This window comes from Solea senegalensis, linkage group LG8 (genome assembly GCF_019176455.1).
Source record: "Solea senegalensis isolate Sse05_10M linkage group LG8, IFAPA_SoseM_1, whole genome shotgun sequence".
NCBI classification, from domain to species: Eukaryota; Metazoa; Chordata; class Actinopteri; order Pleuronectiformes; family Soleidae; genus Solea; species Solea senegalensis.
The window spans coordinates 14,949,682-15,093,860 of record NC_058028.1 but is presented as its reverse complement, the minus strand read 5'-3'; the positions used below and the strand labels follow the sequence as shown (position 1 = coordinate 15,093,860).

General features: G+C 40.6%; 1 protein-coding gene across 4 annotated transcripts; it reads right to left on the bottom strand.

Moving 5' to 3' along the window:
- Nucleotides 1-46,607: 46,607 nt before the first annotated feature.
- On the bottom strand, nt 46,608-127,658 carry zgc:172282 (leucine-rich repeat and fibronectin type III domain-containing protein 1-like protein). 4 transcript variants are annotated; one of them, XM_044032735.1, is made up of 11 exons: nt 127,571-127,658; nt 105,968-106,184; nt 104,723-104,874; nt 102,187-102,440; nt 101,689-101,932; nt 101,440-101,597; nt 100,166-100,549; nt 64,542-65,188; nt 58,525-58,625; nt 56,102-57,062; nt 46,608-46,953 (listed from the first exon to the last, which is right to left on the bottom strand). In XM_044032735.1, the coding sequence occupies exons 2-9, from the start codon at nt 106,158-106,160 to the stop codon at nt 58,573-58,575; spliced, it is 2,085 nt and encodes a 694-aa protein (XP_043888670.1). In that variant the 5' UTR covers nt 106,161-106,184; nt 127,571-127,658; the 3' UTR covers nt 46,608-46,953; nt 56,102-57,062; nt 58,525-58,572. The 4 variants fall into 4 exon arrangements, with proteins under 4 accessions (XP_043888670.1, XP_043888667.1, XP_043888668.1 ...); XM_044032732.1 differs by lacking the exon at nt 127,571-127,658 and adding an exon at nt 122,932-122,986; XM_044032733.1 differs by lacking the exon at nt 127,571-127,658 and adding an exon at nt 122,932-122,986 and having other exon boundaries at nt 58,525-58,622.
- Between the last annotated feature and the right edge of the window lie 16,521 nt (nt 127,659-144,179).

Genomic DNA, 144,179 nt, shown 5'->3' with positions numbered 1-144,179 from the left:
TGGGAGATACAACTGCTGCTCTACAGCATATCAACATCCCCCCCAGCTTATAGAGCAAAACTTCCGTCTGACTATTAGTTAATTCAAGTCAAATCTTTACAGATTCCGGTTAAATTTAGGGAAGCGTACTGAAACCCAGGCTTAGACCATAGTATCTATCTGTTCTGAATGTTATGGGCTCATGAAATATGACATAAATGGTGTCTTGCATGTTTTCTGTCACAAACTACATGTCAAATTAAGACTGTAGCCTATGATACATTTTCATCATACATTGTTTTCTCTCTCTCACACACACACACACATGCTGCACGTCTTTTGGCTGTAGGAGTGAAAACGCAGGCAAGCTGTCAAAACGTCTGGTAAAAATCCATAAAAGTGGAGAAATCCCTTTCTCAAAACCCAAACACTGAGTTAAAGAAATACAGACCTGGTCATAAGAAAATAATCTATAATGTACCTACAGTATATATCAGGGTTTCCTTATATCCGTGCTGTTTTTGAAAATTGCCCAAACCAATTTCTTAAGTGCAATTTTGTGCAATAACAAATGGGTACCTGTCCTCTATTTTAAAGCACTTAATTTATTGGTATATGTCTTGAATTTATTTGTGTCGTATGTTTTTCAGAGGAACTGTTGTTTCCATTGTCTCGTAATCTAAGCTTTCTATTCTATTCTATCGTACTTTAAACATGTGTGAATTAGAGCTGCAACTAATGATTATTTTCATAAGTGATTAATCTGTCGATCATTTTATCGATTCATTGAGTAATTGTTTGGTCCATAAAATGTCAGAAAATGTTGAAAAAGGTCGATCAGTGTTTGTCACACTTCTCAATTGTCTTGTTTTTGTCCTCATACCAAATTGATTCAGTTTTAATGATTTCTTTGTCATGTGGAGCAAAGAAACCAGAAAATATTCACATTTAAGAAGCTGAAACAATCAGAAATCTTGTTTTTAATCATGAAAAAAGCTTCGAGCCGATTAATCGGTTATCAAAATAGTTGACGATTCATTAAGTAATCAATTAATAATCGAGTAATTGTTTCAGCTCTAGTGTAAAAATGTACACACTTTCGCTATTGCTGCGTACTAGTTAGCTCCTGGCCCAAGTTCCCAAATAATACTTTTCTAATCTTCCCGTTTCCACACCCCAATTTTTTCCACTGACATTTTCTATCTGTACATGAACTGAAATGGGGGAAAAAAACATATGCGCTCACGGCTCACACGAATCTGTACTGTTCACACACCAACTTAGATTTCTGATTTCGTAGACGTTTAGTGTTTTTAATAAGCGCTGCCCATCAAACAGATGGCCGGACATTAAGACATTTTCTGCCGTCATTGGACATCTGGATCATAAGTCATCGCTGAAACAAGCTACTGAACAAGCACTATTAGAGGAGGACTTCATTCCATATTTGGCTGCCATTTTCATCCATCTGGACGTACGCAGCAGTGGGAAAAAAACCCAAAAAACCCCTTTATGTAAATAGCTACAGCAGACACACAGTCACAGCACACACACACACACACGTACACATGCAGACATGTTTGCACTGCACGCATTTGTACATGTTCTCCCTTCCCTCTGGCCCATAAGCATTTCATCAATATACCAAGAGACAAAATCCACCTCATCAATCATTCATTCTCACATAGCAGCAGGTAAGCCACTGTTCCTGCCTCACTCGCACAACAACACTTGTTTCTTTATATCCATTATGTAAAATACACTATTACTTCCCCCCCAAAAGCTGAGCTGCCTCTACAGTATGTAAAGGGGTGATGTCTTCATGATGTTGAAGACATATACAAGCACTATTTAAATATTTAAATGACAATATACAGGGAAATCGGCAACTCCTTTTTTTTTCTTTCTTCTTCACATACATGCACACCAAACTAAGATGGTTGGTCTCACGGGAACATTTACACGCACACACAGAAACGTACATGAGGTAGAAGAGAGAGCAGCTTCATTTAAATCCACATCTCGTCTCCGAAATGCGTCCTCTGCATTTTTAAGGGCTTAGTATTTCGATGGCGTAATGCAACGACGACAAAAGCTCAGACATATTTAAGAAGATATCCTTTTTTTTAAAAAATACAGCTAGAGTTGTAAGAAGAAAGGAGAGGGGAAGCAAATAGAGGATTGGGAGGGATAAGAGCATTAAAGTGAGAGAGACGAAGGGCGGTCAGGTCAGGTTAGGGGAGCACAAGAGGAGGAATATGGAGAGAAGAGGAGTGGAGGAATCTGCGGAGATTAATTGAGAGGCAAAGAGAAGGGGAATAAATAAATAGAGAAACTAGAGTGTAAGTGTTGGCTGCATTTCGAAAGCAGCTGTTACCTAACACTGCAAATACACAAACACCTTTTTCCTCATATTTTCTTTCTTTACTGTTTGATAATACAGCAGAATAATCAGCAGGTATCTGCCTCCTCTCACTGGCCTCTGGATGAGAATAAAACAACACATGTCATACTGTTCCTCCTCCTCCATCCTTCCCACCGTCCCCACTATCCCCGTTTCTTTTCTCCGTACTCCCACCATCCTGCTATCATTACCCTACCTCTCCCTCCTCCATCGTTTCACTCGCTTTGTCTTCCATCGTTTGACTTGCTTCTCCACCTTCACATTTCCCTCCACTATCAAACTAAGCTTCTTTATCTTCACATTTCAAATTTGACCGAAGCATTTACACACAAAAACACACAGTGCCACAGAGCATACGAAGAAAATAATCTTCCCACGGATGATTCTTGGTTATATAAGAGTTTTTGCTGAATTCCTTGACATTTTTCATTTTGGCTGTAATTGCATGATGCACTTGATGGACGACCTGGAAATTGACGTGCACTACAGCAGTCCTTATTTCTCAACACTGCAATTTTTGTTTTTGGTCACTTCCGTTGTTTGGGGTAAATTGAAAGAAAAGAAAAAAACATTGTAATTGTGCTATAGAGAGAGATGATATTTATTTCCTGGAGACTTGGAGTCATGACATTATTGAAATTAAACTGACAAACAGACACAAGGTATATGAAATGTGATTGTTGTAAAAGGGTTTAGAAGTCACAGATCCTACATTTCAAAAAGGTCTGACAGGAAAACAACGTTCATCGAATAGTGTATTTTTATAATGTAATGTGTCATGTGTTATAATGGTTATATAATAGTCTGTGGGCTCCATGACTGCAGTAAGATTGACGACATGTCTCTGTTACATGCCGTACTACATGAAGTCAAAAATATCCTCTATGTTGTGACTTACAGTAGGAGATTGTGGAGTGGAACTAGAGTAGCGACATCCCACCAATATACTTGCTTGTCCAATTGTGAGTCGATCCTTTCACCGTGCTTGATTCCTGGTTGGAACCGTAGAGTGATCAGTACACATCCAAAAGTACATTTAGTATTACTTCTTCCCACCCCCAAGCAATAGACGACCTGGAAGAGAGCAGGTTATATATGGCTTCTCGGTTAGGGAGAATTAGCCATAGGTGGGGAAGCCAGGTGAGGTGTTTGCCACACGTAGAGGCAAGGCAGGATCTGAAATGACCGGAGAGTTAATAAACTTGTCGAAATTCTGAATTGTAATATTAAAAAACTCGGAGAGCTTGTGCCACAATTGCTCTCAGAATGAAGAAGCTACACATGTTAAAGTATAAGCATTTGATTAAAGCAGTTGTACAGAGATACACTTAGTTTTACACTTAGCTCATCCTCTGCCCTGAAACCTCTTCATGAGCCTACTGGCCGTGCATTGCAGGTATAAACGATAATAGAATTTATGACACCTGTGTCTTTTTTTTGTTGTGTTGTAACACTAACCTCCAGCCGCCTCTACACGCCAACATATCTGGCTTTATGGACACCGACTTGCTTCCATGTTCAAAACGATGAGACTGCACTTCCAGCAGAGTTCCTATACTCGTTTACTATCTGCTGCAAATCTCACAAGCTGCCACTTCATTAAAAGAGTGTCCCTGTAATCTCTGGCACAGTCTTGTCATTGTCCCAGTACTCTTTGTGATGTGTTGTCACTGCAGCTGCAAGCACTGCGACTAAAAGGAAATGGAGAGACCCTGCAGAAGTGGCAGTTTTTTAGTTGTTGTTTTTTACAATATTAAATCACTTTTTAAGTAAAATATTGAAACTGCCTATGGCTTCCTGCTGAGCAGCCTCTCTGCTGTATCCCCTTGAGTCTACCAAATATTTGTATTCAGATGAAAAACGAGGCCTGTGAATAGTCCTGATAGCCTTATTGCAATACTTGTTTTGAAAAGCCGCTGATAAATTAATTAGTTAATTCAATTAAGTTGTACCCGTGTGTGTACAGATATGTCTGCTGAATGCACCCCAATATTAAATGAACGTTTGCCCCCCCCTGTATGAAGTTTAGAGTCGGCTGCATACAAATGGAGACAAGGGTCTGCAGTGGGCACTTTTTCTTTTTTTTATTGTGGCTCGAATTTTGATTTTATAACAACCACTGGACTATGGGATTTTTACTGCTGAGAATCAATCAGTGAAGCACACGGAGCTGCATGGTCTCGACGCCCCTGAGATCACTAAATAGTCAGAGGCATTCACTTTAGCTCCGTACGAACGGGGACATTGTTCTGTCGTGTTTTATACTTTGCGCTTTCATGGCACCTAAAATCAAATTGTAGTGAAATGTGGACGATCGTTTGCCGATGCCTTTTTCAATGTAGTGTTTCTAAACTGCTCGCATACTGCCTTCCTGCTCACTGTGAACTGCTAGTGTTTATACTGTTACAATTTAAGGGGTAAAGGATTTGTAATAAATATGAGATTGCAGTGGAGGAACTGAAAAACAAAACGAATGGTGCTTTGCTTGCTATTAAGTCTCTTTAAGTTTAAACTATATTGTTTTATTGCTATTTATAGTTGTAGATAATTTCCTCCCACAGCTGATTTGATCTATTATTTTTTACCTCTTTAATAATAACAAAAATAACAATAATAATTATCATCATAATAGAGCTGGATTTATTCTTATCTCTCAGCGAATCTTTTAAATCCGAGTGTCTCCCCTCCACCAGTTATTTACTATTTCTGTCTCTGTTATCAAGCATTTTCTCTAGAGCTGCAGGGGTTTATTTATGGAGTCGTTTTCACACTTAATATTCCAAGGATTACAACGGCATTAAATGCTCTTACTTACAACACCAAAAGGATAATATCGTGTTTAGGCAACACTTTATTTGAATCCTCGTCATTTATGAGCGGTTTACAAACATTTATCTTTTTATTTGTAATGCAATGTGGATATGTCCGTAGGTACATTTAACCGCAGTTGTAGTTCTGTGCAAAAGTCTTAGTTTTTACACATTGTATAGCGTAGCCAGGCCCCTCAGGATATAGCCCTCAGTTTTAATGCGTTTACGTAATCTTGTCGTCTTTCATACAGCGAGTCGTCGGATTCAGTAGGTCTTATATTAAACACGCTGTTTTGAGACTTACTGCTTAAGTTTGGTATCAAAATAATAACACGTTTTTTCAAAACTCAGTAGTGTTAAATCAATTTGGCTTTGTGCCGTTTAAAAAATGTTTCCCAGCATTTGGTCATAAGATGTGCCTAATAAAATCTAATTGAAGCTTATGATTATGATGTGGATTTCCACTCCCTGTTATCGGACTCTTTCTCCCTTAATTCTAAGGGTAAAAATCACTATAATTCAAGGAAACTCCCACTTTGTTTGGTAACCGTTACTGTGTTGTCCTGTACTGCTCTTAAATTGGCATTTTCTAATGACCAAGACTTCCCTCCTGCGTTGGCACTGCGGGGAGAGGCTGCAGCAGTCGGACAGAGCCGTGTCTTGTCTACCCCACTACATATAGGGGTAAACTTGCTTCTGGCGATCCTTCATCACATTTTCAGACATATCATCTTCTCAGCAGCAGCACTCAGATCCGAGAAACTCATCAGGGAAAGGAAGAGAGTTCTCCACCTCCCTCAGAATTGGGCCCTACAGTTTGACCTGTCAAACTGCTGTTGCATACAGCTGGGGAAGAGGATACCCGGACACAATCGGAATAATTCATCGGCTGATGTGGCTTCCTCGAAAGGGAAATTGTGTTGAGTCAAAAAAAACAACACATTTTGTCTTGTGTTGTCTTGTCCAGGAAGCTGTGAAACCCCAGTGCTTGACGTGCTTGTTTTCGTTCTCACTGGCAATTTTCTGCACGTGAGGGAATGTGGCGAACAAAAAAAACGTTAAATGACAGAAACGCAAAGAAAGTGCTGTTAATTCTTGAAGACAAAACACTTGTAAACATGCAGCACAAACATTTGCCAAGTTGATGTTGACTCGGTGAAGAAGAGCCCACTCAGTAAATGAAAGGAGACATGCTGTCATGCCCCGTGTCTGACGGTGAATCACGCATTGGGCTAATCAAACAAATCAACCAATCAACCTCTCTCCATCTCATTCTCCCTAATCACTGGATTGAAGAAACAATTATGTTCATGTTGATTCCGATTCATTTTGGGTCCGTGTTTTGTTTGTAGTGTTCATTATCACTATTCTCATCATGCTTTAGGCGCTGTGATTGCGTGGTTGTATAGTGCGAGATGTGTGCGTCCTTGAGAAAGGGTTTTAGCATGTAGGAGCAAAGAGCTCAGGAATGGAAAGATGCGTTGATCTGTTTGTATCTGTTGGAAGTTTGAAGGACGCTGCTGTGACACAATTAGTGTCTGCTAATGCCGTGTTTCCACTACATGTTCCCAGCTCGCCTCGCCTCGCCCCGCCTCGACTCTACACAGCTTGGTATGGTTTTCCATTACAATATATAGTACCTTCTAAATGTGAGAAACGGCTGCATGAAATGGATGTCACTTAGTTTTACATGGACACACACAAACTAGTGACTTGTAAAGCAGTTGTTGGGACTAATCTGATTCAACGTTTACCTCATGTGAGCAGTTTTATTACCCACAGTCTTTCTTTGAAGGATAATATCCATATACCTGAGCTGAATGTGTTTACCCTCCGGTCAAGTGGTTATATGATAGTTTTTTTTTTTATATGGTGTTGAGGGGCGATTTGCAGCCCCACACAGTCTAGAGACCCTTAGACGCAACCATTATCAACATTTTATATTCATCAAATGTATTATTAAGTGAACTGCCTGGTATTCCTGCTGATAATTACTTCCCCTAAATTGCTGTTTTGCTTTTTTAAACTTTATTTCACTGGTGCATTTTGTGCCTGAGTGCCCAGGCCCCCTTCTCTCCTCTTAGTATATATATATATATATATATATATATATATATATATATATATGTACACACTGTATATATATATATATTCACACCTTGAAGCTGCCCAGTAAACTCAGAAGCCAATCAGTTTGCCACTGAGCAGTTCTACTGGAGCACCTGGGTTAAATGCTTTGTTCAAGGGCACTTAAGTGAGCTCCCGTTTTTTTTTTTTACTCTACCCACCCAGATTTATTCCCACTGTGCTATTTGCAACAAATCCCAGCTTCCTGCCCAGCAAGAAGTATTAGACTCCATAGAAAATGTTGTTACTGTACGAATATGCATGATTAGGTTTTGGAAGTGTAAAGTTCAGTCAATGTGTCAAGTAAACCCAAATTGAAATCTCCACAGTTGTAAATTGTTTAGTGAAGCTTCCAGTGGCAGTGACACAGGAAGTGACTGTTTCACAGACGGAAACAGCAGCCAGGTGTATACGAAATATTTCACCCAAGATCGTATCTCCATATCAACACCTAAAGGGAGCATGAGACACTGGCAGAGCTTCACTAATGATGGATGGAATGTTTGATCTCATCATCACAGCCCACCCATCAAACTCCATTTCACTCTGCCTGTGTGTCTGTCACATTTGCTCTCGTTGTCTAGCATCTCCCCACTCTGTCCACTCTTTTCCTCTGTCTCTCACAAACTCCTGTTTCCATCTCTCCTTCAGCTCTGCCTCTCCTTATGTCTTGTCATGTTATCCATGTTTTGTTTCACCGTGCGTTTATGTGGGCAGTAACTTAATGAAGCCAGTGCTGCAGGTACAAAGCAAGTGGCCCTGGACTGGTTTGCCATTATTGACTTTGCCGCTGGGGAGGAGTCTTACTTATCGGATGCATGCTCTGTGTTAGGAGAGAACATGTGCGGTAACACTCGGAGCTTATTGATCTAATATGCGTGTGTGTGTGTACTTGTATTTATATCTTTTTGAGGACATTTTGTATGAGCCCCACAACTTTAAAGACCTGGTTTTAGGGTAAGGGTTAGAACTCAGGTTTTGATATTTTAGCATTAAAAATAATATTTTTGTTGAAAGAGCTTCTACATACCGGTATATCACAGAAACTTGAAAATAATTTTGATCATCACTGCTGTTAATTTAAGGCAGCTGTGGCATAAACCTTACATTGGGACATTGGGTGGTGGTCTAATACATTTGTTAAACACTGTATATAAAAGCTTGATTTTATTTTCATTGTTGAATTTGTATATATTTGGTTTATTGAAAATAAAAGTTTTTAAATTCTATCACGTTTGACTGTTCATTCATGTAAGACTGCAAGAATGACTGCTAATGTATTTAAAATAATAAATTAGTATACTATGCAGCAAATGCTGTCATATTAATGTAACCAAAATAATGTATGAAGGTTGTAGAAAAGTAACGTTACGCGAACGTTCTGGGAATCAAAGGAACAAAAATATTTACAATATTTAAACAAAACTAATAATCTTTGCAAAGATATAAATAAAAGTGTTGTCTGTGTGTATATTATGTGTGTAAGTGTATAGTTGTGTAAGTATGATTTGTTTTGTTTTTCCATTTTGTTTGATACTGTTTTTGAAATGGAACAAAAAATTATATTACATTTAAAAATAATTGTCTATATTCCACGATAGTTTGCAATACCGTAAATATCAACCGAATGAAGACCTAAACAATAGTGCATCTATTACCACAAGGTGGCAGCAGTGGCAGGTATCTGGTGGGTAGGCTGTGTGTGTGTGTGTGTGTGTATGCAGAGGTGGGTTTCTCGAATGCATGTTGTTGCTGCTCCGCTAAGCTCAACATGGTGTGGACTCTGCAGTATTTACACTAGCTCTCATGCGCTGTGTTTTTTTCTAATGGAAAATTGATTTCTCACAAAGTTATTTTTGATGTGGCACAAATCAAGTCTATCATGTCGGTTTAGCTGGATCATTAACGCTTTTTTCCTCTTTCATAAAGCCTGCTGTGAAATTGGAAAAAAGCGCAGCCCCCTGCTGCATTTGAGTCAGTGTATGGAATACCAACTTGATGAAACTGACTTCACACTTATGAACTGTTCTCTTTCATGGAGTCTTTAAAACTGTTGTTTTGGGTTGTAATCATCAGGAGAAGATCAAGTATACACTTATTTTCAGCAAAAGTGGCCCTTAAATGATCACATATAGGCATTGACCCATAACTTGTGCTAGGCTTGCTATTAGCAGTAGCAACTATGCTTGCAGAACCTCCCTGCAGAGCATTGATCTACATCTCTATATAATCGGCAGAGAGCACAGCTATCAGGCATTTTTGGAGCCAGGATCCACTAACGCAGATAAGCTATAAAATGTCCCATTACCATTTAATCGTCTAAAATGGTTAATTTATGCACATAATTATGATACTGGCTAAAAAAAAAATATGCATGTACCTGCAAGCAACTGTACAGACAGGCACATCTGTCAATATGCTGCTGCCTGCATGTGTCCTCAAGTTCTGCTGTTCCTCCTGACAGACCTTGAGTCATGAGTCATTGGTTAGTGTGCTGGCCCATAATTGGATGATGGATGGGCTCGCTGGTCAGTTTTCTGCATTGTGATTGGATGATTTACCACCAGCTGCTTCTCAGACAACTGTGCTGTGCATTGATCCACATTATTCAGATACATGGTTTATTGACATCTGTGTGTCTGTGTGTCTGTGTGTGTGTGTGTGCGTGCGAGTCCATGTACTTTCCTAAGTGTAACTCGCAGTGACTTTTTTTTTTTCCGGTTTATCTGATGTCTAATGCTCATGATTTGAGAAATGAAGACAAAAAGTGAAACTGTTTTGTGTGCATGACTGGAAACAAACAATGTGCAATTTACGTACACATTAATTCAGTGCCTCAGCTTGTGGTTGAAAACACAACATTTAATTTCTCAAACGGTGCAGGCACAAAAATGTAACAAATAAATCAAACAGATCTTTTATTAATATCCCAGTTCAGTCTCAGAATGAAAGTAGTACAAACTGACAGTAATGAGGCTGGTTCAGCTTTGTCCTGCACACACTGTTTGTCAGTCAAATTAATGGTGAAATATCAAGAAAGTCTACACATTTGATATTTGCATTTATGTTATCTATTGCTAGCCTGGAGCAACATTTATCACTGCAGCTATCAAGACCTCCAGAGCCCATTTAAAGGTACAGTAGCTAGACATTATTTAGCAGTAATTCCATAAATACAGGGCTCTAAAATGCGGCCACTTTGGTAGCACTGGTGCAAACATTTCTAGTCCCCCATATATTGATCAATGCCTGATCATCATAAATCGATTCGGTCTTGTTTTCAAACACAATATACACAACGTATTGTTCCATTCATTCACCTCCCTGCTCCACAGCTCGCTCTCTCTCTCTCACTCACTCACTCACTCACTCACTCACTCACTCACTCACACACACACAAAAAAAGCATGCTTAACAATGTGAGCATGAATATCCACATAACGGTAATGTGTAAATGTGCTTTGGTGTCACACAGAACAGCACCACTGCTGAAAAATTGATAAGAGCTGAAAGCTCTGCTCTACCGGTCCAAAGGGGACAGAAAGAGAAGAAAGAATATTATAAGTAAATACAACAAACTTTTCTTCTGTCTCTATCCTTTATCTGCAGCTGGAAACCTTAATATTTGTGACTTCCGTCCCTGAAGTTGCAGATAAAGATGTCTTGAGGGCCACAGAGAAAATTAGACCAAAGTCCTGCAGGTCTATGGTTACAAATCACAAGTCACAGTCGTATATTCCCCCTAATCTTTAAATCCCTGTTGGCACTCTTTATAGCTTTCAGGCTTACGTACAATTCCTCCTCTATGGTCTTTGATCTTCACTCACCTGCTATTAAACTGCGAATGATGAGCTTTTGACAGTTCAGAGAAGTCTGCTGTGCATGTGCTGAAAGGTAAAAAAAACAACTTTTGCTGAAGATGGAGTTAAAACAGTGGAATTCTACAGGAGCTAAAAATAAATAGTGGTTGGTGGATAGGGGTCCATAGGGTTTATTTCCCATCCAGTTGCTTTTTGCCTGTTGGTAAGTGCATTAATCATATTTCCTTTGTCATATCTCTGCATTAGTCATATCCTTTGGTGCTGGCTGTCCCCGCATTACTGCAGTCTCCTGGCCTAGAGTTAAAAATGCTGCTAGGCTCATGTCCTGTTCGCATTCCCACATTACTCATAATCTCTTTAACACATTTTCATGCATTATTAAATACTCAGTGGTGGTCTTTTCCTTTTGCACAATGTGGCCCTGACCTGCCGGGGGATCGCAACTCAATCGCTGATGATGTTCTGTACTGTCAATACTGCGACTCTATTCCCCGAGCTTCACGTGACGGGTGTTCTTTCAATCACAGTGAAGCAAACTAAAAGAAACGATCTATATTATGTAATATCGCACAACAACGGACAGAGAACCCTCTCCCTTGCATGTGTCATTTTGAAATGTGTAAAACACAAGGCAGAGGTTGAAGAACTAACCAGACATAGGTTAGTAGAAGAGGCCAGAATAAGATGTGATTTAAGATGCTGCAGATGACGTCCCTTACATTAACATGGGTTGATGTCCAAACAATTATGGTTGTTCATTCTGTTATTAGCTGGTTTATATTTTCCGATCTTTAAGTGTATCCTTTTGTCAGGATGGAATTATTTGGGATGGAAATACCAAATTGGTCAGGAATTTTCTTTCCATTGTGCTCCTGTCCATAGTAGTTTGTGTTCTGCTCATGTAAATAAAACCTAATATTGAACGTCAATTTAAGCACAAACATTATTGCTCAGATCTTCCTCTATGAGCCAGTTGCGACACCGAAAACCGCATCAGCTCTGGAAGACTGGCTGAGAAGAAAATTGCTGTCTAGTAAGTAGAAGTAGTAGAAGAAGATGTTACCACCAAATCAGCGTGGGATTTTGTTCGAAAGGGAGACAGTGATAGGGAAGTAATGTTGGGTTGGATGGTTTCTCCATTTCAAGTAGTCCATTTTTATCAAAGATTGGCCAGTCTCAGATTTGCCGTCTGGAGAGCACCCATGTTGTTTCAGTGCTCTGTAAAACTGTGACAATGCTTGATATTCATGAAAGTGAATGCAATATGCACATTTTGTCACCCGGTAGGAGGCAAGCAGATATCCACTGTGGCTCTCGGCCGGTTGTTGAAGTATTGATGTGTTATAACTAGATAAGCTTTTTTCCTAACATGAAGGATACAACTTGAGATCCACACAAAATACATTTTCTACAGCATTGTAGTGTTGCTTCATGCAAGCTCCCTGTAAATGATTTTCAAACAGTTGAAGGCCTCTACCTGTGGTGCTTCGACACATGACAGGAGTACCAATGTGCTTATAATACTTAATAGCCTTTTAGCCTGAACCTCTGCCTGAGTGAGAGAAAAGGTTCACATATGTTTTTTTTGTTTTTTTTTTTCATGTGTGTTCTTTTCCCCCAAACCTTGAAATTAAAGCCAAGAGCATGTTCCAGCTACATTTATCAGGGATGATTACAGCCTGACAGCCCACGAAAGAAAACTGGTAAGCATCCTTGACAAAGCTCCAAGGATTAGCATTTTTTATGATGGTTTTTTTTTCCTTTTTTTGTGTAATCGTGGGGGATTTACACATGCAGATTAATCAGACAGAAATAATTTTCAGTTTTGCCACACTTATCTGTACATGGTGACACACATAGGTATCCGTAGCAGGCCGTCGCACGTGCAACATGCAATTTACTCCATTACCTCTAATTTTTTGCAATCAACACCGTCATTTTAACCTCATCAGCAACAGCTTCCTTGATTTCATAAACAACCATATGTATTTCTCCAGGTGCCGACACAGTGACTATTATAACCACGCTGATGTCCCGTCATTTTAGGTTTGTAAACAAAGACAAAGCATCTGTTTGGACGTCTGTGGGTGAGGAAAAGCATTCGTTTCCCAATGTTTTTTTGACCTACATCCATTTAAGAGTGACACATCTAATATGTTTCAGTTTTTGAAGCACTTTTCTAAAAGTGAGAAGCAACATGAGCACGAGCAGCATAGGATACACTATTATTTATTGTGTGCTGTCACAGACTACACAAGTGCAGTCGGAGTGCCTTTAAAAAGCAGACTGGCCCTATTGGGGAAAGCATAGTGTCTGGCTCCCTAAGGCCAATTGTATCATACTGGTTTAGCACTCAGTTTTGGATGCTGAAATGTCTGCTTTAATAGTTTAAAAGCAGCACAAAATTCAATTTTAGCAACAGAGCCAAGTGCTCCTAACTGTTGGAGACTCCCACTGGAGGTCTTCCTCTTAATGTCAAGTCTAAAAATAAGGCTCTTATTTACCAAAAAACATGATAGCTGTATTTGGAGATGACATCTACACACACCCAGATCAGACAGCCAAAGAATATTGTGCTCCACTAGTATGCAATAAAATGTTTGGGTAAAATGAACGACGTTGAGGAAGCTCATGTGATGAAGCTTTTTTGTTTGGTTCTGGAAATAAATGAGCGCTATGTTATTGCAGGTGTCAGGATGTTAAACTGACTGTGTTTCCCAGGATGAAAATACGCGGGTGAGAAAGGGTGTGATTAAGATCTCGGACTTCACTTGAATTTCTGTCTCAATATTAATAATTATGTTCGTCAATCCATAATGTTTCAGGTTTATTTTCAATATTATCTCCGCTGGTTTATTTAACCGTGTCTCGCACTCCTTGTGACAAGATCGCGCAGATGTTTATCAAAACCCCCCTGCCGACTGCTCAAGTAACCCCCCGTGGTACCAAGTATCCTTGGTTGCGTAAACTCTGTTTTAAAGTGAGTTTGTTTCATTAACAGTAGAACACTGATGATGTTCATAAGCACAGCAGCAGTTTACATCGCAGACTGATATAATAATGGTAGAATAATGAAATAATTACTCATTACAACACGCTCTTTGATGACTTGTTTCATTTTTACTTTGAATTATTTAGTCAAACTGCTTATGTATTCGTCAATCACTTTCTTATAATGCTAAATCCCTCTCACCTTCCTCAAGTTGTACCCAAATTTGATTTAATTTCAATCACTTTGTCGTTGTCACACATTCGACAGAGCGCTACACACATAAACATGAATAGGTCTGCAGTTGGGACTGTCTCATCGCTCACCTTCTGGTTTATTTTTTAGCAAAGGGAGTTTTTGTTGTCCAAAGAAAAATGGAACTCGCTTTCCTGATGATTCCAGCAATGGCAGTGTTTCGGTGAGCCCCACTGAGGATAGAAGTCGTGTCTCTTTTATTGTGTGAAGTGCCTTAAGGTTGACTATACACCAGAACAAACTAGTGCTAAAATAATAAAGGTGAGTGATGAGGAAATGGAAACAGAACGAATGGAAACAGTTATGGAAATAGGCCAAAGGCAAGGGGACGGGATGAGGAGAGGGAAAGTAAAAAAGCTTTATTATACTAAATGTTTGACAACTGGAAAACTGACAGCACCATTTGAACCATCGGGCAACGCTGAGTTTGTTGTTTGAGTGTAGTCTCATGACAGTAGCCCTTCACTTTGACTTCAGGCCCAGGCTTGCGAGTTAGGAGTTGACTGAAGTCTGTCCCATGTGTTGATGTTGTTTTGGCCTAACTGGCTGGGGGGGAAAATAATGAATACAAATCTTTCACTTGAAAAACCCCGTCTGTCCATGGAAAATTAAAGCCTAACACTAAAGTTCATTCAGCAGACTCTAACTTTATGGTTGTGACTCCAGAGCACTTAAGATGTATGCACTCATGTGAGAAATGAATGGGCTACCCTATAAAATTGTAAATTGTAAAATTGATAAAGCCCATCCAGTAGGTAATTTGAAGTTATTTAATTTAAGGCGTTGTGTTGTTTGGCTTTTTGTTTTGCCCTGTCTTCTGTGACTGTCTGTGTAAGACAAAATGTCTATGATTAAAATTATAATGAAAAAAAAAAGGCTGCTGCAGAACAACATGTAGTGATTTGCAGCAGTCCCACTAATGAAGAGGAATCTTGAGATTAATGTAAAATACCCACTTTCTGTTTATTCATCCATTTTCTACTGCTTTATCCTCCACATGAAGGCCGTGGGGGTTGTGCTGTGCCAATCTCAGCTGACATAGGGCAATAGGCGAGGTACACCTTGGACGGTTCGCCAGTCCATCACCGACTCACCTCACCTCTGGTGGGGTTCTGCCATCATGAGCAAGACATCCGACACAAGAACCTAGCCGAACTGTGAATCAGTTAAAAAAGACAATCCTAAAAATGTGGGTTCATCTCCAACCAGGGGAATGTCTAAAATCTCAATATTTAACGAGGAGTCTGGTGTATTTATATGTAGCGAGCAGCGAGCCACATCACAACCCCTGCCACTGTATTTCAGTCCAGGGACTGTGTCAGACGGAGTTTGTGCTCTGGTCATGGAGGAAGTTTCCTAGTTATACTGAAAACAACTGCTTTGTCACTAGTTTGTGCGTGTGCCGCCTGTAAAATGAAGTCACATCCGTTTCATGCAGCCGTGCAGTGATGACTCTGCCCACGTTGAGTAGGTACTATTTTGTAATGGAAAACCAACCTAAACCATGCCGTGGCGAGCTGGGAACATAGGTGGAAAAGGGGCCATAGGGACAAACATCCATCAACTCTCACACCACAGTCAATTTAGAGTGTCCAATTTACCTAATCTTCATATTGCATGTTTTTGGACAATGAGAAGAAACCGTCAAAAACCTTTGCATGTTCTACATAGGTAGAACATACAAACTCCATGCAGAAAGGCCCTTGTTCCGACCGGGTTTGGAACCTGGGTCTTGTTGCTGCAAAGGCAAGAGTGCTAACCACTACACCATTCTGTGTATGTTTATTTATTATGATTTTATAAACTCCTCTTACAAACTTGCTCCTCCATTTCATCATATCACATCTGTGTCTTATCAGATACAGATTACTCTGATACAGTCAAAATAGCAGTTAGCAGTTATATCCTTATGTATCAGGATATTGTTAAGGGGAAATCCAGAGGGGTACAATCTAGCATGGCTTCAGTGCTTGAGCAGGATTAATGACATTGAAAGAGACTGAAAGAGAAGATGGGGGCAACATTTCTGTCTTGTTGATTTTAAATTAAAACATTACTGTTTAAATTTGAAATTTGAAATACGTCCACGATCTTCGTGAGTGTCTTAGCCACTCCCCACAATAAAATGTAATTCCCCAGCACTAGATCATTGTGTATTTTTGGCAACACATAAAAGCTTCTTATCATATCAAAAAGCAGGTTTTTTTTATATGCAGTAATGTCATACAGTAAACCAGCAGTGAAAATTGTGCAGCGTGTGTCTGTGTCTGCATGTTTGATGGAGTGTGACTGATTCCTCGTCTCCTTTCAATTATCTAGATCTCAAACTGTTCCGATGCATTTTTTATAGCCCACATGACTTTACATTTTCCCTTCCACACTTGCCTTGGGGTGTGTGTTTTAGTCTACATATCTGCTCCGTTAATGTTTTTTTGGTTGCAATATTTGTGTCGGCTCTAGTTGATGTTTTTTTATTGCAAACCCCCAACAAACTGCACTGAACAGAGTGAGGAATGCACAGTAAGGGCAACATTACCTTTTTTGTGTTTATGTCAGGCCAATTCTGTGATCATTAGCTTTTGGATTGGAATAACGTGACTAGAAGTTGGTCTTGTATATGAGCAAACTGCGCTCGTACAACATGTGTATGTAATGCGCATGTCTTCATTAAAGCTGGCGTAATGGACCTTATTCACAGCAGGTGTTTCTCGACATTAAATAGTAGGACTGACACAGGGTTTAAAAGGAACATGAATTAGTCTGGCTAATTAGTCTGGCTCTCTCCAGTCTTTAGAGAGCCAGAGTTTTGCTTTTGTTCTGGTGTAATTGTAGGTCACACTTAATACTTGACACTTTAACCTGTGGAAGAAGTTTCCTTCTGAAAAATATGTTATTTTGAAACTGCCGACATATTTAAGTGATTGAGATAGATAGATAGATAGATAGATAGATAGATAGATGGATCTTCCTCCATCTCATAAGCTACTGTAAAATGTAGAAAATCTTTTATTTGCCAATAAGTGTCCTACTCTGAGGGCTAGTAAAAATGTGGCCAATGGATTCAGTGTAAAAGCCTGTGAGTGTCAGTTGTGTCTTCTTAGTTCGCTTGCTCGGAAAAGTCAATTTTGTGTCGGTAGGTGTGCCTGCGCAACTGAACCCTGTTGTGCACCCAAGAAGTGAACTCTGGTCCGCCTAAAAACAGAGGTCTCGGTTTGCTTCAAGCGAACCAAACGCAGGAATCAGACCACCATGCAGGGCATTGTGTGTAATGGCTGAGCCCATTGTTGCAGTGTATGTGTGTTTTTTATTAGTTAGTTTTATGCAAACATACAAGACAGATGGGATTTGATGCAGCTCATTGTTTTGCTCTTATGTGGCGGAAACAGTAGTTGTCCTGCAATAATCAATAGGTCAGTGAGTTTTCTTGTCTTCTCCTTCAGAAATTCTTGATGCAGCACCGCCTCCGGCGAGGAGGGGGATACTTGTTCAAAAGGTTCGGTTCTTTTCACTGAGGTGCAGTGTGAAAGCAAACTCGGACTCGGAATTTTGCAACCCTCAATTGAGCAGAGACCCCTATCGAGTCTGGCGGACTGTCAGGTCTGAGAACGACTTGACAAGAATAGAGGGGAGACAAGTAAAGATGTGACAGTGAATGAAGGAGGAAGATAGGGTCAGGGACAATGCCAGGCTTCTTGTTAACCACATGAATGGGTACAGATACAAGATAAAGTGAGAAAGAGGAGGAAGAGGTGGAACATGAAGGGAGGAAGCACTTTAGATAACTTCATTACTATGCACCGCAACAAAGGAAAGGATGGAAAACTGAGAGAGGGCCAAAAGAAATACTGCAGACACAGGTGCGCTTCAATCGCTAAAAGCCTTTCCACTGCCAGGGTACAGACATGCATGATTTAAGAGATATTTTCAGGAAAAAAAAGGGTAGAAGTTTAAAAGGAACTGGATTGTCATGAGGGACTGGGAAATTGTGCATTTACTATGCCCTCTGTACCCCATTACATTGGTAGTACACATCTATGGAAGAGGTCAAAAAAAGAAAAGGAAGAATGAAGAAAATGGGCCACTTTACAGTGTGAGTCTAAAAATATTTACTTTTAGAAATAGACGTTTCATTTATTTTTAGCCCTAAATCAAGATTCCGTTCAATTTCCTGTATCATCTCAAGGCACTTTACATGTTAAGACTGTGTTTTATAGCAATGCTATAGTGAGTGATACACACAAAATTACTTTTTTTCCATGATCAAAATTTAAATTAGAAAATGATTTTAGATCCTACACTGACTTGTACAATTTGAAAACAGTGTCTCCTTCACTCCCACTGTGAGAGTTGGGTTCTGAACATGCAGGTTTGACCCTATAAATAGTGAAGATTTATTTGCAGGAAACCAGAAAGAGGGTAACGTAGATCGTTCAAACAATAAGTGCTTTACTGCATGTTACACTGTCTGCTGTCAAGTGTGTTCACAGCCCACAGACTGCTCAAACTTCTCAAATGGGATCAAATTAAGTGAATAACTGAAAATGCGTTTGTCCTCAGTCCTCTGGTTTCAAGCAAAATTGTTTTTGTACTCACTATATCTTAAATGTGAAGATAATTGCTGTACAATAGTTTCTGAATTGGAAATGATTATGTTTTTGTGTTAAAAAAAAGGACATCAAGATAATGCAATTTAATCATTATGCAAACCTTCATGAAAATTGGGGAGATGGTCCTTTTTGGGCTGGTTAGTGCTCCACTCACAGATTTGTATGCATACACACACTCCTACACGCAGAGATAGAGTGTAGGATAGATGGAGGGGAGCACTTTTTAGAGCTGATTTGTGCTTCTCTAATGTAGCTCATATCTCTCTGGTCTCCTAATTGACTTCCTATCATCTGCGTATAATTTACATATTGTAACCCTAGGCTAAGAAGTGTAGGAGAGCCTGACCTGGGACTTAGTATGTGTGTGACTGAGTGTGTTCTCCTGTGTTAAGTAGAGATGAGTGCGGTGTGAATGCTATTAAATAGACCTATTTATTGTGTGCTTAACATCACCAGCAATAGAGAAAAAACATAAACAGGAGGAGTGCCAGGTTTTTAGAATCAGCTAGAAGCCTTAGTCATATTCACCATTAGGTGAATGGTCGTAGAGTGACTCAGCTAATAGTATTGGTTCAACCACACAGTGACATTAAACCTGGGGTTGCTGTAGCAGCCTCCGCATTAAAACCACTTGAAGCTCAGCTTCAACTCTTCTCTGTAGGACGGCACGGAATAGGTTTTTTTAAACCGCGGCAAAAGCGTCACTTCCAGGGAAGCTCGGCTTCCACGACAGTGGCTGGGGTGGGGGTGAGCGGGCCCAGACGCTGGGCTTCTGCATGATGATTGGAGGAACTGTCTAAAAGGGGGAACTATTGATTGACAGCGGAGCCTTTTCTGCCTCAGTCCTGTGTGGATTTGTGTGGACCGTGGACACAGCGACGAATAGCTGGTCGTTGTGTGTTATATGCTCAGCGATAAAGACCATTTTCATTTGTTTATACACCCTAAACAAAAACACTATTTTAGTATTTCAGTTTTTAGAATGTATGTATACATACCTGGTTCTGAAATGAGCTTCCCCAGTTTCAAAGACCAGCAACCTCCACTGGTTCTGACATAAAAAAAAAAATACTTAAATACTTAAAACCATCTGAATAACTTTACAAAAGCATTGGTGTTTATGTTATGTGTTACTTTTAAGCGATTATTATGTGAATACATGAATGAATGAATGAAGACGCCACAGAGAAAATTGTTGTTTCTACATGATGTAGCAATTTTAGCTGTTTTGGGCCGACACACAATATTATGGTATGTTTCATCTAAAGAAATTTAAACACAATGACATTGCAAGAGTTATGTGAGAGTAGACGTGAGTTTTACACGTATAGATTGTTGGTAGGAAAAGAAATGTGTCCACTTCATGTCCGGGCTCATTTACAAAACACCTTTTAAGCAGTGAGAGAGCAGAAAGTACGGGAACGAACAGGAAGCCAGTCACGACAGGACAGCAGAGCAGCAAGTCTGTTAAATATTATTTACCTATTTATTATAAAACATTTAGCGAAATATAAATAGAGACGTGTGGATGGAGAGCAGAGAATACAAGTGCTTGACTAATTGATTATTAATCGTTTATTACATTAATCGTCAACTATTTTGATAATCGATTAATCGGTTTGAAGCTTTTTTTCATGGTTAAAACAAGATTTCTGATTATTTCAGATTCTTAAAAGTGAATCATTTGGTTAATGGACAAAACAAGACATTTGTGAACATCATCATTTCCAGGTTTGACAAACACTGATCAACCTTTTTTTTTACGTTTTATGGACCAAACGATCACTCTATTTATCGTGAAAATGGTCGTTAATGTATGTTAATTGGTTCGCCCTGTTTCACAGTGGATGGGTCCCAATAAATGCTATAATGCTGTGTGATATGTAAAAGCATTCCAGGTTTTTTTAGGGAAGACACGCATCAAAAATCTAAATATATATATAACCCAGATTTGACAGGAATGACAAGTGCACACTGAAACGCTTGTAACTGTTTCCGTCGCAGTGGCTTCCAGAGATACGATGTTTTCTCAGCCTTTGTCTCCCATGTCAGGCACCCCACTTTCTCCGTCTGTCTCTGCCATCACTCATTGCTACGCTACACCGACACACATTTGGAAGCACATGGACATCACAGTGACAGCGGTTAGTGAGATGGGAAACCCTCCTTATGCTGCAGGGACTGTGCTCACCTCGATTTTGACAGCGACCACCCATCCAATTTCATCCAAGATGTCCCAGGACAGTGACGATTGAACTCAAAATAGTGGCACATGTCCATGTCTTACTGGTGTCTTGTCATATCCCAGCAACAGACAAGTGTTTTAGTGCCTGTGTAGTGTGCATGTGGCATGTGCTGTAGATGGATGAGATTAATGTGTGTGCAGGCGTAGCATGGGGTAATGTATTATTTCAAAGTCTTATCTGATAGAAGGTGTTTGTAGTGTGTAATGACAAGATTGCCGAGCAGGAGCTCAGCGGGAGGCTGAGAGCAGAAGAGGGAGGCTTAAGAGTGAGAGAGTGAGAGCTAGTGTCTGTGGTGATACGGGGGAGATGAGAGGGGAAGCTTACAGAAAACAGATAAAAAAAAACTAATAAAAAAAAAAAACAAGTGGAGAAAGCTTGAAGTGGGATGGAGAAGAGATGGAGAAGGGGGCAAGGGGTTTAGTAGAGAGAAGAGGGAACAGAGTGAGCGAGAGAGAGAGAGGAGACTGTTGTCACAGGTCAAACTTAAAGTGCTCTAATAAAAGAAGCACTAATTTAGAGATTGGTAAAAGAGACAGAAAGGACACAACAGATGTAGCTTGTTGGGTCACGTTCATTTAGTGAACACCTCACTCGCTGAACAGAGAGGTATACAACGTGCAAGACATCATGCACTCTAGTGTGTAAAATATTATGGCTCACACCCAAAAGTGCCCCAGGTACACCAGCATGTGTGTGTCCTGCAGTGTGTTAAATGGCTGCTGTCCGTTTACAAGTACAATTTACATTCACCAGCCACTTTATTAAGTACACTGCTCAACTGTTTGCTCTTTAATGCAAATACGTAATTAGCCAATGGCAGCAACTTAAAGCATTTAGACATGGTCAGTGATGACATGCTGACAGAGCAGAAAATGCGAAGAATAGAGAAGAATAGTGATATACAGTAAGTGACTTTGAAGCTGACATGGTTGTTGGTGCTGGACCAGCTGAGTATTTCAGAAACGGACCATGTGGGATTTTCATGCACATCCATCTCAAGGGTTTACAGAGAAGGTTTCAGTGAGGGACCGTTTTCTGGTTCAAAATGCCTTTGTTGATGCCAGAGGTCAGAAGAAAAAAAAGAAAGGCTGGGCTACTTCTAAGTGATAGAAGGGCAACAGTAACTCAGTCCAACCAAGGTTCACAGAATCTCTGAATGCACATGTCAAATCGACCACACCAGGTGGCACTCATGCTATTTTATTGTGTTCTTTGTACCTGGAAAACAGTGGCCTGCAAGTGATGTAGAATATACATATATATATATATATATATATATATATATATATGCACTGCGAATGAAATCAAATATTTAGCTGGTTATGAATATGTGTAGACTTTACTCTAAACTATACTACAGGGATTAAATGCTGGTGGGCATTTCATACGTGTATAAACGAAAGAATCCTAGAAATTTGTGTCCATCAGTCCAATGTTTCTCTGTCTCATGTTCCCTATAATGAATCTTGTACCTGCAATAATGTCATTCATGGCAATCCAGGCAGCAGCGGGTAGACATATTTCAGTCTGGACCAAAAGTGGTGGATCAACTGACTGACAGATCAGCACTGCGATCCATCAAACTGCTCTCCAGGCTCCAGATACAAAATGAAATATTTATAGTAATAATAATAGAAAAGAAGCGGCACACAGAGGAAACATCACCAGCAAACACCAAGGCAAAACAATGACAATTATGTGTGTGTGCAAGAGCAGTTGATCATACGTCCATCGAGTGACGTGTGAAGGTCACGAGAGCTAGTCTCACACACACACACACACACACACAGTATTTCAGTTTAGTCTTTAATAGAAAACCGAATTAGTTTATGCATCTTGTGTCCATTTATGGAAAGTAGAAAGACTCCAGTGTTTCTATGGTGTTGTCAGTGATTCATGTGTTTGTCTTATCCTGCAGAGCTTTACTGCAAGTGGTATAAGCTCTCCTACTTGCAAATATCGATTCATTTTATGAATTTAAAAAAGAAAAAGAAAAAAGTATTGACCTAGATGGCCTCAGTCGTGAATTTTGCATCTTTTTACTGATTCCTAGCAGCAAAAGAATCATCTCTAGCATCCTGAGACTTCACTCACAAGGGATTAACCCGGAATATGTCAGTTTTTCTTGTTGAATTTAGCCTAAAGTCGGGTTGCACGAAAACAGGCGCGCATAATTTACCGTGGCCATTTATTCTGTGCAACAGCAAGGATTTTTTAATCCTGCTGCCGTCAGCTGTCACCTCAGTTTTATTAATCTGCATTAAAATGTTACAGTAATCATATTACAGTGATTACATGTGGTTCTATGCCTTTTGTTTGTAATTCTGGGAGCCATTATCATTATTACGTGGATCTCATGAAGAACGATGTTCGTATTGCTCAATATTTCGTATGTAATATTATTTAAGAGATAATATAAATTGCCCATTTATGTAATCTGTGTTTCTGTCACAATCCTGTTTTCTATGGGGTTGTTTATTTTTGCGAGCAGCATTCTTATTCTCAAACGGAGATGTGGAAAATCTGAACAATGGCACGATTTGCCGCACTAGCTGAGCTGCATGCGATAAAGCCAGTGGCACATGTCTGCGTGATATGATTGGATATCAGTAACCGGTCCTTCGTTTCTGCTGGTTTTTAATGCAGCAACAAGTCTTCAATAACAGAGTATCCTAGCGCCTTCTGCTGGCCCTAAGCTGCTACAGCACACAGAACTACCCTTTCCCTGGCCTCAGAAGATCATGCTACATTGGAGAAGAAGATCGCAGTATCATGAATTGCGCAGAACACATTGCCTTACAGTCGCAGTAGGAAAACCCATGTTGCGTTACAACTTTCCCCCGTGCGATTGGTCACTGGACTGCACACAGATCCACATTAAACGTCCACCTAACTCAAACGTCCCACCGGGGAAACACAAAGGAGATTTTCAACTGCAGAGTCTTTATGAAATTGCACATACTGTTTATTTCAGTGGCGGAATGGTAAGTAAGTGAGGAGCTCATTTGCAAAAAGAACTAAGGTTTTATTTATAAGACACCTCTGTTTTGAGTCAAAGGCACCAATCTCAGTTTAAACAGAAAAAGATGTTTAGCTCAAATGAGCTCTGTAAATATTTATATTGGGCTACTTATGCATTCAGTTGGTCCTCAATCATCTGCCAGGCTTTTTCTCTGCTCTTATTAAAAGTGGCTGTATCGCTGTTTTTTTTTTTTTTACTTATTATGTGCTTTCACCTCTTCATAAGTTGCCATTATAAGCTGTTGCTCGCATGGGGACACACGTCTTCTCTATTTCTGCATCAGTAAATCTGTGATCGACCTCAGGGTCTAAGTTACACCTGGCTTGACCGAGCCGTGCCTTCTCATCCAGGTTTGATGTTTGTGCAACATCAAACTCCGTAGCATAGGTTAAGGCTCACTTTTCTCAGATATTCCACATTTCTTGATTCTTCTTTCGTGCAACAGGCCCCTGGTCTCAACTGCCTGGACTTGTCGGTGTTTTTTTTTATGTGTCTTGTTATTTGTAGAGACTTATTTCCCACTAGTTATTGATGGTTTCATTAAACACCAAAGACAGCATGAGGTAAAATACATTTATATTAAATGTGAATGACGATATGCAGTGCCAAAGAGTGAGGGGCAGTTGTCTCACACAAATGCAAGTACTCATTAAGAGAGTAGGGCGAAACTTTGATGTGTTAGTGCATTAATGACTTCTCATTTTTCAGGTCAACAAAGTCGAGGCGACACGTTTATAGTAAAGTGCAGTTTAAAAAAAAAAAAAAGAATCAACATGCCTTCTTAAAGACATTTAAACAAAACAAAACATTGGCTAATACCTTGAATTTTCAGGTCATTTTAAGTGAACAACAGAAAGTGATTAGGTTTCTCTCCCACACGGCTCTAGTCTGGGCTACGTCCCCCGATCTGCTCGTCCGAAACCCCCCACCAAAGAGTTGCCTCCACCCCCGGTTACACCACCGCCCTGTAACCCCAGCGTAGTGCGGTGACCGCGGCCCGGCCACCCTCTGCGCATCCACCGAGTAAATCGGAGAGATTACACACACAACCACACGCGACTTGTCAGCTCCTCCCACGACTTCTCCACTTGTGCCACTGACGTCGACGCGACATCACACGGGCTTTTCTGTTAATGCACCACTGTGTGCAAGGGAGTTGTGTATATGCCAAAAGCACACAGCTCTCACTTCAAAGAGAATCGGAGACCTAAAGCATGGAAGTCACTTTTACCTCGCACACTCGCATGAGGACACATTTCTAACGCGACCCTCGACATTAAACATCAAAAACACAGAATTTCAGAATAATTACACCAATGACCATATTTCCATTCTATTTTTTTTTTGCAGTCCCTCATTAACACAAGGAAACAAAGAAAAGAAAGTAGGCCGATGTTTATCTTGTCAGGGATTCCCTTTTTTTGCACATTACTAAGAGGTCAAATCATACTTTGACCTCTTTGGTCATGTGTGCGTGAGGCGAAGAGCGATGCTGGTCTTTAGTTCTCCAGTGCAGGTGACCATATGGTGTTTTGTGGAGCTTTGATTTCACCACAGTGTACTGTGCTGCCCTCGTGGTCCATTGTGTTAAGGTTATTACTGCAAAATGAACGACGACAATCCCCTGAAATAAACGGAACACGCTTTATAAGATGTTAACATCTTCCACTTCAGTAACCTCTACACTGAGCTGTAGCCCACCTTTTCTCCAGCACTGATAGATCCTTTGGAAGAAGGGGAGGGGCCGTGTGACTTAGTTATTGCCGCAATAATCGATGATGTAATTAGAAAAAATCCATTTGCCTTATTATAAAGTGATTTATAACGAGCATACAAATCATGTAAAATATCCAGGAATCGATTTGGTGCATTTGGTGGATGGTATGTGTCATATGGAATCTCACGGGATGGTTCTCAGAGCTAAATAACTGTAGGACCAAAAATATCCACAGTTTTGTTTCCCCAACGCTGTTCTGCAACCAAATGGAAATAGTTTTCAACTATTGCTCATTGACTCTCATTCATTTATCTATTTAGAATATAAAAAAAATCCTAAAACACTGCAGAATTTCCTTGTCGTAACATATAAGGCACAACATTGCCAAAAATATGAAAAAGGTTAGACAAACTGAACTAAAGCTGAATCACATATCACCTTCCCTCTGGAGACCTGAGCCATTGCTCTGCCAATGTGCCGTTCTTACTGAGGGACCAAACTGCCGTTACAGCAGATAGCAATTAAAGACAAGAAGGTCAGAACTGCCAAGGGAATTGTAAACCCATTCATACAGAGATGAATGTTCCACTCTCTGTGCTTGTACGCGCCCACACACACACACACACACACACACACACACACACATTTGCACAGCATTCAAAGTGAGGACATTCATGGTCATAAGGACATAAGGCATTTCCGAGCCTCTTACCCCAACCTTAACCATTAGAATCCCTTAATCATTAAAGACCCTTACCTTTACACTAACCCTAACTTAAACCCAATTCAAGCCCTTTGTGATGTGAGTCCTCACAAACCTACATGTGCAAGAACACACACACACACACACACACACACCTGTGCCCATAAAAGTGCGCATTCATGCACAGCAGCAGGTGTTGGTAAACATTTATTGTGAGTGGTAACAAGCTGCTTGTCAGTCAAACCCTCAGTACGTTCTTTTCAGTATTCCGTTCGTTGTCGTCCGACTTTGTACCTTTTTTTAATCAGCTGCTCAGATTTCCCATATCATCCATCTTTGCCAGATTTATTTAAGTGCACGACTCGCATGGAAGGCACGGCTGTAAACATAGCGGCGGAGGGTTTCGCTCACTTGGCTCAGCATGCTGATGCAGTGGCATGTATTTTATATCGCCGAGAATTGGCTCTGTTTAAGTGTTATAACTTCACTTTCACTGTTTTGTTGAGGATATTTTCTTCAAAATAAGTGATATTGTTTATTTGGCTTTGCTATTAATCCACATTGTCTGGATGTCTCTGGTTAAACGCATATGTGTATCTTAAATCTGTGGATTCTGCTTGTTTTGGAAACAGATTTATGGGCCAGTCTGCCAGGGTAGAATTAAACCAGCTTTCCCGACATGTGATTCTGACAGATCCGACGTGTGATTCTGTGTTATGCTAAAATAAGTAGTTGTCATATTATTTTAAGTGCCCCCCTTTTAACTCACAAAAACTCACATATTTGTTTTTCACAGTTTGAGTTATTACGCCCGTATTCAAATCGATGCATTCGGGAGGCGCGGTGTAATAGAGGCGATCAATGAAATGAAGTCATGTCATCAAAATTAAGTGAGTATGCTACAAGTAATCATAGAGCCACTGTAGCCTGGTAGCTATGCAACAGAAATGTCTAGTGAAAGATCACCAACTGTAGATCTGCAATAATATGCATAGATTTTCTGAAATGGCCTGTGATGAAAACCTGTTTTCACGTCAGTGTTTTTCTATCAAACCTGTACAGAGGCTTAGTAATGTGCACCCTTTGAACAGATGTGCGCCACAAAATGTAGTTCGTGTGACTCATCTGTGTGTTTTTATCCCGTCTGCGGTCCTCTGTGATTTTTGCATCAATTGGTCGGTCTAAAACATTCAGTTTAAGTAAATGCACATTTTTGTGTTTTTATCCGCTGCTGTTACGCAAACATCGGAAGTCAGTTGTATAAGTTAGATTATTACAGATAAGCAGCTTGATGATGTGAATAAAGAGAAGCATCTTCTTGCTGCTTCCCATCTGTTATTGTAGTAATATTTGCTTTTATCGAGGAACAGACCACACATATCATCTATTGTGTGCTCTTTCTACTGTTTTTCCAGTGTAATGAAAAGCAAAAGCTTAAGTGATGTTTCAGTCGTGCGATTTCTAAATAATGTCCTTGATGAGTTGAATCGATTTCCATAGCATTTAAACCAGCGGTGTCAAACATACAGAACCAGCCCATCCAAGGGTCCAATCCGGTTTATTGTGATTACAGTCTGCTCATAATGTGAAAAACTGTATTTGTCAGTTTCAGATACTGTGTGACTCACTGTTTTGTGCCTTTGTAGATCCAACTGGGATCTGTAAGTTGTAATGCACATGTGGAAATAGGTAAACTTGAAATTCCACTCATTTTTCTCCAGAAATGTCAGGTTGTTCATAATTGGTTTTGTAAAAAGATACTTAATTAAATTTAAAACAAAGGGAAACGTTGGGCGATTTTGTTGTTTATAGGTTGTTTTTGTGTTGGTTACTACATTGTTACTATTACACAGCAAAAGTTCAGTGACGTTTTTATTTGTCTATGCTAGAAAGCAAATACTGATACTGACGTAATGGCACACAATAAATTAATCAAATAGGTGTGTGGTGGTTACCTCCTGGAGGAAATGTCTGGGGACCCTGTGCTGAACCAGTTCAAGAACATATCCAACTTGTTGGCTCTGCTGAGCTTTTCCCCAGTCTGATTCCCCCCAGCCTTGAAACCTTTGATCCTTTTCTCACCAGATGTCATGTTATTGTGCTGTTGCTTGTTTTCCATCTTCCTCCCATCAGCATCTTTGCTCCCCCTCAGCCCCACTTTCAGCTCTCCTGTTCACACTCTTCAGCGGGTCTTTGTGTCCATCCCCGAAGGCTCTCGTCCTCTTGTTCAGAAGCTCCCTCAAGGAAAAGGTAGTTCAAGGAAAAATGTTTTTGTGGAAAAAAATTACACTGGGTGGGGGGGATGGTTATGTCCACACGGTAGTTTGTGAGGCAGCCTGTCATGGATTTCATGTCATCTTCATGGGGCTCACAGAACTTATTCAAAAAGGAAAACCTAATTGTCAAATATTGCAGGAATTAAGGGAATAAGAACACATTGCGTACATAACAAAACAAAACCTCTCATAATGTGAATGTACACTAATGGCAAATACTTTAAACTCTGGGCTACATTGTTTTTGGCAATGAATTAAGCACGAAACGGGATTAAACCCATTGCTGGGAAAGCTCTGGGTTATAGACAGCAAACTGCACTGATTTTCTTCATAAACAATCAATATTGTAATAAGTGAAGTCCCTGCTTCTAATTTGAACATTGTCAATACTATTTGGCTCTAACTTGCTTAATTTGTTCTTTGTTTGTTTTTTATCTACCTGGAGATGGCAGAGAAGGGAGACAGGGGAAGTGAACATTAGAATGATGGACAGTAAGCCAGAGTAGAAAAAGGGTCATTTTTTTCATAATGTGAACAAAGAACTGGGATGCAGTCCAGTCCAAGGACTATCAAAGCAAACACACTCCACTATGAAAGTGTCACATTTAAAAACACACACACACACACACGGAAACAAAGGGATTAAAGGATGATCCAGTAGTGAGGGAGTAGAAAGACAAAGGATGGTACAGCTGGAGCTGACCTTCAAATTTGTGGAATCAAGTGAGATGGTAGATGGAGGATAAGCAAGCAAGCAAGAGAAAAAGGTTAGAAGAAAAGTGGATAAAAGAGTCAGCAAAGGATGAGATGAAAGGGATAAATCTTCCACCGTCGGTTCTCAAGATTGTTACAAGTGAAAGTACAAATGTGTGAAAGGCTTGTACTGATCAGCTCAGAGGAGAAATAAAAACAAAAAAATAAACAGGATGAGACTATACTAAGAAGTGTTAAAAACACTTAAATGTGTGCATTACTATAAAATAGTTAAAGGTAGTTTGTCCTTAACTTAAAGATAATATAATAATAACAGAGTCTCAGAGATGGATATTTGAAATTTGAAACAGTATAAAACATATTTAAAATCACATTTGTCTTATGAGTATTTGTCTCGATGTCCAAAAACAGGCCAAAAATGTTGGCTTTTGGTGAAATTACGGTGATAACCACGGAATTAGGTGTGTGTGTGTGTGTGTGCCTTGCTGTGAAGCTGGATAAGGCAGCGTTGACGTCTGATTACTATCCTTTTTGGCGTCTGCCTTCACCTGTGCTCCTTATCTCCGCTCCTCCTCCTCCATTTCATTTCCTCTTTCATCTCCTCTACATTTCACGTTACAAGACGTGAAATGTGCTGCTCTTTGAGAAAAAGACAGCAGCTGCCTAATGAACCGACGCACCATTATTTACCCAGCATCCTGACCAGGTTTGTCGTGTTGTGCAAGTTCATGTTCCACAACACTAGTCATAAACCATCTCTTCATGTCTTCTGCTGTTTTGTGAAAAAGTGTTGCCATGCCTACTGGTAAAAACATTTGATAGGTGGATCTGGAACAAACCTTGAATGATATTATAATATAATATCTCTATTGTAAAGCTTCTGGGGTTTTTTAAGCTCTTTCAGTTTCAAGGTATACAACTTGTTTATACTCCAGTAATTATAATGTGTTGTGCAACGTCCTTTAAATTTCATCCACTTTTTAAATGAAATTCCAGCCTGAACTATATTTTCTCCTATTCAGCCTGTGACTTATTGGACCTGTATCTCTTTTTATTTTTTCCCCAACTTCCATTTTCTCTTTAACTTTGAGAGATTATTTCTTTTTTTTTCTACCTTTATTCTGACACGTTCTCTTTGGAGACTTTATAACAGCATGCTTTTTTGTTACCTCTTCAAGAGAAATGACAGTTTCTAATTTTCTGTTTTATATACATTTAACTGGGAGATACGACCGTTTCTTATAAGCTACGATATTCTCTGGGACGACAAAGACAGGCGTTCACTGTCACTGCAATAGAAAGTTCAATGCCAATCAAGCAGTCATCACACTTTCAACAAGCTCGCAGAAGTGATACAGGCCGTCTCATGGCACTATTTCTCTAACACATCTCCAGGTTGTCGGTGAAGCTGAGAGTACGTTGCTGTGGGGGAATCTAAAATAAAAATAAAAGCCTTCTCTCGGTGGTTTAACACATCTTAGTTTGACACTTTCTTGTAAACCTATTAACTGTGTGAGACAAACCAACCCATCCCTTCATCCCCTTTTGGCAGAGAATCACAGCACCAGTAAAGGGAGGAGGACAGTGGACAGGAGGCAGGTCGGATAGTCGCTCGTTTAAATGAGATTTTACATTTATTGTAGTGGGATGTTATCGCGTATATTGCTCGAGAAAACTGTTATTCCTCAGGCAATATTGTGTTAGATTCTTCTGGGCTGTATCACCATGCTGTTATTTTTAGAATAAGTCCTTTCTTATATTCAGGAATGTAAAACTTGGTAAGATTAATGATCGAATAGTGACATTACAATGTGCAAAAGGCCACTCACTCACTCACTCACTCACACACTCACTCACTCACTCACTGACTGACGACTCCAGTCCTTATATTTAAAGGAAGCTCCACTGAAAGCAGACACCAGAAAAAAACACCTGTCAAATTGCTGTAAATCTATCGGCCTGTCTGAGTTATGGCACCTGTCCTTATTTATGATTCATGCACTTTATTGTAGTCAGCCATGCAGATATTCTGGATATTCTGTCTCTTACTGGTTTCTGTAAAAAGTCAAATACAACAGAATACATTCCCTTCCACTGATCAAGTCATTACTGGACAAAAACATTTTCAGCCTGGCAATGAAAACGACTCAATTCTTGAGTTTTTGTCTTGAAGAGATGTGGCTACATCTGATTTATTGATGTGGATCAGAGACAGATTGTTGTAATGGACACAAGAGGAGAAAAAACAAAAACAAACTGTGAGTGACAAGAGAAGACAAAATTGTTCTGCCACCAGAGAAGAGCAGATGAGAAATGACAGTGGTAAGGCTGATGTCTTTGGCTACTGCAGCAAAATACACACAGTGGCCCTCATTTATCAGACTTGCATAGAAAAGAGTGCAGATTCAGGTGCAGGAATCGCCGTGTGACAAGTCACACATGTGAGACTTGTCACCCAAGGTAATTCATTTTGTTTGTCAGCCCGAAAAGTCTGATCAGAAGAAGTCGGACCGCAACAGTGTGGAGAGAAATGAATGCTGCGGTCAACAGCGAGAGAAGTCCAGCTGAGATTTTAATATTTAATTTATCCAACCGAGGTCGTCGGGTAGAGTCCAGCCTGTCACTGAGCCAGGTGGCACTGAGGGAACTCCTTCAGTGTCAGACACAAGTGATGGAGGAAACGGAGACGGTGGCTGAACCGTATAATGATTGATATTGAAATGTGCCAATGTCTGTGGAATTAGAATATTTAAAATTCACCTTTGGCACAGCTCCTTGAGATGCATACACGGTACCATATGGACATTTCTTTCCTTTTAATCCGATGAAAAGTCATGTGCCACCACAGACTCGCCTGGAACAGCTATGAAATGATTCTAATGGCAGAAGTTCTGGAAAAACAGGCAGAAATGTGTCTGTTAATGACTCTCTGTTTGCAATAAATGACACATTAAAAGAGATCAATGGGCCTAGTCGCCAAACATCATACTGACATTTTAGAAGCACTGGACGATGTCCGGTCTCCTCATATGGCTCTCTGATGGGGCTGCACCTTACAGGGCTCAACGGGCTGGTCTGGCTGGGCTTTGTTTCCCGTTCTTATATTATACAGAATCTCATGTGCCGAAATGATGTCACTCACATTTTCCGGTGTTTACAGCAGGCTTCTCCCCACTGCTCACAGACGTGGTCCTCTGCCCTTTAGCAGCGTGATGCAGTGCTCCCGCATGTGTAATTGCACACTGAATGAATGTAAACTGCTCGTAATTATGCCACTAGTAGTCTGGGCGAGAAATAAAAGAGAAATGAATCCTACACCTTAACATACACATCTTTAAGTGCCGAATATGCGACAGTACATCATTATTGTGTAATCTTTCACCCAAAATGTAATTTAAGATATTGTATGCAATATGTAATTGCATATGTAAATGTAACTGTGAGTGTGGGAACCTCTGTGTGAACTGCATTATTACGATCTAATTACAATTATCCATATAGCCATACACTGCACTCCAAGTATATACACAAATATATATGTACATTATGCCAAGTACATACCACAGTAGCTCAGAAAATATGAAGATAATAATCATTGTTTATCAGTGTTTTCATTTTTTAAAAACCCTACTGATTATGCATTTGTCATAGTGGCTTCTTCTGTACTTTTATTTTGATATTTTTTACATATATTTATTATTGTTATGGTCATATTATTTCATTTCAATAACTGTTTATTTTTGCAGAGAATACTTTTTTTTTGCATTGTATTAAGCCGTGACGTCCGTGAGTCACATTTGCAGGGAAGTCTGAAAACTCCGTTTTCTTTTTCAAATTAAAATATCAATATTTGGCACCAGCAAAATAATTAGTGTACCTTATTGATGTGTCTTATTGATTTTTTTTTTGTCCCACCACTGTCAGGGCTTCAGACTAACTTTTTACACTTCATACAGTGGTGCGCCTAACTTGCTTCGCCTTAAACGCCATAAGGTCACCTTTTAATCGCTCTCCATAACATTCATATAATGTGAATGATTTTTAAACAAGAATAAGGTGTAGAGAAATGCTTGTCTTTAATTGAAGCACGATTATATAGTAAAATAAAAATAGCGTTTAAAGTGCTTCACTGAGCTGAAATCGAATATTTCAAACTAAAACATTAAGCAAAATACAACTTTTCCAAATAAAGGTGCTTGTGCTTAAAGTGCTTCACTGAACTGAAATTCTACATTTCAAATCTCAAAGATGATTTCAGATTCCTCAGAGGACCTGAGTATTACTGCCTGCCGCTGAAATGCAGCTGGGAGAGGGCCCACGTTTTCTACACACAGGGGTTCCGAGTTCGGTATTTGCCGTGGTTACTAATAGTTGTCAGGAGGTGATGTGTATTTGAGCTACAGTGGCTACAATCACAACAATGTGTTTTCCCCGCCGCACGCTTGCAGGACATCACACTGGGGTTGATTCCACCTTTGCTTTTCAAGATTTACAATCCAAATTGTGACACCCCTAATCTTTACCCAAACGTCATCTAGTAGATTTCCACTCTGAGGACATGATATCTGCATTTACTATAAGAGCCAATCAGCTGCAGAGAAGAAATTGACTCCTGCGAGCAAATGGCATCAGAAAATCAAGGCTGTGGCAAATGGGCAGAAATCTGCAATGGTTAGTGACATTGCTGGTGGAAAATAATGAGGGGAATATGTTGCTTGTCAGAGGAATTGTTCATGCAGCTCAGTAAATTCAGTTGGCCTTGACACGCAGCTCTCAACATATCACTGTACAGTGTACACTCTTGCTAATTTTCACTCCCCACAGTCTCGAGCATATCAAAACCTGCACGCCAGTAAGTTTCAGGGCAAAAATGATGAAAGGGTTCACTGTTCCAGGGAAAGGATTCTCATTGTGGGTCGGCTCTTGTGGCCTTACTAAATATTACTAAACTCTCTCCTCAGTACAAGATTTAAACATTGAACCATGCCACATTCAGTGTGAATATAAAGGCAGGAGTTAATGAGGGACGGCTCATAATCACTGAAAGTTCTCACTCCTAATGTTCTCAGTAAGAGATTAAAAACACATTTGAGTAGAACGTGTTCCGTCACCGCTTTATCGTCTCGTGTCATAATTTTAACGGCGACTTGGACCGGAAGCTTCAATTAACGCTGCGTTTGTGTGTGTGTATCTGCGTCATTACCTCGTTTATGAAACCCTAACGTTTCAGAACAACAGTTCAGCCACTGCTGAGAAAATAGTGTTGTATTGTTTTCCTGGGCTCTGCGAAGCAGATCGGCACTTCCTTAATTTGATGTCGTCATCAGAAATCCTCACCACTCCTCTCACCACCGTAGCGCCTCCTGGTGCGGGGACTAGTCCGGGCACATCCGGTTGCATACATTCAATTGCAGAAGAAGAAGAACTACTCTTGTTGTAGCTGCTGAGATGCAGAGCATCCACCGTGCCAGAGGGGGAGCTGTGTATCTGAGAGCTGGCCTATCTATTACGTCACTTCCAGGTACCTGGCCAATCACAGGACAGTAGGAAAGCTCTCGTTGGCTGGCCAATCACAACATAGTCCACGTTCTGGGGGTGTGGTTATGGTCTGAAAGCGTGGCTGATGAGAGCGTCAATGAGGAGATATTTTGATCGGCTCGTTTGCAGCGATTAGGAGGTTTTTAACCATGAAAACAAGTTAATATATGTAAGTAGACCTCCATAACTAACATATATGTGTGATACAAGCATTCTATGTCGCCTTTAAAGAAAGTTGGAAAATATAATTTGGTATCCAACCCGTTTATGGCTATTGTTTCTTTTTTCTTCCTGGGTCATGCTCCACCTGTCCACATTTCATCCAAGTGTTATGAAAAGATTTCCACAGTAACCCTGCTTCTCGACAGCACAGATATAAATAACCTCCTTGTCGGATGTACGCAGAAGTCAATATACTGTATGTACAAGTGAAATGAATAGTGAGTAAAATGGACTTGAGCTGTCAAAAGTTGTTTTTTGAGTCTGAGTCTATAAACACTCAGTATCTTTACTAGTACTGGTGTAATCAGCTTTAATTGCTTCTTTTAGTATCAACTGGTAGCTATTTATGTTCAATTTTGATTCAGAAACTGTCAACATCCACGGTACTAAACAGCTTATCAACACTAGAGTTGTTGTGCAGACTGATTTTAATCATTTTTGTTCAGAGTAGCATTTCAGATTTTGCCCAAATCAACAGAGGCGTGTTTTTAAATGTGTAGATCAAATATTTCTTCTCTAATTTCTTACTGCCTCTCTATCACCAATTACCACTTCTATGATTCATTAAATTGTGTTAATTCTCTATAGCTTATCCTCTAAATGTTCACAGGGGTAGACTGGAGCCTATTCCAATCCATCACAAGGCCTAGAATGTAAAATAACAATGCATAAAACCCAGTTTTGCAAGTTATCTCAAAATTCCTCTTTCAAAAAAGAGAGGGGGAGAGAGAGAGAGAGAGATGCCTCTTCAAAGCTCTCAGAATTAAACCGCCTCTTCATGGTGTGAAATTAAGTTTCGAGACTGATCTGCGGATGCGATACATTTTTACATAAAGATGGAAACATCATCCTGAGTGGTGATGGCTGATAGGAGGCGTCTGCATGATGCGTAAACATCAAGGCAAATACGCACTGGCCCCGTGGGTCTAATATCCGCTGTTACTGACTGACCAGATTGTTCATCTTTGATAGTATTGTTTTGATGAAACTGCTCTCCAGCTAGACCCTGATGACTTGTGAAGTTTCCTTCTGCTTTCATCTTATCATAGGAGCTAACTGTTCAATGTTTTTTTCGTGTTTGTGTAACTACAGCTCATAACAGTTAGAGATGTTCTAACATTTTTTCCCTCCCGATACCGATTCCGATACTTGTGCTGTGGGTATCGGCCGATACAGAGTACCGATACCGATACCAGTGTGTTATAAAAAAAAAAATCTATCATACTACGCCTGCATGACTGTGATATGATTATCATTGGTGGTAAGGTTTGGCTCAGGTTAAACCCTCTGTAAAACATGAACGAATACAGCAAATGGACACCATTTATTTTTACCAGTGATATGTTATTTCGTTGTTCAGCTTTTCAACTCTGGTCCAAACACCGCAGCACTGGCAGAGCTTCATGTTTCCATGACGACTGACGCGCGTGACATAATTTTTACGTGACTCCAGATTGTTAAAATGAGTCTCTGAAGTAACGCTAAACTTTAAGAACAGAGGCGTACCTACGCAGGACACAGGTACGCTGGTTAGTTGTAGCGCTGCTCTTTTCGTTTAATAAACGGGCTGCTCCAGTTTGACTGTAGGCGCGCTAACAACGCTAGCGGAGCTAACTGGTAAATACTGCCAAACTGCCGACATGATGAGCTAACGTTAGCTCCTTGTCTACAGGTGACGGGTGATCAGTTCTTCTTCATATCTCTAAAACAGCACAGCGCAAATGTTTCAAGATCGGCAAAGAAGAACCGTGTCTAACGGAGCTCTAATAAATGATGTGGTATCGGAATCAGAACAACTCTAATAACAGTCTATGTATAAAATCAGTGACATTACAGTTAGATTTTTCATGTAATGTATATCAATGCGCTGTCCTCAAGCAAAAATCCAGATAACTCTCAAATGTGAAATACCTTCTCTTTGTTCTACCATTTTCTTACTCTTCTGAGAAACCTACAGAGACACTTGACAGTAAATCACTGTCAAACTCTGGCCTATGTCTTACCCTCTGTGCTACTCTCCATTAACGATAAAGGGAAGCTGGCCTCTTACTGTCAAAAACAACAATGGTCAAAAGCCAAACATTAGCATTGCTTCCTTTCTTTCTCTCTGCCCATCGGTTCACTCTTGACAGAACAAAAAAAAAAACACTTTCTACTCATTTTAAACCACTGCATGGACAATGATAGCTTCAAACTTCAAACCACACACCAGTCCATGTGATTTATTTTGGACAAAGCCTTGCGTAATAAACATCCCTAAGATGTGAGACAGGAAGGAATGACTGCATTATGTCAAGAGACACATTCACAACAGCAGGAGAATCTCCGGCACATGCAGACGAGGGGGTGGCACCTGGCGTGAGCATGCATGAAACGGGACGCTTGCCCGTTTACTTCCTGTGGAGTTTCTCATGCTGCTTTCTCACATGAGCTCACTTGGACATTATTTGGAGATTATACTGGGAGCCGGTTGGAGAATCTCTAGTGAATCTCTGCACAATCACACATACAGCGCCTCCAATCTCTGGACAATCTCTAGAGATTGCTTTTGGTTATGCCTTTTGCACTAAATCCATTTATCCATCCATCCTGTCCAGAGTTCCTCCAGTAGGCCAGTTTATGATTTTACAGAAAAAATGCACGGTGTTTGATTGCTGAGTGAATACTTTGATATTACTCATTTTAAACTTTTTTTTTGTTCTCCAAGACTGTGCACTGCCAGACACATTTTGTGAGATTTTGCTTCTTAGTGAATCTTTTCTTTCGGCTAGATCAGTGAACCCAAATACAAGATCTGGATTGGGGATAAAGTCTTGCGCACCTGGTAGGTGGTTTGGAGACAGAGGCTGGAATTAGGCTGGAGTCAGTTTCACTTAGTCTGCAGTAGTGCTGTACACCGGGTGAAAGAGTGGAGGCAAAGGAGGAGGTTGTTGCACTTTAAGCGTTGACTTTTACGTTGATCCCTAGGATATCTGTGTTACAGCTGTCATGCTTGAGGGACAGGGACCATGGTAGCTTCCAGTATCAGTCTCTTCCGCTCCTTCCTGTGTCTGGATCTGTGCGTGCACTCTGCCAGTGGTTTTCCCATCCAGTCTCGGACTATTGTCATCACCCCACCTCCTTCGTGGTGGAGTGATGACAATAGTCCCTTGGAGAATGTGTGTGGAGCAGTTTATAATTTGCGATGCTATCTGTAATTCTGTTATCACGTCGTTTGCTCTCACCAGGCCCCCCCTTCAAAAAAAGACAATGAGCCATCGACCCCCAATTAAAGGTTGGTTGCCACATGGCTCAGGCTTATGAGCCAATTTTCTGGGGGAAATCCCAATTTTCATAATCTAATTTACCTAAATTACTAACCGAGTGTCGCAGAGATGATATAGAGCCTATTCCAGCTGATTATTCCAAGAGACATGGTAATTAACAGCAGTTAATTAACATGCATTTCTTTGGCCTGTGGAAAAGAAGCTTGCGTTTCCAAAGAAAACCCACATAGAGCACAACATGCAAACTCCCAACTGAAGGGTCCCCAGCTAAGCCGAGTTCAAACGACAAAGCTAAAATGCATTTGGGTTGACACAAGCTACGAGATACAACACAATTGCACATATGTAATATGTTGAGGTGTAAATGATGGGATGCATGTTGCGCTGCTTGGACAGGTTTCCATGTATTCTTTCAGATCCAGATCACTGCAGCCTCCTGCTACTTGCTGCCAAATGTGGTCAGTAGCCCATGATTTGACAAGATTTAGTCCAATTAAGCAGTCCTGTGATGCAAGTTTAGAGTATATATTTTCTAAACGCAACCCATCATAATGTTTTTTCTTTTGTAGCTCCCTCACAGCAGTTCCCTCATCTGGAAAATTTTGGCTGAGATAGGACAGTAACTTTGGGTTTAATTAGTCGAACCAAACTTGATGAGACCTAGTGGTGTGCATCCGAGCTAGGATAAAACTGAGGGTGAGCAGAGTTCTTCAGTTATTTCTCACTGTGAGCTGTCCTCATTAAAGCCCATCTGATGCTTGTCTGCAGAAGATTAAATGGAAAACACATGAGGTATCCTTATTATAAACACTGAGTTTTGCTGATTACATACAACTACCCTTCATCACCATCTCTCCCCTTGTTTAGTGAATGGCCCGCCTCTGGAAGGTCCATTCAGCTGCCGTTCACAGGCGATAAAAGATACTACAAATGTTGCCTGTTTTTTGGTCGAAAACCTGAATAGCAGAGCAGTAGGCATCTCTGCTTTGCTTCGACTGTAGTTACTTTAGAGTTGAGCAGTCAAAAGGTTTTAAAAGAAACAGGTTATTCATTATTCATTTTCTGTTATGCAAGAAAAATGTACCATTTGTGACCACACCGCCAGAGTTAATGAAGTGAAATGTAGGCAGGTAGTCTAAAAATGTCCAATGAGTCATTTCTTCTCTGTACAACTAGACGACACCTGGACACTCAGTACAACCAGTACAAGAATAAACAAGAACTCGGGTGAAAGAATATATAAATGTAAAAAAAAAAGAAAGAAAGAAGAGGAAGTGGTGACAAAACTGAGTCGTGTGGGCTGGACCATCTAACTTCACACAGGACCTGACTTCTGTCTCCTTCTGAGGATTCGGTCGATGTAGTCGTCCAGCCCTCAAATGGAGACACGGCTACTCTCATACACATTGTCAGTGTATATTTACCATACATTATGTTTTTACAGTCCCTCGTTGTCACTTATCGATGACAGTCTGTCGATCTCTATGCCGGCATGTGAAAATTAACCAAATATGGTATCAGAGAGCAGGCATTTCTCTGTGGCATAACACACTGAGGTGCAGCTATGGAATCCCCACAGGGTGAAGGAAACACTTGCAAATGAGATTCAGGCTAGGGTCCTTTGGTTTAAATCTCTCATACTCTATTATTGTTGGCTAGAAGTCTCCCTGTGCTTTCTTCTCCAGTTTTCCTTGTTTCAGCCCAGGAAGGAAACTGTGGTAGTTAGTTAGTTAGTCAGTTAGTTGATTGTCCCCTTGGGGAAATTTGTTTTCACAGTTTCTGTACATTTGCATGTCTCAGAAAAATATATGGAACCTTATAAAAAAAAACAGATCAAACAAAAGGAAAAGCACATACATTACATATATGGCTGTGTTCTGTTTAAGGTGGATGTGGCTGAAGGTATTAGGCTTCTGCTGAGGCGGGCTTTATTGCATTTCATACTTTTGAGCTGGAAGTGATGGTTGAGTGGGTGTGTGGTGTCCTGTGATATTGCATGTGTGAGGTGTGCGATGGCCTTGCTGTTTTGTTCTTGTAGGTTTGGAGATTGTAGACCAATTATGTTTGTGGCAGTGTTGCTTATCTGAATGAGTTTGTTTCAGGGTTGTTGTTTTTTTTACAGAGAGCATGTTAAGGAAACAGATGGAGCAGTATGTGTATACAATGCTTATATATACATATCTGGGTTAGTGTTGTTCATGTATCGTCATTATCATTTGTATGTCAACAATAGTCACTTGCATGCTTCTACACGCATGGAACACTTCAGCAGGAAATGCCAAAGTAATAATGGGTAGTTCCTCACTTTGCTGGGGAAACAGCCTCAGTTCTTTACGGCATCAATTTAATATGATGTTGGAAGCATCTGCCCTGTGTGGATGGATCTGTTGGTTGAACATTCATGATGCAAATTAGGGTTTCATCTCAGGAAACAGGATTCCCGGAAAATCCAACGGGACCATTTCCCTAATTCGTGGGAGAAGAAAAATTATTATTTTTCAAAAAACTAAAAAAACAAATAGGTGAAATAAGTCTACAGTTTTCCCTCATAAAACTTCAGATGTGTGTGTTTGTGTGTTGTGCATAGCACTAAAATTTCAACATGCAGGCTCCACAGTTCTTGCATTTTAATGGGGCCTTTTTATTTCATTTAAATGAACTACTTGTGCTTTATTAGTTGAGAGCAATATGCCTCCTTTGCCCTGCCCTGATAAAGACATGTGAACTCAAGTGGTCGTTGTGCTCGCAAGCTTGCACAATGGGAACAGCCACATAATAGACTTAGCTTAAGAGAATGGTTTGGAAATCGTCAAATGATTTACTTTAATCTGTAAAATACTTTTACGAGGATTTGCTTCTCGGGAGACAAGTCACTGGCAGTAAACTCTGCATTTCATATTTAGTGGTGCAGCACATTGGAAGTTCACACAGTGCAGCGCGCTTGATGCGAACAGAGTGGGGCCTCTATCTTGCACCTCATCCAACCCGACACAGTTGTCACTTTCACGCCCAACGTCCGAACACGCATGGATGCACTTCAGCGGTCCTTCTCCTCCTAGTCCCCTTTCTCATCAGTTATACGCAGGTTGAATGTCGGTGCCATCCTTTATCCTGTGCGGTCTAATGAGTTGTTGATGGAACAGAGCCAGGAGACAGCGGAGCCAGATGGTTCACCAGCCAAGGACCACGTACGCATTAGTGTGGGCAGGGGGGGGGCGCTGCAAGAGCTGTGCCACTTTTACACACATTCTGTGCGTAAAAGGGCACAGACACAGTCTCTGTGTGCCGTGCGATTGAGATTCTGCCTTTAATAATGATGAAAATAATACACAAAAGGTCAAATTAGGAATTCATACATGCATAATGTCTCCTTAGTGCATTGAGTGTCGCCTGAAATGACCTGGGCTTAACTGAACTGAGTTGTCTTGCTGCATCCATGATCTGGACACTTGGGAGCTTACAGAACGAAGATGACACTGTTTCCCTGTGATATGCTATAGCTACGACAAGGTTTACTGCAGCTACTGTATAAATGGATAGGCATGGTGAGCATTCATTTTCAGATACAGTAAACTGAAGTATTCAAACAATAGGTTGGCGTTAAAGGTGCAACCAAATCAGTCCCTGCGCATGACTCCATGGATTTGTTCTGCTGTCTCCATAGGGATCAGATTCTTCAGAACAAGCTATTTTCCTTCAGCTACAGTGTTGGTGCACGTGTGCCTACAGCAGCCTCTGATTTTCCTCTTGCTGGTCTAGTACTTGACATGATGTGGTCTTCTGCTGCTGTAGTGGTCTCAATCTTAGTTGTGTTGTTCTCATTTGTTATTTGTAAAGAGCTGTTATCCAGGTCTGGCCATTCTGTTCTGATGTCTCTCATCAATCCGGCATATAATCCTAACCCTAGAGACTCTTGTGTGTGACAATCCCAGGAGAATTCCTCAAACCAGACTGATGGGAACCAAAGATAATGTCATGGTTAAAGTCACTGAGGTCACATAATTTCTTCAGTGTTCTTAGGTGATGTTTTGCAGAAGAAACCTTTAAAATCTTCTTCATCCTGATCGCAATGAATAAATTGAGGTTTGGACAACAACACAATCTTACCTGGAGGAGGATTGTTGCACAGTGATCTTCTACTCCTCTTCTCGTCACTTGTGGCATTACAAAATGTGCGTGACTTTGATGGGCTTTTTTTCCCTCCTAATTGTATTAAAATATGTCATTATTAAAATCAACTGCATGAATAAGTAAGCATTCCTAGTGACAGGCTTGTCACTGTTTGTGTTGTAAGTGATTGTTCCCATGACTTTTCAGTCAAGGCTACTTTTCCCCAAAAGAAAGTTTAAAAGAAAATGCTGTAAATCACTTTTATATACCGCGTGTGGTCAAAGATAAATTAAGTTTCACCGGTAGAACGGGCAAGGACATTGACCAAAGCTCTTGCACACGTTGTATTTCTTTTTTCTTTCTTTTTTTTAAAGACAATTTAGCTGACATCAGCATGTCCGTGTGTAGATTTTGTGGATGAACAGTACATGACAGGAATGTAATGCGTACACAAAGCCTCACCCCTGTTGAGAAGATACTTGTCTGATTAAATTTGGAGCACCTTGCTGCATAGGTTTACATATTAATCGGCACAAAAACAATTTTCCCCCCCGAAACTACTCAATGACGTGGGATAAAGTTCATATTAATACAAGTCAAAGTATGCAATACATATCTGGCTTGATTAATGAAGTCAGCAGCAAAACCTTTAATATGCTGTGTCATAATGAGTGTGATTGGGTGTTCCTTCGTTTGTCCGTACTGCTGCAAAGCAAACTTTTAAGTGCACACACACACACGCATGCTATGGTTGCTGTTCAATAATTAATCCCTAATGATAGTGACTCATCAGGATTTGTTTCGACTTTGTTTTCTACTCTGCTACATTGATTTCCTGTGGTAATGATATTCACTTCCCTGCTTTAGAGCTCCGCGAGTGAATCAAATTTTAATATTAGGATCTGTTTCAAAATGAGATCCCCGATGCCACATTACCTACAGCAGCTGATATCTGCCTGTATATTCCCCCACCTCCATTTTTTATTTTTTTTACCATTTATTTAATTTGTCGTCGGTGCTGCAGTATTGTATTAAAGACATAATAAAGAGTAGACGGCGCCATTCTTCAGATACATTTCTCTCTTATCATTGTCATTTGTTCAGGTCTAACCAGGGATGCGGTAGAGAGAGTGTTAACAGGTGGTGATGAGCATAAAGGAGAAAGCAGAGGCAGAAATTGTTAGTGGCTAATCTGGAGCTGACTGCCTGCCAAGAACGGTGGATCAGAGGACTGCAGTCAGTCTGGGGGAGCAGGACGGAGTTGCGTAGAATCAGTTAGGTATTAAAGTCGGGTTGGGCAGTAGAAGAGTGAGGCAGACGAGGGCATTGGTGGTTAATGGAAGAAAGAACGAGGGAGAAAAGGAGCCTATGGGAATAGATGAGGGGAGGACAGGTGATGGGAGGAGATAATGGGAGAGGACATAGAGGAGGAAGAAGACAGATTTAGGTTATGCTTGTTGGAAACATTTGCAATGGGAGAATAATCAAGGAGTATACCAAAGACTTTTCATTATGCAAACGGGCACCTTCTTTATAAAAAGTGCTACTCTTTCATGTGATTTTTACTATTTGAAGAAAAAAAGTAATTTACATTTTTTTTTAAATATAATTCCACAGATGCTTAATTTACCATATGAAATTGAGTAATGTTTGACGCTTGGAGAATCAGAGTTCAACAGCCAACTACTGAGGTACAAGAAATGTGTGCTCTTTAGCTGCTAACAGCTCAGCTAAGAAGTAATTGATGTTGCCTGCGTGCTTAACAGGTTGTGCACATTTGGTTTCTTGGAGCTCAGAACACCTGCCTGCTGCTGCAATTGATCTTTGAGAATCTGTAATCTCTGTAGATTAGAGGAGGGGGACTAAATCCACGTAGGCCCATCATTTTACACGTAAAGATGTCTGCGATTGGTGGAAAAGCATCGACAGTATTAGCTGTAAGTAGAAATTGACATGGCTGCTCCTGTAATTAACGTGGAATTGCCTGATGTGTAAGTCTGACATTAAATCTGATCCCACAGTAACACATTTTAGTTAAAGTTAATGTTGTTAGACAGGAGGCTTTGTGGATGAGAAACATAAAACAAGTTTTATTTCAAATGATTGTTTATTTATTCACCTTTACTCCAAATGGATAGTTCCATCTTCAAAATTATACATATATACTGTATATAGATAATTACACACTAACTCGTAGACAACTAGAAAGTAATGGGCAACTAATGGTTGAGGTAGAAACAGACAAAAGAAACCAGTCTAGGAAAAAGGCATCCATTTTTGATTCATTTTATTAGAAAATATTGGCACACCATAAAAATTACATGTACAAAACTATAAGATTTGAAATTGCTTTATGTACAAATACAAAAGATAAAGCCCAAACGAAAAAGAAAAAATGGGAGGGGACACAACCGGTGTGGACGGTGATTCTACTACGATGGGTCAAACGATTTGAGGCTTTTCCTCTACTAACACACACCTCGGCAGAAACAAACTGTGCCATGAGTATAATGATAATGATTTTACAGAGGAATGGTACGCGCACATATGGACGTCACATATCTGACGTGGCAGGCGTGGCCCATACATCGGACTCTGGGTAAAGGTGGTGAAAGAGATGCTTATTATTTGGGCAACTGAAATATTTGGAGGGTCAGTGTAAAGGTGATTTAGTTGCATCTCCTCAGAAACGGCGTTCAAGGGGACCCATCATACTCATTGCATCAGTAATATCTTTTTTTATTTGAATTCTGGGACTCGTGTGCTTTGTTTCACTGTCTCCATTTATCTCAAACTGCCTGTAACGCACCCCCTCATTTAAACCCTCTTACTTAAAAAGGCAACATTAGCTCGGGCCTCTTTAGCAGCACATTTTCCTCTGATTGACTGAGCACCAGGACGCCTGCCAAGGAGAATCACACCCAGTCCTTGTGAGCATTACTTCAACTGTGCACTAAATATAACAGACTTTTCCTTTTTATTCTGTAACATAATGACAGATTTAGTCTTTCAGTTACAATTGTGCACATGCCTCGCTTATAAGGTGCATGCCTGGGCAATATGCTACCTACTTACTGACACATGTTATGTCTGCTGTCAGAAAACACTTTGTTGTTTTTGTTATTTCTAGTTATTTGTTGGATGATTTGTTGGATTTGTGCATTGCATGCTCGCATTGCTACTCAAGTAGATTGTTTTGGGAGAATGAGCACTGCTTGAAGCATATGATTTTATAAATAAATCCGATGTCAGTTAGGCTGCATATGCTGCCGCAAAATTCAAAGTGACCCAATTCTGATTATACACTGTATTTTTATACTCCTCCTCCCATGTGGCAGATATGAGCCATGAAGGTGTAAGCGGGAAGCACACGTTTCAGAATCTCAAGATCTCATTCGTATGTGTAAAGAAATCAGATATGAATCAGATACCTGCATTTTGCAGATATTCCCATCAATGCGACTTGTATGTCTTTTGACCAGTGCTATGGAGGATGAGAGCTCAAACCAGTGGGACTCATACAGACAGAGGTTTCCAGCCTTTTAAGCCTTGGGGGATTTTGAAAATTCAAAATAACACTACATTCACTTTCTATTTCAGTAGCCATGTCCACCCCACACGTTGTCTTCCTCAAATGTTAACCAGTGTAAATGCAGATTTCCAAAAATTGAATATAGGCAACATAGTCCGAGCCCTGAGCTTTTCTCTCATACTGAACATGTACGTTTGAAATGTTGGCCAGATTTAATATTGATGTTATAACGTGTCAGGTGATATTAAACAGTAAAATAAGGCAAAAAATATAATAGGTTCCCTTTTACTTGACCGGTAAATGAGATATGGAATGTCATCAGATATTTCGTGAGTGGGGGAAACAGTGTGGCAAAAACAAGGGTGGGATGTCAGAAATGGAAGTGGTGCAGCCATTTAGAGACACACAGCATTTTTTCTTCACGATAAAACTATTCTGACTTTGAACGTAGAACTCCCTTTCTGTAAACGTATTCAGGGTTGACAGCAATGGGGATGATGCAGATTTTTCTCATAATAATGTCGATCATAACAGTGATGCTTTATCGTGTCCCTCCTGACCTGTGTATTTGTTTTTCTGGACTTTTAACACGTGGCTTTCCTCCCGATCACTGGTCTGAAAGACAGAAAGAGAGAGGCGGAGGCGTTAGTTTGCATTTCACACCCAGAAACAAAACATGACGTAGGTGACAATGGTGTGGTTTTTATTTGAAAGTAAGATCTGAAGATCAACACCTCTTAGCTATACAGTAGCTGTAGCATATTTACGGCCTCTGGCTAAAATGTGTGCTTCTATTCTCTGGTGTTGACACGTGTGTCATGTTGAGTGCACTGTATCTATTTTTGAACAGAGGTGACAGAGCCGATTGTTTCTATTGTTGTATTTCTGTAAACTGTAATTTGTGAGGAGCCCTGGGAGTTGTCATGGCAGAAAACAGTTCCATATGAAAACAGTCACATATTTGATAAAAGTTGTCTTGCATTTGTAAGACGGTGAGACCACACCCTGGAGACAATAGACGAAACGTCATCACTCTGTATATTCTGCTCTTTGATTATCGGTAAATGAATTAATCAACTAGGTTCAAACCTCATCAGTTGGGGACAGTCCCACCACTCTGAAGTGTAAACACTGTCTCATTTGAAGTGTGTAGGTCTGATGGTCTCAGGGCAGGAAGTAGACAAGTCAAGGTGGCTCATTTGTCATGTGAAAATACCCCATGGTGATTAAAAGGTCCTCAGAAGGAAATAGCCTTCCTGAGTAAATCACAATGGATATGTAAATGTAAAGTGTCTGTATTCTGGTGGGATATCTTGGATATAAGGGACAGAGCTTCCATTCATTGACGAGTTTGGTCTGCTTAACAGAAGCTCCCACACATCAACTGTGTGTCACACAACTTACTAGCTGTATTTTCTACTACTGGACATTTCAATAAACTGGTATGTTAACCCTTCATTTCTAATATTGCCTTGTTGAGACTTTTGTTCTAAATAGTTAAGAATCTGTTATAGAATATTTATTTAGTCTAGTTATATGGTGAGATTTAACACTCATACCCTCCACCTCTGAGTTGAATAGAAAAGATTGAGTATCATGTCCTGTAAACTGTTGTGTTACATTTCTGACCTCTGAACACTTCAACCCAGGTGTCTCGGCTATTCTTCCATGTTCAACAAGGGCTATACCCTTCACCTCTGAGTTGAATAGAAAAGATTGAGTATTATGTCCTGTAAACTGTTGAGTTACATTTCTGACCTCTGAACACTTCAACCTAGGCATTAGGGCTAATCTTCTATGTGGAAAAAGGTCACTGAGTGGTTTTTATAATATAAACCATCCCTGAACTAGACCGATGTCAGATTTCTTGACAATAGGATTGAATTCTTAAAGGGTTTACATTTTAAATGATTGGTTAACTTTAATTCCCAACAATATTTAAAGTAAAGTTAATTGTTGTTTAAATGGAGTCAGATTAAATAAATATTTACTATACTCTTGCTAACACCGGAAAGACAGAATACTTCTTGGGGAGAGATTGTTACTTGGTGGTAGATATTTCCTCCCCTACACATTTAGGAGGTCTATCTGTGCACCTGTATGTGTGTGGTGTTTTCCCTTACCCACATTTCATGTGCCATTTTTTAAAATACTAAATTACCTGCTGATGCACCTAAATAGGACACCTAAACACACCTTATTTAACAAGGCCAGTCCTGGACTGACAGTGAACCCTCCCGTTGAGCACCCGAGAACAATTTTCCTGAATCCAGAAACACAATGAAAACCACAGATGGTGGGCTGTATGAATTATATATGTCCCTGTTGAAACCTTGAAAAATAATAATGTTTTATGCTGTGTTAAGATAGATTGCTAGATGGTGAAAATGGCAGAGAAATCCGTTGGCTGGCCTGCCGACTCTTGCGCCGCTCACTTCATTATGAACCCTGATGTGAGCGTGATAAAATGATTAGCTGTCACAATGGTAAGACGTCCTCAGAGGAAACCTGGTGCTTTTTGAAAGTGTTCATTGAGTGGTTAGCAGAAACACTGCACAAATGGATGTTGTTGCTCAAGTAAATACATACGCACATAAACAACAACAAAGCAGTATTCTGAAGGAACGCATTTGATTTGACAAATAAGCAATAAGCCCAGGAAATATTTGGACAGGAACTACTCGGACTGTATAGCAAAGATTAAACACAGTAAGTGCTTTTGCCCATTTTTCCACAATGACTTCCAATATCTGGCAGTTATTTACTATTTAGCGTGTGTTAAGCTTGTGTATTAACAATTTAAAATGAAGCAAAACACGAGCACAAGTTGTACACAAACAACAGATTGTGCTTAAATTAGAATTTTGAGCCGTATGCAACACATTTACAATAACAACTTCTCAGCTTTTGGAAGTGGTTGGAATTTTTCCGATAGTAAGTACTGCAATGCAAATTGCACTTGAGCAAACGTGTCGTCTGTGATACACTCGGTGTTAAAGGGTTAAAAATACTAATACTAATTACTGTTAATAAACCTATTGTGTCTCCATAGCTACAAAAAACATCCTCCTTATGGCGTGTTTCCACCAGCTCGCCTCGGCACGGCTAAATTGCATTTGCACTAGCATAGTGCCTGGAACCAGGAGGTTCCAAGTGTGCTGAGGCGATACTTTGCGTGACACAAGAATCAAGCCAAACGATGCCGAACTATAGATCACTTAAAAAGACTTAACAATCCTAAAAACATGGGTCAATCTCCAACAGTTACCATGGAAATGACTAAAATCTCAATATTTATTATGCTTTTATTTTATTTAGAAAATTTCAAAGTGTGCTGAGAGTCTCGGGAGGAAATTTTGTTATGCTTGCATAATAACAATAAAGAATCTTGAATCTTGAATTTAACAGAGGAGTCTGGTGTATTTAGGGCATCGGCATCACAAACCCTGCAGCAGTGACTGTGTCAGACGGAGTCTGTGCTCCGGTCATGGAGGAATTACTGAACAAATATTTTTTTAATTAACTGTACATTACAAGCTTTGCAAATCACTTGTTTGTGTGTGTTGTGTGTAAAACGAAGTCACTGCCCGCGCTGACTAGGTACTATTTTTGGAGTGGAAAACCAACCTAAGCTGTGCCGTGCTGTGGCGAGTCGAGGCGAGCCTGGACCATAGTGGCAAAGGGCTATTAGTGGGGGTGCCCAAACAGCTTTTACCCCCCCCAAAAAAAGCCAGGATAAAACCATCTCAACTTGCTGCAACACAGTGCAGTATTAGCTGTGTAAGCAAATCTCCAAGCACACATTCTTTTACGTCACGCTGTAATGTGAGCTGTGGCACCGTCTGTCAAAGCTGCCGCTGCCTGCAGCAGGCTCTCCGTTTCACAGTGAGACAGGTTATCAGCTGAGGAAACTGGCCTCGTTTAGTACCCGATTCGTGACTGAACACTTAATTAGACATAGTTCCCACTAACTGCCCACCTATTCATCCACCTTTCAAATGGGCACATTGCTGAGTAGTGATGTTTGTTGTTGCAGCAAGCCAGTAAACGTCTCCACACTTAAACTGGATCTACGAGGGCTGAAGTGACTGAAAAAGAGACCTGAAGACATGCACACCGTACTGTCAGACTCGGGACTGCACATTCCATTAAATGTTTGCCCAACTGATTGTCTCCCTGCCAGTCTAATTAACTGCACTGTGTTCGGGAGTTGCACTGCTTGAAAGAAATGAAAGCACTGTCTGATGAATGTCTACACACTGACGTGCGCCAGAGTTTCGACTGACGTGTACATCATTCATACTTGAACTCTCACTGATGATTGTTTTTTAAAAGACGTCCAATCTTATCTTAACTTGACAAGCGTGAAGTGACACTAATGTGTTTTCAGTGCAAAAATCTACATCTGCGTTGTCAAGCTGTGTGCCGAAATTAAAGCATTGTTTAGCGATAGTGCTTGTGATTTAAGCTGATTTTGAAGTAACTAATGCAATGCTTGAAAGGCAAATCATTAATACAATTATGACTTACAGTAGTGCAAACACATGAGATCACCAGAAATGATCTTATTGTCATATTAAACAGTTCCTTCATAACAAATATGAACCATCCATCCATCTTCTACCGCTTTATCCTCCGGGGAGTGCTGTGTCAATCTCATCTGACAGATCGCCAGTCCATCGCAGGGCCACATGGAGACAAACAACTATTCACTGTCACATTCACACCTACGGTCAATTTAGAGTGTTCAATTGACCTAGTCCCCACATTTCATGTTTCGTGGCCCTTTTCCACTATGGTCCCGGCTCTCCACCGCATGGCACGACACAGTTTGGGTTGGTTTTTCACTACAAAAATGGAACCTACTCAACGTGGGCGGAGTCATCACTGCATGGCTGCGTGAAACTGCCGTGACTTTGTTTTACACGCGACACACAGTTGTTTTCAGTGTAACTAAATCAATAGTATCATCCATCCATCCATGATCTATCCCTTTATCCTCCACCGGAAGGTCGCGGGGGGTGCTGTGCCAATCTCAGCTGACATAGGGCAATAGGCGGGGTACACCCTGGACAGTTCTCATTAGAATCAGTTAATTAAAAATATTTGTTCAGTACTTCCTCCATGACCGGAGCACAGACTTTCACTGAACTGGACTGAAATACAGCGGCAGGGCTTGCGATCAACAGTGTTGTCGCTAAATACACCAGACTTCTCTGTTAATATTGATATTTTAGACCTTTCCCTGGTAGTTGTTGGAGATAAACCCACGTTTTTGGGATTGTGAAGTCTTTTTTAGTGATCTGCAGTTCGCAATTGTCCAGCTTGATTCTTGTCTCGGACGTCTCTTCCTGTGGCGGCACCCTGACCAGTCGGTGGCCGGCAGTCTGACAACGTCACACAAAGTGCCGCCTCAGCTCGCTTGGAACCTCGCCAGACCAGGTACTAATTCTATTCAGGGAGAACATGCAAACTCCATGCAGAAAGGCCCTTGTTCCAACTGGGTCAAGTGCTAACCAATACAATATGAACCATGTTTAAGATCCCACCTACAACCAACCAACCAACCAACCAATAGAGAGCAAATGATACTTTTAACACACAAATGACTGAATCCTTAAATTCAGCATCTCACCATCATCTCATTTTTGCTACAATACAAATATAGTGCGTCAGCGTTCTCTGTATAATGCTGTGAATACATCATTCACACACATCAAAAGCCTTAAACCTGCCTGAAATTTTAGTCCCAACAAAAGTCCCATGTCCTATCGGCGTCATGCTGCGATGTCCTGATTAGTTCGATGGGTGTTTCATTATCACTTGACAATAGAAGTTGGATGCAATTATGAGAATTTTCACTTGCTCTGTATCCAGAGAAGATAATGTTTAATTAAATATTTGAATCACTTGACTCGCATTGCTTCTCCTGGAAAGTAGTTACAAACTTGCATTTATTTATGCCTTGAATTGTTTACAGATACTGGGAAAGCACAGGTGCAGCCATTAGTTTATAAATGCCTCAAGGTATTTCGTACTTTGCTAAGTCATTTTGTAACTTGCTGAATGTAGTGTTGTCTCACTTGTTCTTTTGTATCCTCTTTTCTTTCACTTCATTCACGTGGGTCTGTATCCTGAATGTTGCATTGAATTTTACTTGGTTTAAAGTATAATAGCTGCTGCCTCATTTACATGACATGCTTTCGAGAACAAGTCCGCTGTCCATAAGGAGACATTTTGTGCTGGAGTAGGCATTTATCTGACATATGTGCTGTAATTGAAGAAGAAAGGCCACTAAATTTAGCAGCGGCTCATCATTTAAACATTATGTTCAGCCGACGCTGCACCAAAGATGGTATTTCTCGTCGTAGGTCATTTTTTATTTTTATTTAACCTTTATTTATACAGCTCGTCTCAGTGAGACACGAGGTCTCATTCTCAAGAGAGAGACCTGTTAAAAGGACTACACGGCGTCGCGGGGACCACCAGTTATGGCAACTGTGCGTTTAAACACACACTATTGTTTCAGTAATTATAGCAATTTATGTGCTGTTCACACAATATATATACTGTATATATGTATATAGTTTCTTTTTCTGTGAAAAGCACATCCTGGGGCAGGGACTAATATAAAATCTGTCATAATAAATAAAATCATAGTAACAAGACAAGGGTTTATTTCAGCTTCAAGGGGGTAAAAATGGGAGTTATGTTCATGTTTTAAAAATGTAAAATATAAACAAAGCTGAACTGGGAAGCGATAAATGTGTATGTGTATAGCCTAATGCCCCTGCAGTCCATTCATCTTCATCCTTATTCTTTATATATGTTGTGCTTGGATCTTACAATTTGTCTTAAACCGGCTTTCCCAAATATCTGTAGAGTTATAGCGCTCAAAAAATATCGAGCAGATATGTGAGCCAGAAACATGTTCGAAAGTGCACCATGTCTCCGAAAGTAAATACTTATATGCTGCATGTGAACTGTTTATATGACAGCTTCCACCTTTGGCCATGTTGCAGCTGCGTTTATGGTCCCCTCATAGCAACCGTTTGGTTCATGTGATTTACGGAGGCCGAAACACTGTGGAGAGAAGTGGACAGACACAGACTGAGGCGTTTGTTACAACCTCACTACTGGGAAAAGGTCTGTGTGTGTATGTGTGTGTGTGTGTGTGTGTGTGTGTGTGTGTGTTCTCAGTATGTAGCCTGATGGTAACGCTCGACTTTTACTTCAATATAACTTGCATGTCACTCCTGGTAGCTGATGAGGCACTGGTGTACCATGCATACATTACTGCATTTGTATAAAACCTTCTATTCAAGAAGATTTTATACAACCGTCACTTAAATGACGAGGTGAACAATACCTGTGTCGAGATGGGGAGTGGGGAGGAAGTGCAGAAGGGTTGCAAAACACAGAATATGAGATTATATGATGAACAGAATCAGATGCAAATGAGATAAGGAGTAAAATCAAGATTTATGGAACAATCTTTATTTTAAAAAAACATTTTTTTTAGGGTAAACCTCAGTGTGCCTCAGTGTTATAATTTCAATATGTGTGAGTTCAAATGAACATACACGTCGATGAGCGTATCTTGGCCAACTTGCCAACGACTACAAGACGAGCAGATTTATAAATAAGAGGAGGCATAGCGGCAAACGGCGAGGATTAAAAGGTGAGAGTGTTGGAGGGAGGATGAGAGGAGGGATGTGGAGCGGTGGAAGAAGAGGAAACGGACCGGGAAAGGCAAACAAAGAGGGAGTGGGATGTGTATCGAGTTGTGTCTTAGGATCGTCAGAAAGAAAGAACACGTTAGTATGAATAAAAGATGATACGACACACACGCATACAACGTGTGTTTATTTTTGTGCACATTTCTGATGTGATTCCTCTCGTTCTTTGAGTCGGTTGAAAAAAAAGAAAAGAAACAAAGACAGAATTTGAGCCTGATGATGTATGGACACATTCAGCATCAGATATTCTCATGGAAGCAGCCTGTGACCTCCTATTGATGCACTGTGTTGAATGACAATATGAATTAATTGAAAGATACATTTGTGTTTCATGCATGTCTCTCTCTATAAATGTGTGTGACAATCACGCTACAAAAGTCCTACTGGTTGTCCACCAAGGAAAAGCATTCACAGTCATATGATGAGTACACCCGTGTGTGTGTGTGTGTGTGTGTGTTCTTGTTTTGTTTCTTTCAATAACATCTAAGCCGCAAAATGTTTGCTTATAAAAGGGCTTTTGTCTTTTTTCCAGAATAACTTTCAAAATCTGGCAGTTATTTACAATTTACTGCATGTTAAAATGCTGTTTTAACAATTTAAGATGAAGAAGAAAAACACATCAACACAGTTGTACATGAACACCAGATTTTGCGTGTTAACAGCGCGAGTGAGATTACCACGGTAACCACACGTTGGCTTTGACGTGCAACTTCTCAGCTTTCAGAAGCCGTTGGAATTTTTCCGTCGCGTAATTGCGTCAAAGCGAAGTGTGCTTGTGCAAACAGTGTCACCTGCGATGCGCTCGGTGTTAAAGCGTTAAGGGCAATCACACATGGCTAACAGGGAAGCAGGGTGACGTCGTGTTGAAGTGACACTCTGATGTGGGCCTAAATGACACGGTTTCATTACAAAAATAAGGCTTAATTTTTTTCCATGCGTAAACTTTAGTGCTGCTTTGTGAGCACAACAGGATGAAACAGCAATTGACCTACACAATGTTTAATTGCCCAAACTGCAGAGAGGCCCACCATAATTTATCCCACCACAGTCTCATTTTGTATTTCTCATAAAAACCTAGTATTTAGTGTCTCAGTTGAGTGGTGGCTTTCAGGAACGACATGTGATTAAAAGGAAGGGAGTCAAAATGCATGTTATTGGTTTAACGGTTATACGCGTCCTTAAATCAGAGTAATGGAGGATAACTGTGTCTCACGGTTATTACAGAAGAGTCTTAAAGCTTACAGTAATATACCTTTTGAGAATTGCATGTATTACAACTAACTCCATTGGACGATGGCTCTTGATTACTTCCACGGCAGTGATCGCAGTGGAAATCTTGCCAGCCTTACAAAGAGGATGAGTGGAATTGTGCAGCATCAGACTTTGGTCTCTGTCCATGACTAAAGGGATATACAGTAGTACAGTATATCCGACCTCCTGTTGTACAGACAGAGTCCATCCCCGGGCTGTGGTGTTAGCTCATAACCATATCCTCTCCTGGTATATTAAATTCTCCCCTTGTATTCCATCTCTGCCCCTGGCAGACAGGAAAGAAACAAGAGATGGCTGATGGACAGAGAGGGGAAAAGGGAGAACAGCACCGAGATGAGTACGAAATAACGAGTGACTTGGACAGTGGAATAGAAACTGACAAACAGGAGGGGTGGATCCGTTTCCTGTCGCCTGTTGTGATGTTGTCAGTCGAGTGCAGTAACGAAACAGATCGTTTAGCCCGCGTGGCTCTCTAATTGTGTACCTGACAGCAATTAGATGGCTCTCGTAAAAGCGCTGCCCTGATTAGGTCACACACACACACACACACACCACTCCTGGCAGGAGGAGATGCTGCGGAGTGAAAGTGTGTTTTAAACAATGGGGCATGACTCAAAATCAGTAGCTGGTCAAGGTGACTGTCGGGGTGATACCGTATGTCACACTAATTAATGAGCCCGGGTCTTTAAGTGTTAGCGCTCATCTGGCTGCTTGTTTGGATGGGTTAATGGGCTAATCAGTAGATTACTCACCTGTGTAAATGATCCTGGAGAGATGGGCGAGAGGCTAGTAAAGGTCCTTCCTGGTCCCACTCAGTGGAAAACAATAGATTGCAGGCTTTTATGTCTAGTCCAGTTTGGTCTGCATTGGATAACTGGCACAGTCCCGGTCCATTACCAGTATACAGCAGCAGGTAATTCTTCACTTGGTCCAGGGTTTCTCAGTTCTGGCCTGGTCAAACCAATTAAATTGTCCATAAACTGTACCGCATATGCTCTCCAGATCATTCTGAGTGTGAGATGAAAGGGTCCAGGTAAGGTTAACAGCTCCAGCTCAGCATGAATTGCATGATCAAGCCTCTTAAGAGCCGGCAACAGCATGCTGATGTTTCACAGACGTTTATATCCAAGGCAAGACCCATTCATAAGTTTCGGTCTATGCAGTAAACCATGATGTATATCCGGGTTGTATGTGATTATCTATGCATCCTGTTTATTCCAAATGTTTACCATCTGCTCAGTGTCTGTCTGCACATGAAGAGGTTCCAGGTAGAAGTTAGAAGTCCATCCATATTTTCTGGCCTTTTTTTTTTTTTTTGGTTGAGATATATACCCAAATGCCTCTTTATGCCCACTGTATCCATTTCTGCGGCGATTTCTTGTGATGCAAAGTGGAAAGTGCGGCACCAACGCGTGTCGCTTCATTAAAAGTAATTAAGATGATCACACCCAACAGCTAAATCCTCCACGCTTGGTCATGACACAGTCAGTTGTCCAGTTGAGACACGAGAGCCAGGATAAGCGGTGAAAAGAAAGCCAGAGAGTCGAGGTCTATAACCCCGTGATGTTAATGGACACAAAGTAATGGGTAGAGTAAATGGGAGGTACAGAGAAAGAAGCTATAGGGCCTTTTTTTTTTTCTTCTTCACCAGCTTTTCCTTGGTGGTGATGTTAATCCTCCACATCTGCCACCCAGAACGACATCATCAGGGCTCTAGAAAGACAAAAGCAAGAACACACGTGTTTTAAAATAGCACAGTAAAATACTTTCTTTAATGCTGGAAGGAAAAGGGGCATCATCTTTGTTACTGTACTGAGAACAGGGTGGTTAGAAATGATAATTGGGGAGTGGATAGAACATCAGCTTTTGAGTAACAGGATAAAAAAAAAAAAACAAGGTTCTGGAAAAAAACATTTGACAGAAGAGCGTCTCACAGACACAATTTAGCACCATTTTCCAAATGTGCAGTTCATCTCATAATAATAACTTTTAGTCTGTCAGGAAGAAAATAAACCTTCTGCAAAATAGCTGGAATTGACATTAACTTTGTCTGGCCCAAAGGCCATCTTTATAAATTTTCTCAGAGGAGTTGAATTAAAAGCATTATAATAAAAGTTTATAAAAAGTTTAAGTTTTTTTCGTATATATGTACATGTCTGGCTTCATATCATATCATATCCACTGCCAAGAATGATGGAAGTGTTTATTGTGTCAGTATGATGTTTGTCAGGAGGGCACTTCTTCACTGTATTTTTCAGAAGGAATATTTCTTGACCGTGCTCATGTGCAGGCAGCGCTTATTGTGCCAGTTTAAAAATTAAGCACAGTCTCCATAATGCCTCGGCGCGTATTCATCCATCACAACCACTGCACATCTTCAATGTTTTCTCCTCCATCATCCTCCACCCCTCTGCCCTTTTCATCTTCATCACCCTTTATACCACGCAGATGGATGAAGGAGATGGGGTGGAGGGGGCTGTTTGTAATGTGAGTAGTGAGCAGATGGATAGAAAAAAAAAACACACAGGTAAAGGTGTTGTACAAAAGGAAGTGGCAGCAAAAAAAAAGGGTGGGGAGGAGAAATATGAGAGGATGAGCACTAAAAAGCAATAAAAAGGAAATCTAGACTGAATAGATAAAAGGATGGGAGGGCAGGTAGTGCTAAGGAAAGGAAAACCAGGGATAATAAATGAAGGGATTCTATAATAGGTTCATCCACATTACAAAAGCCACTTCCTCTAGTTGTAAATAACCATGCTGATGTTTTATCAAGCAGCGGATTTTATTCCTGCCTTCACCCTAATACAATAAAGGTAATTTGCGTTCGATGAACATAATACATTTTACAACTCTTTTGTTTGTTTTCTGCTTCTTCAGTAGGCAACAATGTCCCTTCTTTTCAATTCCAAATATTTGAAACAGAATATATATAGAATAATATGGAAAGCCTCTAATTTGAGTTGAGCAAAAATAATGACATTATCTCAAATACTGTAAATCAACACTGAAATGACAGCTGTTGCAACGCTGGTATTTTCTAGGCTTCAGGAACCATAAACGAATGCAGTTCTGTCGTGCTTTATTGTATAGTGGTGGTGACAAGAATCTCCAGGGTAGATGACTACAGGAAGGAAAACAGAACAGGGGTGCTCAAGTTCTTAGTTCCAATCATTACTCTTTATGTGAAGTGTGGACACGATCTCATTGTGAGGCCGAGAGACCATCAGATCTTAAAGTCTCTCCATTGGACACTATGGAGCCGCCTGTTGTCTGCTGCTGGAGGTGTCGACGAAATAGACGGAAACAGAGAGGCGGGACATGGAGAGAGAGAGAGGAGACAGAGTCGGAAACAGCAATATAGTAAGAGACATTTCAAGAAACAATAATGGAGGAAAAACCCTGACACAGATAGAACAAAACAGCAGAAAGAGGGCATGGAGAAAGTGTGTAAAGGAAAAGATGGGGTACGGTGACAAAGAGAGCTTGAGAAACACAGCAGGGTGTGAAGAAAAGGAGATTCAGAACAATGCATTCAGTGAGACAGGTAAGTGGGTGAAGAACAAGGCTGCATAATACAGGCTGACGGTGAAAGGAGTGATGATAGATTAAAATTCACGGAGGACAGACTTGCTGCGGGGTCACGGATGGGCCACGGGGAGAACACACACTTGCACTTCACACAGAGTCACACGTGGTTTTTGTGTCGTGTTATCCTTCCCTGCCTGACCTTGTGGGAACATTTCCATTGGCTCAAGGCTGTTCAACCTTGGACACAACACCAATATAATACCAACACCTTCAGCGAGTTTGCAACACAAAAAAGCGTTCATTTTACATTCATTACCAGGAGGCCTGTCATGAAAATACCATAGATGTAAGACTTAAGCCTAGTGCTGGGCGGCACGACCAAAAATGATTTTTTACAACTCTGTTGTTACACATTTTTTTTTGGGGGTCTGGTTTTCCGAGATTTTTTTTTTTCAGTTGCAATAAAGTTGTGTAGACAAGAATCTCCAGGAGGATCATGTAGCCCACTAACGTGTGTAAATAGTTCCAAGTGACATGTTGATGTATCTACCTACTGCTGTAAGTTTGGCTTAATTACCCAACATAAACATGCCTGTGAGACCGCTGTTACAACAACCACCATTTATTTACAAGACGTTCCTTTCACTAAAATGGATTAAAATGAACAACTGGGACATCTTTGCTCTGCTATCTCGTTCGCTCAGAAAAATTGTCCCCTCTCTCCCCCTACAAAAAATCTCATAACAAAAAAAAAATATTTTAGGTGAATGCAATCCACTTCCGTATGAATGAGTGGTCCAGCAAGAGAGCGGCACATCTGAGTGTATGTCTGTTAATGTAACTGTATTCATTCTTGTTAACGTGTTTTCTGCTAGGCTGGTGGAGTAAATTGGTCATTCCTGCAATTACTGCCACAGTTACTTCCTCAGTGAAGCCCGAAGCATGCGTGGTGCAGCAGTGAAAAGGGTCCCCCATCGAACACTGTTATATACGAAAAATTCATGTGTGTTTTTCGGTGTGAACCAGTATACCGCCCAGCGCTACTTAAGCCCTTAAAATGAGTGATCTACCTTCCCCCGTGCGACTGTGGAGAGAATTTTGTCCTCATAAAATGATTAATAACTTGCGTATTCAGTGGCTGTTCTTGAACTAATGACACCACTTGGCATAATCATAAACACGTTTGTTTCATGGAGCAATATATCCACTAGAGTCACGGACTAGACCTTTGAGCTCCAAGGTGACGTGAAAGCCGGAAAGTTTTTGACCATGTGTGTTAATTACTAAATATGGGATAAGAGTCTAGCTGAAACAATTAATCGATAATGAATCGATAAGTACTATTTTTATAGGCTTTTTTTCCACGATTAAAACAACATTTCCGATCGTTTAAGTTGTTTTCTTTCTTTTCTCTGGAGAACAAAGAAATCATTAAAAGTTAATAATGTAATCAAGACCAAATGATTAATCGAGAAAATAATTGAGAGATTAAACAATTAGTTGCAGCTCTAGTTCACACATAATGTACACAACACACACATGATCCCAGCTTGTGCAAACGGGCAATAAAAGCTTGTGCACAACAGTCCAACACTCCTGTTTTATGCATTGCAAATATGAATATTATTATTTGTTATTCGGAGGATATCTAATTTAGACAGCCAAAATAGAAACATGCACAAACTTCAAACCTGAAAAAAAATTAAATAAATAACTATGTGTACCCGGCAAAGTTAGGAAAATGTATGAATTTTGTTTCTTGCACTGGAATCAGTTGGAGCAATTTCAGAAACTGGTAACTCTTTAAAGCTGAACCTGTCATGTCTATGGGGAATATAAAGGGGATATTTATCAAGGGCATTATAAGTACAAATTCCTAATTAGGTATCCATTTCATCCCTATGAACAGGAAAAGCAAACAAAGACAAACCCATCACCCACATTATGGCTATTAACTTTTTTTAATGTTGGATCACATTTTGACACCCATTGCCTTTTAATGGGGTCTCTCTGTGTATCTGTCAGTTGCACTGTTCCTCAGGCACTTAGACTCAATGCGGCTCTCTCTCTCTCTCCCTCTCTCTCTCTCGCTCTGATCAGATCAATGTTGCCTTTCTCTGCAATGCAGCAACCAGTAACACACATCACAGACACAGCTACACTTGAGAAACCCCAACAGCCTGTGTACAAACACACGGGTACCAGCCTTCATTGCAGGTTGGCCTCAAAGTGCCACTGAACCTCGAATCAAAGGCGAAGAAACAAAGAATACTAAGGCCAGCGTTATTTCCTTCTTCCCGTGTTAAGCGTCAACATAAAAAGTGTATTTATTGCTTTGCTCCTTCTCTTGTCTGGCTTCTCTTTGGGAGTGCCTTTGACTGACACTCTTCAGTCAGATGAGACCGAGGCTGAGATGAGGTCATGGCTTTAATTAAGGGCTACGGTGAGCATATAAGGACACCTTAGCGCTGCAACGAAGTTCTTGACACTAGTTTAAATATTTCTACCCTGTTACTTTCCTAATGAGCACTCCCCATCCTCTCTCATATGCAACTCCAACTTGGCCATTAAGCCTCCCAGAACACTTGCTGAACTACATCTGCACACGAAAGTAACTTGTTTCAGTCTAATTTCATAAACCAATTAATATCCAAGGTAGCTTGTTACTTGGACACTATAAACAATATTTGCAACTCTCTTGTATCGTGCAATAATTAAAGTCTGTGATGTGAGTGATGCCCAGCTCATTTAATCGTGCTCTAAATGTCAGACTACAGATCCAGCTGATGTCTTGGAGGTGAAAACATGCACTGAAATCGCCAGTTAAACAGCCGTACTCTGCACAGGTCCCTCCTCTCATCCTCGACCAGCAATGTGAGGCTCATTGACTCCTCATTTTAATCCTTTCACAGAGACCACGTGAACGATCAAACAACCACTGATAAAGTATTCTGACACGGCTGTTTCAGCCTCCCATGTGGAAATAGTGTCTCCATTTATCTGCTTCATTGAAACCCCTACATCCCGAGTGGAGCACCGGGTTTAATACCTGGCAAAAACTCCACCTGAATAGAACATTCAAAATACTCTTGTCAATGACTATTATGTTAGGACTTAGTGCTTTTGAAAAATGTGAAAGGCGTTTTAACCCTAACCCATAATCCTTAATGGATTAAGATAACTGTTGGAAATTTGGCATAAGAGGGGGGCGATCTGATAGATGTTCTGCTAGAAATGTACTTCACTGCAGTATTTTGGGTTTAGACTCCACTCAACTTAAGTTTGTTTTTGACACTCCGTGCAACATCTTCAAACATGAGTCTTCAGTAAGGGCTCTGAGTCTGGTTTTTCTCATGTTTTAGTGTCACAGATTCAAGCTCTCCACATGAATTTTTTGCCTTCTTTTTTGTGGGAACATACTAATGTTTTCCCCCACTTTTTTAAGCATATGCTAACATTAATAATCGTGGCAGAAGAAGTTTGTATGAGAAGTGCCGTAAAAACTTTACTGCCCTTGGCCTTTTCTAAGTGCTTGTACTGCTTCCTACTTAAGTGCTGCATCTCTTAACCCTCACAGTGTGCTCTCGTGGATTCACATTTCTCCACCACCACAATTTAATCTTCTTCCAATTGCTTATTCTGCAATACAGACAACAATAATGGTTGAGGTTGCATCACTGTGCTGCGTATAATACATTCCTAAATTGGATGTATCTATGTGATACTGTTGTGTTACCCTTAGGCAATGCCATTACAGTCTCACTGGATCTAAAGGACTTGGCCTGTGTTGTACGTAGAGCACCCTGGGGGCACACAATCTGAGCAGTGAGTGTATACAGCTGTGTAAACATTCATGCATAAGCTGTAGTAAATGTTTAACTTTATTATGTCAGTGCCTGAACAGCTCAACGGCAGTTTATTGTTTTTACTTGATACATCTTGCGTTTGAAAAATCCCAAAGATTTTGCATGGTCTTTCACGTTTGGATAAAACATTGTTGTTGAGTTTTCATTAACGTCACTCATCTATGTTGGTGTTCATTCAAAGTCCCATACAGGGATTAAAAAATGTTTTTCTTCCATGCTATCTTTTTATAATCCACTGTGCGTTTCAGAACGTCGTGTGGCTAACATTGCTGTTAGCTAGCTCAGTATTGTCGTTTTGAAATCCACATGGAAACGTGAGCATGTGAGCAACTGCTACCAATATGAATAACACACCAACCTGATGTGCTTGAATAATGTGTGAATGATGAAGTATTGACTGTGATGCTAATGAGTTAGCAACTAGCTGAGAGTTAGCACGTCATCATCAGCTCAGCAACAGACTGATCCATCCACACAGAGCCACTTAAATGTATTTTATTTGAATTTGGAAATATGTATATGTCTTTGAAGTGTGTTACCTTTCTTGTTTTTCATTTTTATGAAATTTATATTCATATTTCATTTTATTATTCTCTTGTAACCCCTTGGGACCTCTACGTGGAACCTTTGGGGTCCTTAGACCTACTATTGATAACCATTAAACAACCAATTAAATAACCTTTTTTTTTTCATCAATACTCTTTTGGGGGTGGGGCTTGTTTGTCCTTTATTGGACAGGACAATGAAGCATGAGAGGGAGAGAGGGGAAGACGAACCCAGGTCACTGTAAATGGGCCCTTTGCCCTCCAGCTCTACCAACTGAACTATCCAGTTTCCCGTCATTATTATTTTACTTTGCCCTCAAGGAACTAAGCATTTTAACTTTTAATCAAAGTCATGGTGGTTTTATATTCTTCCGTCCTGGTGTTGAATTTCAACCCACACGGATACTGTTTTTCTTTGTACTGAAGTACCTTTCCCTTCTCACTCTTAATTACTCTGTCATACTTGATGGCAAACGAGCTTTCCAAAAGTTATTGAAGTCTAGCTTGAAGCACTTAGGTGGAGGACACACCATGAATGCTAATATAATGTTAGCCTTAGTGTGGCGGATGATCCCACAAATCCCTTTCTCAACAAATCCCGCAAATGTTTTTTTTGGGAAGCTGACACAGACTAATTATACTTTGGAAACGTTTCCCGGCAGTCGCTGGTCGATGCGATCCAACACATGCAGGCAGCTGAAAATAACTCAGTGGTGTCATAAACTCACAAATATATTTAAAACCATTGTCTTGCATGGATCATATTTCATTCAACAGGGAGGAATCTGGCAAGAGTCGTGGATTTAAATGAATCTGACTAATCTGACTGGAGTTTGTCTCATTAAACTCATGCAATTGTTCCAAAGACCATGGGGGAGAGAGGTAACAACAAATGTAGACACTACTTCAGTCCTGTAGACAAAAGGGAACACATGTCTAACGCTCTTGCCATCAACTATTCCACAAGGGTGGCATCTCTCTTATTCATGTTCTTTCTCACACTCACTTTCTCAGTATTCCACTCTGTGTTATTATCTCGCTTAATTTCACACCCTCTGTTGCACTCTGTCTGTCTCACATCCCGTCATCTCTTTCTGTGGGACTGCAGTCGGAATCTTATTCTCCCTTGCACTGTCTAGGTCAAGTTTGTTGCTTCCCCCCTCCACGTCTCTAAAGTGCTTCCTCCTCTCTGTGCTGCTGTGCCTCCTCTACATCTGTGTCTATCACTTTCTACCTGTCTGACTCTTTACTACCTGCCAGTTCCTTGGGGGAGGTGGGCTCTTTGGCAACAGATGGCGGTCTGCTTTTCATCTCAATGGCGACCCTGGAGGAGAAGCGGGCTTTTGTGGGCGAGAGCAACTCCTCATTGGCCAGGGAGTCGGTCCTTGTCATTATGCTCCGTCCACTGCTCTCCTCAACCAGTGCAACTGTGTCTCTCAGGGTGTTGCTAGGCGACATGGCTCTGGACGACGCTAGCGCTTGGTCCTCATGAGTCTCAGTGATTTTTGAAGCAGAGTGAGGGAGGACTTGGACTTGTCCACTTCCTCCTTGTCCATTGCTCTGCGGTCTTGGCACACTGGCTGCAATGGCTGCTTTCCCGTGGCCTGCCCCTTGGTGGCTGTAGACCTTGTAACGTATCATTAGGATGATGATAAACACCAGCACAGAAGCAACAATAATCCCTCCAATGATGATGATCATAGTTCCACCTAGGAAGTGGCTGTGCAGTGCTTGGCACTGGCTGAACTCTGTGTCTGTGGTAAATGACAGACAGCCCAAAGGGCGGGTCGCAGTCAGTGATGTAATGACATCGTCGAACACGGCCAGGACGCAAAGATCATAGCTGCGTCCAGCGGCAAGGTCCCGCACCAGGAAGTCGTTGCTGCTGGACGGGATCATCCTGCCAAAGAAAACACAAGATACCAACGTCAGAAAATTTGACAACAGTAATCTAATTTAAGACACGTCAGGCAAAACTATAACATAAAGGAGCGTAATTCCTAATCTGCAATAGATGTGAAGAATTAAAACCATACACAAAAATGCATATACTGTATGTCTCCAACCATTCCTGGAAATAAATTTCAGTTCGAGTTAGATAATTAAGGCTAGTAAATAACCAATTTCTCAACGTAATAAATAAATAAAACACATTTAATTTTGCTTTTTGAGGTTAAACAGGAAGTCATAGGCAAACTATCACTTGAACAATTTGAACAAAACATTTTATAAAGGGACTAATTGGTAAAGGACATGGCCTCAGTTATTTAAAGTGTAAAAACTCCCCCTCTGCAGCTAATTCTACCCAAATCCTGATTTTGAAAATTTGAATTCAAATTCTTTTTTAAAAAAGTTGCTTTTTATTTTTTTAATGATTAATGCATAGTTTTAAAATAATGCTTAACATAGTAATAACAACAATGATACAATGACATTACACTTGATGACATTGTGGTGTGGACTGGAGAGCCTACATATCGGATTAACACTTATCACAGAGCCAAGTCTGAAAGCCAGAGAAGCTGCCAACACAAACCTCTCTCTCTGTCCAGCTCTGTCACTCACCCATACACCAAACCAATCCTGTGATGTAAAATCCTGCCCAAAAATGACTTGTTCCATCTACTTGTATACTATTGTGTGCCATTATGAGGAAGCAGCAGTGGTGACATATGTGCTATCATTATATATTTGCACGCTGTGCTACCAGTGGCAGCCACCTCATCCTTATTTCCCCACAGAGCTGGAATTCATGAGCCTGTTATCTGACAAACACTCGCAAAGATCCATCCCCTACAGCTGTAGGAGTCTTCATTTCCTGATTAGACACATTTCCTGATTCTTCTTATTGTCAACCTCTGTCTTGGTATTTCCCAAGGTAAATAATTGAGCTCTCATTTTTTCCGCACCAGCCTTCTTTCCTGTGGGAAATTGGGGGGGACAAAATCGCCCTGGTAAACAAGAACAATGCATCCCTGTGCTTACGGTGGTTTTGCTTTGTTTCTCCTTGTTGCACTGTTTTCTCCAGAGAGCCCACTTCACTATATTTTATCTCACATTTCTCTTCTGCGTAATCTGTTTAATTCAAATGTTTCCCAGGGTACTGTGAGTTTTTAATGCCTCTGTCTCTCCTCCATAAACATATTTCCACCTGTGCATAGAGCGAGAGAGAGAGGCAGACCTCACATACTATTTAGAATGAAAGTGATTGGAGCCATGTTTGTGTCTGTTTGAGAGCCAGCGGGCATCGGAGGATAGCCAGTCCCAATGCCAAGCTCATTGATGGCATTAAATCTCCATCTGGGATTTTTCTTTCATATACAGTATAGCTGTGTGTGTGTGTGTGATGTAGGTAGGTACTTCTCGTGTTGTAGGAGCATAAATCTACATTGTCATGTATTACGGGGACAAAAATACTTCATATAAATCATTATTTTTAAGGTGAAGATGTTATGGGATTGTGTGTGCCTGTGTGTTGATACCAGGGACTGACTTTGTAATAGGAATTGTAAAAGAAGAAAGTTTAACTGCCTTGCTGAAACTCTGAGAGCAGAGCAGAGCTGGGCTGCAGTTCCTGTGAGCAATTTCAGCGTGGGACGCTTAAATAAAAAATGTCACACAGAACAGCCCTCCAGTTCACTCCAGTATTAAACTTCAAGAAGCACAGAATGGAAGAATCTCCCAAATGTTTCTGAACAAAAATGGTACCCAGCTGTTTGTCTCCTCTCTCGTGCTCACAGAGAAGCGGATTTAATCTTAGCGTATTAAAGGAGAAACTTATGGGAATCAATTATGTCCGGTCCTCACAATCTACTGACAATCCAAGTATCTGCTTCAACTTGCAATGTGTTTCCATTGCCCGTGAAAAAGCTGTGATTCCATGTGAGGTGTTTGCAAGTGGCCTTAGCGTAGGAACCAAATGATCTCACTCGAATCAGGTTATGTAAAAGTCGTGACTTCTGAGAATTAAATTGTCATGGAGACAGAGCACAGGTTTCACTATTTGTGACTGTGATGTCTCCACTCCTATGTCACACACTCATTTTTAATCTCTACTAAATGTCTAATTTCACAGAGTGACAGAGTGCTCTGGGTTATTTTGTTAATGCTCTGTACAATAACCAGTAGCAACCACACTGCTGGTGCACTGTGGTTGCTGCCAGCCCTTGACATTTTCCACTTTGTTGTGATTTGCTGTCATTTTTTTTGTTTTGTCATATTTATTTAGTTAAATTTACTCGAACCTCGAACAGTACAAACCTGTTCAAGTTAAAAACAAAAACAAATCTAGCCTAGAAATGCGTCAGACATTTGAAAGTTATTTACAAGTTGTCCAGCAGAGGGTGCTGTGAGCATCCATGACCTCTTTGTTCATCAGAACAAGACAGCAGTGACTAAACTAATGTTGTTTTGCAGTGACAATTAAGGACAGAAATAAACTATACTGTCCTGAACGAATAATCGCAGGTCTTAGCTTCACCATAGCAAAACATCTCACAGTCATGACAGACTATTATGGTCAAGTCCAGCATGATTGCGATAGTCTCGCCGGATTTGTGCAGAGGAAACGGGGAATGGCAAATATCAAAAGTTCATTGTAAAGATTTTATGAATCAACTTTGAATTGGGAAATACATTTTTTTTTAATCCAGCTCGGAACAAAATGCCCCTAGAGAAGACTAATAGGCACAAGAAGAGGATCGAAAGTCGAGCATGTGGTATTAAGGGATATGTCACCCACAATAGAATAACATATGATGTTTTTATTAGACTAGAATATACTGTATCTTTGAATCTCTGTGTTTCCATTACCTTTGAATGAACCTTTTATATCTACAAGGGAAGTGAGTCCTCTTTTTCCGAGCCCACTATATTGTACTGCTGTGTTTCAACAGTACACAGGTCAAACCAATGCTGGCCCCCGTATTCGGTATTTTTGCAGTATGCGCTGCAAATGTGTTTTTGCTGCTAAAGCACATGCAACTGAAGGCTGCAGACTGAACCTTGAACTGACATTTAATTTCAATCTAATGTAACACAGGGTTTTTTAATTTTCATTCAATGAGTATTCATCATCATTAGGCGACACCGTCTCCTCCTCACCTTCGCTTTGAGTCTCATAAATCTCTAAACTCCACACACCACTAAACCTGATCAGGACCAAATGTCAGGTCATAAATATTGATTATGTTCTCACTGAAGCAGCACAGATCAATTGTATCCAACCAGAGCCAGAACGCACACAGACACACACGGTGTCCCGTATAGTTCTCTGTTCTTAATCGCTATCAAACTGGGAAACCTCCACTGCCTCGCGGCTTCGCTAAAAGGCATCTGCACATGAACAGCGAAGGGAACATGTGTGATGAGTTGATCATTTTCGGCGCATTTGTGTTGTTTTTTGTTTTTTTTTTTATCTTTTCTGGTCCGTCCATAATCACCTCAAATAGGGTCATTTACAGGATAACCTTGAAAACAAAGCACAAATGAACGGCTCAGTCGGGAAGTGTTGCTGATGCAGGGAACTGAATCTGGGCCTCCCACAAGGGCAGTTTTTTTCTCCTCCAGATGTACAAGAATGATTCCAGCTACTTTGATTATATCCGATGAATTCAGCATATGGTGTGTGATCAGCTCATTGGCCAGCACCTGCTTGTGTTGAGAGGATACAGGAACGTTTTCAACCAATCAATAATTAAATATAGTCAGGGGGTGTTTTTGGACTTGTGCAAGGGTGTCATTTGGGCCAAGGAGAAATGCTACATTAAGCCCATTTGACACCACAGTCGTACTAGATTGTTTAGCCAGTGAATGGGTCACACTACGGACACACACTCATGCACACATATTGTACATTCTCTCTCTTTCTCTCCTCCTCCTCTCTCTCTCTCTCTCTCTCTCTTAATGGATTCCTTACCTCCACTACTATTCACACACACACAAAGCTACTGAGCAAAAGGAATGCTTTGTCAGACTCTGCTGCTCCCTCACACACAGCACAAACAAATCAACAGTCAATCAGGTTCTGTCGCTCCTCGGTTCATCTTCACGCCCACAAGCACGTGCACAAACGTACGTCCACATTAAATCTGTGCCCACACAGAGCTGAGAGACTACAAAACAACCCATTCAAATACACAAACCGATAAATTATCCCATTGTTTGAATAGATTAGTGTGGGCCTTGGTAGTGGATTCTGTGCACACACGTATACACATATTGCGAGCTTGATAATAGTCTGATTGATGTGTTTAAATTAGCCGAAAGCTCCTCGAAATAATCCTCGTGTTGTGAAATATGCATCATGCAAAAAGGAAAACTGCAGCTTAAAACACGCTTTCCACGAGCTGTCCGAACACATGATTGTGTCATGTGACTGGAAGCTTCACATGGGAAACACACTGGCCTGGTACCTAAGTGCGGCTATCGGAATTCAATACAGTGAAAGTGCTGCGCTGCTGAGGATCTTGGCAAGAATTGCACCTTAAAATAGTATTCTACTCTGTGCAGGTCATTTGGATCTTCTGACAGACGTTGCTGTAAAAACATGTCCATGGTAACGCTGCAGAAAAGCTGAGTAATATTGTTATGCATAATATTGAGTTATTTTGTTGACACATTCCTGTACACCCCTTACTCTGAATGTGCATCTTTGCACGTCTTCATCTTCCGCAACCGAATGCTTCGTATGGTCAACACGAGTCTTTGAAATAACCTTCCAGACGAGCCATGGTCATTATATAACTTAGCAGTGCCTTACAGTTTATTTCAATTATGTACAAATACCTAAAAAGATTGCCTCCATTTACAGAGCCGTTCCCTTGTTCCTCTACATAAAAGTCTTCAACCCTGGTTTTAATAATGCTAGGTGTTGCAAACGACACCAATCTCAGCAGACTATTTTTAACCTCCACCGTGAGATCAATGAGATTTCACAGTGGCCAGTGGGAACTGGGAAGCAGAAAACCCTCCGCCTGTGCTGTGATCGAGCACAATCTGCCACAGCACATATCATCTTGAATTCTGAACAGCTTTGGCAACGCTGTTATCTCTACATGTATTTTGGCGAAATGTGTTTCAGAGGTTTTTGGATGCTTTTATTCTCCTCTTAGTTTCTTACTGTCATTCTTATTTTCTTATCTACTTATTATCAGAAAATGCATACTGATGCACCCCCCCCCCACTTCACCAGCAAAACCTTTATTGGTTTTTCATCGGTAACTGTTGTCATAACACAACGATCTATGACAAGTGATTACCTTAGATTGCTGTCATTTCCCTGAGGTTATTTCTCACCTGTGCAACACAAACTTAACTGTGCAAATCAGCGTCTAACTGCACGATAACTGCAATGGGAAAACCCCACAGAGAATTTACACGTCTTTCAACAAATACGCATCAGTGAAATCTAATTTCTTTCAGAGAGTGTAGTACAAAACGAATGCCAGGTAGATGTAGATATAAGTAGATGAAGACTGATACTGTGGTTGTGCTAGGAAATAAGACTGAGTATTATGTATGTCGAAAGCGGTGAGAGCAAATAATATTACTACACGTGCGCAGATGTTAACGTACGATCACGCAATAAAGTGATAGCTGTCAATCAAATACAAGAAGTTCCTTGTGGGTGTGATCACACTGAAAGTGACCAGTCATTAGAGGGCCGGTTGCCCTCCTTGGTCTCCACCCCCAAACTGTCAGAAGTCTGGTCCACTCACACGAGCAGATTTTAACTTCGCAAACAGATTTTTAACTTCGCGAGCAGATTTCACTTGTGCGTGACCACAGCGCGTGTAAAGCAGAAGTAGTTAGTAGTTAGTTTTTAGTAAGAAGTAGTTTTTTTTCTCTTTAATATGCATGCATCTTTATTGTGCCATCGTACGTTAATATCTGCACGCGCAGCAATATTATTACTACGTGTTTGCATGTTTTACTGCTCTCACGACTTAATCATCGTGGTGTACTTTGCCCCCAGATGTCACTGAATCTCTACAACAGCAAATGATGTGATGCTTGTCTTAGGACATAAAGGTGCAGTGCAGAATAAAGCCAGTGGATTGCAGCAATGTCCGTTAATACAGTAATACAGTGCTTATTGCAAACCTCTTCATTATCCTATAGCTGTTTTCATAAAATCTGTGCAGGTTATGGCCATTATTCAAAATAACTGCACGTGTATTTTACTGTGGCCTCTGTGTTGTGATACATATTGTAGCATGAGGTTGTTGGATATACCCAGCACTAATAGACAGATACAACTGTGTTTAGTACTGAATGCCGAATGGCAGAAGAGCTGCCATTGTGTGCAGCCAGACGCCCAGAGAGGCATCAGTGTCTGTGCTAATAAAGAGCAGTAATAGATGATAATAGACTTGTTATTAGGACCTCCCCTTTGTTAGCATGCCGTTATTGTCTTTTCTCTGGTGGGGCCAGTGACGGGTTCATTAGGGGCACTTGTTACAACCGTGGACTGACAGCGAGTCTTGTGTCGGCATGTTCATGAATATGCACGCGTGTAAGTGTGGCTGACATTACCGTGCCCAGCATGGACACGTATACGCTCGTGTGCACATCTGTTCCCGTGCGTGAGCCTGACATTTCCGTGCTGTCTGTGTTCAGTCATGTTGACTGACAGCGGGGACGCTTTGTTTGCAAATACTGTCCATCAGTCAGCCCGTGGGCAATCAAAATGCATACATACACTTCAATTTGCACACGGAGATTGCGAGAGAGAGAGAGAGACGAGATGTCATGAAGTCACATCCGGCGCCCTAGGTTCTGACTGTCGATCTAAGCAAAACGTCAAGTGAATATTTATGATAATGGACCCCGGCTGTTTTTAAATAATTGAATGTGCCAATTACTCATACGGTGTGGGAAGGTCTGAACAGAGGAGGGCAGAGGGTCGACGGCAAAGTCACACTGCAAATAAAGGCAAATGATGTATCGCTAAGGAAAACGTGGATGGATGGATGGATTCAATTTCAAACCAACTGTTAATCTGCTTAATATTTGAATTATTAATTGCAATAATTCTTCATTTCCAAGTGAATTCAACCCAGGTTGTTTTTCTGTAGCCACAGTTTACTGATGCTCTTTGAATGCATTAGCTGCAAGCGATCATTAGGCTCCGCGCACACAGCAGCTTTGTTTCCAAACCCCCCGTGGCGACTGCAGTGCACTCCGCTCAGGCAGGTGTGTGACAAAAGCTCAGGTATGCCTGAACAAAAGGTATTATAACTTGTACTGTAAGATACAGAAGCAAAGCTGTCTGCAGCTGCCAGTGTAGCCAGAGGGAGGAAACTGCTGAGTCTCTTAAGTAACTTTTAAAAGAGAAGTTATTGATGAAATTCCAACATGATAATTCTTTCTTTTTTTTCAATTACTTAAAGCGAGTGATTTCCTTGTGTTTCCCTTTTGAGGGATGGTACTTTCTGTTGCTGAGTGCAAGGGAAATTTTTCATTCCCGTCTCACAGCAGCAAGTGTTTACACTGGTGAATTAACTTCTGTAAAATCACAACCAGAGATTGTCACTTTTTGTACAAGAGAAATAGCCATTGGGTATTCACACAACCCAGGGAAAAATGTTGATGTTACAGGCTTTAATTATGAAAATAAGTGCCACATAATAAATCATTTGCCGAGGCTTTGGGAACTCATGAGCTGAGGGGCACGTCTTGTTGACCTCTGTTAGGTGAGCTGTCCCTCTTCATCTTCCCTCCGGGAAATGAGTCAGTACTTTTAAGGTTCAACTGAGAGGCTGGATCTGTTCGCCTTTCAGTCCGGCAGTGCTTTGACACATCCTCTTTTTCCCCTCCTCCGCTCTCCTGCTTAATTTCCCCATTATCTTCCATTTGTATTTATTTTTCAGTATCACCACCAGTGTTCAGATGGATCATACTTCAGAGTTGCGAGACAAACACGAGAAGATCTAAATTGTTGGCACTTTTACAGCAGATTCTAGAAAAAAAATGTGTACTGAGTGATGATCGGAAGTTTTCTTATGCGTTTCATGTTGTGGGAAAGCTGAATTGCAGGAGTGTGTCTTCTAATGGTTTCACAGAGAGTGGGAAAAGAGAACGTAGAATACAATAATCACCATAGTCCACAGGTTCCTGAGTGTGATGTGTGCATGTTTATTATGGTGTGCATTTGGACAATGGGCATTTTTAGCATAACAATGATTTGCTTGAAATCTGTTGGATGACAAAATAGATGCATATGTACTGTATATATGTATGTACATATATATATGTATATACATATATGTATATGTATATATTTATGTATATATATATATATATATATATATACACACACACAGTATATATACTGTATGTATATACATATTGTGAAGAGGCCATTGTCAGGCTATTTGTAGAACCCTAGTTGGTATAGCTCATAAATTGTAACCTGTATAGATAAATGAATGGCGAGTGGACATGTAGTGTTATCCAACAGTCTTGTTGTGCTTTTGTCTGTTTTATGAGTATTTTTCTCCTCCTTCCTCACTCATCACTCCCTTCCTTCCACTTTTGTTTGTTTTTCCCATTTTCTCTTTAATGCCCTTTAACTGCTCTCCTGTACAACACACCACTTCTACGTGACCTCCTTCTGTCCTCTGTCCTACATGGACAAAAAAAAGCCAGTAAATATTCAAGTAAATATTTCAGCATGTTTTTACAGGCTGCCGTTTATGGTCCGGGCTGGATTTCTAATGGAGAAAGAAAGCTTTCCCAAGGACCCTAAACAGAGAGCAAGCTGTCCTTGTGGAAAAAAAAATATTTTCTTACCAACAAAGAACACAGGTGCAACCACCAAGCAAATAAGATGCGGACAAAATATCTTAAGAGATGACATTGAGTTGTGCATGGAGTGAACCTATAGAGTGTGCACGAACATAGAGCCAAATCAATTATGAAGAGCAAAGAATAAAGAAAACTAAAAGTAAGTTATAGATCCTTACAGGGAACGGCGCGTCCTCCGTTTGTTTCGCACTTCACATGCCCTTTGAAAATCAATCGAGCGTTTTCTTTATGTTTTTAGAAGAGCAGTGTTATCGATTGAAGTCATGGTTAATGGAAAGTACCATGAAATTATTGAAATAATCCTTCTCGTGGAAACGACTGTGTCCAATGTGCAGTTCACCTCACATAACACTGTGTCACAGTTTATATGAATAATTTATATGAACTATATCAATGAATCCTGGTCAGCGGTAGTCCAAAAAAAATTTTGTTGGTTTGAGGAGAAGTGTTTAGCAAGCCAATAGTTCAGGATGTAGATTTTATACAATTTTCAACACAAACGACTTCAAGTAACCACTATGTGGGGCTGAGGTTTTATCACTTTCTCTAAATAGGACTCCTATTATTAATACAGACAGGCAGGGCACTCTCACTGTCTGATTGTATTTGGGATACTATTGTAAATGCAGTTATGCCTCATAATAAGAGAAATACTGTAGGATAATCGCATTATTACTTGAGATTGTGAAATTTCACTGAGTCTGTTTAAGAGGCTTAGCTATTTTGTCCCCCGCACTCATGATGACATGCTTGATTTTATGTAAGATGGCCACAAAACGCACTCATCACTATGTTGTGCGTATTACGCGCTCTCCTTTTGTGACTTACTGCAAACACACGGAAGCAAGTGTGTATTTGTTTTAAGGAATTGTATAAATTGAGGCAACGGAATGGTAGAGGCTTTCATCTTCATGTGTTGGGTCATGTGATAATGAATACTTGGTTGGTGAGACATTCGCCAGGAGACCCTCTTCCACAGTGTGGCTTTGAGATCCAAGTCTGTGACATTATGAAGGCGTTTTCTCTCACGCCTGATGTCCTTGACTTTGTGCACTGGAGGATTTTCTTGTTGAATTTTAAATCTGCTTCAGGGAAAGGGTCACATTACAATTAGTATGTTATTTTTTGTCCACAGACACCAATTAGTGATGGTGAATTTGACCTCTGCATTTAACCCATCCTTTTTACACACCAGCAGAAATCACAAGCAGTGGGCAGTACTTATCTGCACCCAAGGAGAAATGGGGGCCCTTGCTCAGGGGCACCCCAGCCTGAACTTGAACTGGCAACCCCCCGGTTTCAAGCCCAGTCCCTTTCCTCTTGGCCATGGGCTACAGAGCACATCATGATCTACTGTATAGATAAGGCCGCTGCATAAATTCAAATTCGTTTGGCCGATGGCAGAGGAGGTCAGATATGATGCATAAATGCATTCCATTCACAAATCTTTTTCTATTTTGACCTTCACCGAAGGAGCCTCTGTAGTGACCAGAGGAATATGATTATGGATTTCGAGCAGCATGCACTAGGCAGTCCAGTGAGTCTCGGTATTAAGCTGCCACTTGTCAGGAGTCAAAGGTTGTTGGGTACCTGCTCGAGATGCCGTCCCATCATGTGCGACGTTGCAAAGGGCTCATTGGGATTCTGCCCCAGTATGAGCAGCTAGCATTGAAAAAGACATACAACACATTGCTCTACTTGTCCTGCTGGCACCTCAGACATGACTTGAAGATGCAAGGGAAAGGTGTAACATAATCTGGTACGTGTCTGATTAAGAAAGACCGTAAACTGTTACCTGATTGGACAGTATCTGTGTTTGCAAATCAAATGTGATCACTATTTATTTTAATATCATATTATATTCAATATTAAATCCGAAAATACACCTCTCCTCAGGAAACTATCCATCCATCCATTTTCTACAGCTGTATCCTCCACATGAGGGTAACTGGGGATACTGTGCCAATCTCAGCTGATGTAGGGCGATAGATGGGGTCACACCCTGGACAGTTTGCCAGTCCATCACAGGACCACATATAGAGATAAACAACCATTCACTCTCACACTCACACCTACGGTCACTTTAGAGTGTCCAATTTACCTAAACCCCACATGTTCCGACCGGTTCTTGTGCTCACCACTACACCAACCGCCTGGCCCTCCCTGGGAAACTAATATTAGTGAAATAGACAATTATGCAGTAGGTCAAGCATTAAACCTTTATTATAGTGGAAAAATCCAACTATAATCATCACCAATGTGCTTACTTGATGAAGAAATGTCATGGTATAAACTGCTTTTTTGCACATGACAGTAAACCTTTCGTATCGTTGTGTCTATCTCTCTCCGACACCTGTGGCATTAATTTTGCTCACTAGCGCTGGAGACGCAAACGCTAAAATGTGTTTTGTTCCTCAAAAATAAGCCTTTGATTTGGTTAACGTATGTTTAATAATAATAGCAATAATAAAAATAAGTAAGTCTGCGAAACCTGGATTCCTAAATTATGGATGTGAATGTAATTGCACTGAGCCATGACACCAGAATAATGTACAAGCGGTGATTGCTCGGGGAGGGGGGGTAAGCATATTAGTGCAGCTCATCATCATGCACATTTAATGGCAGATGTGGTTTTATAACTCCCTCCTCTCTGTGTATTATATTATTACAGGTACAGGGTATTTCTCCAATATGTCAAGAATGCAGCGAGGAGGTATTATCAGTCTGCGTGAATAGAAGTTGAACATGACATCTGACTGCTCAATATGGAACAGACCTTAGGGGGCAGGTTGTTAGCGGGATGCACATCGCAAAGTGAATGAGGGGTAAGGTAAGGTGTTGCATAAGAGGGAGCTGGAATTGTCTGTCTTGTGTGAAGTACAATTCAAAAGCCCAGTGGAGGCACAGACAAAGGGAGGGCGCTCAACAAATTGCATTTGTGAGTGCTTTTATAAGTAGGTCAGTTGATTTAATGGTATTCTACCTGAAGTCACATTAAAGCTTCACAAGCTGTCTGCAACTCTCTTCAATACACGACTGTCCTGTCACTGTGTTTTCTGTTTTACTATTAACACCGTGCCCTCAAAGATAAAATAAATCAATAATAGTCTCCGGGTGACATATGATTCCGTGTTACAAGAAGCATGACCTTCATTGTCCTTGAGTCAGAGGGCTGGGGATAACCAATATGAGAATGTCAGCGCTAATCCCTGGTGTTAGTATTATCTTTCTAACTTAACATTAAGCTGAAACACTTTATATAATGGAGGATGCTAAGCATACATGTTCTGTTCACATATGTATTATACAAGATACATATAGAAGTAATCTATTGTAATTATGCATAAATATGTAGGATTTACCTAGTTGTGATTGAAAAGAGACAACGGCTTCAATGGGATAATACAAATTCAATTCAATCCGAGTAAATACAAATGACTTATTGCGCATTCAGTAAACTGAGATATGCTATTTAATTTTCAGTTGAGCTCCTCTTTCACTTTGTTGGGATTGTTGCTTGTGTTTACTGCCTTTCAGCTTCCAGGGTTTCGTGACTTTATTACAGTTGCTGTTGCACCGTGTCCATGAGGATGTGATCTATATTAATGCAGTCCAAATAACTCCAAATGAAATGGCCTTAAAAAACACCGTAGATGGTTATTAATGTTCATCTTTTGTAGCTGTAGAAATTACTGTTTGAAACGCCATTTACTGAAAAATAACATTCAGCCGTGCCTACACTGTAAAGTGATCTTGAAAAAAAAAAAAAAACAACAACTAAGAGTTGACTCTCAATTTATTTATGTACACACTTTATCTCCTGTCCGCCGTGCTGCTCCCTCGTTTTTATTTCTTCCCTCATTTGCAATGCTGGGCTTTTTTAAAGTGCCTTAAGCACTAATAGGCAATATGTAAGAGCATTTTGTTCACTTTATTCTGTATCATTCATTTATTGTCTACAGCTTTATCCTCCACATGAGGGTTGCGGGGAGCTGGGGCCAATCACAGCTGACAGAGAGCAAAGGATGGGGTCCATCGCAGGGCCAACATATAGAGTCTATGGTCAATTAGAGTGTCCACTTAACCTCTACATGCTTTCATGTTTTTTAGACTGTGGGAGAAAACCCATGGGCACAAGGGGGAAAACATGCAAACTCTATAGGAAGACCAGTCGTGCACCCGCTACTACTACGCCAGAATTTGTGTAATAACCCTCTTATGACCATCATGATAATCACACCGCCTGGATTTATTTTTGGTTTTATGGCTGTAGAATTGTCAAGACATTTCCAATGAATGAGTGCTTTCACTTTTGATATCTGGCAGTTATTCATTGACGTCATCACTGGACGATCGTTTCGCGGGAAGTCCTGAGGACTATTGTAATGACAAATATATGGGTGCAAAGCTCTATTTCTCTACTTTCCGGTTTCCATCCAACCATCTTCTACCGCTTTAGGGTCACGGGGCGTGCTGGGACAGATCGCCAGTCCATAGTTTTTTGAAATTTCTAGATATTACAAACAGTACACGTGCCAAATCCTGTCGGCAGTGACAGGATTGGTAACAGAAGGGTTGATATCCAAATGAAAGTTATTATCTCATCCCTGCATCCCTATTTAACTTACTTCACCTCCTCCATGGTTTAAACATAAAAAATGTCCACTTCAAGCCAATGTGAGATGTGTGTGATGCTCCTCCAGTACGGCGGACATTTGTTTCTGTGTCTGTGGTAACGTTCCCACAGCGTACACCGAGTGACGTGTCATACATCACGACTGAGCAGACGAGGCAGAAGAAGCACACAGTGTGAGTAAAATGAGGCAACTTCATACAGCAGCACTTTAGCCGGAAAATACCCACAAGTGCCCATAAAATGTTTCACAAGTGGCGAACTAAACGTGGACATTCAGAGGAACTTCACAGTGATATGTTAATCACAATCACCGCGTTGGCTTCTCGCCGACGTGATTGTGAATGCGTGCTCCGCCAACAGAACAGAGAGCAAATGAAGTGTTCCACGAGCAGCTGCCTGGCGATGCGCCCGCGTGTGCCAATTACAGCAGCTGCTGTTTCCTTCACCGTGCAGCTCCTGGATGCTGTCTCGACAAGTAATGCTATGTTAATAGACAGACAGAAATGCCAGAAGACACTATTGCTCCTTCTCTTTCTACATCACTTTCTTTTTTTTTTGTATACGCATGTGTAAGAGTGAGGAGGGGTCGAGCGAGACCAAAGTTAGGTCAGACACTGCACTTTCTTTCGGGTAATTTCTCAGACGTCTCGCAGTTTAATGGGGAAATGAATGTACTGTGAACTGCATCATCTGCTCCGCTCTCACAGTCTGCTGCGGATGGGTGGAGGCAGTGGAGCCACTCAGTTCTGTACTGTGCTATTCCCTAAAGCGGCTATGATCGCTGTTATCAGTTTTCACATGACTATCCCGCCCCACAATTCTGCTCACAAATCTGATCAGTTATTTTATTGATCTATGTGGGAAAATCACCTCTCTAAGGTCTTCCCACCACATATAGACAAGAGTTCACGGTTAAAAAAAAAACACTAAAAAAAAAAAGGACTGACGCTGCTCTCATATAATTTAAATAGTGGCAGTTTTTGTTGGACTGCAGTGCACAGTGGAGCAAATGGAAAATATCCTAACCCCTTTGTTTGAATATTGAAAATAATATACCATGTGGTGCATGCTAGAATAATCTTCTCCGGGGCTGTGACTAATAATCCTTGACTTTATACTGTGACCTTACTCCCAAATCCGAGGCCAATGGCTGACCTTTAGGGTATAAATATATAAAAAATTTTCTATTAATATTGTCTAAGCAATAGCCTGTGTTGCCCTGTATCGTAACATCACACCGTAATGAAAATAGTAGAGCTGTGTTTAGCCACCCAGGTCTGCCTCAAATAAGAGATTTATATCTCAAAAGGTTAATAAAATAAACCCTCTGACCCTAAACCCTTTTTAATCCTGACCTCTGGCGATGTTTCAGTCAAACAAAATGGCAGAACGTGTTTAAAACATGCATGAGGATTTGTGTTTAAATATATATATATGTATGTATATATATATATGTATGTATATATATATATATGTATATATATATGTGTATATATATATAGATATTTATATATATATATATATATATATATATATATATATATATATATATATATATATTTATACTGTATGAATTAATTTCTATTTTTCATTTTTGTTTTAAACATTTCCTCAGGTGTGACTGAAATAGTGATTAATTAGACGTTGATCAAGAAATGATCTTGAAACAGTGACAAAGTACGTGTAATTAATTTAAATTCAATTTGCTCACTCGCTCACGGCATTCCTGAAATATTTTTTGAACTGAATTATCACCACTGGCATAGAAGGGGGGAAAACCCACGAGTTAAGCTGACTTAGTCTATTAAAATATTTAAGGTCCAAATGCACGGTGAAAGCACGGCGGTACGAGGTTTAAAAATGTTAACTACCTCGACGGCAGTTTTAATCTACGCTCCGGGCAGCTTGTTGTTGCAATATTTATAACGCTACTGTTCGGCACTGTTTATTATCGAAATATAGTGGCAGATGGAACAGCAGCGCTTTCCTGCCCTGATATATGTAGCGCAACACTTTATCCATTTACCTCCGTATTGACCCTTCTGAAACTGTCTGTCTGTCGCTGCACGGTAAAATAATCTGATGCCTCTGTCAAAGTTAAACGCCTGTAAAACTCTTCAAGCTGTTGGACTTTCATAAGACGTGTCTGAACAGACTGGAGACGTTGTTGACCCCATAACATTAATCTGTCACTTCCCCACTTATACTCTGTATCAACAACACCCCTTTCCATTACCCAGGAAACAGGAAGAGATAATCTGGGCTGAGATTACTCTGAGATTAGTTATGTCCGCTGTTGTGTTGTGTGTGTATGTGGCGGAAGAACTAGATTGAAAGGACACACCGCCCCGCGAGTGAATGATAGAGAAACAGACGCAGGGATGGACTGAAGGGAGATAAACAGACAGGTGGGCAGTTTCGTAGTCAAATAATAGAGAGATAGATGGTCTGACAAGAGAAGAGAGAGAGAAACTAATAAACAGGAAGGGACGAGACTAACGTTGACAAGTGGCCCTGTGCGAGTAAACTGGAGAGGTTGTCAAGTTGGCTGCAGCGCCTTTTTTTGGGATTATTTATTCATCTTTTTTCCACGTGACCTGTGCAATCACCACTTCATGCTTTAAGAGTCACTTACTAACCCTCAAAGTGGCAACGCGTGAACCTAGACCTGACCTTTCATCCCCGTATTTCCTGTATAAATAACTTAATGGAAAACACAAGCCTTCCGGTAAATAGAGTTACAGTATATGTTGCATATTTTATAAAGCTTATGTTTTGCTTTTCCATACATCAGTCAACGGGCGTGAAGCTGAGATGCCCTGAGATGGAAAGCGTCCGCACGGCGTTGGCTCTAAAAAAGCCCGGGTAAAGGTCAAACGGCCGTAATGGGAGAGGCACTTTAAAAGGTTATCAATGCCAACACTGACCCAATTATGTATAATGGGTGTCATGGCCATGATGGGATAATCCATATTTGTCAGTGCAGTTCTAAAAGTTTGCTCTTGTGAAACACAGCAGATTCAGAGCCACGGAAACGTCGAGTTACATAACGTATTTCAATTTTCCCAGTCACGTTCAGTAAGACGTCACTCTGTCTTTGATCAGGGTACGGGGACTTGCCGTTTGCTGAAACATGATGTTGGTCTTTGGTTGGAGAGAACTTGTTTACTTTAAAGCTCAAGTGAGAAAAGCTGCAAATGTGTTTTTTCTGACACTTTTATTTAATAACAAGAAATGTCAGCAGTTCTTTAACTTTCTTTTTTTTGTCAAACTGACTCTTCTAATTTGCATATTGGTCGAAACCTCATGGTTACTCGATTTGAGGCCGGTGTGCATGCGCGTGTGTGTGTGTGTGTTTTTCCCCACTGACAATCTTGTGTTTTTTGACAGGGCAGCAGAGGGCCTGGAGTGTCCTCACTGAAGTGAGTGCAGTATATTGACAGTTGAAGTGTAATGAAATAAAAGTGATGTGGAAGCCCACACTGTTGTAAGAATGTGCCTCCTTTGCCGTGACGATTGACGACCTGAAAAGTCCGACATGGGGACAGAAAGTTTTGTTTTTCAGAACAGCTAAAAGATTTGTCAGGCGACTTTTTCCACTAATATTGCTTTGACACAGGGACACATAGATGAACAGTTTCCTTTGAATGTTCAGTGCATCTTAACCCTTAGAACACAGAGACTTTTGGCTGCTTTTTTCCCATTACTTTATGTTAAAACGTACAGGGAATAAGAATATATCCTTATATCCTTTTTTTCAACACAACCTATTGGCAAGCTGATGAAATATTTTCATTTTCACCAACTATGTAGACACACCAAAGCAAAAAGTGCCCAAAATGTTTAAAATGAGATTGAATTTGTGAAATTTGGAAAAACGTGGCAGTTCAAAGTTCATTTGGCTCGTTTTTATAAACACAAAGAAAAGGATTTTTTTTTACTTCTGCACAATTATTGCTACTTCATATCACTACTAAAATGTGATAGGAAATGAGTCATAACTCTGACTCAACAACACATTTTTAAAGCCTGAATTTGTGACCTATAAACACACACACCCCGGATGTCCATATAAGGAGTTGTGTTTTATTCCCACGTCAAATGGCCGTGTGAGTGCACCTGCGGCCGGCACAGAACTGTGCCGTGTGAGCACCAAGGGTTAATGTGTTGCAAGCTAAAATTTCCCTGAAATCACCATTTATTCATGGCCATAAACTTTTGCAGGCTCTGCAACTTAATGGATTTCCAACATTTTGTGGTACATATGTTGTTTGTTTGATGGTAATTGACGGTTCCATGATACAAGATAATATCTGAAAGATAGCAAATGTATTCAGTAATGTACAGCAAGTGGTTGTTTTTGTTATTTTTCTGTATACCGGGAGTATTCATCTCTGCATGATAACATATGGGACACACACACACACAGTCACTCACTCACACTGTGACAGTCATAACCATGCAGGGGAAAATGTCAGTCTCTTTGTCAAGCAGAAGAGCCTGACAGAATCAATTAGCAGGCAGGGAGAATAGAGAATACTGGATTCAATTAAACTGACAGCTTTCCCCATAGGCACACCACTCACTGGGCCATTATTCAACCAAACTCCCTGTGCTTGTACGTCTGTCTGTGCGAGTGTGTTTCCCACTGTCTGTCTTTTGTGTGTACTTCCCTCTGTACATGACGGAGCGCCAGTGTCTGTGTGTATTTATCTTGAGGATGAACTCGTTTCTCTTCTCCACCCTCGCAGAGGTCAGCTCGCTGTGGAAGGGGATTTGCCCAAATCAAACGCAGTCAAAGCCTAATCCGTTCTTCAACTGTGCCAACCAAAACACACACACACACACACGATGGTCAAAGAGCTGCTTTTTAACCAATGAACTTTATCCCTTGGCTACATTAGCATTAGATGGCTTTCTGACACTGGCTTTGAAGAGAGCTCCAGCAAGAGCAGATATGTCTGTCTGTCTTGAGCATGGCAGGCATGTTTAGAGGGGTTGGAATCTAGAGACATTCACCATGGGACACAAAAAGAGTGGCATTGTGAAAAATCAATAAACTGAATGTACCCGCGAGTAGGCAAGCGGTTGTATTTCTGTAGGGCTAATGAGCTTTAAAACGGGAGTCTCAAGCTCACATGGCTCAGGAGGGAGCCAGGTCACTTGTAAAACAAAGAGCCCAATTCTAACCTTAACCCTTTTATTTATTATTCTGTACAGCACCTTGGTCAAAAAAGTGTTATAATATGCAACAATATTAAGTTTACATTAATAAAAACGTACTTGTGATGCAAAATAAATCTATTCATTAAATCAAACTCATAATGACTCATTATAGGGCCACATGGCATTGATTAGAGGGCCCCATGTGGCCCACGGGCCTCAAGTTTGAGAGCACTGCTTGAGAGGCTTGGCGTCATTTTTTATTTTTTTTTGCATATAACTGATTCCCATTATCATTACCACATTTATATGAAACGGCACATTCAGACAGCAGCCAGACAGAAAGAAAAAGTATGCCAAAGTCTTCCGTTGTAAAGTGTCTGAGAGAGCGCTATGGCCTCAGGTGCACGTTTGTGAACACTGATGAGACGACGACGTGGCTCTTAAAAGCAATTTACTCCTCCACCCATAACCATCATCTGTGACGGAAGTCATTCTTGGCTGTTTGACAGATTTTCTTCTTCTTTTTTTTTCCTGACGATAACTTAGGCCTTTAAGTCGTCAGGAAACATTAACGAGTCATTCTCACTCGTCGACGTGCACTTATTTCCTCTGTGGCAAGTGTTGCAGCAACTTCAGAAACTCACAATGTAAAAGACTTCAGTTACACTCTATTCATTTAAAGAATGTTGTTTTTGCATTGAGGCAACATGGGATTGATTAGTTCGCTGCTCTAAGCAGCACAGTAACTGAGTTTGTGTGTGTGAAAGGTGTTCTTAATTGTTGGTGTTGACATTATTGTACACTGAACACTGAGGCGCCTGTAATTTCTCAGAAAGTGCTTGTTAATTATTTATATTCATGTACATTTTTCACTGCAGTAGCCTTGGAAAACCCCCCCAAAAAAACAATAGATTGTGTTTTGACAAGCAGCTTCACAGGCTCGTACTGTTACTGCTTTTGACATTTCTGTCATTTGCTTGCAATCCAATGCACTTCTGTCGCAGTGCTTTACATTTGAACATTTTCGTGTTATTTCTCGACAGAAACATTCTGTACCACAGATTGATTGATTTCAACTTTTAAAGCTGCCACACTGTGCACTTCTTTGGCTTTTATGTTACACCAAACCCAGTGGGTGTCTCTTTTTTTTTTAAATATAATTAAGAAAAACAGTAATTAAAAAGCCACTTTACACTCACACTTCACTTGTCCAACATATTATGTTTGAACTCTCTGCAGGGATAAAACTAAAAACATGCCATCATGTAAATATAGTAGACAGAATACAATTAATATCATTTAATTTAAAATTGGTGGAACAGCTGCTTAATGCAGGGTGGTGACAGGTATAAAAATACTTGCCATCTCAGTGTGGCAGTAAGTATCCCGACCCGTTTCCATGCAGCTTAGCCAAACACCGTCCAAATGCTTCTCTTTTTAAACAGAGGCCTGGATCCATAACTCTGGCCATTTTATGGATTCATTCTGGATCCAAGTATTTAAACCGCTCTACCAGAAGCGTATCACATTTTATTTGAGTTGTCCTTTCTAATTCCATCCCAGATCTTAAAGAGCACAAACTCTCCCATCTGTATTGTCACATTAACGATAATCACAGTGACGTGAACTGAATTGTTGTGTTGTTCTCGCCGCACTGACGACAAAACAACAAATCCTTACCTGTGGCTTTATGAAAAGAAAGAACGCATATCCAGATAAAATGAGGTTGTAATATGTTGTTCTAACTAATAATTTGGTGATTTGTCCTGCAGCCTGAAAGGAAGTCAAACCCCAAATCTATAATGCAAGTAAACAACAGCGATAACAATATTTTGCATGAAGAGTAATTCTGTCTATACTGCTGGACAATAACAATTTGGGTTTTTGGTGTCCATTAAGAACATTTACTGTCTGTCTGCTTGTCTGTCTGTTGGTGTGTCGCTGCGACGCATGCACACATAAAGAACCAACACAGACGCTCAACCAGTTTAGCTCCTAAACCAGCTGTAATGGCTAAGATTTTCTGAAGCCATTGTCCGATTTCCTCCTATTCATCAAAACTATCGATCAGCAAACCAGCTCTCGGTCCATCAAGCACGGAGGGAGGGAGGCTGACGGAGAGGGAGAGAGCGATACAAAGTGAGAGTGAGAGAAAGGAGATTAAATTCTTATCAAGTGTGTTGTTGACAGAGGGGCAATAGGCTAAATTTAGAGCATCTATCACAGATGGAAAACAAAAAAGGAGTAGACTGACTTGGGGAAAAAGGGAAAATAAAGGACATTTTGGAATGAGAAGTGTTGGAGGATGCATTTAGTTCAGCTGGAGGATTAAAACCTAATTTTACATCTATCTAAGTAGACTATAGGGGGATAGAGTGGGGGGGGGTGAAGGGATGCTTGTAAATGGCTTAAGAGTCTCGTCAGGGCTGGGGTGAGCTTTGAGTTCAATGACGAGTTGTACTTGAGACACGCTGGAGGTTCAACCCTGTCGAGCAGAAGCTGTAGGCCTGTTAAATTCTTCCACTTTAATATATTGCTGTTGCTAAATTAAAACTGCCTAACTTGAAAGGATACCTTTTCTTTCTTTTTTATTTTTAAATTGAATGTACTCTCTGCGTTTGAGTAAGGTCCCTGACCTAAGGCCCTGAAACCCCCTCAAAATACAAAGTAGAATCTAATGTCGTTAGATAACTGCATTCCGTGAATTATAATGAGAAAGTAAATATTCATACTTGAGATTGTTCCACAGAACTGTCAGGCTACAAAGAATCTATAAAACTGTGATCTGTAATACACTTTTGTTATGATCACACACACACACAAACACTTCAAGGTTTTTTGAAGTCTTTGGAAACACAGACACAAAATAGCTGCCTCGCTGTTACTGTACACAAAATCTATTGACACTGTTCAAAGTTTTCATTTGAGATGTTCATGTATAATCCTCTCCTGCATTGATTTGTTATGTATTAAATGATAATAGAGAGAGAGAGAGACTAAAGAAGCATAACACGCCTGGCTGCATGTCCGCACCCTCGCACATGCAGTCTTTGTAAATGGTGATTTACAGAGATAATGCAGGTTATACTTGGCTTATTCAAATGCTGTGTATGAAAATGCAATATCACTATTGACTCAACGTGCACACGTGCATGCTGCCCCAAATACGCTCAGACACGCGCGTTTAACCCTCTAACACGTGTTTTTTTTTCCCCATTAGTATGTTAAAACGTGCAGTACATGTTGAGCTTAGAAGAATGTGCAATAATAGAGTGTCTTATGTGTTTTTTTTCAGCACAACCTATAGGCAATCGGATGAAAAACGTATATTATAAACACACCTGAGCAAAACGCACTGAAAATGTTTAATTGAATTTGTGAAATTTGGAAATCTGTCACAGTTCAAAGTTCACATGGCTCGTTTGTATGAACAAATAGAAAAGAAGTCTATTTTGAGACTCCTGCACAAGTATGGCTACGACTAAAAATGCAATATAAAGTGAATCATAACTTTGACTCCGCAGCACATAAGAAAAGACATTTTCAAGGTCTGAATATGTGACCACCTGCGGCACAGATCCGTTCCGCATGAGCACTAAGGGAAACGCATCACGTGATCATATGGACACCCGTGCACAAACGGGTACTAAATAATACACAGACTACAGGCTAGATCAACTGGTATTTGACTGCGCGCTGCTGTGTATTTAGAGCACACACTGGCATAGACGCATTCAAATTATGGGCACAGGCAGTGCAGCAAGGAGTTGGCAGTTTCTGATTATTCTCATCTGCAGACTTTAATGGCTCTCTCCATGTGACGCCCCCTCACCTCCTTTCTACTCTTGCTTCCTCTGTCTCCTTGTTTATTAGTCCCATAATAAGAACTCGCAGCTTTTCCACATGTGCATCCATGACGGTGTGATTTATACATTTTTTTTTTTTTTTTTCTTGCTCCTATAACTCACTGAGCCTGTGTACGGTGATTATTAAATAGCCAGTCATTACTGTAGCTTCCCGTTGAGAATGAGACGAGGGAGGAGGAAGGGAGAGAATTAAAGACAAAGCAGAAAGAGAAAAGAAGAGGCAGGAAAAACAAGTCACAGGGAGACGAGACTGGAGCGTGACGAAACAGAGGAGAGATGAGTAATTATGACTCAATATTACATGGAAGATCCCACTCATGAACATGTACGTGTGCACACACACACGCACACAAACACACATGCAAATACAGCACTCGGGAGTATACCAAACTCAAATTGGCCAATTAAACTAGGCTGCTACTGAGTTATTGGCCTATTAGCAGAAACAGGACGCTGTTTTCGACAGTTAAGTCTGATTGCTCAGAACCTGTGTGAGGCCGTTAGCTCAGGACACAGAGGAGACATAAAACACTTAGCACTGAAACAACACAATCAAAATAAATTTGCCTTGTTCAGGAAGATCACCTGACCTTTAAAGACAAACTCTTCTCAGGAGCAATGTAAAGACGATGCAATATATGTATAGAAAATGTCTCCAGGATTACTTTGATGGTATATTAACTTTAAGGACAACAGGGTGCATGGCCTGAGCAGGTCTGCATCGTCGGCATTGAATGGAATGGGTTCTATTTTCCCATCACCACATGCGGTTTCACATGAAAGCAAGTTATTAGAAATAACAGAATTAACGATTTTAACCCCGAGTCACCGTCCGGCCTCAGTTATCATTATTTTATTTTTCTGAGACGGCATGAGTAAACAACATATTTTGTTGTTTGTTTTGGAGGAAGTGTGGTCGATGGTGATTTTAGAAGACCTGAGGGTTTTTTTTTGTTTTTGTTTTGAAGAAAAAAAGAACAAAAAAAAACTTCAAGGGACTTTTCTAAAAATGTTCACCACATACAGTAAACCTGGCAAACAGTTACCTATAGCAACACTATGACACGTGGGAAGCCTCAGGTTTGATTGGCTAATGAGCATTTATACTATTAATCTATCATTTCTTTGCATATGAAACCAGGCTTTTTTTTTTGTTTGGACAACCATCTGTATTTGGATTCAATGTCTGACCAGGCTTTCCCGATTTCCTGAGGGTCTGTTTGTTCTTGGCTGGAAGTTTCATTGTGTCCTTCTCTGCAAAGTACTTTGTAGCTATAATTAATACTCAAAGGATTGGCTGACGGTGGACTATAGATGTACTTCTTACTAGTAACACTCGCCCCCTACACACGAGCCAACGTAACTGCTGAAACGGCCCCGTAATCATAAAGTCATTAGAATCACAGGTGTCTTTTTCATATCTCAGTTAGCTCACATTTACATATCCACCCTGGCCCTGACATCAAGTAACATGTTTCCTTATGTTATCTCTGGTTTTATCCAAAGAAAGCAAACATTTCATGGACAAAAAAGGTGTTGTATTCACCCGATACTAAACATAGACAATACCGTATATTGCCAAATAGATAATATATCTTTAAATAAAAGAAAACGTCAACAGACTTTCAATAAAGGAATGATACAAGTTGCATAAAATGCTCTGAGAAACATTAAAAGAATTCAGCTTCCACAGTAGATGGATACGGTGTTGGCCCCGTTTAATCATAGACTCTGTGCATGCAGCACTATACGTGGTTTAAATTCAGTTATCAGTTATTCATTCTGTAGAAGTTTAATGACCTACACAGTTACTACCGAGATGCATTTATCTCTGCTGGGGAAAAGTGAAAACTCAGCAACCTGTCATTGTCTCACTTTTGATAGTGTCTTCGAGGTATGTGTCTTGTAAATGTCAGTATCTCTTGGTGTGTGTGTGTGTTCTTGTATGTGTGTCATTGTGAGGACCAAAAACACCATACGGAGCGATGGGGACATTTTGGCTGGTCCTCGTGTCTTTTAAAGGGCTTTTTCAGGGTTAAGGCCTGGTCTGAAACTAGGCATTTAGTTGTGATGGTTAAGGTTAGGGTAAAGGGGCGAGGGAATGTGTGTGTGTGTGTGTGAGCACATCTCTGACACACACACAGATATATTCACATAATATTTACATAATGATGATAATAATAATAATAATAATAATAATAATAATATTTATTTCATCTTTTGCACTCTCAGATTATAAGAATGAAATGTGCAGTTGTCTGTTTGGGACCTTGGTGACTCACTTGGTTTTCAGCACAGGACCTTTGACAGCAGGTCTTCTGTCAGTGGCTGAGCCAGGCTCCATCCTCTTAATGAAGCACTGTTCCTTCTCTCCACTCTCCCCTTTTCATTTCATCTTCCTTTCATATTTCATTCTCCATCCACCTATTGTAACCTCTTAAACTAGCTCCCCATCCTCACCGCTCCTCTTTTCATCTTGATCCTTGGCCTTCGCTCTCCTCTTTCTTCTTCCCCCAGTTATCCGTCTCTACTTCCCCCTCTTTCTACCCACCTCTCTCTCTTAACAGGCAACTCATCCCTTGTGTCGCGCATCATACTGTCCCCTTTACATCTCTGCCTTATATCTTTGAAGATATTGTGGATGAGGAGATTAGCCAAATTCTGTATTGGTGTTTATGCAGACGAGGATCAAAGACGTCATTTGGAATGAGGAGATGTCACGTTGGTGAGAACTCATCTCAAAATTCGCATCTACATGTCAGAAAGGGGGACACACACACAGCAAGGATGTAAATATTCTTCATTATCAGCAGGATTGGAAAAGTCTAACAGACCTATTTCTAATGCATCATCAAGTTGATGTCAGATCTTTATGTCCGTGCGGTGGAGTGTGAGTTGCTAAGCTGATTTAATGAATGGATTTTATGGGAAGAATATTAAACTACACTTTGAACATAATGACCGGTGCCTGTGAAGGTCAAAGCATATCTGAGAGAATTGTTGAAAAGCTCTGATAATTAAATATGAAGTGCCACTCGACTTTAAAGCTTGTGTATACAATGCTCGACAACCACTGCCATATTTTCAAATAAAGATACAGTGTGTTAATGGGCTGCACAGAGAATAAGGGCGATTTCATATTGTGATACACGGTGAAATAAACATCACAGATGCTTTGCCACAAGCAGATACTGCAGGAGCAATATGTTGTTTTTATTTTGCAACTCTCACTTGTATTTTTTCAAATGTAAGCTCCATATACTCGATGTTTCCAATGTTACAATTGGATTTGAGGGGAATTGCACTTGATGCTGATTGAGTCCTGTGTCCATGACCATATAACATATAGAACAAAGCAAGTGCTCTTGAGTTGTTTGCTGGTGCGTGTGTGTCAGAGAAGACCTGCTGCGTTTGAACCCGTTTCTGCACTGCAGCACATTTCAGCTCTATTTTCTAACAATCACTCAACACACTATACATCCATACATAAGCAACAGTTATGAGCTGAGCTGGCGCAGCAATTTGTAGTCATAAAAAATGTAAGTACATGCACAACGCTGGGCTCGACATCGTGACTGTCAGCCATCTGCAACGGCCCAGCCCCACACTCTAAGCCTCCTGCTCAATCTACGCTGGTCCGGACTTAACCTCGTTTGTAACGTAGTGTAATGAATAAATGTAAATCTATTGACATCGACCAAAGATCTTGACCTGGTATTACAGTGACATCTGTGATCCAATCACACATGGTCAGCTGTCCCATACCTGACATCAGAATGGTGTTCACACAGCTTACAGAATAAGGCCAAATATGCATCATATTATTATATATACCACATATTATGTAGAGCGGGCTTGGTGCGCGAGAATCAATCTGTAGCGATGAGACTGTATTTTAAGTAGGAATCCTGATATTGTCTATTAAATGCAGCTTTCTTTTTCTTGGAAGTTGAAGGCTCTTCTTCTTCTGTCTTCTCTTTGGGCCTTTTCCTCTTTCTAAATAAGTTCCCCAGAGACTAATTTTTGCTAGCTTGTAAGCTACATTTTTGACGTAAAGAGTTTTTTTTTGAAAATAAAATATCTTCCAGACTCTAATAGTCAATAAAATATTTTATTTGACCAGTCTGTGGCATCTCTGAATGTGTGTGTGACTGTGAATGGATCTGAGGTATGCTCACATCTGTGCTTAAAGTTGTTGACTTTTGATCACGTTACTTGACATGTATGTTCTAGTGTCAGTGAGAGCAAGGTCTTCTTTATTGACAATGACAATATCCATCCATCCATTTTCTACCGCTTTATCCTCCACAGGAGTTCCCCCCATATTGCGTGTTTTTGGACTGTGGGAGGAAGCCGGAGAACCGGGAGAAAACCCACGCACACACGGGGAGAACATGCAAACTCCATTACCATCTGTCAGGTAAATTTTAATATAGTTGCTCGTTTACTGACTGTCAAGTCAAGGCAGATTTTTTTCTTCCCTTTTGCAGCCTCTTTTTCACCTTTTTTTTAACTTGTCACAACACACGTCACATATAAATTGGCTCTTCATTTCGTTTTTTCATATTCAATGACTCTAAAAGCCCCCCACCGATTGTGATCACATTAAGCAGTTTTATTAATTCTTAAATGAACTGATTTGTCCATAGTGAGATCCCAAAATAAGCTCTCATTATCTCCGGTTCAGACTATGTGCGGCTGACTCAATTGCACTTCGAGACTGTGAGGTAAAATGCATAACAATTAGGCAAATCAAACTCACAAGTAATTATAATGCAGCTCTAAGGGGTTCGCTCATACAACAATGGAATAAATGGAGAAAATTGTAAGAGGGATTATGAAGGCAATAGACAGACATGAACAAAGACTGGAGAGGAGCGACGCAGAGCAAAGGAGAACATTTAAAGGGAAAGGGCTCAATACAGCAGATCTATATGCGTTTGAAAAAATGGCAAATGTTTGACCGAGTGCAATCAATGCATGTAGATATATATATGTGAAAGCATGTGGGTAAAGCTTGGATGATGAGGTGCAAGAGGAAACAAAAGAAGACACCGGAAAACGGGGTAATAGGACTAGAGCATGAATAATGCAGGCATGAAAGGCTACCTATAATCTATAAGAATCTATAAGAACAGGAAAAGAATAGATCATTCCCGAGACACCTGACACGTTCACCCGACATATAACATCGATATCGCCGTTTCCCCGTTACCTGTAAACAGACATGCTCTAATGATGTCTCGTATGTCATAGGCTTGTTTTGCATCAGACGCAGGGAATCACAGAATCTCCCACCGATTTACGCTGAGGTTGTTGTTTAGCGAGAGAGAAACGTTTTGAGTCAATTGAGAAGGTAAACATTCAAGGTGGAATAGAAATAGAAACAAGTTGATTTTGTTTGTTTTTTTGTCAAGTGTTGAAGGTGACAGTTTCCCCTCCTTAATTTAAAAAAAAAAAGAAGAGCATCAGCACTTTTGACAGCGACACTGTTATATCCATTTGTCCTCATGACAGTCTTTGGACATTCTCCCGTTTTTTAACTGATTGTGTAGTTTTAATTTGTCGGTTATTATGGGCAAAGTGAGATAAATGTTGCTTGATTCTGTATTTCTACCTTTTAACCTTTTGTGTCCGTGCTGTAAATGTTACTGTTTGGTGCAGCGCTGACAATGATAACCCTTCATATTATTCCCATACCCCACCACACTCGATAACAGGATAATACTTTTGTTATAATATGGGACGAAAAATAATGTTTGCAGCCCTGAAGACAAACAAAAAAATGGAACTTGCTCCACTTTCAGTTAGTATTAATTTTCTAAACACAAGTTGGTTGCAAAGTGGTCACAAATAGGACAAGGACAAAAAGCTTAATACTTTCTAATCTTCTCCAGGCTTAGTGCTGAACTAAATTACTGTACACTCAATATATTGGATTGGGCCTCAGCGATTTGATTTATTTAGATGTGTCTTGTTTACGCTTGACTCCTGTGTTGATGTTCTTGGGTTGATAACAAATGAATGATAATAATAATAATAAAAAAAAGTCCTCTCATAAAATATTTGAACCATCTATTATACAGTGTATGGATTCCCTATTCATTCACTTCATTTGAATCCATTGTGTTCTGTTCCAAGCATAAGGTGTCCTCTGGCAGAGAAAGAGCTCTTAAATATTTTAATAAGCTCTTTTCTCATTTACAACATGTGCATTTTGTTGGGGCTTTGAAAAAAAAAAAGGTAAAATAGCTTTTGTCTCTTTAGCTCATTCTACATTTTCGTCAGAGCTATGACGACACATTGATTTTTCATGCACTCAGTAAGCCCTTAACCTATGTTGTTAATTTCTACTCTACTCTATGCTAAAAGCATAGATAAACCAGACTTATTATAGTTTAAATAATATAGTTTTTACTCATATTTTATTAAGTATTGTTAGGTGCAATCCGGCGTCTCTTATCTGTACTTACCATTAAAATCACCTCTTGTCTGTTTCCCTTATCCACACATCACTTCCCCTTCCAAGTCTCCTCCTCCTTTCCCTCTGACTCCCCCTCTCCCTCTCTTATGCCATCCTCTCCTCTCATTTAGTACATTTTTATCTCTCTCCCGTCGCCTCAGTCTATCTTAATGTCAGTCAGCGTGTGTCATGTGTCTTTTTAATTACTCTTCCCTCAAGCCATGACAAACTTAAGGTTGGGTGGGGGCTGGCAAATGGAAAAGGGGGACGGAGAGGAAGAGCAGGAAGCAGGCTGGTGGGTGGGGTAGTAGGGTTGGGGTGTGTCATGGGATAATTAAACATCGATTTGGAACGATGATGAAACCAGCAACAAGGTGCCAGACAAGGGAATTATGGGTCGGACAGCCCGTGGTGTTTTGCTGAGCTCTGCAAAGGAGGAGAGGAGAGGAGAGGAGAGGAGAGGAGAGGAGACATGTGGAAGGGAAAACAAGGACTACATAGCAAAGGAATAGGCTATGAGAAAGAGAGCGAGACAACGTAAAAGAAAAACATAGTGATACAAAACGAGGGGATTTGAATGAAGCTGTGCAAAGTAAGAAGAGCAAACGTACAGCCGTGATTGAATGTCTTCCCTGTCTTTGAACCTAACCTTGCTGATCTGAGTCATTAGTTATACGTTTAATTGGCTAAAATACAGCTGCTAGCCGTGATGTCAGGGTGTGGGAGTGCATGTAAGTGTGCAAACAGTCGTCTGTCATTAGGCTCTTGAAGCTCATTAGTTTGTATGCAGTGAGTCATTCAATTTAACGGCAAAGAGCGACAACAAAGTGCCTCCTCACTGCCACTGTAGCGTGTGTTTGATTGTGGGTGCATTGTGACAGACAGGCATAAATATTGGTTTGGCCATCGTGTTTTTTAGATTTGTACATCTACATGGTGAGTACATAGTAGTGTACATATTTGATGTGAATATGAACCATAGTTAACGTGGATATTTTGATTGTTTGATTTTAACGTGAATTCACCACAAGTGTCAAAAAAAAAACAAACCTCACTTAATGTGATAAAACATTGACTGCGGAATCTGTCCCTTTGACTTTGGGATGGTTTAATCTACTGTTTCCCATCCCAAGGCCATTTTTTTAGAACGTGGTCGCTTCAGACGGACACTATTTGGCCATGATGTGCAACAAAATAAATAAATAAATGATTACATTCTAATCAAGAGTGGTTACTTTTTGAATCGTGCACGCGCAGGCAGACTGCGGTTTTGTAAAGTCAAGCCACATTTTCGAGGCTACGGTTGCGTCTTTGTTGGCTTTGTGCTGTTGTGTGTGTGGATGCCCTGCTTTCGCAAAAAAAAAAAAACATGTTTGTCCACGCTGCTGAAACTCCCACAATCTTGGTTTGAGTTCATAAAATAACTATAGATGGCAAAATATAAAGGAAATTGCACTGCACACATCTGCACACATGGTAAACGGTCTGCATTTATATGGCACTTTTCTAGTCTTTATGACCACTCCAAGCTACTTTACACCACAGTTTGGCCATTCACATACACTTTCATAGAGCGGTGCATTTTTGCATCACGCGTCTCCTACTGTATGCCCATACACACGCTGCCGGCACAGCCGCCAGGAGTAACGCGGGGTTAAGTGTCTGGCCCAAGGACACGTCGGCATGTAGACGAGCGGAGCGATTTCCAGTTGAAAGACGACTCGCTCTGCCGCTGAGCCACTGTGGCATCCCTCTACACTGCCTCTGTCCTCCATCTCACTCTGCACAGTCACCCACATGGGCGCACACCTCAGCCCACCCAGCTTTGTTCCAGATGCTCCCACCACCTGCTCAAAAGCTATTAACCCACAACTTCCTCTATCATAACCACCCACTCGTGTACACACACAGGTTCGTGCAGCTATTCTTTTAAGGACAGTGCAGTCATTTCATACAGCCTAAACAAAGTGTTATCCCTAAACTTAACCGTAACCAGGTCAAGACCTTACCGCACGTCCAATGTTAGGATATGTTCTTCTAAGACCAGGTTTTTGTCCCCATAACGACTTGATTTGCCCTGAGGGGGTCTGCAAAATAAAACAATTACAAGTACACACACGCACGGATATTGCTTATGCACTGACTTGAGTTCAATTCATATTTCAGTTTAATGATGCTTGACAATTCGCTACATAATATCACACCAAGTGCTCGAATGGCGTTTAGAATTCCATACTGGATGTTCAGTGTCTGCGGTTTTCATTCCAAAGTGAATTGAGGGCATTTGAGAGAATCAAAAATCAGCCTTGTTGATAGTTTATTTTGTTTTATTTTACAGTGTGCACTATAATCTGATAGCACTAATAATCTGATTAAGACAAACTAATTAGAGGACATGTGTGTCAAAGCTTGCCATCATGCGCGTAATGCCTACTTTTGTACACGAGTAAGGACTTGGGATGAGAGCAGGTCTAACTAACTCGGCATCACTGAGAGTCCATTATCTAAAACTACAAACTGTGGACTGTGCAGGGGAATTAGGACGCAGATATCTGGGCTCACGTCTCACCTGTATTCTGTGTGTTTTTGTGTGTGGGTGCCTGTGTGTACGTGGATGTTTCTGTGTGAAATACGGTTTTCACACTGACCTCTTTCTGCCCTTGTGTGGTGAGGAAAATGTGAGGCAAATAATAACACTGAAGCCAAAACACATATCGACAAAAATCTTAGCCCACATACTATCTCAGTCATACCTAACCTAGATGGACCAAGGTGGTGTGGAATGAAAAGGAATCAGAGCCGTAAGTGTAACATTTGTTGTTTTTCAAAGGAATCTCTTCACAAGTTCTATTTATATGTGCACCTTAAAGGCAGTCTTGCTCCCTCATCATGATAATCATATGTAGAAGAGGCGCGTCTGTCTGGAGGCACACTGCGAACACAACACACTGCAAAAACAGCAACTGCACATTACTTAACGTTTCGCTTTCTTTCTTTAAGTCATCTGCCTCTTTTTATTCTTGTCAAATACTGATGCACTTGCGCTGGTGTTGAACCTGCAAGGTGCCAAACTGACTGATGCTCACAGCTCAGCGCGCCAGAGCACGGTATGATAAATGTATAGAATTAAATAAATAAAACCGCGCTTGAGCCCACAGAGGACTGCTAAGTCAGATTCTGCTCACAGTACAACACTGTGGGAACCCTTTTGCATAGTGATACCTGACTTTGACTAAGACCTTGTACTTCACAATATACAAGAAGTGCCAAGAACTACCTACACACTCACATGCTGCATTTAATCTGGATCTACACTCTGCACCAAGTCATTATTTCTAAAAACCCACAGAAAATCTCTACTCTGCATTTTATGGTTATGTGAGTTACTTGTGGCGGAAGCAAAACGAGTTAAAAGTCAACGTCTGACAATAAAGCCTCGTATGAATCATTGTTGAGATGAAAAGGGTAGTTTTCAGCAAATGTGACAGTGGATTGGGTTTATCCTGATGGGCTACAGAATGCATCCCTATCTAATGCCACTGTGTTTGACTGGGTAATGTGTTATCACTGTTTAGGCCTGCAGTGTAATCTAAAACTTTTATTAATCCAATGTGTATATATATATATATATATATATATATATATATATATATATATATATATATATATATATATATTGTATAATATAATATAACTCCTGCGACCGTAAGCATGGTGGCTGCAAGATAAAAGAGAGAACAAGAGGGGGAGGAGTTAAATCAAGAAATCAAGACAGGGACGTGAGGAGGAAACGGATAGAAACTGTGTTCAGTGAAGGGCATTTAACCCCACATCACTGTGTGTTTTATCATCTCACCCTCACTGTTTTTGTTTACTGTCTGAACCGAAATGCTCACTTACGATCAAGATCTTTTGACTTCTCTTGTCTTTGTTAATCTCAAATCTTGAAGATTTAGATTATTCTTGATTCAGAGACATGCACACACACACACACACACACACACCTCTATTCTTAGCCACTGTGCCCACTATCTACATCCAACCTCAAACACACACAGGTGCAGTTGGGTGGTTGCTATGCAATAAAATAGTTGTCATGGTTAGGAGTGTGAGAAGCTGCCTGTCTCTCACTTTTAGCTGAACTGTCATATGAATTAGTGTTCATTTAGACCGCTGTCTTACTTTGATATAGCACTATAATCATGTTTTAAAGTCGGTGCTATCATTTCCATATCCCACAAGTGGTTGAATTTGCACTGATTGTCTGGTTCCTCAGTGAAATGAATGCATTTTGGCACATTCTGTGAAAGGATTGTTCTTCTTCCCAAGAGACAAAGAGACAAAGTCAAAAGGCTGACAAAAGTTAAAGTGGTTACGAACACTGTAGGAAGCACAGTTGATGTATTTCTTTTTTATTTTTTGCTAACTTTTGTAGTAACAGGAATAGGAGAATCAATAGTAAGTAGTGAGATAAATCAATAATCAGTGGTTCCTATCTGGGAATATAATAACACCTAGTTTTATTCCACAGAATAAAATCACAATGTCGCACAACTTTAGGTTTTGTCAAGTGAGGGAATAGAAATCAGGAGCCCCCACCCCCCCATCCTGTTGTCATGACAACTTCACAACATATGAACACTCCTCAGAATACTGAAAGAAACTGTATTTCCAGGCTTTTCCGAGAGACTTTGCAGGGATGTTGGCAGGGCTTTGGGTTTCGCACAGTGAGATAATGGATGATTCGCAAGGGCACACAGACATAGAGGAGAACTTAACTTGAACACATACTAGTGCTCAGTCGTTTATCCATGCCCCTGTGACATTCACACTGTACAGAGTCGTAGTAAGTGGAAGAAAGACGGTGGACGACAGATTCACTTTTAAATACTTAACCAATAGCGGGAGAAAAACAGCCTGGTTCTAAACCAAATGTGTTCATCATAAATTAAAATAATGAAGGGGCGGAACAGCGTCTATACTGTAATCTAAAATTAGAAAAGGATAAAAAAAAAAAAAGAGTATATATTATATTTATTTATATTTATTTATTATATTTATATTTGACGTACTGCGACAGGGAATCTTTGAGCGAATGTTCGGTGACACTGGTAGTTTAATGATTTGCCTTCAACGTCCAATGGCTGCAACGGTCAGCCATTGATCACTTTGCTGCAAATGTGACATCATGAAGACACATGACACAAAACGACTGATTTGTCAATATTTGTCATAAAGCACTAACTGAGCCATCGATTTTATTTCTCAGAATCCGCATGCCTTCAATGTAAGAGACGACGCTAACCAAGTTTATAATGATTAATATGATCAAATTCTGCACGTCAAAACTCTATGTGCGTCCATTCACACATTGTAGACTGGTTATGTGACAACATGTTTATGTCCAGTTGAGTAATATCCCCCCCCAGTCCGCCCACACACACACACACACACACACACGAGAAGGAGATGTCTCAGTCGGAGTAACAAATCTGACACCCACTGTCAAACATACAAACATACAAATCACAAAACTGTCGTGTTATAACCGCCAGAGAAACCACACGGTAAAAAAACAAACATCAGCAGAGCGATGCAGTAATGACCCAAACTGACAGTGAAGCATTCAAACTTTGTAAACTCTCCTCACATTTGGCCCTGACTCCTGCATTCACTGAACCCGACAATGGCTCAGCTCCATTACAAAAGTCTAATCATTTCAGATGATTAGACTTTTATGACTGGACTAATGGCTTATCTCCACTTGCGTCATCTGTCACACTTTGTCATCCTCACAGCAGTGGCTGACATCTGCTGAATACGCACTTACAGACACTTCTTACTAAAACGCCGTCTTTAAAAAGATGAATATGGGGCATTGTAAGTAAATTTAACAGAGACAGACGGATCACGCATCGGGAGTGTAGATAGACAGACCTGTAAACCAGTGCGTCATCCCCAGAGCTGTTGTACTGAATTTGGAACATCCTGACTCCAGATATCGGTGGCGTCTGGCTGGTCCATCTAATGAGGGCAGAGTTTCCTCTCAGTTCCACCAATGAAACTCTCCGGTCGGCTCCCCGCGTCTCATTGTTGGGCAGTGCTACCTTGGAGGATGTTAAAATATCAGAGGGGGCGGGCTCAGAGGACGGGTCTCGGCTACGACTCGTGCTGTTTGCAAGATGGGGCATCGCCGTGACAACAAGCTCCACCCTCCCCGTGGATTCGCCAGCTGCATTGGAGGCGATGCACGTGAAGTTTCCGGAATCCTTCAGTGATGTTACGTTGATCTCCAGGCTTCCATTTGGGAAAACTAAAGTTCTGAAAGGCATAAAAAAAACAACCTTCATAACTGAATGAATAATAAAGAAAAAAAAAATATTATCCATGTGGCAAACTCTACTGTCAGGTACATGTATGTATGTAACTGAAGGAGCAAACTCTCATTCTTTCCATCTAATGACTTAAGCTGGCCTCCCTCGTCACCCATACATGGGCCAACTGTTAAATTGTTGTTCTCCAAATCAACTCATTTACCCACACCTCCACTTTGCTGCCTGCAGGACCTGATGGTGCTGCCAGTGTACATTGCCAGCATCCATCCAGATTCTCATCCAGAATCACTATAATGACTTCCAGCCTGAGGATTTATGGCTTTACCCCCACAAGTTTAGGCATTAGCCCAAATGGTACTTGCCAAAAAAAAAAAAGGTTTCTTTTTCCAAATCAACAGGTGCCAATAAAAAAAGGCTTAAGGGGGTGAGACCACATTCAGACAAACCCTGTTTACCCTGGCATTGAAATCTATACATGCTCTAAACGTGATTACATTTCTACCTGGTATTAATACGTATCCACAGTGTTTCACTGAGATCTGATATTAGATCCAATCGCTTTCCCTGGTCTCCTCCCACTTGTACTGGTCCAAAAAACCCACAAATAACGAAAACATCCACTGTGTTATTGCGTTTGCTTACTTTCGTAAATGAGAGAGCACTGCATTGAGCAAGTGTTTGCTGCCGAATTCCAAACTGCACATTAGCAGTGGATTGACATGCATTCTTTTCTTCCCAAACAGTTCTTGTATGAGGACTGTTAGCTTTTTTTCAATGTTGGCAGTATTTTTTTCAGTATTATATTAGCACCGTTTCTTTTTGAAAGATTGTGAAATCTATTACCCTAGATTGAAAAGCACAATACTGCAGTAATACCTGGAGCTGTTAGATATAAGTCGCCCCTCGGGGCTGATCCAGTGGACTTCAGGCTCTGGATCGCCGTTTGCTTTGCATTTCAGGCTGGCAGGTTGGCCCTCCATTGCCATGGTGTGAGGTGACTTCCGGGTTAGAACTGGTGGGTCACAAATGAACTCCTAAAGGACAGAAAACAGCTTAAGTCATCATTTCTGCATGCGTTTTGAGCTGCAGTTTTATCTCTAAAAGGGTCTTCTTGTCAAACCTCACCTCTTCAGGTATCGTCCAGAAATATTTGGCACTGAGGTCAGGGGGAGAGGCGCATGTCTCAAGGTCATCTTCCCTGGTCAGTCTCCTCAGCCACAGAAGTTCACAATTACAGTGAAGTGGGTTACCACCGAAACTCAGCACCAGCGAGGACAGAGGGGATCCTTTGGACTTGGCATAAACTGGGATTCTCAGGAACAAGGGATCGGGGGGAATTTTCTTCAGTTTGTTGGATGTCATATCAAGCCTGTATGGACAGTGAGGGACGTTAGGTAGAGATGGAGCAATAGATTCATGTTAGATGGATAGAGATTCATTTAGCTAATCCGTTAACCACTCAACACATGATAATCAGTGTGATAAATAAGTCCATAACTCAGGAAATTAACAATGCTTTAAATCATCATTAAAGTCACGTTTGACTATCAAGAAAACTGTATTCTTGACTTAACACACATCACACTCTATTTCCTCTACATTCTATACTGTACATCCTTTTACCTTGCCAGTTTGTGCAGGTTGGTGAATACCCCCTGGGGAACGTTCTCTATGAGGTTATGATCCATATTTAGGGTATTGACATTGGTCAGGCGCCCAACTGTGTCCCATGGCACCTGGGCAAGGTTGTTGTAGCTGAGGTCAAGATCCTCCAGTGTTGACAGAAAGTCATCAAAGGCATGGGGCGAAATGTTGTGGAGCTGGTTGTTGGCGAGTATTAGGTGGCGAAGGTTGGTCAGGCCTTTGAAATGATCGTCCTGATGAGTGAAACAAATGCAGTGAGAAACCGTATCATTCCATAAAGACAAATCTCTTAAAGGGGTTGTATCACAAATAGATAATAATGAAGCTATTGATTGAGTCCAGCCCCTACAAGTACATACTAATTCATCACTAATAAAACAAATGGCCAAAGTGAATCTATAAATACACATCCATCCACATGTTATCCATTTTTAATTGTGCAACAATTTGGTTTAAATTGTAGAGCAAATCAAGCTTCGTCTCCCTTTACCTCTATTGGTCCGACCCAAAAAGAACAAGATACAATTGTATTCTATTACAACAGTATGCTTTCTGAACAAATTATGTTCCGAATGAGAAATGCAAACGATTGAATTATTTACCTATTTTGTTTCCTTTCTTCTCCTACAAATGTAACAAAAAGAAACAATAAGAGTACCATTAAAGTACTGGATCGATAAGGAGCTGTGGATCGATGTGCCGAGGTGTTAAGTTGATCAGCCACACCATGAAGACATGGGTGGCTGATGTGGGTTCATGCCAACAAAAAAAAAACACAGATGTGATTTTTTTGCTTTGAGACTGCTGATGGAGAAATTCAGAGTAGGCCAGAAGGAGTTGCACTGCGTCTTTGTGGATATAGAGAAAGCTTATGATCCGGTGCCAAGATAGGAACTGTGGTGTTGAGTGAGGAAGTCTGCATTGGCAAAGAAGTATGTGAGGGTGGTGCAGGACATGTATGAGGACACTGAAATAGTGGTGAGGTGTGCAGTTGGAGGAGAAAGTGGGATTGCATCAGAGATCAGCTCTGAGCTCCTGCTTGTTGGTGATGGACAAGTTGACAGATGAGGTCAGGCAGGAGTCTTAGTGGACTGCGTCGTTTGCAGATGATATTGTAATCTGTAGTGAAAGTAGGGGACAGGTGGAAGAGAGCCTGGAGAGGTGGAATTATGTACTGAAGAGAAGAGGAATGAAGGTTAGTAGGAGCTAGACAGAATACCTGTGTGTGAATGACAGCGAGACAGGTGGTACAGTGAAGATGCATGGAGTAGAGTCAGCGAAAGTGGGTGAGTCAACCTTCCAAAGTAATGGACAGTGCTCAAGAGAGGTGAAGAAGTGAATGCAGGCAGGGTGAAGTCTTCGTCTTCTCTTTCAAATAAGAAAGTAACAAGACAAAACCAAATCTTTGTTTTACAGTCCAACATGTTAATATTCAAGTTTATGTATCAAGATATGACATAGTTAGTTTGGCAGCGAATGTTGTTGGTGGCGAGGAGCTCGGCTTAAGCCGGAGCTCGGTGCTCACAGTGCCCAGCACGGAGCAGCATTCTCGGCCCGTCCTATTGTCCTATTATCCCCTGTTTTAAGATAATTTCAGGCAAGAAATTAGTCATTTACAATTTAAAAATGTGGTTTGTGTATGGCAGCAACGGCCATCTTGACAAAGCGCTTGGGGATGATTTTGCTTCAGGTAGAATAGAAATAAGAGAATAAAAGAGCCTTTATTGTCATTGTATTGTACAACGAAATTGGAGAGCAACTCCCTTTGGTGCAATTTGTAGTCAGCAGTATGACCCTTAAAAATTTTTGTTAAATAAAATTATAAAAAAAGAAAAAAAAAAGAAAAACTATACATAACTATATATACACAATTGCAGCAAACATATGTAAACAATTCCAATGCCAACAAGAAAAAACGCAAAATCAAGGTGTTCCTGTGATAAGCCATTTCCAACTTTCAGAGTTTACAAATTACAAGATTGTCAGGTATCCGTCTAAATTACTCGTATAGCAAGTTTTTGGTTTTTTTTCAGCTTCGACAAATTTTTGCCTAGTCGAGACGAGTGTCAGTGTTGATATGTGACAGAAAAAGTGGCAGGGGAGGTTGACAAGACAGCAGTGAGGCCAGCTATGATGTATGGCCTAGAGACAGAGGTGGAGCTGGAGGTGGCAGAGATGAAGATGCTGAGATCCTGGAGTGACCAGGATGAACAGGTTTAAAAATGAGGGACAGCTCAGGTTGAACGGTAGTGAATGTATTGGACAAAGGATGTTGAAGATGGAGCTGCCGGGCAGTAGAAATAGAGGAAGACCACAGAGAAGGTTCATGGATGTTGTGAAGGAGGACACGAGCACAGTTGATGTAACAGAAGGGGACATAAGGGATAGAGCAAGATGGAGGCATATGATCCGCTTTGGCGACCCCTAAAGGGAGAAGCTGAAAGATGAAGAAGAAGTAGAAGTGTATCTATGCCCCTGACTGTAAACTTTGCTTGGTTGGCACCATCAGTCTTACCTTTATCACAGTTAATCTATTAGAGTCTAGGTGGAGCGCTCGCAGTCGTCGCAGGTCACTAAATGCTGAAGGGAGTATCTGACTGATGGTGTTTCTGGACAGGGTCAAATGTAGCAGGCTGGTCATGTTGGCAAAATCCTTTCTTCGGACAGCTGGTAGCGAGCAGAAAAAACACAAAGAGAGACAAGAAAAACTCCATAAGCTAGAATGTAACGGGCCAGATATACTGAAAAGGTAAAGCCGAGGGAGATTTGAATGGCTCTGGAGCATGGAATCTAGTGGTGTGAAAACAAATGTATGGTCACACTTATGTTGGACAAAAATAATGAGTCATTTTAGTCCATTGTCTAAAATAGCATGCGGTAACTTATGTTTTGAAGAGGAGTGCGATGTGACATGCATAATTTGACTTAAAGGGTTTTTCCCCTCCAAATTGTTTCAGCTGCAGTGCTGTTGTGAGGATGCCAGAACAGCCAAGCTCATATTTGTTTTCATTTAAATGGCTTGATCTATCATTGTAGATCATTCTTTGTTGTCTTTTGTGTCTTCATTTGCAGCTTTCGGTGCTCTCTTGTGTAAGTTATCAGTGATAATCATTAACGGTACCCTGATATTAATGACAGTGTGAAATTTTTGCATTGTCCGCGATAATCAGCGGTGTCAAACCTGAAATAATGTACAGTAGGAGAAGCACTCTGCTGTGTGATGTAATGTATGGCACATCACAATATCTGAAAGCAGTAAGCATTTTTTCAGTGTGTCTATAGTTTGGAGTCACGCCTCGGAGGATTAGGTTGTGTGCCTTGGATGGAGCAAATGACAATCAAGATTCAAATGAAAGTAACGCTACAGTTCTTAAAAATAAGCCAATATAATATTAAATAAAAAACGTGTTGACTGAAGCACAACACAAACAAAAATAATCATCAAAAAGAAAAATAGACTACTGAAGGAGATCTGACGTGTGTGTTTACTCAGTTTAAATACGTAGTTTAGTTGCGACCAATTGTTCTAAGGTAAGGTGAATGTGCACAAATATATAAACAAACAGCCACTGAATCTGTTTCCATGTGAACAACCAATCCAAATATACCCATCAAATTACAGATAATGGCAAATTAGGTGAAACAAATGGACCAGTTTATAAAGAACGCTGCAGCACATGCTGCGCTCTAATGTGTGATTTGAATTCCCATGCTGTACTAAATTGAATTATATGCTGATAAAGACTGGCAGGTACATTACCTGTGATAAAGTTCTCTTGAAGTCGTAGCTCCACGGTGCGCCGGTCAATGGCTGCAGGAACGAACAGCAAGCCCGTCTTGGAGCAGAGGATAGCCAGCGATGGAGAGAGGCTCTGGCACATACAGCGTTTTGGACATGGCTGTCCTCTGCATGCTGCTGCCAGCAACAGCAAAGACAGCCACAGCCGTTCCATTATCCTCCAATGGAAACAGGTCACCTGGAAAACAGATAGACGACGACTGCAATGAATTAGAGTGGATTCAAATATGGTGTCACTGAAGAAAAGGTGACTTCGTTTCAGAGACACTGTTCATTTCTGGTTATTTCTCAAAACCAACCCTAAAAAAAAGACTATCACAACAAATTGTCATCAATCATTGTGTAATCGTTTGTTTTTAATGTTTTAAGAACATGCAGTAGATTGCAGTATCAACGTGGTACTGTGGAGACTGTTCTATGCTATAGTATTTATGGTGCATATGTGATGCCCTCTCCGAGAGGTAGCAGGTAACTGCCTCAGGTGACTTGGAGTGTTGTGTGTGCACGTGGCAAGTCAAAGAGTTGTTAACCACAGGTGTTACAATGGGTTCCCACAGGGATCAGAACTCACATTCTGAAGCCTTGAAATTCGCGATCTGATCCATGTCGACATTTGGCAAACGCAAAACCTATTCAGCAATACCAGCTGTCGATCACACTGGTGTCCACTCATATGTGTACTGTGCTCAATTGTCAATTTCCCCCTAAATGGGAACGTACTTTATAAAAATCGATTGAAGAAGATCTGAAACTATCAATTCCGACCATTAACTCTGAGGGAAAATGTTTACTGTTGTTGTAAATTAGGCGTGAAGTAGACTCACTCTTCTTTGGACTCTCATTCATACGCAGTTCTTTTTTGCATCCAGCTTAGTTGCCCCCTGGTGGCTCTTCAATTTAATTCTTATCTCCTAATTAGCTTCACTGGCAAAACGGAAGACTATGTCCATTGCTTTTTTTTTTTTGGCTTTCAATAACTGTCACAACTGGAACATCCCTTCCTGTAACCGGTCTCACATCTGTAATTAAATTATAGGTTGACATGTGATATGGTGGGTTCGCTGCAATTTGTGGATTATGGACAGAAATGATTTAAATGCTAATTCCAAAGCTAAATGTGGCACAATCAATACGTTCATGCAGCAGTTATCTGTCGGCAGCGGTACGTTAGCCTAGCGACCAGGCTAATCAATAGCACTGAGCTACATTTTAGTCAAAATGCATGTGTGCCACCTCTCTATCTTGACTACATTTATAAAGCTCAGTTGTGATTGGGTAGGCAGTGTTCTCCGTCCTCCCACAATGTAAAATAAAGTTCAGAAATGAAGGTTAGCCATAACCTCCGTATACAGAAACACAAAATGTCCTCCGTCAGCCTTCAGTGCATTCTCCGTTGATGATTTTCTATCCTTCAAGGTCTGCTTATTATACTGTTGATAATTCCCTCTGCAACACCTCCCCATCCCCTTTTCTGTGCGCAGACCTTTTTCACCTGTTCTCAGAAATCCTCATACCAGTAGGCTTTTTCTTCTCTTTTCATGCTTTACTCACTCAATGGTCCCTATTTCTAACCCATGTGAATACATCACATCCATTATAAACACATGCTTTTTCAGTATTCTGATCGTTTGTAATGTCAGGCTCAGGGTCACAGTATCCCTGCTCCCCTTTACTTTCTATCACTTTCTCTTCCTGCCCACCATTCGCTGTAACTAATGCATTTCTCATAAGCCACTTCATTCGGGCCTAATCTCCATTTCAATCACACATCCCTTATTTTTCTCATCGTCTCTGCCTTTCAGGTCTTCTGTCTCATGTTTTTTGTAGAATCAGAATCAGAAATGGGTTTATTGCCAGGTAGAGCTTACACAATACAAGGAATTTGCTCCGGTCGTTGGTTCAAAAAAACAAATAAATATTAGAGCAAAATGAAAAACCCTAATAAGGAAATAAAGAGTTGAGTACAATTCTTTACAAAGGAGATATATGAATTTAAAACAAACCCCAAAAATCTGTGCAGTATGGGCACTGTGCAATATGTCGAAGCCAAAGACAAAAGACTGTGCACTCTGAAACTGGGAGTGCAAAGCAGCGGTTTATAGTGTCAGCGAGATAAAGAATGGTTCCTGCGGAGGATTGACTTCTTATTCTTAATCATGTCCTCCGACGTGCTTTTCATTTTCTTGTTTTTCCTCGTGATCAACTATCTCACAAACCCCATTCCTCGATCTTTCTCTCTTTCTCCTATAGGCCTCCCGTGCTCGCTCCCTATTTGTGCCCCGTCATGCATCGCTCGCTGTGTTTATTTATATTGTGTATAATGTATAAATTAATGTGTACAAATTTCTACCGACCGTGATTTTAAACCCTCTGCTTGATATGCTGTACTGTAACTAATGCAGCTCAGTGTAATAATGGATCTGTCTTAAACATTTAGACATAAATCACCCGCTTCTATGCAGAGTAGGGTTGGACGGTATGCTGCTATAGAACTACACAATACTGTTTATACCTTCACTGTAAAGCCATTCTTGTGTCTGTGTCTCTTCAGAGGAGAGCAGATGTGCACTCTCACAGCCCCGAAAGGGGCAGTGATTTTGCACAGGGCCCAATCATTAATATTTGTCGCCACCACAGTATTGCCAATGAAAAACTTTTGTTTCATGCTAGAGCAACCGAGGAGTAGAAGAGATTTGACTATTTAGATGTTTTGTTTTTTTTCCTGTGTAACGATAGTGATCGGTCAGACACCATTCCTCCCTGCAGTGCCTGTTCATATTTATAACACAAGAGAAAACAGACCCAAAACAAATTGTCTGCCCTTGTAACCACTTAGACTGGGCCGTTATAGTCTCTGGCATTGATTTGGATTGCAAACTAATGCTTTGCAATAACTGTTGAGACACATTGACAGTTGTTTTGTCCCAGCTCAATTAAAACTGCACCTGGTCGTGATGTAGCCACTGGCTGTGTTCATGCGCTCACTCAGAGTTTCACACTGCATGATAGTCTAAATACTGCTGATAATAATAATAATAAGTGTATTATTCAGCATGCTTCTTGAGGCTATACTTTAGTTTATAAAGTCAAGTCATATTGGAAAGATGTTATGTAAAACCTAGTTCAGCCATCAGTCTTGAAAGAGTATTTGATTTTTTTATGTATTTGTTGTTTTTTTACTCTTGTCTTTAGTACGTTATTTGTATGTGGTGGAACTTAGACTTGTCTTAGGTGGGGGTAGTTACAAAGCTGGTTGTTGGATGTAAGATGTGTCCACTTTTTTAAAAAATAAAATAAAATCCGGAGCTCAAAGTTGAAATAATGCTTCTTTAAAACTAGGGATGCACCTAGCCGATACCGATATCCGATATTAATATTGCTGCTATGGCCGATAACCGATAAATACCGATATCGATATAAGTTTTAAAAAAAAAGATGATAAAAGTTTGTACAGAATGAAAATCACGCAAGCTGAATTTTTGAATGTCTTCCTTTGTTTTCAAAACATGTTTTACCTCCAAATAACAAGGTCACATAAGACACAAGTAACCAACTACAAGTAAAGGTTTTTAGAAACCTTTACCACTTGTAGCAAGTGTGTAACTAAATTAAAGTACAGTTTAACTCCCTCAACTCACTAAACTCCTGTGAGAAAGTTTGGATCATAAATTACAAACATGAACATAAATAAAAATAATACCCTGCCAAAGTTACTGTAACCGAGATAAGGGTGTCTATACTGGGTACGTAAATAAAGTCAACAACCCTTCCTTCCGGCAACAACAACCGCGCCACTTCCCTTCACAATAAAACTACACAACAAATATGAGAAACAATACCTGACAAGCTCTACTAAGAGCTGCCATAATAAAAAAAACATGTTAAAATACTTTATCAAACTTGCCAGTATTCATGGCAACCAGATATTTATTCAATTGCAAAACATCGGAAAAGTAGCGCCGACTTGGCAGGTTGTTGCGGGGTTCAATATGCGCTATCAACCGTCGGAACCCTCGGCTGGTCGTCAAGAGCAATCATTTCCATTACCTTGATCGTTATTGCCCTGGCCACTGTCTTCCTTCGGTCGAGTCCCAGCTGCGCTGCTTTCTTTTTGTCTGCCGCCTAATGTTACTAGCGTTAGCTTCCTGCCGTTGTTTGTGTACTTCAGGGTGACGGTTTTTCAAATGACATAATCAAATTTGTGGTATTGAATGACTTGACGCGGAACCCTCCGCGCATTACCTCGACTTTGCAAGTGTTGCATAATGTTGTATCTTCAATTGACACCCTGAAAAATCGCCCACACCGCTGACATTCTCTCTCCTCAACACACACACACACACACACACATCTTGTGCTGCGCTTGCGCCACTGACGCTGTCATATGCCCAAACAAATGCCGCATGGCCTCCCCTTCCCGACACACATACACAAACAGCAATTAGACGGGTATAAACATCGGTTGTTAAAATCGGCGCAGTTTTACTCATTGAACCGATGCCGATATGTTAAAAAATGACGAACATCGGCCGATAACAATATTAATGCCGATATATCGTGCATCCCTATTTAAAACTAAAAGTAAGAGTTGATGGACCAAACGCATCAAGACTCATTTTACATTCATTTTAGTGGGGAATTCTGCATTGATCCTTTTCTAGAAGCGACAGTAAACGCTGCCAGGACAACACTGAGGTTGTTTTCAGCAGGGACAATTGATTTATTTTTTTTCCCCCTCAATGCAATGTAAAACAACATCAGAAACGAACACACTCGCAAAAATGATCTCAGCGTTGCATTTGTGAATCAATCAGCTGCTCCCTGGCAGCAGAATATTTTCAATGTGTTTATGGTTGATATTGAAGCTGACTTAAAATCTACATTGATTTTTAGGAAACACTGCTTTGAAGGAAAAGATCTTTAACTTCAGTTAAAAAAGGACATTATGAAGAAAGCAGGAATTACAGAGATACTATTATAATTAGATATAAAGATATAATTACTAGAGATACTGTTAAAGCACCACATATTTATTTTGTCTTAAAGGAAAAAGAAATTCCTCCATGGGTGATATCAATCCTGTGAGGATAAAAAAAGTTTTTATTATACTGTACCTGATCAATGAAAATAAGGAGCTGCCTTTATGAATATGTTTATCCTAAATAAAGCAGACTGCAGTGCTGTGTTTACCTTGTTTAAAAAAAGCCATGTAGGAGCTTTAGTCATAATTAAAATGGACTTCCCTCTGAATAAACGGGTGCTCTTCAGTCGGAAATGTGATCTGAGCAAACGAAAGTCGACTAAACCTAAACAAAATGAATTTACATTACGATGGAACATTGGAAACAACAGCAGTGTTTATTGTCAAACAAATATGACACAGAAAAAGCAGAACACACCTGTGGTCAAGACACAGTCAAACCTAGATGAAACCAAAAAACTTAAGAAGCAGTGACATGCAGCCCCCAGGCAGCGATACAAAACACACAGAAATCAGCCCATGAAAGGGATGGAGACAGAAACCACAGGGGAGCTATGTGCACCGAAAAGAGAACAATTGGACATGCAACCAAGATAGTTGAAATTGAATCACAGTGAATGGAGGAGTGAGGTAGAATGATGTGAGGAGTAAGAAGCAAATTAAGTAAAAAGGGGCACAATTGTGTCAAATAAGATCTGTGTGAAATAAGTCAAGATGCACTGTCATCTTCATCTAATTGCACTTGTTCCTGCCCCATCACCCCAGTATGTCTAGATAAGCAAAATCATGTTTGAAATAATTGAATCATGAGGAAGACGCACTCCCCGTCACCTGGTGACTTGACCCACTTGCTCTGCTAATACCGCAGATCAGAAGTATTATGGGGATCGTTTTTCAAGATGCTATCTGAACTTCCAGACAGGAGCACATATTCTGCTCCCACATTTGCAATGGCTGGCCTAATGAGATAAGGACTGTAACCTCTGAGGAGGCAAATGTCATCTTATAGCTCCCTTAATTGCCCGATGAAAGATACGTTTACAGTGGTGGCGCGCACTTACGACTTGGTTACGACTTAAGTCCTAACCATGTAATGTCTTCACCAGTTGCAAAAGACAACATTTTACTCGGCGGGTAGCGATACACTTCAACTGCTTCAGCCTTTGAATTCACAATCTGCAAGGCTCTCTTGCACTGAAGTGGCATCGTGGTGACATACAGGGGTTAGATTGGCCCAAAGCCCATTAGTGCTCATCTCCCCCGCCTTGCTTCAAATTCACACCACACCAAGACAATCCTCCACCTACTTGAATACAATGGCAATGTCCAGTGGTGATGAAAGCAAGTGGTAGGGATGTAATAAAATGACATCACTATATTAGCACTTACTGCTGTTCAGTGCTGGACGGTGTAGGGTTCATACTGAAAAAACGTCATTTATTTTTTTCTGATATGAATTTTTCGTATACTGCAAGATCACTATATAAAAAAAGGAACGTGATGCGGCACAACACTGTTAGATGGGGGAGCCTTTTTCATTGTTGCACCACACATGCTAGAGTAGCTGAAGAACAACTGTGGTAGTAACTGCAGCAATGATATACTTACTCCAGATATACATGTCTGCTAAATTTGAGCTCTTCAGTACCTTTCTGGGTAACACTGTGTAATCCACAGCTTAGATGTGGTGTCCCCCAAGGCTCTGTCCTTGTACCCCCTTGTTTTATTTTATTTATAAAGCCAAAAACTATCCCTAAAAAGAATGATGAAATAATAATAATATTCTTCCTTGTACAGCCTCTTAATCTATCACTCATCGTTTTCGTTGACTTTCCGTCAAAACATTAACCCTCTTCAATTTTTGAGATGCCTCTACCATGAGATCCGCTCAATGAATAGTTCCACCTGTGTACATTGTGTTGCTTTAAATTCAATCATGGTAAGTCTCAGCTCACCCTGCTTTTCCTCCTATAGTGCTTATCTTGTTGCTCTGTCAAAATAATATTTAGCAGGCTCCTACATATCTTTGATTTTAATCTCTGTCGCGATGACCACGTCAAGATTGTTCTCCATGGCATCCCCTTACAGAAGGAGTTGAATGATAAAAACATTTCAGCAATCACAAAAAATGACAATAAAACCAGCAGATGGTGGGAGGAGGTGAGGCTACGTGCCTCACCTCACAGTAAAAGCTGTGGACAACAGTAAGACAAATTGTACACAAGTATCTTAAATGCAATGTTGTGCTTTAATTAGTGTAAATAGATAAAAAACATATGGCTGTTTTAAATCTTGATATTCTGGTCAGTGGATTTCAAAATTAGAAAAAGTTACAATTTCACATTGCAGTGTTAAAGCTTGTTTTCCCCTCTTGTATTTTTTATTTGTGTATGTGTTGTTTTTTTCTGTGTGCATGTGAGTACACTCTAGCCGTGTGATACTTGATTTTTTAACAACCTCAAAAGCAGCACCGTCCGTCCACTGCACACTCACAGAACCATGTTGTAGCTAAAACAGATGGAGCTCGTGCCATCATCTAACCAAGTGCAATCTTGCGTGTTTGCGTCCATATGTGCCAATACATGCAATGATTGCCCAGTCCTCCACTACAGTCTAATCTCTGTATGATGTTTAAGTGATTAACCATGAAACAAATCTATGTGGAGTTGAATTGACAATATGTCAACAGTCAATGAAAAACAAACAAAAAAAAACCTCTTCATCTAGTGCCTGTCTTGCTTTTGCATTCCTCATTAATAGCATGCTATCCTCTATTCTGATGAATAGATTGAGCAAGTTTGAAGTTTGTGAGCAAATACTCGCATCAAAGCGTGGAAAAACATGACAACAAGTGAATAATGGGCAAGACTAGACCACGGGAAGGCAAAGCAATGTTAAAAGATAAGGAAAGCGCCGAGCAAAGACAAAAGGGCTCCTACAGAATGGGGTATCTGACAAAAAAAGCAAAGCCTTTATTGGCTGAAAAAGAAAAAAAAACTTGGTAGGGGCCTGTAACTTAGCAACGACCAATGACACATGGATGGTAACAGTGAGGAGGTGGGAAGTGCATGCGTGTGTGTGTGTGTTATACGATTGTGGGGGAGTAGTGAGAGTGTGTGTATGGGGGCTGTGAGAATGTGTGAGATTGGTCTGGAGATCTCACAAGAAATGAACGTGGAGTTTTGTTTTAAAAGACAGAAGGAGGTTCAGAGAAGAGAGAAAGAGTGAGAGAGGGAGAGACTGCACTTGTTGAGTGCAGTGATACAGTTTTTTCTATGCAAGGTACACATTGCTTCAAAGTTACGTTTGCATCAAACATAAATGTAAACATACTGTGCCCTAGCAGCGCTCCAGACTAACTTTTTGCAGTGGTCAACCTCTTTTTTTTTTTTTAACGTGACGGCCTCAGCGCTACAATTTTGTCTTTTCGCATCAATACTTGTAAACAAGAATGAGGTGTAGATAAATGTTAGTCTTCACGTGAAGTACAAATATAGTGTAGCAGTGGCGGCTCAGGATAACAAATGTTGGGGGTCATAAATTTGATGACGGTAAATGGGAAACTTCAGTGTGTCGTGAAGGTCCTTCTACAAGTTATGGCAGACTGAAGCCTTATTGCCATCCCACAGACTTTGATCTGCAGCTGCAGCTGAAAAGTTGTTCATGAATCAAAAGAGCAGAAGAAAAAAGCTGCGTCCCTGGGAGGATCTGGACAGAACCAGTGAGAGACCAGCCCCAGGTCACCTGTTTACCAAAAGACTTACATAGACACTCATGTAACCATGCCCATGAAGCGTACCCACTATACGCTGTGTAGAATTATTTAGAATTATTTACGTTTGTGGCCTTCTTTTGTTGGCGTTGTTGCCGCCACTGTAGTGTAGTGTGGTCTACTAAGTATCCTGTGTGCCTGCGTATAGACCAATGACTATCTATTTCAAACTAATCAGAGGCTAAGACACCACCACTTCTGTCTTTGCTTTTGACTACCATGTCATCCTTCTGTGAGTGAGAGCTTTGGCAAGTAAGGACAGAGAAGACGGGATTTGTGGACAGACGTTAGGGAAGAGGAGAGTTGCACACCAAAGGTTTTTGGTCACACTTAATCACCCTGCCTAGTGTTCTGACTCAGAGGAAGAAATAGTCAATTTAACAGCATTTTAGTGATATAAATAATTGTATTGTCTTTATCCACAGGACAATCCCCATAATGTACAATTTTAGACCCAGTTATTTTTTCCACCCTCCGCTATGCTGATCAAAAATGGGGGCGGCTTTGGCATTCAAATAGGTGTCTGACCAGCAAGAATATGAGTCAGAATACTGAGAAATTCTATATCTTTTGTCAGGTGCACAGGTGTTAAAAAAAAAAAACAAACAGGATATGAGTTTCACTTATTTGTGCACATCTAACACAAATAAAACATTCACTACCTTTAAGTCTTCCAGTCATGTCAGGCAAGGTCAAAAACATACTTATTCAAAAACATCACACCACAATAACTGATTGGTTGAAAATGAGTCTCAAGGTACTCCAAAGAGAGTGTGAGAAGAGACCAGGGCCTGTCAACTGGTGTCCTCACAGTGTAGCTCATGCATTCTGACAGCGGAGCCATATCTTGATATTGTCTCTGTGTCTGAACAAATGTAATGTCAACCGTGTTTAGAGAAAGATTTTGCGTTTCTGACGAGATTATAGTCGCTGCAGCCTAGCAACAGTTTGCAGTCTAGTAAAGAAATCGCTCTCTCCCTGGTTATTCTGTACAGTCTCTTTGGGTAATGTGTCTCTAAAACAAAGTGTACATTTCAATGAAAAGCCCTGAAAATATATATAGAATGTGTGTTATGAACAATGTATAAATAATATGGGATAACCACCAATGCACAAACCACTATTCAGTCTTTAGATGTTCTATTCAAATATAAGTTTTGATGTTGATTTTCACTTTGCATCATTCCAAATATTCCCTATTTTCTGACAGTTGTTAACCGTAGGATTGTTTGACAGGCACATTTCTACATATTTACATGAAACTAATTATAGGATATGTTGAATACTTCCCAAAAATGAAGCTTTGATAATATTAATATTTAATCTTCAATATTTCAAAATGATGTGATCCTCAAATTTCCTAAACTTGGAAAAAACCCTTGTGGTAGAAAGCATCTGCCCTTCAAAAAGAAAAAAGAACACATTTTTGACTGGCATTGTGCTTTTCTGGTGCTGACCCAGAGCTTCCCATGGAGTGGGATGTAGGATACTTTCACAGCGGGGATCAATATGATTACAGCCTATGAGATGAGATGTGATGATCATTCTTGTGAAGTCATTGGTGAAATGCATGCTGTTTTTCCCTCCCATTGCAGCAGATGCCTCCAATTTAACCCCGAGAAACAATTATGTGTTGAAGCTTTCACTGTTCACATTTTAGCAGGATTTAGTTTAGTTTTGAATTTTTTAATTAAAAAAAAAACAACAATAACTTAGTAGTTACCATGAAGGGTAATTAAACGTATCCCCTTAAAAAAATATTTAAAAAATTATAATTTTACCTTCCAGACAATGACACATGTAAACTGTACCTTCATTATAATATATAACACATGATTGATCCCATGTTGGAGACTGATATGGAAAGTTCCAAGGGTTTATTGAACCTGAAACTTTATATCACTGCTTGGTATCTGGAACTCAGGATGAATGTAATTGTCTTTAAGGGAATGACTTTTGCAATTAAATACACATTACATTACATTTGCAGCCTCCACCACCACAAGCCTATGTCCTTTCTCCACCTCTGAAAAACATCAGTGCTACTCCAGAATCTAAGTATGTGGCCACATATCGAATGTCGTGGCCTGGAAAAAGTTTTCTCTGGTTATGCTGGGTGACAAAGATGTCCCCCAATAGGCCCTGAGAGTTAAAAAAAAAATCACACTTTTTATAACACAGATGTTACAAAAAAGTAAAAAAATCACAGGGAAAAGGTAACAGGAAAGCAATGGAGATGAGTCTGATGTCTCTTGACGTAATAATATTGTGTTCTTGGTGAGGGTCAGTCGAAACCTCTCTGCAGCTCGACACATTGCAGAAGCTGCAAACATGGTCATACACTGTGGATAAACAGTTGCCCAGACAGACATTCACCACCAATATTGATCCGATACGCAGGGATCCAACGCACACACACATTATTGTACAGCACTCTCTGTAGGAGGACTCTCGTAGAGAATTAATTCCCTAGCTCCTTCCCCTAACTACCACAACTAAATACCTCACGCTAAAACCAAGTATTCACTCCAAAACAGCTCTTTGTGAGGTCAAAATGTCCTCCCAACCTACAACAGACACACACACACACAGAAGGGGAAACAGAAGCTATCTAATGGCTCTCATGTTACATGAGTCCTTCTCTCCACTCCTCTTTCTGTCTATCTATATCTTCTGCCTCTCACACAGTTGCTTGTGTCCTTCTATTGTTCTCCTCTGTTTCACTGTCACTGTTTCCCCCCCCCGTCTTTGCTCATTTTCCCTGTCGCTGTGCGTCGTCTTTCCAGCGCTCTGTCCTCTCGCTGTCAGTACAGTAGATAATGAGGTGATTGCGGCCACGAGCATGGTACATTAATGCCTGTCGCGCTGCACTCACCCGTAACACTAACCGCAGCCTCAGGTTTACTGTAATGCTCACACACACACACACACACTATGCTGCTCTTTGCTCCTTCTTTAAAAACGTGATATATAACGGGCACGTCCTCTCGTCCCTGAGCCACTTTATAAACTATATGTACATCTTCTCTCATCGTTTGCCATCGGACTTAAATAAACTTACGCTGATTACTGTATTTTTGCAGGTCATCCGGCTGCATCGGATCTTAAAAAGGAGGATCACTTATATGTCATTCTCGTCTTCTTATACAGTACAGGGGATCGGGAGGAAGAGAGGGAAGTGTGAAATAACTCAGAAAGAGATGTAAATGAGCGGGAGAAGAGTTAAGCAAAGAGGTCATGTAACAAGAGAGCCATTAGTGAATGTCTGTTTCCCCTCCCCTGCGAGATCTCTGAAAGACAGCATCTCTCACTCTCTCTCTCTCACTCTCTCTCTCGCTCTGTGTGTGTGTGGTGTGTGTGAATAAACAGGACCTTCTCTGGCATAAACACTGACCCTGTCAGGACCAGTAGTCCTCATGGAGACCCAGGGCTGCTCCTAATACCTGAGGAAAGCGGTAAAATTCGAGGCTAGGTTTGGAATTGTGGTGAGGTTAAGATTCAGAGAGTCAGGCATCACCTGGTTATGGTTAAGCTTAGGGATTAACGTTTTGTTAAGGCTGTCCAAATGAAGAGAAGTCAATGCAGTGTCCTAAAAAGAATAGCTGTGTACATGTGTGTACGTGTGTGTGTGGGTGCTTGCATGCCTGTCATGTCTTCCCTGACATGAAAAAAAAAAATATCCATAATTACTTTTATATACCACTGTACCTGCAAAACAAACTGTTTTTCTACACAAGGGTGAACTGACATAATCTTCAAACTTGAATGAATGAATGTTCTTATATTGATATGTATGTGTATAAAGAAAAGTAATGTTAAAATGTTTTGAATCCTTCCATTGTGATGTTGTCAAATTAGTCAAATCAGCTGTTGGTTGGCGACAAATCTCCGTCTGGGGACAGGGGCATATATCTTGGGACCCCCTTTGTGTCATTTAGCATTTGCAATCCAAGTTGCATTTGAGCGACAACGTCTAAAACCAGAAGTACAGTGTTTTTTGGCTAATCTCTATCTCTCGCTGTCTGCGTTCATATGCAGATCATCGCAAGCTTATAGCCCTGCATTACTTTTAATGGGTTCCCACGTCTTTTTACTCTCTCCACAAACTGTTTATCTCAAACAACCGAATGACTGCTCAGCCATGATCGTCAAAACAACTAAAAAAACAAAAGAAAAAACAAACCAGAAGGGATATTATTATTACAAATTGTGCCTCTTGCCTACAGATTTACATACAGAATGTTCTCAGAAGGATGGGGACATATTTTCCTCCCTCATGTCTAAGATGGCATCTGTTTTTTCCTCCCCTGTTGTAAATTGTACTGGTGTTTTATTAGCTGCCATGAATATAGAGGGGGAGTTTGACAAGCAACAAAGAGTTCGCTTGTGCGTTCAGTCAAACTGGGGAAACTCCTGACTCCATCCACTCTTGACATTATTTATTTTTGTTCTGGTTAAATGAAGGAACATACACTTCCTCCTCCACTTTCTGTCATTTTACACATTTCTCTGCTCTCTGCTCTCAGTATCTTTCACAGTCGTCCTCTCCAGGCTTGTGATGTGAGTTTTAGTTCACGGAGTCTAGAAATAATCACAACACAAACACAGGGGCGATGTGGGAGCCGCCGAATGTACCGCGTGAATGCGAAGATCTCGGAGGTGTTTGATATGCTGAAAGCACGGGCACGTTGACCTTGAGAAACGATCAACGTTGAAAAGGGTTGGGTTTTTTTCTCTCTGCAAAATGTTAGCATGTAGATTTTATTGAAGCCAGTGAAGTGGAGAAGCCCGTGTGGCGTTTTGGTAACACATTGCATATCTGTGCTTTTGTATGTTTACAATGATGTGGCCTTGAGGTTCACACACCATGAAGGCACAATGAAGCGTCCTGATGCAGAGGTTTTTCTGTCGCTGCTTTATTCCCATGTCTTACGTGCAGAAAGATCTTTCCAAATACTCAGTAGTGTAGCTAATGGGGTTCTCACTTCAAACACTTCTCATTATGAATGGCTAAATATAGGGCCTTTAGTGTTCCTCAGGTTTCCCTGTGTTCTTACTTGCTGTACCGCTTATTAATGGCCCTTTTCATTAATCATTTTTCATTCTTCTGAACATAATTTTTCTGCTCCCCTTCCTTTATTCATGTTAAAGTTCCTTATATCTCCCCCCCCTCCCCCGCCTTGTCTCCACTTTCTATTGCTTTTATTGCTTCGGATTGTACAAAGGTTATTCCGTGACAAATGTGTCTCATTTTGCCGAGCGCTGAACCAAACTGTTGGGATCCAATGATTATGGTGATTGGAGAGTAATGATATTACAGAGACAAGACAAGGGAAAAAATGTACACTTTAAGTGAGAATGAGCGGAGAAGGGGAGACAATGTAAACATGAGACGGACGGTGTACACTCCCTTAACGGGAGGAAGAAGGGGAAACTGATGGATAAAAGAAAAAGGAGAGGAGAAAGGACACATGTGCCACTTGGTAGTCATCACAGAGAATCTTCTTCATTCAGGAACTTAGCGTGCAGCTGTCGCTTCAGGGAACTGATCACACACACACACACACACAAATGCTCGCTCCCTCTCCCTCTCTCTCTCTCCTCTCACACACATGCACAAATGCTTTGGGCTGTACTTTGAACTGATCTCTGCTACTGGAGAGGCACATACAGAGCTAATATTATCCTATGGTCTTCTTATGGTAATGTGGTTTTTATTGCTATGAAGAAATATGAATATTATGGCTTTCAGCGGCGGCTTAGGGAATTACATGGCTGCCATGGTTCTCAACTTCAATAGAATATTTAGATTTCCTCTTTACGCAGGGTCTCTGGGAGGGAAATGTGTTCAGGTATTTACCTTTGTTATAATATGTGCTGACATGTTTTATTTTTCATACCTATATGAGTTGGAACAAATGACCAACGTTCACTCTCATGGCTTTCCTTAGCACAGTCTGTGTGGATCTGAGCTATATGGCAGCCTGTTCATGTGACCTGAAAAAGACAGGGTCCATGACACAGTGAAGTAATATGTCAATTAAATGTCTCCTTGCCCTCTAGCTCAAACAAAGAAGAATACGTCTTCATTATTGACCTGCGATATCCCTCCGTAAATATGGAGTAATTGAATGTTCTCACTCTGCGGGAACAAAAACACCAAGGTACACGTGATTACATGCTTATTGAAAGTGAATAAATGAAATATTTGTGTTGCAATTTTCATTGCATTTTCTGCAAACTTACTCACAGACATTCAATCATCCAAGCACAAGGGGAGAGTGACAGACAAACCCCAGATCAAGAGTTTTGATAATAGACTCAGATTGGTATTGAGCTTTAATAGCAGCGAATCACACGGTAAACTAGTAAGAGCTGATGTGTGAGATGTCTTTGATATGACACGACAAGAACAATAACTACACACGGAGCTTTTGTCTCTTGCTGCACCGATGACTGTTTCGCTGACAGTCATAGACCGGCACAGAGGACAAAGTGGGGGAGACATTTGCAAGTCATGAGGTGGGGGGGTATTAAAAATGGAAGTTGTGATAATAAATGTGTGCATAGCATATGTACTGTATGCATTAATGTATATTTTATTTAAGTAATATCACTTGAGAGGGAGTGTCGTCGTACTGTGATGCGGTCTAGGGTGATTTTATACAACAGTTCTACTAACTTCTAACTATAACATAAATCAAAACTGGATCGACTAGACTGTTGCCTAGCAATACAAACAATGAGCATATCCTGGTTATGTCCACTTCTTTGACTCATGTACATTTATTTGTATTTTTTATTGATTGTGTCGACTGAGTTGTTTGTGTTTGGTACATCTCAATCTGACCGTGCACTGCTCCATCGTTTCCTGCTCTCACTCGATGGTCTCCAGCAACTTTTCAATTAACTTTCAGATCCGTCTCACTCCCGTGTGTGTGTTCACTCCAGCTGCCAGTCTGCGGTGTCTCATACGCGTCTCTCCCCCACACCACTAATACGCTCGTGACTTTAGTTTATGATTTATCTCTGACTTAGGCAGACGGAGAGCAAAGGAGAAATACAGAGTGTCTGCACTTCACCTGGTATAATAATTAATAGTTTTTAAAAAATACAATATTTAAGTTTTTGCATGTAGTCTGTTTCAGTGCCTAGGCACTAAAAATACTGTGAAAGGTGTGAGTGTTTTGTAATATTGCTCGCTAGTAGAATGCCAGTATCATTATCAACAGATCTTTAGATTGTTTGTTTTTTGCTGGGAACCGCACATGTCACACATGAAAAATAGGGAAAGCACTGAAGCTTAAATATAGACACAGGCGCATGTCACACACGCCGTGTGAACACTCTAATCTATTAACATTTGTTAGGTACTTTTAACGGTGGTACTTTGCATATGTGGGAGCGTGATGGTTACACCAAGACTGGTATTCTCGCTTGGTTTTGTTTGTTTTGATGCCAGTTGTGTATTTACAATAAATATCTTATTTTCCCACCTCAAAAACCTAAAAAACAACTTCTTTTTTTTAATTAGCACAGGAAGCCGCCCACTTTTCATCACTTTTAATGAATCAGCAGATTGCCGAATAACATGTGAGGCATGGAATCTGAGTCATACTTCATCGGATGAGTAAATTACTCTTCCAGTCGGTTTACACCAGTTTGGTAAATACTGTCTCATACAGTTAAGATGTTGCATGATGTGAACTTCATATGTGGACATCTTCAGTAGTTAGCTGCAGGCAACTAGACCTGTTTGAGTTATGTTTCAATATGTTTCACCTCTCATCCAAGAGGCTTCAAATCTGACTAACTGGTGGAAAAATCCAAGTATTCAGTCTGTCTAAAGAAATGTTTTAAGAAAAACAATGCAGGTCATTCCAGCTCACGCCCGCGTCGCAGTTTCAGGTTGTTAGTTTTGCCCGAGTTAAGGTGTGAAAGAGGGTGGTTTAGGGTCACCTGAGAGGCCGAGTCTGCTATCGCGCGAGTGTCTAAGGTCACGTTTGTTTGTGTGTTTGAGACTCCGAGAGACATAGGAGGATTTTTAACAAACACCGCATCCCTGTACTATTCACTTTACGGCAGAAACGTGTTCATCCAAAGGACAAATCTCCACGGCACAAACAGAGCAATGTGGTATATGCAGTGCAATATAATGAGAAGTGCCCTGACCTCTTCAGTGGGGAAACCAAACAACCGCTGCATAAACACGTGGCACGGCGCATGAAGAGCCGGCTCATGTGGACACGACTCAGCTGCCCACCTACATCTGAAGGACAAAACAGAATGTACAAGGAAAGACAGCCTATCTATGTTAACCTGGAGAAAGCATCACTCAACGGAGGAGATGGCCTAAGACACCCACTATGAGCTTTCTTCCTAAAAGGATCAACGCTCGCACAACAGCAGAGACACTGATGAAGCCTCCTGGATGAGAGATGAAACATCTTCAAGCTTAACTCAAGCAGGTCCATCTATGTAGAGGTAGACGAGTGTCGCAGTCATGGCTGCCGGACTAGACAGATATGAGTTGCACTTAGTAGTACAGTAGAGTGATGCTTCTCCTGCATCGAGGTTTTTCATGAGCAGGATTGGTGGGTGCATTTTGTGTGTTGCTGTTTTGTCACACTTCACACATGAGTGTGACCATGCAAGAATAATGTTGTCTGTTCATTTTGCTTTAGGCCGATTGCCTGGAAGACTTTGAAGCAGCGGAGACGTAGATTGGGTGTGACTGGAGCATCTGTGATGTTGCATTTAGGTGTCGACCAATTGTCAGCCTGGCCTATTGTTGGGGGCCAATATTAGGCTTTTTTCTAATTCACGCCAATATTATTAAGTCATTACAAAGTGTTCTGCTGCTGTGGCTCTGGCCGTTTGCTCTCAAGCAGCTGCTTCATGCAATGCCCTGCCCACAAGAATCTCTGATAGTGTAGATGTCGCACAAGTAATAGCCAATCGATGCCAATGCTAAAGCCCAAAAGTGCAAGAGAGATGAGAGTTTTGGCTGAACATGGCGATGGAAGATAAAGCAGCTGATGCCTCCCAAATTAAAACATTATACTCTCAACACTGAAGTTACAAAATACCACACAGCTCCTATGAGATACTTCCATAATGAAAACTGACCAAATTTGGTTCACAGCATTATGTAGCAGGACTTGGGATTCCACGCTGCTTATCTTACTGAACGGAAGCTGCAGGACGAGGGGCCGGTGGAGTTGGCATTGTGGCATTTCTGTGCATCAAGGAGATAAGAGGCACCTGCTGGCAGACAGTGACAGTGGTTTTGGGGGCTTTTGTCTCCAGGTCAGTGCGCTGGCACACGGCGTATAAAGTCGTTGACAAAAGAAAATAAATGTTATTTAACTGTTGAAGACCTTGTTAAACATGAGGGGCGTGTTATGGCGTTGGACCTCGTAAAACATGAGCAGCACGTAGCATCATTGCAGGAAGCGCCCTATGGAAGAAAAAGTTGTAGGTGGCCTGCTTGGTCAATGATTATATCTGTTGATAAAGAAACCAAAATGCAATGATTAAAATGACCACATTGCTGTATAGGTGGTAGATTGTTTGCATTATTATATTTTTAATTGCTAAAATATTATGAAAAGTGATTAAAGCTTACAGCTCGTGAACCATGGTCGACTGACCCCTAGTTACCGTTCTGCCTTCTTCTCTTTCTCTGAAATAAAAAAAGACTTGATTTTGTGTGCAAACATGCACATTTCTAACACTCTATTAAGAAAAAGCCTTAAACTCCTGATAGGAAATACCTTACTTCCTATGCAAGTGCAGTTGTCAGTCCTGTACTTCCACAGTCTGGTGCAAGACCAGACAAGAACGCTGAACCATTGCAAATTGGCAACACGCAAGCAAATTGATGCACCACAAACCCTTTAGTGAAAACATCCATCAATATGACAAACCATGTTGCTGCATTTAGAAGTACACTGCAGTTAAGAAAACGCTTGCAAATGGAGGAATGCTGTATTGTGTACAAATGCAATTGGACTGAGCTACTTCCACGTAGCGGGGATGTTTCTGGGGATCTGGTTGACATTTGCTCCAACTCAGATTCTGTGTTGAGGGACTTCCCAAAGGCCCAGGGTTTCCACGAGCATCTGCACACATTAGTACATACTCACACACACACACACACACACACACACACACACACACACACACAGGGATGACTGACAGTATTCCAATCTCTCTGTGCCTCATGAACTTGTGCATTTTTCGTTCTACAAACTTGAGATATCCAATTTTCTCATATCTGTTCATCCCTCTCGGTCTCTGAGATAACTAATCTTAGATAAGCGGCATGTTCTCTGATACCACACTACATCCTTTACTCTATCTAAATGGGAACTCTATGAATATTTCACCGGGAGATAAAGACATAAAAATAGAACATATTATAACAGATATCACCTAGTTCAAATGAGCAATCTTGAGCAGTCTTTGAAATGTTAGGCAGATAAGAAGTTCTGACTTGAAGTCTCACTCCACACGCGAGGAAAAGTTTTTCTCATGTCAGGAAAAGGCTTCATCTGATGTTCCATCTTATATGATTAGTTTAGCTAATATTCTGTGCAGGCGTCAGGCTTCTCCTGTTTACTATGATAAAACACAACATTATGATGATTTTTGGATATGGATAGCTCATTTTTAACCATTGCTAAATTGGTTCAGAGGATATGCAAAGCAATTACACGTTATTGAACCTGTTCTGACCACAGTAACTGGCACACATCTCCTCACTGAAGCTACAAATAAAATCTCATTTTACATGGTTTGTCTCCATGTGCAATATGCTAAAGAACAGTCTTAAGTCTAAATGTTATCCGTGTTCCTATTGGCTATCATTACCAAAATGGCCATTATTAGAAAGCTGCATTGACACATAACTCTCCTAGTGAGGAAATCGCTGACTCGTCTTGTGAATAAACGCTTCTAATCCAAGGTACAAAACCCCAGTTTGTTGACCATGTAAAACTAGAAATAATGCAAAGTAGCACTCGGTTACAGTAAAAGATAGGACAAGCAATGTTCTTAACATACGCTTCTTTCAGAACTGAGGCAATATTGAGAAAATGTGAGGTGTTTTAACTGTAAAAAAAAACAGTTCAACTGCAGCACCTTGTTAAAATAAAGAGCGTATTTGATGACCAAACTGCTAATAAATATCAACTTCAGTACGTTGTTCCACAGCATACAAAAATATGGTACAAAAAAGCACTAAAGGCCAGAGGTGCAGGAGGAAATAGTCCACCATAGTGCCATCAAATGTTTGGAGAGAGAAAGAGAGGAAGTCCAACATGTGGAGGATAAAGTGGGTAGATGTTTTCCATGTTTGGTATTATACAAACGTACCATAAAGTAGGTGAAATGAAAGGGCAGTGCGCCCAGACATAGTACATAACTGAATAAATGTGAAATGGATCACTACAGGTGTCCAATTTATTGGTGTATGATTTCCCACCTGTGTTAAATGGCACTTGTTGGTCTCAGTGTCCTAAACACTTTGCTGCTTTTGACCTTTAGTCTATAGAAATAAAGAACTGCTGTTCTCTGACAGGCTAATGGCTAAAATATCACTCGCCCTCCAATATGTCCACTTCTGCTTTGGTTGCAGACTCAGCTGCTTCATTCAAATTTGGATTTGGCCCAACCTGGTCGGATACATTTGGCATCACAGTGCTGCAGAGGTCTTTAGATCTGTTAAACAGCAAGACGGGGTTTCTGCAAAGATATAGTTGTATTTTAAATGACAGGTTCCTGGGTCACTCATGCATTTTGAATGACCAAATCTAAGTGCAATGGATCAAAGTGAATGACGAGTGGGCTAAGGTTTTCTGCCTGCATCATACTTTACATCCATACAATTACCAAAAAAAGAATAAAAGATAAAAGGAAACACTTTAAAACATTGGCAGTGCCGGCACAATTTTCTCCTCTACAGCGAGCCGCCACTCGAAGACTTGTTATGAAATTTTAAAATGTAATTTCAGTTCCGACTGCAGCAGGCAAGTGTGACAATTGATTAGGGGGTGTTGTACAATGACAGCTTATCCCTCTTCCAATTAAGTCCATCCATCTAGTATTAATGGCAGCATTTCTTCTCTGCTGAGCCGCCTGAGCCAAGACCCCGACCTTAACTCCTTCCTTAAGATTTATTCACAGAGACACAAACGATTTTGCTTCTATCTGAGAGCAAGGCATTCACCTGCCCCTAAAAGCTTCAACTTCTTACCCCGACTATAACCTAGGCCTGAATCTAACCCTTAAACAGTGCATACGTATATATGTATATATATATATATATATATATATATATATATATATATATATATATATATATGCAGATATGTGGTTTTTTTCAGCAGTTGGTTTGTTGTTAAAGGAGAATAAATAAATAAATAAATAAAATGAATAAAGACTTAAAGTAGAGGGATCGACCTTGCATTAGTAGCATCACAACAGACATATGGACACATGCATGAGCTGCTTCATTTCAGCAAAGTAGCCGTCACACATACAGTACGCAAGGGAGCCTAGCAACAAGAACACTACATTATGTGGGCACTGGAATATTTTAATGACTCAGTGCAAACGTATACTCATCTAATTTCCCAAACGGGATAATTAAACGTCAATGGTTTGTGTCTGTTTTAGATGTAATTAAAAGCAAACCATGGTGTTACGGTAGAGGCTGTTGTGTGTCCTCTTCGACAAGCGCAGTTTTGAATCCATACAGTACAAAAAAAAGGGGGAGTTAATAGTGCATGTGAGTTTTTTTTCCTACCTCTATCTGGTATGCTGTGATTTATTCATCAACATGAAGGTGAACTGTGGCGACCAGAGACCGTCTGAAAAGGGAGATGACCTCAAGAGAGGGATTCAAAGACCTGGAGGAGGAGAAGAGAGAGACAACACAAGGGTTTAATCTGGGATGGGGATGTTTTTCAGCCGCTCCCTTGCATTCAGTGGTATTGACTGTGTCACCAATGTGAACAGGTCATTGACTGCAATCCATTAAAACAGAGGAATTGTTTCCCCGTAAACATAGGCCTTAGAAACGGAGCGGCACAAATGACAGAGAAGCGTGAATATTTTGCAATTCTAATCAGGCAGATGGAGACACAGACACAATTGAATTGCAGTTTAAATGAAATTGTTCAGACATTTCAAAACTGCATATGTTGACCATGTGATAGCTGTGGTGGAGGAACATTTAGAGTGAGTAGAACTCACAAGGAATCATTGATGTCTAGACAAAGGTTCATTTCGTCTTAGGGCTGCAACACCTATTTATTGATCAGTCATTAATTTCAGTTTCTGAAAAGTGCCTTTCGTCTGCGTACGGTATAAAACCTCGATAACTGATCTCTACAAATGCGGGAGAGTCAACTCAGATGCTCAGTGTCTACACTTACTCCGCTAATGTGGGGATGTGTTGCTTTCAACCCTTGCACCCTTGTCAAACCTAGTATGATCATTTTAGAGTCCTCTGATCTTACTATGTTTCTGTCTCCGGTCTTTTAGTAATCTAAAAATGGAATCATAAGAGACATAGTCAGCGCGAACTCAAATATCAAGTGTATGCTTACACTAATGGGAAGCAGAGGCCCGTAAGTACAAATATACATTTCTTATGTCAGGGCTGGAAACAGTTTTGGCACCTGAAAAGCTGTGTGCTGATGCATAAGTTAATTCATCCACTATGAATCAAAGAACTGTCAAACTGAAACTGACACGACTTTGTGTTGTAGTGGACACACACACACACACACACACACACACACTTTGGCAGTCAGTTTTCCAGCGAGCTGAGCTAACAAGTTGCAGGTTATTAGAAATTCATTACTCGCATCAGAAGCCCAGAAGTGTCTCATCACTAAGACATGAAACCGCAGTGTGACAACAGTGAGACAGCTGATTAGTTTCAAGACACCCAGCGTCACGTCTTGCGCATAGGGTGAATCCACGCGAGTCACCTAAAGCTGTTAATAAAGAGGATGCTATACAGTATGTGTCTTTGCTTTCAAACCCGCTGAAGACTTGTCATAAAGGACAACAACAGCAGGCAGACCTTTCTGCACGCTGGTTCAAGTTGGCAGATGCAACGTGCACATGTCAGGGCTGTTGCTTGGCTGTTTGCACACAGATATAAACATGGGCTGATTTTGACATGTAGAGTATTAATTATCTTCAATAAAGGCACCCCCACTTAAAAAAAAAAATATATATATATAAGTAAAACACATACACAGACAAATTCTAGGAGTGGCAGCACCATGTTAGTGATATCTTCTTCTTATTTTTTTGTTATTCCTTATGCTTTCGATGGCTTTTTAGCTCAACCCTTGCCACCATGTATGTTTTTTTGGGGACTTTTTATTTATTCCAAACAAAGAATACATGAAGATCAACACAAGTTCACAATCTGACCAAGTTTTATCATTTGCTATCATTTGTCTCATTGGATTCCATCGTGTTTCAAATGTTTCGAGGTTCAGCTGTAGTCTTGCCGTAGTTTTTTTTCCGTAATAAAGAACTTTTTTACTCTCCATTGCATGATATTAGGAGGTTGTGGCTTCAGCCAAGAAGTTGTGAAAGTTTTCTTTGCTATCAAGAGCAAGTATGTGCAGTCTCTATCTATCAGATCGCCTGGTCAAATCCCCAATATGTATCGGGATGGATCAAGATGGAGTTCCAAAAACCCAGTGCCAAAATATAATGAGTGAAATCACCCACCGCCCCACAGTTCCTCCAACATAAATCAAACGTGTTACTACATTAAGTGATAGATGGGGGTGTTCAAATAATGCATCTTCACCTTCCAAACTCCCTCCATGTTGGACTGTTAATATATGTCCAGACCTGAATGTTTCCTCCCCTCCTCTTCATCTGTTATTATCACATTTGCTTCCAATTCTCAGTTGCCAGTATGTATTTATGTGTAAGTCTGTTGTGGTCAGTGCTGCTGGCTTCACTGAATGAACATTCATTCATTGAATTTGAATGTTACATTTTATGTCTTAACATAGTTTGTCAGTTGTTATGAGCAGAAAAAAAAGGGGAGACTTATGTACAAAAGTTACATTTTTCCTTTCAAATAATACCTTTTAAGGTCAAAATTGTAATCTGTACTACAATTACTTCATTTATTTCATCATCTTAATTAATCAGAGATTAGTACATTGCTCAACTATGCTCTCGTTCTCCTTTCAGTCTCCTTTCTCTTTACATGAGGGGAGTGCGTCTTCCCTCTTCACTCAGCGACCGTGCTCCTGTGCATCAACCACTCAAACAATGCTCCTTGTTAATTAAATGCAACAGAAATAGAAATGTGCTAATCTCGTGCCAGGACTCACTTTTTTTGTAGTGTTACTTAGCAGCATGTGCACAGTACTTAAATATCCAAGTTCAAACGCGATGTCCATCGGTTGCAATTAAAATGTACATCTGGAGTTCTACCCATCTATTTCTCTGTGTGTGGCTGCGGATGATGTGTAGCAATGCAGTTTTATTCAGTTGATTAAATCTTTGCTCGAGTGAAACTGCAATTAAATAACATTTCATCGGAAAGCTATTCTCTGAAGCAATTCCAATTCCCCCATGAACCACCTTCAGGTACGACGCTGTCTTTGAAAACCACAGTTACTGCATCAATCGAATCGTCACACTGCTTCGTCTGAATGGTAGGATCTTGGAAGTCGTTGGTATTCCGCTCGGTTTGACTCTATATTTAGCAACTGTTCTCCACGGGGCCATGTTAGATTGTGGTGAAATGACCTGTCAGTGCTCTGTGTGTGTGCGCGCGTGTGTCTCCATGTCCCTGATCCTCTGTCGTTGAACATGTAAGCAGGAAAAGAAACAAAGAGTAATGTGAAAAGCGCTGAGGTATAAAAGATTAAAATATGCAAAGCAGAAACACCCGCATTGAAGTTGCATGCCACACACAACACATAACACGCAGGCTAAGGTCAGGGCCACGCTGGATGCATGAGCAGGGGTTTGGGTTGCGGAATGTGTTGCTTTACATCAAAGCACATATTAACTGCTTAGAGACCTGCGTCTCAGATGCCGCTCACAACTCGACTTCTTGCCTATTTATTTCTTTTTCTTCCCATTTCAATGTAAAATAGACGTTGAAAATGACCTGTTATTACAGTGATGGTGTATATATTTGTCACAATGTCAAACATTTGTTTTAAGGTAAAAGCAGACCCTGATTGTGAGGTATTTAGAGCAACATGGAGGTATATGATACGATCATTTTCAAAAACAAACCCTATGTGGAACGTAGCGGTAGCTCTGCTGAACATGTATCAAACCCAATCATACCAGTGAGCTTTCAGTGCAATAAGACAATAAGTCATAAATATAAAGTGACTGGACCTTTAGATTCTGAGAGACTTACTATGCCTTCAACACAATTACACACAAAATAAATGGAGACAGGCTACAACTATGTTAGGAATGCAATTAACCGGGCAAGATTTTGACAGTTGAGAGGCATTGGCCATTATAGAGTTGTCTCAGATTTTATTCAGCCCCAGTTTGTCTTGCATAATGACTGCAGCTACAGATGGTGCCACTGCTGTTAAACCCTGTATATATTACTTTTTTCTTCTTCTGTTTTTTGCCCTCCAAATTTGAGAACTTTGCCTTATGGTTTCTGCTTAACCCCTCCCCCCCAGTTCCAAATATCTGCCGAGTATTATTAGTCTGTGGTTAAGACCCTGCCTTGTGTACCAAAGACATCATGGTCGCAAGTTCGATTCCACCCCTGGCTAATTGTATTTGATTCCATTGTAAGTCGCTTTGGATAAAAGCGTCTGCTAAATGACATGTAATGTAATGTAATGTAATGTAAATGAAAATGAAAAAAAGGTGATGATTTATGGTTGAATAACCTTACTAACAGAATACAGTAAATATGTTTAATTAATATACATTGAAAGGTGTTTTTTGTTGTTAATGGCCTGTAAGCACCCTGCTCTCATCTCACAACATCTTCCCTGATGCTTTTCTCTTCCCATTTCTCATGATATTTTTTTTTCTTGACCTTGCATCCACCATTATATCATCAATTTCACTCTCATTTTAATCCAACATACCACTTCCACCATCCCCGATCCTTCCTCCCCCCTTCTGATGCAGCATAATTATCTGGTCATTATTATCAGAATCATTCTGTTTCCTCATTATAAACCCATCTGCCCTGCTCTGCTCTGCCCTGCTCTGCTCTGCACTCCAACCATTATGACAGAAACACGCATGAAAACAGAAACTGAAGAAAACACACTCTCTCACCTCACTCTGTATCTCTGTCCCACACACAATCTCATCACTGGAGCCACTTGAGTGACTGAGCACATCAGTCCTGAGCAATTATGCCGAGAGTGAGGTAAAGATGTTGGACTAATCTAGTGAGATTGCTCAAGGAAAGAAAAAAAACAAAAAAAGAAAACGCACTACATTCGCCCTGATATAGATAAAAATGGCATTTTTGCAATGGCATATGCATTTACAGTTACATTGTTCTCAGTCTGACACCTGCTCATTTTAATCCTGTCATTGTGTGGCATCACGATATTACATAAGTGACCAGATACGAGAAAACCCAGCACAAGTTGTTGTTTTTTTACAGAATATGCAAATTTAAATCACAAAGAAGCTGCTCAGTGCTTCAAATCACAGTATATGCGGTTCTTAAAATCATAACCTTTGTGTCTGAATTTGGGTTTGTTTGATCACGGTGTACCGATTCCTAGTTGGGTATCGTGATACCACATTGCAGTGCTTCTGTTGTTTTTTGGCCAATCACAGAGGAAACACATGGCTACTTTATATGCAGGCTCATTACTGTTGTGAAGATGGACAAGGGGAAAACACATCGCAGAAGAACCAAATCGTGGCTGTAACAGCGCAAAAACAGATGCTTCTAGTCATGCCGGCGCCGATCTCACTCCTGCTATGCTACGGAAATGCTACGGAAGAAGAAGCCGCAACGTGTAGCCACAAACTTTCTCCAGAGCTTATGTACAACAAACGTTTGGATTCTTTAGCGGGCCAAAAAGAGAGTGGCAGGACATGAGGGTAATTGGACAGACAGTACAGTAGTTACTTCTGAGATGGCGACATGATGCCCGTGCAGAATAGAAAGCACCCCCCCCGAACCTCCTCTCATTAAGCTCATCCAGCGATAGACTGATCCATCCACACTACACCATATCATATTTCATTTTATTTTTCTCTGTTCAAACTACTACAATAGTTTATGTCCTGTGGGCTAACAGCTATCGGATGTCACTGACAGCTACACTGGGAGGGGGTTGGACTATGTAAATGATATGATGATACTATCATATATATATATATATATATATATATATATATATATATATATATATATACATATATATAAATGTAATGAAATGTACATCACCAGCTAGATTAGTGAATTGCAAAAGCGTTTATCAAAGAGCTTTTCATATGGTTAGATGCTGTTGTGATGATCTCTAAATGCTCTGTTCCGACAGCCAAGCCTTTTAGCACCGTGCAGTCAAGCTCGCAGTGGCAGGCAGTCGGTGCCTGTGTTTGTGGGACCATATGTGTGTGTGTGTGTGTGTTAAGTGACGATCACAGCCATTTGCTGCAGTTTGGGAGTAAGACGTTTGCCTGCAAGCTCTCTTGAGAATCTAGAGTTTCCTGCAGAGTTTCCATAAGTGAGTTTAGTTAACAGTTATATATCATTTCACATTTGAATAACTATACATTTACACCAGCTCCACCAATACACAAACACACAAATAGGTCACTGGATGTGTCTCACATGCACACCCTGAATGCCAGGCACAACCAGAGGTTTGAGAAGAGATAGTTAATAATAAGAATCTGTGTTCTTGTATGAAGAACCAATGGGCTTGTCCTGGTGTCCCTATCAACTAAGGTTCAGGTACAAAGTCATCATCTAACCGCTTTATCCTCCACCGTGTGGCCCTCAGGTACAAAGTCTGTATTTATTTTGCACTTCCTAATGTCCACCCAAACACACTTTTCAGTACCAGTTTTAACATTGAACCATCCTCACACTCAATCTTACAACACATCTACACTCACCAGCAACTTTATTAGTTACACATCTTCGACTGCGTGTTAACACAATTATGTAATCTACTAATCGCCTGTACCTAAGGGCATGCAGATTTGGTCAAGGCAACTCGCTGAAGCTGAAACTGAGCATCAAAATCGGGGAGACAGTTAATTTAAGTGACTTTGAACTTCGCATGGTCGTTGGTGGCAGATGGCTGATCTAAGTATTTCAGCAATTGCTGATCTACTGGGCTTTTCTGCACAAAAAAAGAGAAAATATCCAGTGAGTGTCAGGTCTCTGGGTCGAAATGCTTTATTGATGCCATAGGTCAGAGGAGAATGGTCAGAATAGTTTAAAATGACAGTAACTCAAATACCACTTCAGTCAGTCCCTGAAAGCCCAACACATCAAAGCTTTAAGCAGACGGGTTGCAGCAGCAACTCCTGCTACTTTATTATGTGTGCTCTGTACCTAATATAGTGGCCATGAGTGTATATGTAGCACTTTTTTCTACCACACACATTCACACACTGCCGGCACAGCTCTTAGGAGCTGGGGATCGAAGCCACCCTTGAAAAAAAAATCTATAAAAAATTAATTGTATACAGTATTAGCTTCCTATCCCCATCCCCTTGCTTCCTCTAAGCTGGATGTCACCATATATCCAAACGTATTGTTTGTGTCATTACACATTTAAAGCACGTTATTACATAAAATAGCTAATGCGTACAGTAGTCTGGATTATTGACAAATCTCCAGTTTTTTAATCCCTTTTCTATATAACACGAAAGGAGAACGCGTTTGTTAGGAGATGACGATAAGTGGTGTCCAGCATCACCTTAAAAATGCACCTGTTAAAACTAGGAACTATTTGACCTTTAAATAGAAAGTATGTTGTCTGGTGCTCACACAAACATGCTGACACACACACACACACACACACACAGCTCCAGCTGTGCGACAGATTAAAGATTAAGAAAGGATGAATCTGTCTACACGCCACGGATCACAACATTAGCACACATGTGCAGTTGATCTCCAAAGATGCATCCTGCGTACCAGCACAGATAGGTTACTGATGTATGCTGTCGGTGGTAGTCAGCACACTTTACTGATCCAGGAACACCCACCAGATTTCCTTCTTTCTTGTCTATTTCTTGCCTGTTCTTCATCAGAGGTTTCATATGCCACATCCCTTTTTATTTTGCCACTCTGCAAAGCAGTATGTTTAGGGCCATCTGCTTGATGCTTTAATTTTGTCTGCAATTTCTGAACCCGAGGCAGCGCCGTACACCGTGTATCATAGTCTCGTTTGAAAGAAAAGAGCTTGTCCTATGATGGACAGCACATGCTCCAGGGAAGACATTTGTCTATATGTTCAGATGTGTTTTAACTGTCAGACGATTGTCTTTAGGGTGGGTTTAGCGGCGCTCGGATCATGGCGAGCGATGTTATTTTTGTGATGAATAAAGGAAAATGACTAATTTATCTAATTAAGCTTGGCTGTCAGCCACCGTGCAGCTTCAAGGGAGAAAGAACACAGGTTAATTTGTGGAAAATAGAGCAGAGAATTTCTTTTTAATTTATCTCCAAGAAATGACTGGGCGAGATAAATGTAGTAGAATAAAGAGAGAGAGGAACAGAGAGAGATAAATGGAAGGAATAGGAATAGGAGGGAGAAAGACTTTACTGCATAGACACGGTTTCCCACTTTCATGCCTGTTTCTGTGGTCTCACTGTCAGTCAAAATAACTATCTGAGAGCGAACCTACTCTAATTCCAAAGGAAGTGATCCCCAAAACACCTTTTGACTTAAATCCATCACAGATTCCTCACTGGATGCAACTGAACAGGACTGAATGGGCCTCAGTACACACAAAAAAAACAAAATAAGAGGGTCTCAGTAATTCTAACCTAATGCAAACCTCACTGAAATGTATTGTGACAGACTGTGATGAGCCGAGAGGATGGTTGATGTCAGTGAGTGTCCTCACAAAGATAGAAGTGCATGTGTGTGCAGGTGGCCGGTGGTGTGTGAGGTAAATATTATTGCTCTGTCCCGCCTCCAGGATAACGTCCCACATGGCTGGTGATGACTGACAGCTGCTTTTGAGTCCTTTCTTCGCTGCCTCTTAGCTCTCCTTATCTTCTCTCCTCTGACTTGTCTGGGTTTTTTTTCCCCCTCTAAGTGTCTGTAAATTTATAAGAGTGCATGTCTAAATGAATCTGAGAAAATGTGATAACAAGAGTGTTTTCCCTCCCTAAAATTGGGGATTGCACCAATTTTATACATCATGAATCACCTTTCAATTCATTCAACATTCTTTCTCACACGATATAAGGAAACATATTAAATAGTTGAGGTACTCTGAGGTCAGAGTTTCCGTCTGAGGTTGATTCTGTGGATTTACCCTTTAATAGGCTTAAGACGAGGCGAGCAATAAAATCAAGATGGGAAGGGCCCAAACATGACTGAGAGCTAGTCAAGTAATTGTATGCCAATATGGTTTGGCCCAGAGAAGAATGGGTAGAGCAGCAGCTATATCCTACCTACAGAGCCCGTGCATGGCACCATGCTACCTGTGAGAAATCCCCAGAGCTCAGTGCTCAGTTCTCACAGGGAGCAAGTGTTATGAATGGGCGGGCAGGGCTGCCTGAGGCCCGGGGAGAACCATGAAGCACCGGGGAGGAAACACAAAGTATTCCAGGCTATCCAGCTCTGGCTGGAGGATGAGTGCTGGCTTTGGGCACGGGGGCCGCGGAGCTCTGGGGAGTTCTCGCAGGGAACAAGTGCCATGCACGGGCGGACAGGGTCGCCTGAGGCAGGGGAAGAGCCCGAGAGCTCTGGGTAGCACTGGGGAGGGAAAACTATTGTGAGGGAATTAAAAAATACTGTCTAAAAATATTTCCCACCTTGACCCTACCCGGGATCCGTAATATGCTCTGATCCACGATGCAAGAAGTTGGTCTTGTGATCTAGATTAACGAATAATTAAACAACATGATTAACTGCATATGAAGAACACAAGGTAGCACTTACACAACTTAGTGCGGCATTACAAATGCTACTTCATTTTCTGTAACAGACGCCACATAAGGAGCCGTTCACAAGCCTCTTCCTAAACACATGAAAGACAGAAGCCAGAGGGTGTTGTAAACCGAGGCGCTCATGAGGGTCAAGCTCCTGACACGCCTGTCGTTACTAAGCAACAGAAACCTGGGAGCTTCTAAGATTAGCAGCTTCACCGTATACATTAATACATTAAAGTGAGAAATAGAATCAAAACAAAGACAACAGAGTATCAGCACTGCTGCTCTGTGTGAGTGTCTGTGTGTATCCATTCATCCATCCTCTACTGCTTCATATAGATACGAAAGACAGGGTACACCCCGGACAGGTCGCCGGGTCTGTGTGTAGTCACAACACTAATATTTAAGCATTCTCAGGAAATGTTATGTACCAGAAGCAAGCCTGACTTCACCAAATAATTCAGGATCTCGGTCAGGACAATTGAGGTTCCAAGTTTATTTCAGTGTAAACGAACACTGGGTTACAAAGACACATACAGAGTATTTTGGCACAGGCTGAATCTCATCAGTGGAGAATCTGTTGATAGACAAAGTGCTGAGTTGGCACCAGCGGTGCAGTTATTGGGCAGTTGAGGGGATACCGGGCAGGGGTGTGTGGAGAGAGAATGATACTATATTCTGATCCACCTGTTCCCCCGTAATGCCTGCTTTCAGCCCTCTATCATGTGGTACACTGCACGAAAGGTCTCACAGTCTAAAAGACAGGTGTCAAAGGAGCCTTCTGATTGAGTGGGCCGAAGTGTAGCTACGTGGGTGCTTTATGCTCACACAATGGTACGTTTGACTGACATGATGACTTTTGTTTTGGTCTGACATGCATGCTCCACCGCCAAGACAGGTGGTGCTCAAGTATTGCATATTGCACTTTTAAGAATGCAAATAAGGCCCTGACACTGCAGTTGTTTTTAATGGCACAATGCATAATTTAGATTAATCTCATGGAAAGGGCATCTTTTGAAGTATTCAAGATTGTTTCTCAGGGAGTGCACAAACGCTTTCCTTGTGTCTGTCTCACAGAGGCCAAGGTGAAGTTTGTGCCAGAATGGTAGTGTAGTAGCCAGACCCTGACCTTGACCAAATCACCAGCAGGTTGTAGACACACAGTCTCTCTCTCACACACACACACACACACACACACACACTTCTCATGGAACCGTTTCTTCATTCCCTACTTCTCTCCATTTCCCAACCACTTACAACACCACTATTTCTCTCTATTTAGCCTGTCCACATCACCGGGGAGGCACTAGTTTTTGTGTGTATCCACCTGTGTGGGTGCGTGTGTGTGTTCACCAGACTGAGTTGATGGGTTGTGATAGGTCTCAGGGAGAAAGCCAGACCACAGCAGTTAACACTGACCTCTCCATCGGTGTCTCTCCACCTCCCACACAACTCTCTCTCTCCCTCCCTCTCGACATGCCTCTCATTTGCTGTTAGTCATATCCCTCTCCTCATATACTGCTTCTCATCTCTCAGTTTCCTCTTTCTCCTGCACACTTTCCACACTATCTTTATTTTTTACCATAATCCCTGCTCCTTTTGTTTGTCCTTTTTGTCCAGAGTGCTGGCCAGATAAGCAAGTTCATGTTATAGCTCTGCAGTCGCCTGCCTTCTCTCTCTCTCTGCAGAGTAACTCTGCATTTCTTTCCTTCTTCCACCTCCTTTTCGTCTTTCACCTTAAGGCTCCTACACACTGTGCGATAACAGGAATCTTTCAGTTTCACTACATGTCACACTATGCATGATGGCTCTTTTTTTTCTTTAACAATCTGTGCTCCTGTGACTATATAATATAAGTTTTAAGGCATGACAGATTGTGCCATGATTACCTGGTTGATCATAGAAGTATGTCAAAAGTTGTCATGACCGTGTACGCTCTAATTAGGCAAACTGTGCTTTGAGATGAATGCTAACATCAGTCTGATAAAGTGCTCACAAAGGCGATGCTGATGTTTGGCAGGCGTTACATTTTCTGACACTTGTTTTCTTGCCAATGACATGCTAATCACGTGGTTCTAACTGCTCAAATGACAACGTTGACCTACCGACGGCACTAAAGTGAAAATGAAGCATTTTGCCCATGTGACACATGAGAGACGGATACATGTGAGCAATTCCAAGGCAGTCTGTCGATTTCTTGTTGGCATTTCGCTCAAACGAGAACCGGATGTCACTGTGTGATTCATCCTCCATTAATGTATGTACAAACAGCGCCGCAGTGCATCTGACAGATGTTGGGTTATTATGTCCGGGCCAAAATGGTGAATCTGCCAAATGACCAACGTCACAAGCGATCCTTGTAAGCATAACAGGACTACAACTGCGACAACTGTTACACTCTGATTTTCAAAAACTGCCCAGATTCATCTGGTCACCAAACATATACTTCAGTCATTGGTGAACAATGGATTGAATTGAACAGGGATTTAATTCAGTAAACAATCTTTCTCGCGTCAGTCGACTTTTGTTAAGAGTAACCTGTAATTACAGAGAGTAGAAGGCCTTTCATGCTGTTTCCATCAACAGCAGTGTGACCTTGAGATGCCGCATGCCCTCTCTCCAAACTGCGGCTCCCGTGCCATCGTCCCGCTTTTCTCCAACCTGTCAATCCATCTGTTCGGTGTCTTTCCACTTGATCAACTCTCCCCCATCTGTTCCCCCCTTCCCTACATGAGACACTCTTCCCCGTAATTTCTTTCATTTGAACACTGCCCCATCATATTACCATCCCTCCGTTCCTCAGCTGTCTTATCCATTACTGTCTAAACATAAACTTCAGTATGCTTCAATGGTTCTGTCTCCATGACGACATTTCTTCATCGCCTTCTCTTGTACCTTTTTCCCTGTATTTCTTTTCTGTCCTCCCTCCCATTGTCACCACTGTCATTTCTCAACCTTCTGTTTCCTCACTCTCCATCAACTGTGATTTGGTCAGTGCTAATTCATCTGGTGTGTGTGTCTGTGTGTGCGGTGAAAATTGAAGTTACTGATTGATCTCGCATTGTAATATGACTCACTCAACACACACCTGCATGCACACATGGACGAACGCACACGCATTTCCAGCAGCCACAAAGGCAATGACACGCCATATATCCATCCCTCAACACTTGACTGACCCTGAACCTCATTATTGTGTAATTTCACAGGTGAGGTTGGTCTTTTATTGTTTAATTCAATACCACTTTGTTTCTGCCTTCATTCTTTACACCCTGGTTTTTCATTTAGTTTTCTCTACTGTTTCTATCTGCAATGTTTATCAGTGAAAGGCTTGTTATTTAGCAATAGCGAATTTAATTGTGAACAAACACAGTGTCAGTAAAGTATTCCCAGACACAAATAAATTCAACAGGCAAACGCTATCTACCTTCAAGTCGCCGACAAATTAAACCCGCCGCCAAACCCTCTTCCATGCCTCTGACTATTACAACAGCCCGTTTCTATCTCTATTTATTTCTCTGACGCTATCTTTCTCTGTGGGCCCTTTCAACTTTTAATTAATTCATTGAATGCTTTCTGGCATGACATGTAGATCCACTTTTGCCAAGCACATTCACTAAAGCTCACATTCAGGGTTGTGATAAGCACACATAATGGGGATTTATCTGCAAAATTGTGGGCATTGGCATTCAGACTTAAGTGCTTGTGAGACACCTCTGAGGCGGCTTCATCTTCAGGGTGGCGTTTGTGTGCCAGTATTTGTAACATCACTTCTGCTTTGGAGACAAAGACGCCCGGAGAACAGCAGCCTCTGTACAGTCTTGATTCATTTTCTATTAATTGACCAACATAAAGATTGCAATTTCATTCAATTTATTCTAACTAGTATTGTCGTCGGCATAGGCAGCTTTTTAAGCCTCCGGCCATTTTCAAATTAGAGCAGTGGTAATGTCATCCACTTAGGAGGAGAAAAAAAAGAAATCAATGTATTGTACAACTAATGAATTAAGAGTACAGCAGTGATGAGGCCATTACATGGTCATACTGCAAAGCTTTTTTTGATGTATTTCTCCAGACATACAGAGCCTTCAGCTTCTTCAGAGGAAATGTGACCACCCTACAGGAAGTGCCAGTAAACACACCGTTTTTAATGACCAAAGCAAGGCAAGTTGAAGGTTGTGTAAGATAGAGGAGGCTTCAGCCGCACAACTCCCAGCTGCACGTCGCAGGGGATATTTCGTGGCAAAATGTTGTTACAATAGCTGAATACAGAAAATTGACTGAAATGATCCCATATGAAAGACAGTGGCGTGCAATTGATAATTCAAGCACATACCTGAGCCTGGAATCAAAATAAGCCAAATCATTTTCACAAATATCGTAATCCAATTTTTGCTGACTCAAAACATAAAAGAGTTCAGGGACAATTAGAATTACTTGGGTTAATCACACTTCGCGTGGCATCACTGCACTCTAGAGTCATGTTACAATAATGAAAATTTGCACGATGCATTATCCTTCTGTAAGTATTTGCGTGTGCAGTAAATTTCTAGTTGGAATAGATCAGTTGCAGCTGCACAAGCATGTCTCTTTCCTTGAAGCTGTAGGAAGGTCAGCATAACATGCTCACAATAAAATAAGGTGTTATATTTGTCAGTTTGAGCTTTTTTTTGTACAAGACCTGCTTGATTTCCTTTAGTTTACCACTCTCCAAGCTTCACTGTGTTTCTTCCTCACCCCAATTTTACTCTTTTAAAATTTCCAAAGGTTAAACGAGTCTTGAATCACTACACATGAGTTCTCTCTGGTCAATGTTGGGCGGCCACCCACCGTGCTCTTTGTTCATGTCCCCTGGAGGCATAGCAGAAAATCTAGGAAGAGACGTTTGAATTACTTTCAAATCTATCCACAGCTTGTCTCTGAGGCACAGCGAGCAGACAGAAATCCTCCCATAGAGACTATCAGTAAGAAATGATTTATAAAGACAAGTGCGCCTTTAATGTGCACCAGTCAGAGCCTACTCTACTCTCATTTATTGTCAAATATCCATATGACTGAAGTGATTTTGCAGCTATTCGGCAAAAACAAATTAAAAGTGCATTTCATAAAAGCCACGGCTGCATGTCTAGATGTTCTTCTATGTCCAGATTTAGACCGTTTTATTTTGAGGAGGGCAAAACACAGACCGCTCCAACGACAATGTGATGGTGTGAGCCAGTTATGAATCATTTGATACTGCAGGGACACAACAGTGCCAGTGAATTAATGATAATCATAAAAATGTCATCACTATGCCCTTCAAGAATTCGCATTTTTTCGTATTTTGTGTTAATATGAAAAAATGGGCATTAACTGACTTTTGTTTTTTCATTTTTGACGTTTGCTGTAGCTTTGGTTTGGTTTAACTATAAAACGTTGAAATCTTTCAAATCTTTTATTCCATAGAGTTGGGAGATTAGCTTTTTCATGGGTGAAGAATTGCCCTCTTGATAACCTTGGGCCTAGGTATACTGTATATAATTCAGTTCAGCCACAATGTCTTTGTAGTGCAGAAACTCCAGCAGTATACCTCACAGTCAATTGATCTGTAATTTATGTATACATTCTTCCTCGGATTTCTTACGAAAGCAGCACAGAAACTAATCATGTTTCACTCACTCCCTGCCTTAAGTTTGCCTCTCCTTCTTTGTTTGCACTGTCCATCTCTGTCATTCCCCTCTGCATCTCTGCTGCTCCCTGAGCTGGAGTATCACACTAAAATTGAATTAAAAACTCAATGACTGTATAATTATACAAGTACAATATATATGTATATATATATATATATATATATATATATATATATATATATATATATATATACATATATATTGTATTTATTGGCATCTGCATTTTCTTCTCTTGTATTCTCTCCTATTGTACAGCCTCCATCACCCCATGCTAAATGACTATGTTACATCCAGTTTATTGTTAATAAAGGTATTGCATGTAGACAAGGGAATATGTTTCAGATCATTATTGTTATAATTTGATTTAATGTTCCAAAATCTCATTGTAATGTGTGTGTTACGTTCAGACTCACATTGCTCGTACGTCTAGCTGATTCCTACCACTGGGTTAGCTCTAAGATCAGCCTACATTCGTTATTTGGTTTTGAAAAGTAACATCTTGTTGGTTCAAGTTTATGGTTAGGGACTAGAACCTCCTTATTAGTCTAAAGGAAATATGAGAGTAAGGGTTGAGAGGAAATGACCCTACTTGCCCAAGGAAAAAAAAGGATATACAAAATATAAAGGTGGCTTGAGCCTAGTTAATCTAATCAACATCTGTACCCTTGTACTTTTATGATGCTTTTTATTGCTTCATTAAACCAATGCTTTTTTTAGTCAGTCAAAAATCACACTGCACTGCTTTTCATATGTGTAATTACAAAATTGATATAACAGCAAGCTGCAGTTCTGTGCTCAAGTCCCCTTTGTGCTCTATTTCCCTACTCAAAAAAATACGAGTCAGTTAAGCAGCTAACCACAGCCAGGTTAGTGACCAATTTCAACGGTAATAGTTCAAGTATGAGTGAGAGTAGAGTGGTTAGAAGATGGTGATTTAACTATTATGCTGAAACAGTAACAGGATAAATTAAACAAAGCCACCTTTAAACTTCACTAAGTGAGGCCAGGGCTAATGCAAGCGTGGTACAACTACAGTATGACATGTTTCTCCAGTGAAAAGCAGAACATTTAGTGTAGCATTTTAGTAACAGAAGAGCAAATGAAATCTAATAATAGACAGAACAGAGAAAGAGTAAAGATGCATGAACCGTACATGAGGGCATATATCAGAAAATGGAGAAAGGGAGACATGGTTGCTCCACGTTTGGCACCTTAATGTCATTTTCAGGTTTCCCTGAGGGGAAACACAAACACACACACACACACACAGGCCCAGTATTTCCTTTCTGTATTTATTCCTTTTTCTGTTTTTTTCTAGTTCAGCTGTCACCCCACCAGCCTCTTCATCACAACCTCATTCTCTCTTTTCTCACTTCTTCAATTTTTTCTGTCCACTCTATATTCATCTTGTTTTGTAATTGTTTGTCTTTAATCGTCATTTCCCCCCTCCTTTTATTCTCCTTACTCTATCGTTGCTGCGGCATTTTAATCCTGCAACCATTTGCATCAGTGTTCAAAATAATGTATTGTAGAGACAGAAACAGACAAACACAGAGCAGGAGAAAGATAGTCCGTGTGTGTAGCATGTGCAAGTGACTGCTGACCGGATG

Coding starts and splice junctions, on each gene's coding strand:
- zgc:172282 (XM_044032732.1), bottom strand. CDS start 122,964: ATGCAGCGGTTGTTTGGTTTCCCCACTGAAGAG. Junction 65,189..100,165: donor GATGACGCACTGGTTTACAG/GTCTGTCTATCT, acceptor TTTCTTTGGCAG/GATGATCCCGTCCAGCAGCA. Junction 58,626..64,541: donor CTCCCCCAAGGAACTGGCAG/GTAGTAAAGAGT, acceptor CGACACCTCCAG/CAGCAGACAACAGGCGGCTC.